Genomic DNA, 144179 nt, shown 5'->3' with positions numbered 1-144179 from the left:
TTCAAATGGACCTGAAAAAGGAAAGCTAATGACCATGACGTGAAGTTCCACTGATTAAGACACTGGGATAGTCAGACTTCTATTCCTAGACTCACTTTTGCTTTCTGCGTTAGCAGCCATTGGCTAACTGCAGGAATAGTCAACAAAGAGGAACCATGAACATTAAAACCTTTGTTATCTAGCAGCCTGACCCCAGAGGCAGAGATGGTGTAGTCCTTGCCTAATGGCTGGTTGAAGGGTAGTCTTGTGGAACATACAGGTCCGAATTTCAAAGGAGCCAGTAAATCCAAGGCTCTTGTTTTTATCTCATTAAGGCTAGGAGGCATCAATTTTAGCAGGATTTTTATAATGGAATATGCACTCTCAGTATTATGCGTATTCGAAGCAGAACTGTCCATTTTAGGTCTTTCAAAGAATTTGGTCTCAGGGACCTTTGGTTTCTGATGGACACAGGATAGACACAAGTAACAAGCACACAACTGTTGTGAGGGGAGCAGTTGTTTGCTTGCAAAGAAGAAAGGAAGATACCCAAGAGTTTGGTTTTGTAAAACTGAGTCTACTCTAGTGTTATATAAATAAGACAGGAGTTTTGTGGATTCGTTAAACACTTAAATTTGGCTGGTGTGATACACAGTGCTGCCTCTAGTATGGTCCTTAGTAGCCCTTTTGAAGAATTAAGAGTATACAGATAAAACTAATATAAATTTTTTGGTCTACAGAAACTAGCTCCCCTACACAAACATCCTGAACAATTACATGTCATCACAGTTGAGTAGTAGTACCCCAAATACAGTAGCTCACATGGTTTTCTAGTTTTATTACAGGAGCTCAAATTGGAAAAAAAACCCAAAGCTGTCAAATTTAACAGAATAGAAAAGGCAATTTCTCTCTCAATCAGAGAAAGCTCAACCTTTTCTCTAATGCTAATTTACATCTTGTTGAGGCAGAGCTTAATCCCATATGAACATCTTGAGAATAATTTGTGCAAATAAATTAAGGAATACATTAGTTTACATGTAGCATCTATCTGCAAAAACTCTTCCAGGCAAAATATCTATTCACTCTACATTTTTCCCAAGTCTCTTCAATAATTTCCAAAACAGTACTTAACTGTGTAATAATCAAGTGCACATTATGATTCAGCTAATTTATTACCCTAAATCCTCTTTTCCACTAAACATAGACCTATGTATAAGTAAGTAACCAAGTGGGTAATGTAAGTGTCATGCAAGCATTTTCCTATACCAAGGTAATTTATCTTAAATTATTTCTTAGGAACAACCTTTCTAGGAGAGAAATGGTATTAAAAACAAAAACTTGGCATTAAAAAAGCATCCATTTTGCTTTTTCCTTGAATTCCATATTTATTTAACAAATAAAACTGGCTTTCTTATTGGCAGTTATCAAATGCAAATTGTTAATTAAATCAATGACACTACAATTAGCCAGGTTCTTTCCTACCTATGTTAGGTGGTACCAAAAATGAAACTGATACCTGCATTTTTTTTTTTTTTGACAGATGCTCACAGTTTAAGTGATCATAGAATTTAAACCTGCATTGTATAAAAATGAAAGAACAGACATTTAAATGAAAATAGGCATTCAAATGAAAACATATAAGTATTTATCTCATCTCCAATAATGGCAAAAAACCAAACATTTAGGCAAAGGGCACAAGACCAGAATTACTATCCAGATAATACTCTGTATATAGTCCACTGAAATAGTTTCCAAAAATAATATTCTCATAATTTTCAGATTCATTAAGGAAGGTTAATAGTCTTTTTAGGGGCAAATATCTTACTCTGGATCTTCATTATATCTGCTAGACCCAAAATCTGACTAGATGACATTAGAAAGGTAATTTATCCTGATGAGCTCTGATAATCCTTAGAACTCATCTATTCCTTCTTCAAGTATATTCTCTGTAGTGATATGGTAAAAGAATATCTTCATTCTTCTTTCTTGAGTACAGAAGGTTTCATATCTTCACTACTTCAACTGGTAACATATCCCAACACAGCTTTTTGGAGTTTACACAGTTCAAGCTCAAAACTTTATGTGGATCAGGTTCTTTGATGAAGTATTGAAAGTCAAAAGTTTCCATTTTCAAATACACGGTCTCATGAACTTTTGAACCTCTTCTGTTTCCCCTTTAAATTATGTTTTAAAGTGATAAATATTGCGCCAATTAAAGTGGATGTGTTAAAATGTGTTACAGATCCCTTAAACCACTGTAAAGATGGGAAAGGAAGACTAACATGCCAGCAGTTGGATTCTCAGTAAATACCCAGAATATATCAGCATACAGGAAAAATCAATATTTTTACAAAAGTAGAATATAAGATAAAAAATGATGAATCACATGGAAGCTCATAATCTTATGAGTGTCATATCAGCCTAGCAGGCATTCATTTTGGATAAGTAATCTTAATATCACAGGATAAAGATTATATAAAGGAATTGCCAACATTTTGTTATGGAAATGAGAAAATTCAGGGTTAAAATAGAGACGAACGATTTCTTTTCATCATCAAGTGAAAAGATCAGCAAAAACTCACATGGAGCATCTTTCTGTATCTCTGTGGGAATTGTGCTTCTTGTGATCTGCTGCTGCCAGATTTAATGTGCTGAATTTATTATACACAAAGTTGTCTGACTCACAAGTAGTTTTTATTTCCTCATCACAGATACTGCTTTATGTTGTTGTTCAACAGCATAAAATGGTTAAAGTGGTTTTTTGCAGTATATACTCTACATTTTAACAAAAAAGGACACAGATTATCAAATATATTAAATACATAGTAAAAATAAGTGGGTTTGACAGCTGCATGTTACTTGTAAAACAGCCTTTAATTCCTTCTTCAGGCTCCTCTTTTAAACATTGATCATATACAATGATTCTCTTTGACCTCTGACCACTTCACCTGTCATCCCTGAGGAAGGTATTAATCTGGTCAGGACAAAAAATAATTTTTTTTACTAGTTTGCTGCATTTTCTTATTTGAAACACAGCAAAGCAGGGTTAAGAAATGAAAGGAGGGCCCCCTTCTTATTGGGATTGGTGGTATCACTGAACTACTGAATGTTGTCAGTGAGAAAACAAGGGTGGGAATGTGCAGAGAGTACTTTTATTTGAGCATCTTTTATCTTGCACACATAAAGTACACAATTTAAGATTTCTCCGATATAATTTCTTGGCTAACAGTAAATAACAAGGGCTAAATATACGAGTAGCATAATCATTAATTTCTTTATCAATCCCATGGCAGGACAATTGATGAGCATCTCCCAGCCAGGGAATTGCCAGGTCAGTGGGGAAGGGTTGGATCTGTTACGTTTTGAAACTAACAACTTGATATTGCTGAGGTCTTGTTTTCTGATGTTCTGCTTTGTCTTGTTTGTTTTATCCCTTTTCATGTCAGTATTTTTCCTCTTGTGTCCTTCAACTGCTGAAGAAAACTATCTCAGCTACTGCACTTCTGCTTGTTTTTCTTTTTCTTGTCATGCATAGCTCTAGTTCCCATACTTTCTTATTTCTTAATAGCAGTTTTCTTAGTAAAACCAAGCCTTAGTCATAAAATTGTCATGCACCAAACTAGGCCTGGATCACATACAGTTGAATCGTTAGACGGTGGGTTACAACAACAACAACGGCATTCAGAGCTGAACAGATTTACTCAGTGTTTGTGGTGAGCCTGGATTATAATCTGGTCATCCCTCCTGAGCTCAATGCCTTATCTACTAGGCCACATTGTCTGCCTTCAGTAACAGCACATATATCCCAGCATTGCCCAAACCCCTGTGCTAAAGAACACCATTAAAATTGCAAAGTCATTATTCAACATTTGCAGATGCTGTAGTGGAGCTACTGATCTGACCTAATTCACTGCATTTTCTATTTATATAATCTGAGATGCACTAATCATATGACTGCTTACTCTTTTAAATAGGAGTCCTGCACTATTTAGCCCTCATTTGGAAAGAAGTTATTCTGTATTCTATTGATTTCCATTTCCAATGCCTTATTTGTTGCACATTATTAAAGACAATTATTAATTCCACATGGCCTTCCCTATAAAGCTCATCTCTGCAGATACCTACAAAGTTTAACCACAAATTTTGTCTGTGCCATTCAGGTTAGTTGGGACCTTGTCTCTAGACAAAAGACTTTTACGTAACACTTCATTGTTGTTTCCGCTCATGCCATCAAAATACAAAGCTCTAACATCAAACAATTTTCAAAATTACCATGGTTTATTCTTGTACTAATAGTAGCTGATAGTCCAGTATTAAAAATCTACTACCCTTTTTCCTTTAATTTTTTGGTTGTCATGAAAAGTAAAGGCAGTCAAATTCAGGAATACTTCTGGGCTGTGGAAAGTCTTTTAGAACAAGTCTTCAGAAACAGGGCCTGAGTATTCATGAAAAGTAAAGATTTTACTGTTGTTCATTCTGATGTTTGCAGGAATTCTTGATCTCCCTCTACAACTGTCCTAGGGTCCTGGAGGAAAGAAAGATGAATTTAGAAATATTGAGGGAAATCTATCTGCAAACAATTTCACTGTCTGGGAATAAAAATCACAGATTTTTAGGTAACAGCTATTTCCATGACTGACTAATCTTGAGATTTCTGGTGAGAACTGTTTTAAGCCCTCATTACTTTTTTTTCCTATTTCTACAACCAGGTCCAGTCCCAATTCCAGTCGGTGTTACTGAAAGGTGAACCAAAGCACTGAATATATATTTTATACATGAAGGGATCTTTACCAAATAGACAACCACCCATTGTTTGCAGATCATTAAGGCAATGTAAGTAATGTAGGCTGAAGAGGAAAACCTTGTGTCTGAATCGATGCAATAAAAAGAAGATGTCTAAATCTCACAAGTAACTACAGATCCAATAGGTGTAGCTGGTGTTTGTCAGTGCTCACTTCCTCATGTCTTCTTTGTTTTCCTCAGCTCACCACCACAGATCTGGGAATTCTGGGAAACAAAATTCTCATTTTATAACATGAGACTGAATAGGTATCTGTTGTGTGCAGAAAGTTTATTTTTGCTCTATACCTTTGGCCAAAATAATGTTTCCTTGAATATAATTTCTACTGTATATGTGATTGGCATATCAGTTGCCTAGTAGCCTTGACTAGTATTTTTCTTATATTTTAGTAGTTCCAATATCCTAACTCTTATCCCTGTCAGCCTACAAAAATAATATTGTCATAAAGCACCAATGCAACTATATCAACAGAAACCTAAGAACAAATACTGTTCTAGCAAAATAAATGGCACATACATTTTATTTTCTTTCTCATACATGAAGATCTACACTGATAAATATAAGCTCACAGAATGGAGGGCCCTGCTATTTCAGTAGATAATCAAACCCTCCTCTAGCTCACAATATCATTAGGTCTGACTTTCCCATTTATAACAAAATTTCCTTTCTCTGATTTATTTGAGAATTTAGAAAATAAGCTTTTTGGAGTATAGATTCTCAATTAAGTGGTTGGAATTAGTAATGGTGTGTTTTGGGAATCTATTAACTATTATTAACTAGTAATATATTAAGTAGTAATGAGAGATTATACTTTCCACAAATATACTAACAATTTTTCATTTTAAAGGTTATAGGGTTTTCATATTTACAACACATTTTTTCAGCAAAAGTGACATCAGATTTTCCTTTCTGCTTGAAGAAACTCTCTGTAGTTGCATGTGATTTAAAAATAAGTGTGCCCAACATTCCTTAAAGCAATGACTATAGATTATTTTTTCCCTCCTGTGCAGCTCAAGTTCGGTGTCTTTCATCTGCTGTATTGCACACATGAGGTATTGTCTGACGCGGGATCCTGATGTTTTAATAAGAATTTTGCATTTTGGCAGCCAATGAGACTTTCTTAGATAATTAATGAACATTCTTGCACAAAAATTAAACTCATTCAATTCTGGAGAAATCCAGAACAACTTTTGTGTGTGACAGCATGAGGCATTTTTTCGATGATGAAGTGATACTCTCCTAACCCCTCATCTTTCTGTAGATATTAAACACTGACAGTCTTCACTTTGTTGAAGGGGACCTCTCTGATTTATAACACTCATACTTACTAATTTATCTTTAAAGGCCAATTAGCTGACTGAAGTGCTCAAATGAGTCAGTAGTAAAACGGAGATTGCAGCAAGGACTTAGCCACTATCAAAGTAAATCACTTCTCCCTTTTAATAAGGCTCAAAAAAATTATTTCATCTGTCCATTGCCTATGCCTCCTTCACTGATTCAGATTCAGTTTTCTATAGGCCAATTAAAGGTATGTTTTCTAAAATACATTTCAAAACAATTTAGAAGGAAGCAGTAAGTGGAGAAAATGAAAAAAAAGGCAGACATTTGGGTTAACTGAGTACAACCTTTGCAGTGGACTCAAAACTTAGTAATGAACAAATTATTTTTATCTAGAAAGCCAGCAGAAGGCAAAATACAAACATAATTTCACAATAAAATTAAACATAGAAATTAATACTACCCTGCTGATCATGCCAGCATGAACACTGTTAAGGTTTGAGCTGTCACAGAGCTGGGGTTTTGTTTGATTTTTTTTTTTTTACACTACTTTAGCCTACATCTTGTTTGGTAGGTGAGGCACTTTGCAGATTTGTAGAGTTCACCAACAACAGTACTGGTTGTGTTACCATTTGTCATTGAAGCAATTCTCTGCTTAAAGGACACTTCATGTCCTAAAAGTCTGTTCCCTCCTGTGCCCTCTGCAGTTCTAGCAATCTAAATAAATCAAGGTCCCTTTACAGCAATGCATTAATGTGGAGGTAACCCAGAGCTTCTACCCAGCTCATCAGAGTTTACATCTTCTTATATATTTTTACCTTGCAGTTATATAGTGAGTTTGAAGGAGATGAGGGTATTATCCGAAAATTGCATACATATATTTTGTCAGGTAGCAAAATTTATATAGACCTATTATTTGTCTGAGTCTTCCCATATCCATCCTGAGAATATATGCTCCCTTTAAAGTACTGTAAATCTAACTGTCCCCTAAATCACCTTGGAGATGTCTGTCAAAATGAATAGCATTAAAGCTATCAAGAGTTTTCCAAAGTACATGTCTTTCTAAAAATCATAATACTGGTTTTATTTTATATTTATGACAATGCAAAATAATTATTGGTTTATCCAAAGGCAGCAAAGAGTCTTAAAGTATTGGAAGGGATTCTGAGTCAGAATGATGAAGTGCCTAACAGCCAATATTCTACAGCAAAGAACAGATCTCCGTCATTAAAATATATGCAACAGTCAGGCTTTTGCTAAAATGTGTTTAGTTTTAGAATGTATTATTTATTAAATAAACTTGATTTTCATTTTCCTCTTTTATTATCTTCTTCCTTTTCTATTGTTCTAGGATATTTTATAGCCATTTACTTGCAAAACAGAATGTTAAGATTGTAGAGTGTTTCCTGCTAGATGAGAGGTTTAAAAAGTCCAAAGAAATTTATAGCAAATGGCAGCATGTAACTGATGAAGGCTTACTGGTTGCTTTATTTACCAAAGTTGTTTGGTTTTGTAAGCCTGGCACTTCATTAAGTGAATGTCTTCAATTTAAGGTGCAGTTGCCTCACTCTTTAATTTGGACGGTTCTAGTGTTACAGTAAAGATTTTTATGTTGCAGTTACTGAAAATAGCTTAGCTATTTAGTCTCTGAATCATTATTTTAATACATTGAAGAACAACCATAATAGAATCAGTTCATTCCCCTGTTAAAATCCTGGAATGAAGCTGAAAGAAAGCAATAGGATCATCTAGGATCATTAATAATGGTAAAGAGTGACCAGGATGATAACAGGATGAGAAGCATCTCAGGATATAACTGCAGAAGGGAATGGTAAGGGAAAAAAAAGGAAAAACCATGGGGCACAAGGAAAGTTAAGCTCTAGGCAAAAGTTTTGTAATGGAGGTCCTTACTCCATTTCCAACAATGCCACCAAACATACTTAATGTTTAGCATAATTAATCTGGCTGGAACAATAATCTTTGCCATTGAGCTAGTCACTCAAAGACAAATATTTCCTTGACACCTTGAAAGACAACTAGAGTGTTTATCTATCCAACTCCAGGAATTGATTACATAGTCAGGGCTGTTTCTTTTCTCTGAGGGTTGTTGGATTTTGAGGTGGGAGTTTGAGGTGGGGGGCGGGGGGAGGGGGAAGGTGGAACTTTAAACAGTTTAAACACATGCTTGTCTCAGTCCTGCTTAAAGCCACAACAAAACATCAAAGCCATTCCTAGCTCCTTCTTCGTAGGTCTAAAATATAATTAAGTTCTTTTCCTTCAGTATCTTCAGCTTGCTGAGTGCCACTTGACTTAAAAAGGAAGGAAACAGTCTAATAAGGTACACACTGAAGTGTACTTAGCTATTCATAGCTCATAATATCTTTCAGAGAAGGGAGATTTATTGGCCCAAAACCCTAGGCCAAATTCAAAATCTCTTTCTTTCCTCCCATGCACTGAAGAACAACACATGTGCAGACATGCACACACACATGGTGGCTGGGGAAGGGTGTCCTTCACTCAGGAAAAAACTGTATAAACTGTTAGATGGAAAATTAGAAAATAATTGCCCAAGGAATGAGTATGGCTTCCTGATTTCAAAAAGCAAATCAGGTGGATGCCTTTATGAGGACAGAAATTCATCTATCACATGGTCTTCCACTTACTGATGGAAGGACGGGAAAATGAACTGAATGGACTCACAGCTGCACTAATACACAAAAACAAAGGTAGTTTTCTACACCAAAGACTTATCTCAGAATGTATTCAATCAAGATTCTATTCTTCTGCCTTGGTAATTAGATCGAAGATAAAATGTACTTTCTTCTCACATTTCTGCTCTTTTTGTACAAATAAAAATGCTCTGCTACACTTCATCTGCAGTTCATAGCTAGTTTTGAAAATCTTAATAAATAAATTTTTTTAGAAGAAATTACTCTGATGATATCATGGAAAAATGTTAGCATGAAAGACGAATGCAACTGTATTATTTTGAAGAATTTTTTTTTTTCCAAATAAGGAAATTGTGACAAATGAAATTAGTTGTAACAAAACATGTCAAAAAGAATCAATTAAAAAAAAAAAAAAACACAAAACCAACCCCAAAATACAGAAGTTGGTTGTAAGTAGAAATTTGTCTTACAGACCAAATGAGGCTTCCTTAAAAAAGGTGCCTCTGCTACCAGTCTAAAGTGATCACATTCCCTCACTGGTATGTGCAACCCAGATTCATAGCAGTTACTAGAGTCATACTGAAGTCTCCTGATAGAAAGTGTATGATAAAAAAATATAGCCAGCAATGTGAAGCACCTTATCTACAGGGCACTAGTGATGCACTTCAGAAAAATTACTACAAGGGACCTAACACCTCTTCACAAGTTATCTGCACTACACATGAAAAAAAGAAAAAAAGAAGTCAACAGATAAGACCATGAATCTGTTTTGCATATGATAAGAGGCTGGTTTTCACTTGTGGTTTTGGTGGGGCAGGTAACAAAACCAACATGTCTTGAGGTTCCAAGACTAATTTCAACAAAATCTTAGGATCACAGAAATACTCCTGAAGCTATTAGACTTCAATCAACAGACCACTGGGAGTCCACAAATTAGTTTTAAGAGAGTAACAAATTTATTTCTAAAAACCACGGTAGTTTCAATAGGTCTTAGTGAACTTTGGACTTTATGAAAAACAGACTCTAAAATCTTCTTAAAGGAAATTATTAGCCAGTCTGCAGTAATAGAAGCTCCAGTTCATCAAGATGCTGTTCTGGTTTTGACTGGCTCAGAGTCCATTTTCTTCTTAGTAGCTGGTACAGTGCTGTGTTTTGGATTCAGTGGGAGAATAATGTTAACACACTGATGTTTTGGCTGCTGCTCAGTAGTAATTACCCTGAGGAAAGGAGTTTTCAGTGTCTCATGCTCTGCTAGCAAGGAGGTGCACAAAAAGCTGGGAGAGATCATGACCAGGAAAGATGACCCAAACTGTCCAAATGGATGTTCCATACTATAATACATCATGTCCAGTATATAAACTGGGGGGAGTTACTTTGAAGGGGGATAATCACTTCTCAGGGGGAGGCTGGGCCTCCATCAGAGGGTGGTGAGCAATTGCAGTCTGCATCCCTTTTTTCTCTTGGGTTTTGTCTTCTTTCCCTTTCCTTTTTATTAACATTATTAGTGCTAGCAGTATCACTATTATATTTCACTTTGCCATAATTATTAAACTTGAGTTTTATTTTCCTTTCTTTCCTGACTCTCCTCCCCATCCCACCATGGGGGCAGAAGGGAAGAGAGTGAGCAGCTGGGTGGTACTTGGCTGCCAGCTGGGGTTAAACCATGACAGATGCACAACCAAAAGCTTAGGCAAGTGAGTTGCATCTTTTTTGATCTGATATAAACTCCAGTTCTCAAGTGATAGAAAAAACAGTTAAGGTTTCAGGGAGGGGTAACACCTTCAGATCCCCATCTTAAATCATTTTGCAAGTGCAATGAGAAAGAGAATATTCTGTTGGAATGAGCATGTTTGCTGAAGGGTGATATGCTTCATCAACGGGTGTGTTACAGGAGATGATTTCAACCACAGAGAGAAATTAGGACTGACAAGCTAAATAGTCCTGACATTTCTGTGTGTGGGCAGCATCTATTCTGGTACAGCTTTTACCATTGGAACTCTGCAACAGCCCTGGCTGCCAGCCAACATTCACAGTCCCTTGAAATAGAAACAGTGGGCAAAAGATGCATTTCTTGGGCCATTTCCGTGTTGGGGGTTTTTTTTTTTTGGTTAATAGTAGAATTCACACTTTAGCCAGCTGGACAGGATCTTAAAAACTCTTAAAATTTGCATAGAAATTCAGTGTAACTAAAAGGTGTCTGAGATCCAAAAGCCTGCCAATGTCATTTATTCAAAACCAAGGTTCACCCCCCCCATCCATCTGCATTTCTTGCTACTTTCATTATGTTAATTTCAAATGCTTTCAACAAAGAAGATATAATTTTAAGCCTAGTGAAAACCATTCCCTGTGAAACAATGAAAGCATCACATATACCCAATAGCAGAACTTAGTGGTAAAGGAATATGTTATTGAATTGGAAGAAGCTTCGTATCTTTTTCCCATAGAACTAGATAAAAGGGATAATTTGAAGTGTATTGTTCTATAACACTGAGTTTTTGATTTCATGGACATTCTTTGTTTTTCCTGTGTAACATATTTAATTTCAGATAACTGTATTAGCATAAGAAAGCTATCTCAGCAATGCAAGGGGAAAGACATCTGTCATTATTCTTAGGGACAGAGCTGATGAGAGTATTTACCAAAAATTTCCCTAGCAAAGACCAATTTTTACTTGCTCATGCTGTCATGAGCTTTGAAGTCACCTAGGCTGAAACTCTCTGTGCTCAAAATGCCTCTGTCAAGTGAATTATACGTGCATGTGCAAGGAAAGCTTCAGTCCTATCAATATCAAAGAGCTCGTCTTGAAAAACTGACCAAAAGCAAAGAACTGTGCTTTGTTACAAAGTTTATTTCGCATATACTTTCCCCTCACCCTCAGAGAGGTGGATCAGATTTAACTGAATCTTTCTTAACCACAAGTTATCACTTCACAATGAATCATGGAATGGTTTGGGTAGGAAGGGACCTTAAAGATGATCTAGTTCTGACCCACCTGCCATGGACAGAGACACCATTCCCTAGACCAGGTTGCTCAAAGCCCCATCCAACCTGGCCTTGAAGACCACTGTAAATAGAGTCAGAAGTTCCATCTTCTTGTAGCTGTTACCAGGGTGTGGGAAAGAGTAAAAAAAAAGAAACAAACTTGCATATCGTTGGAATCCTGATGGATTTGGGTAACTTAGTCATGTGCAAATTGTGTCTGCATCTATCAATGAATTTCTATTCATTTTCATTTTCTTATGTCTCTAGACTGTGCTATGTGCAGGGTCTGACAGGTATTTTCCCTGTAACTGCCTTAAATCCAAAACCAGACAGCTACCTCCATTACCTGTAAAGAAACATATCATAGCAGAGGGGGAAAAATGGGAGAAGATCGTGGGTGAGAGGCTGGGACTGAGGCTATGGAAAGTACTATTGAGGGAGAAGACCTGATACACACGAACGTCATTGTGAGGAGTCTGGGTGTGCACAGGGAATTGGGAGGGGACACATATGGGACTGTTAACCCCACCTGACCACAGGGATATTAAAAATCATATGGCATCATGCTCAGCAAAAAAACCAGGAGAAGAATCACAGGATAAATTAGGTTGGAAAACATCTCTGAGATCATTGAGTCCAACCTATGAACAAACATAACCATGTCAATTAGATTATGTCACTAAGTTCCATATCCATTCTTTCCTAAAAACCCCCAGTGACAGTGATTCCACCACCTCTCTGGGCACTCCATTCCAATGTCTAATTACCCTTTCTGTGAAGGATTTCCTCCTGATGTACAACCTGAACCTCCCCTGGCACAGCTTGAGGCCATTTCCTCTCATCCTGGTTGCCTGCGAGAAGCCCCTGACTCCACCTGGCTACAACCTCCTTTCAGGCGGTTGAAGATTGTGCTAAGGTCTCCCCTGAACATCCTCTTCTCCAGGCTAGACAATCACTCAGCTGATCCTCATAAGACTTGTGCTCCAGACCATTCACCACCTTCATCACCAGTCTCTGGATTTGCTCCAACACCTCAATGTCCTTCCTGAATTGAAGCAGGAAGGAGAGGATATTTAGTTATGGTATTTGTCTTCCCAAGGAACTGCTAGGTGTGATAGAGCCCTGCTTTCCTGGGGATGGCTCAACACCTGCCTACCCTTGGGAAGTCTAGAGTGAATTCCTTGCTTTCCTTGCACAGGTCCCTCTTGCTTTACCCATTAAACCATCTTTACCTCAACCCACAAGTTTTCTCACTTTTACCCCCTCCAATTCTCTCCCCCATCCCACCAGGGGAAAAGCAGTGCTTGGTTAGTGGCTGGGGTTAGACCATGGCATCTTCAATTTTAGTATCATTTTTCCTGTTTCTCTTTATTCTAACCCAGGAATATTAGGTGTATGTCCATGTTCCTACACGGAAAAGACTTACATGAGTGATATTTGGTATGACTGAGGTATGCTCTCTACTCAAAGCACTGATTCAGCCATTTTGTTAGCCTATTCCTAAAAGTATTCAGCTTTCATTTTCAGGACCAGAATGAGATGGTAAAATTAATTAATAGCTGTACCTTTTGACTAATTTGGGGAAAAAGCCCAATCTCAGTTTCATCTTTCCCTCTAGTGATATCATTAATAATCACAGATTTAACTCTTATTGAAAATCTTATAGTCAGGTTTAACTAAGGTGTTAGCAGTTATTTGCTTATATTATTGTAACACTATGAACAAGCTCACAATGATTTTTAAAAGGACACCCAGGCACTCATCATCATTCCTCTACTCATGATTTGCACCAGCATGGTTTTTATTGTGATAATTCAGTAATAAGGCAGAGACTGACACATATCAAGAGTTCTTATCAATCCTTGGCTTCTCCCATTTGCCACTCCAGGCTTTGGCTGCATGTTACCATGAAAATTGCTTTCCAGAACTGGTAATTATGCTTCTACAGCTGATGCAATTTAAACAAACAGCAGCATCAAGAACACAAGAAGGGCTTTGGAAGATATAGTTAATCCTGTAATAAAAGGTTGTTTGTTTGCTTTTGAGAAAGATTTAAGGATATTTTTTCATTAGATATAACTCAAGTTAATATTTTCTTGGGATTTAATTCAGGATTAGTGTTTATTTATGAAATCTACTATTTTGTAGAAACTATAATTTCCAAAAAACAGTATTATATTTGCATGGAATTAAAGCTGATAACATATAAGTAACAAAATGAAAAGAATAATTTTCTCATAGTCAAGTTACATTATATCTGAGAATCCAGACTTACATTTAAAATGTAAAGAAACCATGAACTCCAGAAAAAAAAAATCTTAATCAAATGCTATGTAAAAAAATACAGAAATTAATGGGTTTTGCATATCATAATGATCTAAATCTACATTAAGATTTTTTCCATCTATCCTTCACATGATGTCAATTATTATAACAATAAATATCCCTGAATTGAACACATAAATTGGGAAAAACTAACATATTCAACCACTGTCTTATCTTAAATTAATGCTAATGTGGGTTGAGCTAAACTAGAATATTTTTAACTCAAAAGAGAGAGTACAATTTGACTATGCTTTAGGATTATGATTTTTTAAAATTAATTTATAAATTCCTAGTTGTTCCAATACAAATAAGAAAAAAGTATTAAAGAAATTTAAAACCACACTTTTACAATCTCAGAAGCATCCACATTAAGGGAAAATTTATCAAGCAAGCATTACACAAGAAAAAGATTTGACATAATTTGGTAAATCAACATTTTATACATATCTTAGTATTTACGGTCTTTTTTCAGTTTGTTCTTTTCACCCTATTTGGAACAGCCCATCTCATTTTCTGTTAGACATAGTTTTTGACAGCTTGGTAAACAAGATATTGCAACATCTGGTAATGTAGGATTGAAAAATAAATATATTTCAGTTTGATGTTCGCAACTTTGCAGAGCAAAGACAATTCTGCTCATCCTGAGTATTCACAACATTAATTAGGGAACACCTAAACTTTGATATCAGTATGATTTTAATCTTTTTAATATTTTAATGGCAAGGGTTTCTCTGGTAGAATTTTTACCCTAAGATTATTCATACTGTTAGTAGGAGTATTATTTAACATTAGCTCATCCTACACTATTTGCAGAACTGACAGAGAAACTGAACTATTCAGTATGAAAAGGAGGAAAAAAAAACCCAAATCTGTCAAAAATCAAATATCATAAAAACAAAGAAAAGAAAAAGTTCTTCATTTAGAAAATTTCAGAAATTACTAGGCAGACAAAAAATTAACAGAGGCACAGATTTCCATCAGTTTATAAGAGCCAGAGATATAGCTTTCCAACAGCAACAAACTTAATGTACTGTATATCACTGACTCCAACAGACCACACACAGAGCCCCCCCAAAGCCCTTCAATGTTAGTTTTATTCTTCATATGTCAAGAACTGCCATCTGTCTTAAACTGCATGCATTCTCTGATCTGGTAAAATTAAATGTGGGTAGCAAAATCTTAGAGCAGAGCCCTCCTCTCCACTGCTTTCTCCAGCCACACCCAACGCTCCCTTAAACTCGATAGAAACCTACAAGCCCAGAAAAATAAATGAAATAATTACCATGGTTTGACAGTTCCTAGTCATACATGTACAAAACACTATTCTTTTGAGCTATAAGGAAGGAAAAAATCCAATAAACTCCCTTCATCTCCTCTACCATACAAGGACAGAGACTATATATATTCTTTCCTCTTAATCTGAACTAATTGACTCCAGGTGCCTCTCTGCAGGAGTGGTGCTGGGAGAAATCACTGATTTAAGGGTTTTGACAGGTCCTGTATAGCACCACAGCATTCATACATTTCTGTCTTAGTCTTCAAAGGTTATTCTTCAAAATGTTTTTGCCAGCTGAAGCATTGAAAGACACTGTTTTCACCTTTGAGAGGAAAATTGTGGTAGTTATTGTCTTAGAGAAAAAATGTAAGGTGAATCAGGAAAGTTAAGTTTCAACAGAAATCAGTTTATGGAATCTTGAGAATGTTTGCATGGGAAAATTACCAGTGTGTTAGAGGGAAAAATTAAGGCACAGGAAATAAATCCCTCTATAGGTATCCAATGAATTCACGCTTCCAGTTGCTACATTGGTGTTCCACCAGATACACAAGTTTTTACAGGAGGAGTGCAGGTTGATTTATGTTATGGCAATGCAACAGCAAGTTGTGATGTATGAACACGACTCAGTGACTTAGGACTTCTTTTCCACATTTTCACTCAGAAGTTCAAGTTTTTTGGCAAGCCCTTTTGAATGTATGAAAAGGAATTGTTGGTATAAATCATACATATATTTTTATATAAGTTTTTTATATGCAAATTTAAATCACATTGAATCAGCCACATAATTATAAAAGCTGACCCTCCATATTTTTGTAATGCCATTCAAAAAAGAGTGGAAGCAGTGCAGTGTCAATATACTATTTCTTACATTGCAAGTAGCAAAGAAACCATTAAGACGTACACTCATTTTTAGTCTGCAAACACATATTTGACCTTAATCCATATACAATTTTTAATTGATATATTAATTAAACTCAGAATCAACCTTGGGACTGTCTAGACCTTATATATAAACATTTGAAGTTTAGCCACTGCCTTTAGTTTCAGACTGAAGTTTTGCTGATAGTCTAGAGCTCTAGGGACTCATGTCTGTCAAGGATCCTCCTTCTGTACAAAATTTATTCCACTTAATTTTAACAGCCTGAGATTAGAAAAAAGCAATTATCACTCACAGCCATGGCTGGCAGAGAACAGATTGGGGTGACATGGCCAGATGATTATGTTACTTAGAGATGAGGACAATTTTTTTCCTAATAGCAGATCCAGAACTCGTTCAGACCTAAAGAGGTGAGAAAATTATGGAAGTCAAACAAGTGCAAGCATCTCTCCAGAATCCTCAGAACTCCGGTCCTTTGTGCAGGCATCTCACCTAATTGTAGCCCAGTCAAAAAATCAGGAGAAAAAAAAACAAACCTCAGACCCTATCTTGACAATTTGTATGTTCTACGGTTGTCCACACCAAAGCATGTGATAAATTCCCCACTCATTTATTTTGCATGCCATAAAGTGATACAACTCAGTCTGTTTTGCAGAAAAAGATCTCCCTAAGACAACTAAGCAGAGTGCCAAATACAGAGTATGGAGGTATGGTCATTTCTTTGCCCTTAAGCTCTCATCCAACCAACAACCACTTTCTATATCTTTGAATAACTATTCTCAAATCTCATATATTGAATTATAGTAATAAAGCAACAATGAAGAAAAACTTCTGAACTTTGGAAATAGACTTGAGAAAATATCTAATGAAACTTTCAAACTGATAATACTCAAAATGCATTGTGAAAAGCCAAGAATACATCATTGCATAGGGAGTTTCAGGAGAAAACCTTTATAAAGATAATCTGATAACAGAAACCTGGAAAGCTAACCTTTAAAAAAATTACCAATTTTCCCATTTTGTGATGCCATGCTACAACACAAAAAGTAATAGAATAGTAAAACAATCCCAGTCTCTTTAAAACAGGTCCCAAAATCTTTCAGTTACAAACCCCTGACTAAGCCAAATAGAATAATTTGTTATTTAAAAGGAAAAGTAATAAATTGGATTTCATGCCTGGAGAGCAACCTAATCAAGGTGATGTTGGATGCTGATAATGAGACTTTACCAGGAAATCTGGAGATTAGTATATTACCTTCCTATATGTTATTTCAGTTCAGATCTTATTTATAAATGCAGGCACATTCTCTGCTAGGTCATTCCAATTACTTGGTATATAATTCAGCACCTGAATCAATTCTATCAAGTTGAAGATGATGCTCTTGACAAGATCCTATTTGCTGAACAATAGTGGATAGAAGCTTCCTTAATAAAAGAAATAGAAAAAACCTGTGAGCAAGTAAGACAAAGTGGAAAGTCGCTCTCCAAATGCAGGCCTGTTTCCTGTGGCACAATGAGTCCTAGCCCAGCATTTGCATGGTGGAGTGTTACTTACAGATGGAACTGTCAAAATCTGTTTTTTATTGTACAGGACGACAAATGTAGTCCCCACGGGAGAAACTTCTCAGCATAATGAAATCTAATCTCTCTGGAAGGCAAAAGATTCATTCCCTGTACATTTTATTTCTCCTCAACTTCCCTCTAACTACTACATGTTTTATACGGGTTTCATACCCTTCTCAGCCATCACCAAATAGCAAGGGGATAGAGGGGGAAGAGAGAATTGGCCATATTTTAAAATTTTTCTCCCTCCTATGCACAGCTGATTTCTTCTATTTCTGCTCTGTACCACAGTGATGCTCAGCTGGTGGAACACAAGAAGTACCAAGATCTGCCAGACCTATACCAGCTGGACCCAGCTCAGTTCTCTGATTTTTTTCTCTACTGTGAGTTCATGCACATCTTCAGATCTTCCCATGCATTTGAAATATGTGACTAAAGGCACTGTATTTCAGTTACCTTTTCCTCATTTCTTTGATCATTTGCTATGGAATCAGCTTTCTCCATGGTGCTTTGCTTTTCCTTGGTCTCATCCCTTAAAATTACTAATGGCTTGGAACATCTTTCTGGCTATAGCCTAATATTTGGTCCACTTAAACTTGGCAATAATGTTACCACATTTTTATGAAGTTTGATATTTCCATTAAAGTTTTTTTCATTATTATCTATATACACAGTTAAATGACATGATTACATTGGTATTCTGGTGCAGTTTATTCCATTTCCCAAACATGATCAAATCCTGTTTCTCAACACCTGGAAGGACAGAGGTGCAGCTTATGAATGCCAGTCAATAAAGAACTCACTATACTTCTAATTGTTTTAATAGCGAGTCCTTCAGTCAAGCCCTAAAATATAATGCACCAAATCTGAAAGAGGCTATAGATCACATGAAGTCAATGTGTGCATTATCTGTACAATAGAAAGTTGTTTCAAGCACTCATTGAGAAAACCAATGAAGAAATCAGATGGATTTATACAATTTCTCTCTTTTTATTTGTTTCTTGCCACAAGCTGCTTCTGGTGATGGCACTAATGGCACTAATCTACTACAGAAGCTACTCTTGACAATGAGTGAATGGCTCATGGAAGAATCATGGCCAGTGAGGGGCAGTTCTTGTTTTGTATACTTAGAAACTTGTCCCCAAAGATTTCTTTGGTTTAATGCTTTGGTATTCAATCAGTGATCTATGGAAATGTAGATTTGTCATTTTCCAGCTAACATGATTCCACTGGGGATGTCAGCCCTGTCATATGACAATAAGACCATGTATTTCAAGAGGAATCACTTTCTTATAACTGAGAATTCTATGGGCTAAAATCAGGGTTCACTTCAGAGCTGGTTACTGCCTTTCTTCTTCAACCCACAGCCTTTGCTCATGACCTGTCTTATACCTCCCCACCCTAGCTTCCTGCTGCAATTTTAAAATGTATAAAATGTATAAAAACATATATATAGCTCACAAACTCCAGACAGGTAGCCACTTCCTTTGCGGGTTTTCTTTCACAAACATGAATATTGAATTTGCTGATGGGACTCCACACCTAGATGTCCTGCCACCAGAGGCCTCAGAGCACTATACAGCCAAAGCTTCATGTTTCTTAGCTCGTTCACCCGCACATTTCTACACCATGATATTTCTGCTCTCATGCATCTTATCAACACCTGTGATGGTGAGAAATGAACTTAACATGCAAGATAACTAGAAGATTGAAAGTCAGTGTAATCATACTGAAATTATTCTAAATTATGAAGATGGAGTACAGACTCACTTTTATATCTGTAAGGAGGGATGAAGATTACACTGTGACCAGTACTTAATGCTGTCTTCATTCACTCTTGTTCAGCATGAGTTCACTTTTCAGACAGCCCCTCTGTGTCTGTGGGAGTGTGTGCAAACTGCAGCACTGGTATTTGTAGAAAAAAACAGGTGCGTGTTTGTCAAGTCAGTTATAATATCCAGAATAGCTAGTTTGCACAAACCAATGTGCTTGTGTGAGGTAAACAGATGGCATCATATTTTCCCTCCTGACGCAAGCACTTTTTAAAAGCTTTTGCAAATATCATTTAAGGACAGTTAACAATGTCAAATGCAAACATATTTAGCATCTCTCCTCAGTTCTATTTCAAGGTATGGATATAATACCAATGTATTTGGTATTTCTCTATCCATATCTATATGCATCAAGACATATAATATCCTTCTGATATTATTCTTGATTGTAATTGGGAAATCTTTAATTCAGAGGGACCTTTGTCATTGATGGTCTCTCTCCATTAGACCTCTCCATTAAAGGTCTTTGTTTTAACCATAATCTTTCTCCATATTTCAAAATTCTGCCACTGCAGCTTGGATCTTCCAAGTAGACAGTAAGCAATGCTTTCTCCTTGATACAGCTCATGTACTTGAGAGGGAAGCACATGCTTACATGTTTGTAGAATACTGCGAACAAAGCCTCAGAGTTTTGCCAACAGTGTGCAAATTCCATGCACTTCGATTGATTTTTCCTACAAGTCTTGGATCAAATTGAGACATCAAAAATCGAATTAATGAATAATTTCTCTGGACAGGAAATTATTTCATTTAATTACCCAAATATTATTTACTGACTTTGTCTCAGGACACAAGTCATGGTCATTTCTATTCCTTCTGCTCCCTTCATTTGATTTTCTTTGCATAAAAGGGGCAAGTGTTCTCTGTTTAATCACCTGTAGGAGCCTCTGTCAGAACCAGCAGTGCAATATGCAAGGCAAATGTACAACACCACAAAAAATAACCAGCTGACAGATCTGGTAGGACTCACTTCAATTCTAACTTCCTTAATGTAAGCTAGCTTGCTAACCTTGCTTCACCCCAATAACTGGAGCTGGATACACAGCTCATGTTACTTTCTTTAGATTTACTTTCATCTGAAAAGACAGGATATTGATTGCATTGACTATAAAGAGTGACTAGGACAATTAACTCCTGATGTAGACACTAGTTCTCTGATCAGAAGAGCTTACTATTTAATTTGGAAGTTAGATTCAAGCCATTGCTGCTAATCCACAGGCTGCCAAAGTAACAGAGAGAGATCTGCAGTGCTGACTCCTGATTCTGTAGACATTGTATTTGGAAACTGTGTTTGGAAACAGAAAAAAAAAAAATTACCAGAACAATTTTTTCCAAGACCACATTAAGAAATACAGAGCAAGACTAAAGTACACTCAGGAAACAATATTTTTGCAGTGCTGCATCTTCACAATGCCTTGGATGGATGGAAAGACTTTAAAGAGGAACCAGAATCATCCTACCATCCACTTCTCGCACAGCGCCATGAAGAAAAGCAGAAAAGTCAAGGAATAGTATGCAGTAAAACATCAGAAGAATAAGCAGCTGAGGGCCCTGCAGCTGTTGGCATGTCCTGACACAGTGCTCATCTGCAAAGCACAGTGCTCTATTTGCATTCTCTCTTCCCTTGCATTCCTTTAACAATAAAAATAAAAAGGCAGGACAGTTCAAGGCAGAGGGGAAAAAGATATTTACAAACAGAAATGATACATCTTAAGGAACACAGGGTCTCTATGTAGAATTCAACATGTTCAGAGATCGATAGATACAGAGATTCAGTGTCAAATGAAGAGTCTAAAACCATACCATGAAAAAAAGCAAACACCTAGACTACTGATGAATCAATTTCTTTTTAGAAATATGATTCAGACTTAATCTCTCTTTCATTGTGGCAGAAAACAAAAATGAAAAAGACATTTCGATAGCAATTTTTTAAAACTGCTAAATACTGTCTGAAAGCACTATTTACTCTCTTCTTCAGTAAATTTATAACTGGATAGCCATTGACAATAATGCTATAAGCACAAAATGCAGTGCTGCTTAATTTTGATGGACCCTGTTGAGTAATCAAAGTTTTAGACACTTCATTCTCATAGCATTAGCATTCAGGACAGTAATAAAAGGGAATTCAGGGAGAAAAACAAGGGAAGAATGAATATTAGCAGAGAGTTACTGTGAAGGACAGATGGACAACATTGCTACAGAAGAAAACCTGCTGGCAATTTCTGTACCTAATTCAATGCTCAGGTACAAGTCATACTGGAGGGTCTTGGCATTGAGTCATGTGTAACTGAACCAAGTATGAAACTGTATCATGAATTTTTTGTTATTCTATGCTTATTGATTGACTACTGACAGAAAGAAAGAAAGACAGACAAGCTTAACAATTTCCATTTCCAAGTTAAACCTATATACTTCCACATTTTTATAGAAACATACATACTATTAATACAAAATTACATTTCAGTGAAAATCAAAGTCTCCTTTTCAACATACAGATCATTTAGATATTCCTGAAATATAGGATATTTTCATTTAGATTAAATCTAGTTTTATTTAGTTTTAGGAACCCAAGTATAAAAGTAGATCAGTATCTCAGCTAGAATATATCTTCCCAGATCACATCAGAAAGCCTGACTGTATTGAAAAGTCCTCCACGAGCTGATGACTGGTTATCTTAATTCAGAAAGCCATGACTCCCATATGCTGAGTCCCATGAGCCCTAGGACATTGAAATAGAGCATCTGTTCTACTGCACCACAGTGCACATTTAGATGACTGACTTCTTCTATATGGTTCCAAGCAAGTGGGAAACCAATTTCAGATAAATCAACAGGCACAAAGATTCTAAAACTCTTATCTTTAATTCAAGTCAAGTTACAACTTGACTTCTTGTTCAGTTTTTTCCGAAGTTATATGTTTCTGTTCCTTTTTATTGTTAATATAGTATTTAAACATCTGATGTTCTCCTTATCCCCATCAGTGGTTATCGCTGCCATTCTGTTTGGTGATATTCTGCTTAGCTTGTCCCACTTGTATGATCAGATAAAGGAACAAATTCCTCCATGCCTTTTCATTCTGGATACTGGCCCATTGAATGAGTATGGTGTCTGTGTCATGATAACAAGATCATGAAGGATGCATTCCAATACATGTAATGTGGTGGCTGATGGGCCTGTGGTACAAGGCACAAAGAGAGTCTGCTGGTGAGACAGTCCCTAGTACCACAAGAACCTCCCCAGGTTAGGGCGACCAGCAAGGCTTCCCCCAGGCTGCATTGCTTCGGTATGTTAATGTACCCCAGTTCTGCTTCCCTGGTTGGCCCGTTGGCCTCCCCGCCCCTTCCTACCTTATATGTCCGTGCCCTAGAAGGTTCTGCACTCCAGGTTCCCCCACTGGCCCTTGACCCATCACCACCACCTCAGCGTTCCCCACTGGCTCCCATACCCTAGTCCCGCCTGTGTACCGCCCCCGTGCCCTCAGACCATTGGTCTCTGATGCTCAATCCACTCCCGTATATAACCCTGGACCCTGCCGTGTTCTTTGTCTTTGTCCCTGGAACCCTTCACAAGTCTGGCTGCAATAAACCTCTCCCGTGGAGCTCTATATGAAGACCCTTCCTTCCTCTTTGCCATCAACTCACTTTAAGGAGCTATCCGTGTGTGTGTGCATGCATGCATGTGTGAGTGTGTGGTGGTCCTGCCAGAGTGGCTTAACCTTGGAGACGCTTTTAGGAAGGTTGGGCACCAACAAGCCAGAGACAGTGGACAATGTAATAACCAACAAAATATCACAGATTTTTTTCTTTTTATGATAAGAATAAGGGGAAGAAATGCAATTTATTCTAAGTTCATATGATAAATAAAAATGTGTTAAAGTCTGGCAGTGGACAGTTTTTAAAGATAATGAAAATAACTCTCAGTTCTATTTGGCATATGAAAATATTTCATGTTGATCTTTCATGTGTTTCTTATTTCAACCTGTGATTATACCAAAGGCCAAAATTCATGTAATACATGCAAATAATTTTTGTTTTGTGTGATTGCATATGTAGGTGAGCTAGGCTACTTCCTGATATGTCTCTTGTTTCAGTCATGGGATAACTGGAATCGCCGTAAATGTCTTTCAAAGACATGTAAATAGGCTGTGGAGATGAAGGAGTGTAACTGCTGATGTCAAAGCTGTTCTGCTTTGGATAGAAGGAACTGTAATTATTAATGTTTCCGAAAGCCTGAATCGTTTCAAAAACTTCAGTTTCACATCAAATATTCAACTACTCAAATTCATTAGCTGCTAACTTGATATTAGGAAGAACATAGCAAATATGGTATAAGTAGCTCCTTTCTCTTCTAGCATATGCTTCATTGTTCTGAAAACTCATAATCTCTGTAACAAGATAAAGAAACAACTATAAAAATCTATACCCAAAAAAAAAATCCTAGAGCCATCCAGATTTGCTTTCAAACTCTGTGTAAAGCTGAGTTATCCTCAGTTCTTGATCAAAGAAATATGCAAGAACAGTCCTTATTCAGCTTCCCAGAAATGCTGTGAAGGGCACAGAATTGATGCATGGGGAAATGAGTGAAACCCTTAAACAATCAGAACTACAGACAATCTGTACTATTACTTGATTCAGAGCTGTATAAAATTGCCTGATACAAAAAACAAAAATCAGAATAGTATTTGAGCATTCAAGAGATCTTTTATAGAGTTCTGTTTCTTTATTTAAAAAATATGTTGATAAGCAATATTGAGTAGCAAATTTCTTTAAAATGGAATATAACTGAAGATCAGAGTGTACTAGCAAACTTTTTGCACCTCTCAGGAAACCAAAAGTGGCAGCCACTGTCCAGCGTATAACTCTACTTCTGTTTGATGTATCTAGTTCTCAAAAGATGCCCATGTAAATTATTGCTGTTATGGTAATGTATTCAAACTCTCTTTAGTAAAACAGGTGGACTGAAATACAGTGGAAAAATTTCCCATCAATACAGCTTTGATCCTAAAGAACAAAATTTCTGAAGAGTTAACAAAGAGTACAAGAAGGGAAGGGACCACACATATGTTACATTATTTGATCATTTTAACATATAGGTGAGAAACCTCTACTGACAATTATTTCAGAAAGGACTAGAACAGCCAGCTTAATGCAGGACTCTTAAGTGGTTTTGGTAGCACAGATTAATCAGGCCCTTGACTTTTTAGCATTTTGATGTCTACATTTAGAGGATTATAAGTGTTATTAACATCAATTCCCTGAAAAAAAAGATAAAGATACAAAGATAATATGGAATTATTCTGGAAGAATATTCTCATGGAACTCTAAATATCATGCAATGGAAAGGAAAAAAAGACTTAAAACATTTCAGGACTACAAGAGAGAAAGATTGCTTGCTAACAAATAATTACAGAATAATGATGCAATATTAGTTTGATTTTCAAGCAAGTATTAATTAGAAAAAACAGCAAAAAGAACTGCACAAAATCAGATTCATAGGATAGTTCAAGTTGGAAGGGACCTGTTGAGATCATCTAAGTCCAATCCCCTACTCAAGCAGGGCCACCTAGAACTGGTTACCCAGAACCATGTCCAGTTTGTCTCCTGGCATTCTGCACCGGTGCTTGGTCATGCTCAGAGTAAAAATTTCTTTCTTGTGTTAACATGGAATTTCATATTTTTTCATTGGTGCCCTTTGATTCTTGTCCTGTCAGTGGGCCTTGCTGAAAAGATCCTGGTGTCTTCATTCAGTTCCACAAGAAGGGAATACACACAGGTAAGGTCTCCTCTTGAGCCTTCTCTTCTCCAGGTTGAACAGTCACAGTTCTCAGACTCTCCACATGAAAAAGATGCTTCAATCTCTCAATCATCTAGTGACCCTTTGTCAGACTCACTTCAGTAAGTCCGTATCATCATGTATTGGTGATCCCAGTAAATCCAAATAAGCCCAAATATGTTTGTGCATTGCTTTCTAGAGTGTTGTAGAAAAAGAAATTATATAAAATCTACTGCAAATGAGAAGAATATCTACACAAGGATTTTGCATGTCACAAAAGTTCATTTATTTATATTTGTATTTGATCTCTTTCTGGCCAATGAAAGACTTAGTAGACACCAGAAGCAAAGGGAAACTTGCTGCAACATACAAAAAGAGGGCAAATCAGTGAAGAAAAGAAAACCAAGTGAATCATATGTTCATGATTTATTTGTTTCCTATGGATGTAAGGCCAAACTGATACCAAGGGAGGAAGTGAGGCAGTGCTACAGGAGCAGTAGCTGTCAGCACAGTCAAGGCACCTTGTGAAAAACACGAAATCAAGCAACTCACAGCAACAACAATCTGTGTACAATCTGTGGAAATATTCATCAAAGTATGCTGAATGGATAATCTGGAGTGAGTATGCACAAGGTAAAAATAGGCAACGAAGCTGTTCAAATGTTACCTGATTTCTCATTTTACAGTTTCCTCACATAGTGTTTATTTTCTCATCTTTCTGCTCTGGGTTTCTTCCATGACTGAAATGAGCAGATGTACATATTGAGGCTCACCATATGTGCTCTGGCTCTTTTCTGTGACTGGCTCTTTTCTATGACTGGATGCTGTTCCACTGAAACAGGAACTTAAGGTGCTTGCAAGCCCAGATCTGCTTCCTTTAATTTGTCAGCATAACTCCAGTTGTGCCCACAAGCTGCCCCCTGGATCACATTGTTCCTCAAAATACCTGTCCCTTATTTGGGCCTTCATACCCCATCACAGTAGGCTGACAGACCCACACAGAGGTTTTACACAAATGTTGTCCTTAGGCCACCATTCACTGGAGACAACCTGCCATTCGCCCTGGCGTTCCACAGATTAGGTTTTGTGAATAGTATTTAAATAGTGTGAAGATCTCAAAATTCAGTCTCTTCTACTGCATACTGCTTGCAGTGTCCCTGGAGATCTACGCTTTGTGGTTTTCTCAACCCTAAATCTAGGCGCAACCCTAATACTAAGCGGAGCAGTAAAAGCAGCCATTTGTCAGGCTGAGATTCCCAGCACATGGATGGTGCCAAGGAGAAAGATGTGGAGGGAACAATGCTGTGGCAGTGCCGTGCTCCCCTTGGCATGCCTGTTGTAGTTGCAGTATCCCTGGAGCTGTACAGTTTGTGGTTTTCTAAACCCTAAACCCTAAGCATAACCCTAACCCTAAGGGCAGCATTAAAAGCAGCCATTTGTCAGTTGGAGGATCCCAGCAAAAGGGTGGTGCCAAGGAAAATGGTGTGGAGGAAGTAATGTTGTGGCAGTGCTGTGCTCCTCTTGGCATGCCTTTTGTAGATGCAGTGTTCCTGGAGCTCTAGGCTTTGTGGCTTTCTCAACCCTAAACCTAAGGGTAATCCTAACCCTAAATGAATCATTAAAAGCAGCCATTTGTGAGGCAGAGGATCCCAGGACATGGGTGGTACCAAGGAGAAAGTTTTGGATGGACCAATGCTCCCCGTGGCATGCTTTCTGTAGTTGCAGTGTTCCTGGAGCTCTGGGCTTTGTGGTTTTCTCAACCCTCACCCTAAGCCAAGCACTAACCCTAAGTGGAGCAGTAAAAGCTGCCATTTGTGAGCTGGTGGTTCCAAGGAGAAAGGTGTGAAGGGAACGATGTTGTGACAGTGTTGTGCTCCCCTTGGTGCCACCGCCTCACAAATGGCTGCTTTTACTGATCCATTTAGGGTCAGAGTTACGCTTAGGATTAGGGTGGAGAAAACCACAAAGCCCAGACAGAGACACCGCAACTACAAAAGGCGTGCCAAGGGGAGCACGGCACTGCCACAACATTGCTCCCTCCGTAACTTTCTCCTTGGCACCACCCATGTCCTGGGAACCTCAGCCTCACAAATGTCTGCCTTTAACTTTTGAGATCTCAGTACAACACATTCTCCACAATTCTCCTCTTACTCCAGGGCAAAGTTTAGAGGTTCAAAGGCATTACTATGGGGAGTCTCACACCTTTTGCAGTATATGAGCTTAAAGCTATGGAACATATCTTCTTAAGACACATAAAAACCTAAAGTGACTTCTTTACTATTTTAGTTCATGAATTTCTTTTCCTCTCACAATTTATAATTGATACAAGGTCATTACTTTCATACTGGGGTTAGAGTTTAGGGAGGGCAAGTACAAATACTGGTATAAACTACATAAATCAGTTCACTGTTTTTTGTTTTGCTTCATACCTATTGAAGAGCAATGTTGTTATTTTGCTTTCTCCCATCTACAAAAATTTTAAATTATACTTTCAGTTACAACTTTGTCTTCCCATACTTTTCTTTCTTTTCTGTCGTATATCCACAACACAATTCTTTTGCTCTTCTCTGCAAAATTTTGCAAACAGCAAAAATATTCTCTCAAGCAGCTCACCACAAACCACCTCACTCTGATGTTACTGCAATTTTCCATCTCATATGTTTGTTTATTTTCTCACTTGCTGGAATTTTGAGTTTCTCAACCAGACACATTGGCACAATTATTTTTACCTTATTTTATGCACCCCGCTGAGTACGTCTACGGGCTCACAGTCAAACGTCTGCTTCCTCAGCAGCTGATAATCTTCTAAGCTCTGTGGGACTTGTTTACTAGTCAGTGCCAAAGGGGCACAGTGTTCTTTGAGTGGCTCTCATAGAGAGCTGTTGAATTTTTTACCAAGAGGAAAATCAGCAATGAGCAGAAGAAAGGATGAATTTTCTTTCACTTAATTAGCTCAGAAAACTGCATTTTCAGAAGACCGCCCCATTTACTCAAATCTGCTACAGTAAAGACATAAACTTCATAATTATTTGGGATATTCTTTTACCTAAAGCATAAGCATCCAATCAGAACCTAAGAAAATTAAAAGGGGGTTTTGGTTCTTAAAATATCCCAGTTAAAATACTGGTAGATGATGGCAGATGCACAGCATAGGTGCATAAAACCACCGTATAGTCTAAGTAAGTGCTTAATCATGCCAAGCTTGTAGTCACTCTATATCCAGTATTTGCTGTTGAATCAGACCATTGCTTTTTTTTCTTAAGCAATGATCTAACCCTATGGCATAATTAAGATGAAACAAATAGGATTTTCCCCTCTGTGCTCTTCTGTACATGGGAGACATCTTGTCCCACCAGACAACAGAACTTAAGCACTTACCTGTCCCTTTCTAATTCAGTCCTGGTATGCTGGACAAGTCACTTTACTTCTGCTTTTCCTGGGAAGCAGTAATAATAATACAGACTTCCACTGCAAATTGCTTTGAGATTTAATGATAGAAACAAAATAGAGAAGACAGGAATTATCACAATAAGATGATAATCATTTAATTGTTCACCCATCAGTAAAACTTAAATCAAAAGGTAGTGCAATAACCTTAGAACAGTATGAAAATTCAGCTTTTGAAGACTGTTCTGCTGTGCATTTACTAAACAATACACTCCCAACATTCATTTTTCAAGAAGAAATTATTACTTGCCACCTAAAGGTGTAGCAATTATCAGCAGTGTCACTGATAAGCAATAACTTACAATGGATAATTGAAGTCCTTCTTCTGTGAAAATTGAGCATTTGTTTTAATATATTTGATTGTTTTCAGCATGCTCAGATCTTCCTTTTCTGACAAGTGGAATAGCTATTAACTACTTCTGTTAATCTGGATAAGCTCCATGCAAAATTAAACACAACCAAATTTCAGTGAAAGGTACAGCTCTAACAGCATCCCTCTGAGCTGCATTCCCTCATGGGGGTAAATGGAGAAATGACCTGCGTCAGGTTTATCACCTCAAGGTTCCCAGTCACACACGATTTTTCTAGTCTTGCTATGAACTTCTTGCTAAACATAATCCTTGAAAAATCCTTCTGGTATTGGCATCATCCCTTCAACAGCTTGCATTAATTCCAATAGAAAGATTAAAAATAATGTGTGCTAAATAACAGGATTCAGCATCAGGTTCTGCAGCTCCTCCTAATGTCGAAGCAGTTACAAGAGGACACTCATACCAGATACCACGGTATCGTTCTCCCCACCCCCCACAAAAAAATAAACAGGCCCCTCATTGATATTCACCTTTTCAGTCTAGTTTCTTTGGCGAGTACAATTTCAGGAATAAGGTGTAAATTAGGTATTTGGTTGAAATGCATGCATTTTCTGATTAAGAGAAACATTTTCCCTGTAATTTTGAGTGTTGTTAATTGCCTTAGTAGTCCAATGCTGAAATATAAAAAGTGGTCATTGTTATAACAACCATTGACATATAGCTGTATGTTTATCTTGACAGTGTTACAGCACAGAACAAATTGATACTGGGGTTTGTTTATGTTTATCCAGGGAACAAACAGAATGGTTTTTTTCTTGTATTTAACCAATATCTTCTATAGTAGCAGGAGTCTGGGAAAATTTAAAAAGATAACATACCAAGAGAAATTATGTGACTGCTTTTTCCTAGGGGCCTCTCCTGGAGCCCTCGCAATAACAAAGGCAGGGATACCAGGGGGTAAACAGCCAGAATTCAACATGAAAAATACAATACATGCATCAGCTTCAAGAAGGATGAAAGGAATTATATCTCGAGTACTAGGCCAAATTTCAGGTACCTTGCTGAGTTGACTGCCAGATTTCCTCTGTCATATGATATAGACTCACCAGATGAAACAAATTGTTAAATAAGGGTCAAAAAAACCTTCTAATATTCAATGATGATAGCTTTTTCATCTTTACATAACATACAACTAAAGTATTAGAATGAACAGTGTAATATAGGAAGCAGCAGCAGAAGTGATAGATGCAGTCATTAGATTAGAAATGGGAAAAGTTGTCTTCTGCAGATTGAATATCTAAGAATTCAAGGAAGTAGGCAAAGTAAAACAAACATCTATAATAGAACAAAGATAAAATGAGGCAATAGGGATTCATTAATTAATTTTGAAAATAGTCATGTTGTTCTTTTCCATTTGACATATTCACTGGCTTTTTAAATTATTATTCCTATCATTGGATAGTATTAGTAAAAAGCTGCATACTTTGGTTTCATCTGAATATAGTCTCATTAAGATTTAGCAGCCTAATGAAATAAGAACAAATAAATAAAATTTTCAATGTTAAACCATATCTCATATATAATATTGCTATATCACAATATGTTTTGTAGCCTATGTATCTATGTTTACATGGGATGTACTATGTTTATATGGAATGCAGACAAATTTATTTAATAATGAAAATTAGTAATTATTCCATAGCTTCATAAGTTGGGCCATATGGGAGATATTCAAAGGTTTTCCTCTAGGGAACTCATATTTCATAAGGAAAACAGAAATACATTTGGGGGCACATTGTAATCCAGTGTACAAGACTAGAGATACAGCTATACAATTCAGAAATTCCACATTTTAAGCAAGCATATATTCAAAATTTATTTAGAAAATTAATTTTGTTTGGTGAAATTTAGCATTACTGACTGACATGAAGTTCTATACAGTAAGAATAGAAATCCTTTTTCCCCTGGTTTATCATTTCCTTAAGACAGCTAAGCGTAAATTCTTGCAGAAATTCTCTGCATTAACAAATACAGTTATCCACTGTGCATACAGACTTTGATCCTTAAATTAGTTGAGGGCTGTTCACTTGGGGTTTTTTACATTCACAAACAGCTCTACTATTGTCACACATAGTAACATAGATAAATATATCACTACTTATAAATTGCCATGCCAAAAATACATATCATTACCAATATCAGAGTTTAAAAAATTAGGGAGTAGCTCCAGGAAAGCTTTACACAATTTACAATTCAGTTTTAGCTATTGGGAAGTTTGGAATGCACAGGGCAGAGACAGTGCAATGGCCTTTAGATTTTCAAAGAGAATGGCAGTATTCATTACTGGTGATTATAAACTCAAAGTGATAGATGAATTCATCAGTGGGTTCTGATGGGCAGGTCATGTAAGTTCTGCAGAGAGGAATTTCTAGAACACTACTTTTATCATGATTCTTAAGATTATGCTGAAAATCACTTACATGCTTAATATTTGTATCTTTAGGAAGGACAGACACCCCTAAGTGACCTAAACTACTCATCCACAACAATTGAGAATAATTATTGTTAGAATGATCAGTGGTTTAGCATCATTTTTCCTTTCTTTGTTCTTCAAGTCCAAATTAACTTTGGGAAAATAAAATCTCCAATATCATGTTTAAAAGTTGCAAGCAAAATACTTACCTGTGCAGTATTTTCTTTCTTAACATGTTTTCTGTAAAATGTTAATATATTTTTGCATTTCTACAACAAAGATCTAAACTACAGTGAAAAATTAATAAAAAGCATTGAGCCATTGTTTTGTGCCAAGACAGCACATTCAGGTCTCTAAAAAGCTAAATGAGTTTAAGTGAATTCTTTTTATCTCCAGACTGAACCTTTTCCTACTGTGTTTGAATCAAATGCATTAATGCACCAAGGCCCACAGAACAACTGTATGTCTGTGTCTGGAAACTTCTGTTACATCCAGCTTAATGGATCTTTGAGGGTGGGATGCCAATTGCAGCTGCACTTTCTGTGGAGCACGAAGTGTAACTTACAAAAATTTCCCTTTCTGAAAGTGGATTTCACCTTTGTCTCTAGTGTCCTTGTAAAGTAAAAAGATGGGTGAATCTTCTCAACATTTCTAACCTTCTTGCATTTAACTTCTATAGATTTAAGGAGGACAAGGCTCCACATCCCTTCTCATTTCAGATACAAGGGTGTGAATTGAAAATAAAGCATATTAGAAATTTTTGTCTCAAGATCAAAAAAGTTCCACATATAACGTTATTAAACCCAAAATTTCCTTTAACAGAAAAAAGAAATGGAACAAAAACCCCATATTCTATGTTGGATATGACCAATATCCGATCTTTACAGTATCAGGGATGGAAAAACCTACAGCCAGAATACCAAGTGCTTCCCAGTCAAATGAGGATAAGCACAACTCAGTCAGCATTTCCAGTCTGATTGTCCAGAGCTATGGTCTCTCACAGAAAACTCTGACCATGGACTGTGGTCCTTGTTCAGCTCATAAAACTCTGCAGCCCACTTGCTTTAGATCCTGTAATCAATGCCTACACAGCCTGAGCCCACACTCACATTTGCGTACTCTTCATTAAAGTATCATCATCTTTTAGTAGTTATTCCTTGGCTTTCTGGATTCCTCATTAAGGCTTCTTTTAGAGAAATAGACTAGAAAACAAGGGAGCACAGACTTAGCCATGCTAAGCCAGTCTTAACCAAGGAATATGCTACATCCTTGCTTTTTAAAAACATTGCAGAATTGGGGTGTTAATCTGTTCTCCTGTTGAGAAAAGCAGTCCTTTCTTTCTTCCATGCAGGCAAGCTGAATATTTACAGCAGCTCAAACTACTGCTGAGGAGACAATCCACTGTTAGGAGGCACTGGATAAGCAGTTCTGAAGCAGTAAAAGATGATGGTCCTTAACTGCTGTATCATCTTTCCCAGTCATAAGCCTTCCAGAGTTTGTCACAAACCTTCTGTGGAATACATCATAGCAGGTTTGCCTGGTCAAGCTTAGACACACACTGAGCACTTACCACAAAATAAACAAGTGCATCCTGTGTGTCACAGCCACCTTCCACCTTGCACCAATCCACCTTCAGTTTATAAATAAAACTGAGCTGCTGATCATTGACAGTCCCTGATGTTACCATGATATTTTTCTTCATTATTTTATCATTGGTATCCAAGCCTGATTCTGGACAGGTTATTACTATATTCTACTTTCTCATACTCCTTGTTATCCATTAACTGGATTGGATATTCTCTCTCACATCCCATTCTAAACTTATAAATATTTCTAAGCAAGTTTCCATTTCCCTACTTTTAACTAACTAAAGTAATTGCTGCAATTATTTGACCTACTTGCAATTTTTATACTAAAACTGGTGCAGTTAGTGCTACTGTTCTTTCCTATATATTCATTCTATCTACTAACATCTATAAAAGCTCAAATCAACATATCTCATATCCACACTTACTATAACTAAAGAAATAGCTTTCTAAAAAATCTGCCCCAAATGAAAATGTATTAAATGAATAACACAAAGCAAAAGCATGTGGTACCAATGGGATAATGTAATCTTAGTCTTACTTATCTCATGGCAATCATTGATGATTTACAATAAGGGACACAGCATGAGGTACTTTCATAAAACTGTAAGGATTAGAGCTGAACATAAACAAAACAATCCATGCAACTGGAAATAGCTTTAAGATCATCCTTTTCCATAAATATGTATGAATTTATCGAAGAAAGGAAAGGCGCAGTTATTTTATCTCATTGGCTTCTTATCGCTTGTCACAAATGGTAACTACTCTACATTCTCTCTTTATATTACCCCTTCACTCTCAATCTGTGATTTTTCAATATGACGAGATTGTGCTTTCAGCAAAACACACTCAAACTATGCTGTGGAAGGACACAGATTATTTGTGCACCGATTTGGATGTTAAAAGCCAGTCTCCAAAAACGTACCAGTGACACCACTCCAAGTTCCATAGCCTACTTTCTCATCTGATTTTTCCTGAGAAAGTGTTGGTTACATAGTTCAGAAAATCTGGGGATAAAATAATGCATCTCTACTGCAGACAGTTCTCCTGAGACTATTGGATTTTTACCAGAAATAAAGGAGCACCAGTGATAGAACTAAAATGATGCAATTTGCATAGCTCTCTATGACCACAGTTTTTTATCATAAATAGAAATAAAGGCAACTTTTTAAATGGCTCCTGAACCCTAAAGGCTTTGACTCGAAAAATTCTCATTTTCCTTCTACAACTCTTGTCTCCTCAAATCCCCACACTTTGTCCTTCAAAATTGTCCTTACATGGCTTTTTCTTCTAAGACAGGTATCCAGCTTTATATCCCTTTTAACAAGTGGCCACACTCTACAAGGCAACTTTTTTGAGGGATCAAGAAGGATTCAGAGTTCTTTTACAACCTTTCTATTCTGGAGGATTCAGCAAGATTTAATCCCTTAGTTCATCTTCTAAGCAAAAAAATCTAGTGTAAATTTATGATCTACAGATACTTTCACCAGATCAACACCCTCATGATTTAAAACACTGTGTCTGGGAGTCCTTCCTTAAATTTCATCAAGAAGGAATTAAAATGATGGAATATCTTTCAGCTACAGCCATATAATCAAAACAAAAATGGTTATCCACTAAATCTATTTTCTGATGTGACTAATGGGAATCATTGATCTAGTAAGTTAATTACAGCTTTGATTTAACCATATTTTTTTTCTTTTTGTAATAGATGTAATAGTAAAAATTCAATAATATATTATACATAAAAATAACTTTGATTTCATTAGACAGTTGAGCAAGCAAGAAAAAAAATACACAAATGGAAGAGGGAGTGGATCCCCAATCATCTGCATCATGTCACCGTTAGACAGCATTGCCTTTCCCTCAGTTCACTCCAGCTAGCTCTTTTCAAGGCAGCTCTTCTATAGGGGAGACAAGTCCTAAGATATTCAGACATGATCCAGACATTTGCATTTATACTGAGTACTAATGACCCCTTTTTGGCCCTCCTTTACTTAATAGCATGGACACAGGATGCATAAAACCTGACAGCTCCAGAGATTTTGGGAAAGCAACCTACACACCACAAAACTCTACTTCCAAATGAAAACCAGTCCATTTATGTAACTGCACAGGACTACATCAAATTCTTATAGACTAATGTGACAATTAAAAAGCTGTAAATATATTCAGCCCAGCATTTTAATAAGTTTTTTAAACAGGCTTCTGAATCTTTTGAGAAGAACATGGTCTGAGTACAGTCTTGCAACCTGCAAGATTTAACAGCTATCAAGGGCCAGTTATATCTGAGATACTTTCACTCAAAGTGACAATTGAAATTATGAAAAGTCATGATGTAAATTGTATGGAATGTACAGTGCTCAGTAATATAAATAGTGACCTTTTAAAACTGACAGAGTGAATTTGAGAATCCATGGCACTGCCCCTTCCCTAAAACTGTAAAGTTTTACATGAGGGAAATGGATGTAACAGGAAATGCCATCACCTTAACCTAGCAGCATTCTTAACCAACAGGTTTCTGACTTCAGTACATATCAGGTCTCTTCCTGGATTTTACCTTTCTTGTGCTGCAATGAAAACTTGTTTGAAGATCCAAGGCTGTCAAGAACAGATACCATTAGTGATACGAATCAGATTCCTATAACCCAAATACTGTCCAGTACTGGAGATGAAAAGCCATTCAACTCCTATTAGCCTGAGACTTTTGAGTAGCACTTTTGAGTCACTGCTGGATGTATCACTGCTAAAAACTAATACTTACCTTGAAATTCACATTGTTACTCCTTTTGCTTCAACATCCATTTCTCTCTCTCTTATGGATGCCTTTCATGACATCGTTTATTCTAATGAGTGAGCTATACCAGTTATGTTTCAGTACATATGGAACCATGCCATTTCTAGTGGCTCAGTATCTACATCAGATACAGAAATATGAGACAAATTCTACAAATCTACTGGCATAGTATTTGCACTGACTGTATTATTTACTAATGTGGGTAACATAGCTGTGAGCTGTGACACACTCACCACAGCTACATCAAATGTATGTCAGCATATATAAGTTCTGAAAATTATCAGGGCTATACACTTATTTTATCTTATGAGTGATCCCAAGACATAACAGGTGGACTTTACAAACCATGAGTTCCATTCCTTCATTCTATCTTTTTAAGTTAGACTATCCCAAAAATTTTTGTCATACTTAGTCCAGACAAGGCTGAATAGTTCAGTTCCTATTTCACATAAAATCTTACACATACTGACAATCCTTGCTCTTCTTTCCTCATTTTGAAATAGTCATTGGCATTCACTGTTTCTTCTTAAGTCCATGAAAGGACTGATTATATACATTTCTCCTATTTCTACTCTTCCTATTGCACAACACCAAATGTCACTGTTATGAGTTTTTCCCCTCTGTGCAAGAGAAGACAATCTTTTAAATATAGATTTTGCTTATGTGGGAGGGTTTTTCCCAACAGTAGTTTTCCTGACACAGTTCTGAATTTGTAATTTAAATACTTACATATATTTTACATATATAGTGTGGATTGGATGGATAGATTAGACAACACACAGGCAAACCAAGAAAGGGGCATAGAAACGAAGAAAGGAACACTGTAATCAAGTGGTCCTGCAAAGTACCTGTGATTACTGGGTGCATTTTCCATCTTGGTTTTACTGAAGGTCATGAAATCTAAATGCTAGCAAGTAGGTATTGAACACATAGAAGATTTTTCTGGTTCTGATTCAGCAATTTATGATAAGGGTTCACTGTATCCTGCAGTGATACCTGAAGAAATTATGCCTTTTGACAAATATTATCTCCAAATTAAAGGCAGAATTTTATGCTGAAAACAGCATAAAGCAGATTTGTTTTCAGAGTACTCCCTAAAAAAATCTCTTTTTTTAAATTATTTTTAACAGGTGTAATGCACATCAAGAGCTTTGAAGGGAGATAAAAAATAAACAACAAATAATATGGGTAAATTGAATGAATAAAATCACAAAAATGAACATAAAATAAAACACTTATACAATGAAAAAAAAATAGAAGGAATAAAACCAGCTTTAAAACTAGCCCTTAAAACTTTCAGGTGCTAAACCAAGAGCTCCCAAAGAAGAAGTATAAAGCCACTTGAGGTCATACAAATTACCAGTAAAGTCATGAACTTGATGGAAATTCTATTGCAAATTTGGCTCTTGCAATCAAACCTGGAAACCAACAGCTGCCAAAGAAGCCTGGTTCTCAGGCTAGCAAAGAACTTCACTTAAAATCAGAATCTCAAATACAGTGATAAATAAAGAATAGTGCACTGCAGATAAAAATAGGGAGTTTATACGTGCAAAAGCGGTATAAAATGAGAGTGCCTTAATAATAAACAAAACCAGAAATGTTTGTACTCAAAACTTCAGATATTAACTTGAATATCACTAATGAGTCACCATTTCGTTGGAAAGGCAGTTAACTTCCATTTAGGGACACATTTTCAAAGACCCAGGGGACTGAACTCAACAGAAACTAGAACATGTTCCTGAGCATAAGTGTAGTGCAAGGTAAATACCATCTTAAAACACAGCATCTCCTTATAATCATGTCTTTAATGCAGAGTTATTTTCTTACTCTGAATGAGTTAAGTGAATGATTGTCAAGAACATAAGACAGATAAATACACAGATTTAAACTTTAATGATTTAAAATTATTTAATATTTTAAAACAAATTATTGGTCTATTTTGAATTAAAATGCCTTTCAAACTTTGCCCATAAAAAGCCCTGAATCATTTGTTATTTCTGATTCTCCTTCCTGACAACAGTTTCCAGTCATCTTATTTCCTATTCGTATTACTAAAACCAAACCAGGTCTGTATTATCTGTGACCTTTACTTATGCTTTGGTAAGCTTTTACCTATGGTTATTAAAGCTTTTTGAAGGACTATAAAATGAATTAAGTCTTGATGACAGACCTCAGAAATAAGGTCAAGAGCCTGGAAATAAGGTCACCTGTGAATATTTTCAAAACTGCTGCTGTGGAGAAAGAAGAGCTCTTTAGATTGACAGGAAGTTTAAAGAGCATCCTCAAAGCTGCTTTGTGTACATGGGTTATTTAGCTCAGATACTAATAGCAACTCCATAATGAAGGAACCTTCTATCCCTGTCTAGATGAATAAAGAGAAAGAGAGCTTCACTTGCATAAGATTTCTACTCAGATATCTTTTTGAAAGAAACTTTGTGAACCACAACAACTTAGCATAACTCAGTACTAATTAGCAGTTAAATTCAGACAAGAAAGTCTTCCATTCTAAGCCCATTAATTTGGCTTTGGGAATGAAAATTTTGCTTAAGGATCTCAGATATATTAGTTGTCTGCTCAAGTGTTATATGGACTATATTGTTCAGCACAGGAACTAATAGCAGAGGGTGATACAGAGATGATTTTCAGGAAGAATGCAATGCAAAGAAAATCTTTGTTGAAGTCTCAGAGGACAGCAGCACAAACAAGCTTTCCTAGTCTTTTGCTATATAATTTTGAAATCACTAAATCTAAATGAGATGAGGGAAATATGAGGATTAGGCCAACATCACTTGCTGGGGCAATTTTCCTCGTGGACATATCAAAACTGTAGAGCTGTAATACTTGTCGAAACCAAACTATAAATGGGTTTCCTGGGACAAGGGAGGGGAAGGGATAATGGAAAGGATAGTTTGTCTCTCATAGATGCATGTGTCTATGTGAAGAATCATCTAACCTCTTCTTGACAACCCTGTTATGCTTCCTTTTTCATTTTTTGCACAACTGTCATGCTCTATATTCAATTTTTATGTTATTTCTTTTCCTTCTCTCTTCCTCCCCACCACCTCAATTCTCTCTACTTCAATTTTCAACTTATACAATGAGGAATCCAAGCAGTCAAAGTAAGAAGTTCCATGCTGGATCAAAAAAAAAAAAAAAAAAAAGTGCTGTCTCTGCCAGTCCACCAGTTGCTAATACTAACAGAACCACTTAAGCCTTGAAGCATAATGTTGGACATCTTTTCAAAATAAGGGCTGTAATACTCTCACAGTGATGGTATTCCTTCTGCCTACCAATATGTCCCTTCCTTTAAAAAAATTGCTAGTGTCTTGAGATGTGTTACTGAATTTGAGTCTTATGTACATGAAGGAAAGGGGCGGGAAAGGGGAGAATTTAATCATTTTACTCAGAAAATCTTTTGATTTATTTCAGTCTCATTTTGCTCTTGTGTTGCTCTGTTTGCCCTATCAGCATAATATGCCAGATTTAATAAAGTCCATTCATGCTTCACTGTCATTTTTATTTAAAGACTATTAAAGCACTGATATTTAGAAATTTCAATTTAGTTAAAGGTGAAGGTTTGGGTTTCTTAGGTATCCTCAGATGCTTAAGCAGAAATGTTAAGGTATCAAAGGGTGGCTAAATCTCAGGTTTTGGATTATTGGTCTTAATCTGAACTTTTGACATCTGGCATTTCACTCAGCTCCCTAAAAAACGTGCTTCAGAAGTGATATAGCTGTGGAGATCACAACACAGCTAATTAGCACCAACAGATGAAGTGTTGATTTCTCACCACAAGTGAAACCTGCTATAAGAAGAAAAATAAAATAACTGATAAATGTTGGTGATTAGAATTTGTAATCTTTGTTTTCATGGTACACACAAAAAGTCTGGGAGGAGGTTTGCATAGACAGCCTATATGAAAATAGCTGCACCTGTACTGTGGGGGAGGGAGGAAACACAAGGCAGCAGATGGAGGAGCCACATGGACTCTTCACTTCCTTTGCTTTCAACTAAGTGCTTTCTGTCACCAGTTCCATAACCCAAATCAGAAGGCATGGCAGGTACAGGCTATACCATAGTCCAGATGAACACGTGGATTCCTAATAACAAGAACCCTGTCAATCTCTGCAATGGAAGGGATTTGACTGTTTTCAGTGGTTGGAATAGCAGCTACAGAGGAAGTTACACAATTACCAGGTAAGGCCTGCAGTTGGATGCCATACTGACGCCTGCAGAGACACTAACCATGAAATCCTCACTGGGTTGCCTTCCAGAGTCAAAGAATTTCAAAAGCCTTGAATTCTTGTAGACCAATCCTTACGCTAAGCATCTATATTTTGGAGAACAAAGGACTGGAGAAATAAATCGCATTCTTAGTCTAAATTAACCATCAACACTGCTCTGTATTCAATGAAGAGGGATGGACACTGAAAAAAAGTAATTCATCTCATCTGTGTTGAGATGGAATGAATAGCTCTCTGGAGATAGCTCTTTCTCTCCACTGACTACAGAGTGAGCCTGGATGACTACCTTAGATTAGAGCTGTATCTTTTTGGTGGCTGAAATAAAGTAAGATGAATCTAGGCAAAAATCACTAGAACTTCTAGAAGCCCATTTATTTTTCTTTCATCTCATGTTACCTGCAATCACTGGGTACCATACAGATGAGTACATTTTCTCTGCTCATTAAATTTAATTCAGTAATGTTCCTTACATAGCATAGTATAAATTTCTTAAAAAATGCCATATGCTGTTCAACTCTAATAAATTCCTACCAACCCTTCAACTCTGTTTAATTTTTGAAATCAATCATTTTAACCCTACATCATAAATTATGCAGTATTTCAGTTTATTTAAATAGTCTGAACAGTGGTCTGTGGGATCTAAAATCTCTGTTCGTTAACTGTCGGTCACTTTTCCATTTTATCTTTTTACTCTTAATGGCTCTTTAAAAGACAAGCCTATAGGAACTATCATATTTTAGAGCTAGCATTAATTAATTAGTAAAAAAAATGTTATTTTAATTCACCAGAAAGACTTTAACAGATTTAGATTTGGTTTTTTGTGCTAGAATAACTTTTAGGTTTAGTTTAATATATGTCCTGCCTGGGCCTGTGGTTCTTTCTTTGACATAAGATGATGTAAAAATCTCTTCTCCAGCTTGCAGAGGATAATTTGCATTCAAATACACATGGATAGGAATCACTCCACATTATTTCTGCTTAATTATCTCTTTCCCTCTCCAGAGCAAATGCAAAGAAGTGAAAAATGAGTTGGACTTTGGTTGTGCCTTTTGCACAGCACTCTGCACTACTGAACTGATGCCAGCCAGAAGCTGGCAGACCCTGGAGTCCCTGAAGCTGGACAGACTTTGGGTCAAGAGTATTTCAGGAGAACACTTCTGTAGAGGATAACACAGAACAAGTAATAATAAAATTAATGTTCCATTCATCAAATCCAAAATTATCAGCAGCATCTTTCTGCTTAGGGGAGACACATTGCTAATAAATAGTATAAACCCAAGAAAATGGAAAGAACTTCTTGTCCAGAAAAAGGCAACAAAGCTGGTGAAGGGGCTGGAGCTCCTCTTATGAGGAGCAGCTGAGGGAGCTGGGGGTGTTTCATCTGGAGCAAAGGAGGCTCAGGGAGGACCTTATCACTCTCTACAACTCCCTGAAAGGAGGTGGTAGCCAGGTAGGGGTCAGTCTCTCCTCCCAGGTAACAAGTGACAGAACAAGAGAAAATGGCCTCAGGTTGCACCAGGGGAGGTTTAGATTGGATAGTCGGAAAACTTTCTACACCAAAGGGGTGTTCAAGCACCAGAACAGGCTGCCCATGGATGTGATGGGAAAACCATTCCTGGAAGTGTTTGAAAAATGTGTAGTTGTGCCACTTGGAGACATGGTTTAGTGGTGAACACTGTGGCTTTGGGTTAAAAGTTGTAGTCTATGATATTAGAGGTCTTTTCTAACATTAACAATTCTATGATTCTATGAACAGTTTGCCACCTGTCTTGAATATATGCTGTTTAAACTCCTCTTTGAGCAGAAAATAAAGGTGTTTTTCTCTCAGCCAACAAGCCACACTTGTCATTCTCCCAAGCACAATGAGTGGCAACTGCAGGGCACAGAGGAAGGCTGGGCATGAACTGCTTTGCCTAATGATGCTCCACTATCTTCCCACCTTATGCTACTTTAGTCAGGGCTAGATTTAATCAGGACTAAATTTAGTCAGGACTACTTTCATGCCTGCTTTACCACATGGGTACTGGCTGACCTGCATCCTGAGGGCTGTGCTGGAATCCTCTCCCTGCAGGGTGGCCTGCTGTGGATGATATTTGGGGGATGCTCCTGAGGGCATGGGTGGCCACTGGCTGGGCAGGGTGTCCATCTGCTGTTTGTGGTCAGCACACACAGTGTGCAGGGCTGAACTGGACATGGCTCGGAACAACCCAGCCACTCCAGGTCTAGCTGAGCTGGGGGTGGGTTAAGATGGCCTCTGGGGGTCCCTTTTCACCCAAATTATGATTCAATAACATTATTGTCACTGAATGTTGATAAACGGTCTGGGGCACTGCTCAGCAACAAAGCAATAAAGGTGGAGCTACAGTGTTAGTGAGATGCTTGGACCAAATTAGCCCAGGCAAAGTTTGTGGCATGAGGTGATGCAGTGGGACAGTGTGTAATAATACATATTTGACAAATGTTAATAATTAGATGCAGGTCTAAGGGAGCCTAATTCACATGTTAAGCTGCTTGGAAGAGTCTCCTTCAGCTTATACCTGAATGCAACTACAACAGAGAGCTGAGTAGGCTGGAATTGCTCCTTGGCTTGATGCTCTCTGTGCTTGTCAGCACTCAGTGACACCTCTACATAGGCAGGGAATTAGGCAAGAAAAAGTACACAAGAGGCAATGTGAATGGGAAAGGAAAAGGACCTATAAAAAGAGAAAGACATTGATACTTGAAATTAAAACTCCATACTTCATCATTAGTTTTATAATATATTCAACCACAAATCTATTCATAATTTGATTATCAGTGGAACTTCTGTAAATATGAATTACATTACTTCACAAGCTCATATTTGAAAGCCATTTCATTGAACTGAAATTATTGGGTTTTTTCTTTTTACTGTTGAGAATTTGTCAAAGATATTAGAAAGAAGTGGTATTTGGAGCAAAACTCCTGCTGCTTACTGTGTGCAGGGATCTGCCAGAACCTTTCAGAAGGGGCATCATGTTCCCACTAGGCAGCTCCCACCTTTGGGAAGTTACCCAGTCTGTGTGCAGAAAGCTGCAAGGCCTTTCACACTACACTTAATTTTTCTAACTGAACCTACAAACCAGGTCAGACCCCACCCAGGCACATACACATATGTGAGGTGCATGACAGGACAGAGAAGGTTTCTGACTTCCTGTGGGCCACTTCAGCAGTTAAAATATGTTAATACTGGTGGTTTGGGTGGTTAACATCTCCCCTATAATTCCAGCAAATGCTGCACTAACAGCCTCACTTTCTCAAGCCCACTGGTTTCTTTTCTGTTTTTTTTCTTCCTGGTAGAAAGAGAGCACTTGCTCTTAAGTGTCATACTATTATGGCTGGTTCTGCAGTAGTGTTTATCAAGAAATCACCCTATACAGGGCTCAGCTGACATCAGTGATGAAGCAGGTGCACTACATGAGCAAATATGCTTTGGCAAGATAAAGCAATGTTTGCAGCTAAAATTGTGATTCTGCAACAGAACCAGCAATCTTAACCCCAGTTCCACTGGGGGAAAAACAAGGTTTGTCAAGGCAGAGATTATTTTCAGTCTTTTAAAGAGTGTTACAGATGAAAAAAATATCTTACTTCAGTCTGTACTCTGGTTTCACTTAACATGTAGAATGCCTGCCTCCCTTACAATGGATTTCAGGACTGAAGAGGCCTTAGCAACCTGATTTGTAAACTTGCTCTACTGTATTATTCTTTTATGAATTCTGTGTGATACCTGGCTTCACCTTTCAGTTTGGTAACTTCTCAACAGAGGAAAGAGGTTAATTCTATAATTCTAAATCTTTTATGGATAGCTCCTGAAAGAGAATGCATTTTTCACAAAGGAGACTTGGCAATGATAACTACATAACCTAGTGAATGCGTAAATGTTGAATCCTGACTTCAGATTAGGAAGAGTTTTAAACGTTCCTTCCATCCTGCTTGTCAACAATTGGCAGAAATTTCACAGATTTCCATTAGCACTAATTAGAATTAATTTGCTTTGTAGTATGTGACAATTTTGTCACTTCTTTAAACTTTCCAGAGTTTTGCAGTTATCAGAATAGAAAATTTGGAACTATGTGGCCTCAAAAGTTCAACAATTATTTGATGCCAGCAAATGTCTATTCCAAATGGCATCTGTTTCCCTTTGAGATTAAAAAGGATGTATTTTTATTTACATTTCCCATTCTATTCTTGCATGTAAGTCTAAAGAAAACCTATTATAACATAGAAGTAAATCAGATAAAATTTAGATGCACCTGTGCTTTCATAATTATATAAATAAGTCTGAAAATTCTGCATGGTTCCCATTGTTGCATTAACTCAGCTTTGTGTCCCTAGAAATGGATTAAATTAGATCAAATCAATAGTCTGGCTTTCCTTTTGATATATTGCAGGGACAAAACACAAAGCAATGAGCTTACAGTGATTCCATCAAGAAGATAGTTCCATTCTGATGGGTCTGCAATAACAGTTGACTCAGAATTAAGTCTTTCAATGCTCAAATCCCCTACCAGTGGAAATGAAGAGTAGAACTCACCTGCGTGGCTAAAAGGCAATTTTAAATATTTTAAAAATAAAAGATATTAATGAACACATGATTATTCAGCTGGGACAACATCCAAATACCCAGCAATACCATGCTCTGGACATGCATTAAAAACATGGGTCTTCACAGTCCATTACTTGCTTCAACTAATTTTCAACTAATTTTTTAAGAATTTTTAATTAATTTCCAGAGGCACTGCAAATGCTATTACTTTTTCACTGTAGAAATACCCATCTATCCTGATTGTTTTGAAATCTATGAATAAATAGAAATTCCACAAACACTGTATGCATAGCTGAATCTCAGATAGTCTTTTCTGAAGAATGACTCAACACAATGAAATCCTACTAGTAATTAAAATTAGCATACAATTAAAAATAGGAAGAATTTAATATACCTCTTTTAAAGTTATGATGTGCTCTCCAAGGACCTATCCACATAACTAGCTGTTCCAGAAGCTTCTTGTACACCATTAACTAGTGCAAAGCACTACAGATAAGTGTGGCCCACTTGGTAAATAATGAATGTCCTGTTACAGTTATTTGTAGCTCCATGACATATCAGCAACACAATAGAGTGACTAATGGAGGAAGGAAGAGTATGAAATGAGAGATTTAGAGATGCTACATACTAGCTAAATCCAGAGTATCAAAGGTATCAGGTGGCAGAGCTCAAACTTTTAATTTCCCTTTTTTTGACAGACAACTGCCCTTAGAACTGGACTGTTCATGTGATAGCTATCAGATATTTTAATTCAGTTTTTCTTATGAAAATGTAGGTTTCAAGTTACAAGTTTGTTCTATTGCAGCATCTTCAGAAAAAAAATTATTAAGGCTCCCTTCAGACATTCTTAAACAGTTGTAATGTAGATATAGAACATCTATATGATTATAATGTAGAAAAAGATTTACTATGCTACTCCAGAGTACATTTCTTTAGCCTTTAGCAAACTATAAGAACAGTTACATAGGCTTTTTAGTTCATACATGCCCATAATTTCAGACACCCCCACAAATACACTGCAAGTGGGAAGAAGTGTTCCTTTGTTCCTCATCTCCCACCTGTGGTTGCCTTGGCAAACAGGTGATGTAAATTCAGGTCTAGTATTGATACACTAATAAATACTAAATATTTACATACTAAATATGTTTCCTACTTAACCATTTGGCAGTTTTGCCACAAGCTGTGTTGGGAACATGATGTCACTTACTTGAAGAAGGTCTCTAATTTTGTTTTGAAAATGAGCTTGCATTTCTTTATTGTTAAATTCAAATATGAATCACTCTCAGATCAAGCATTAATAGGATAGACTAATTTAGGAACTACGTGGCCAAACATGGCGTTGATCATTGGATTGCTACAGACCTTGTCCAAAAAACTGTCAGGGTATTCCTGGAAAAATTAATTCCTGATGAGCCTCTAAGGCATTTTAGAAGGGGGTACTAGTTAGTGTGTTATGTATGAACCTTTCAGTACTTTGAAATTATTATCAGCCATGAATTTGAGGCATGGATTTTTCAGGGAAAGAGTTAAATCTCTGCCCCAAAAAAATCAATATTAAATGTCATATGATAACCTGACCTTAGGCTTATCTATGCATCCCCTTACCCCTCTAACATAGGTCTAGCCTATACCTACACCTGGATCCAGGCCAATTTTTTATCCATCATTAAAACTGGTATTTCCAGTATTTTTAATAGCTGGTTACTGTTAAAGTGTTTGTTTTCCACTAACGCCTGCTCTCTAATGGAAATAATTTAAGCTTTAAGCTTTTTCCAGCCTGGTTTTTAGCACATGAAAGCACAGTAAATTGTCAGTTTTCTTAAGATAGATTTTAAAATAGAAAATAGCCAATATTTATTTGTAAATAATAAGAAGTTTACACCTAAGTCTGCCTTGATTCTTCTACAAGTCCAGTGCATCAGCTTTGGCAAGTATCAAAATGAGACAGCAGGATCAAAGAGTTCTGCACAGGTGGAGTCAGAGAAGTGAACCATAAGAACCCAGTTTCTAACACTAAAGTCACTGATTAAACAGCAAATAACAGTTTCTGAAAAACTGGAATCACCTTCCACTACTGTAAGGTACTTTTTCTGCAAAAACATGGTGATAGGAAGGAATGTCCTCATGAGGACATTGTGTCATGAGGGTGTAAGAAGCATAAAAGTACTTTTTTCCCCCAGATATGAAAGCCAAAATGAAAAAAACAACCTTTAGGAATTTCATGATCTCCTAATTACTCGATCAAGGGTTTTCCTTCTGGATTTACAATTTCCAGATGTTTCATGATTATAATGCCAGATTAAATTCTGATTTGACATCAAAAAGAGAGAAAAATAATAACAAGTTTCAAAGGGAAGCAAAGGACAAAACATGTTTATTGGAGAGTTCTTCATACATTTTTTAAAGCAATTATTGCTTTTAAATGTCACACAAAAGTGACTTCTCCCAAAGCATTGATACTTCGCACTCCCAGACTAGACCCTGAGTAAAATCACTCAGCTATTTATGTCTTCATTTCCCAGCTATAAGGCTCAGGAGGATATGAGGTTTTCCAACCTCAAACCCCTTCAGTTACAGAATGTGCAACTGTTTAATTGGTTTATTCACAATTGCTACAAGTTTACACGGTTTTGATCCTTTGAAAAGTTATATCTGGGCAAGTAAAGTTGCTTCATTTTCTTTGACCCAGCACGTGCACTCTGAGTCAAGGACACCTGGAAAAAGAGGGCAGCTGAGGAGAAACCAATGGGAAGAAAGGGACACTCAGCACTCTGGTGGTATCAGATTCCAGAGTGATTTCTTGGGAAAAAAACCACCCTAAACAATTCATCAATTTTTAACCAAGCTGGGCATATACCAACTTTTAAAATAAATAAATAAATACATTAGCATAAATAAATAAATTTCAGAGCACTTAATTCTGTATTATCTTCTTTTACTTGGATAACTATCTTGGATTTTGACAAAAATAACTTAATTTGGGATCTTTTGTACAAACATGTTTTTTACTAAGCCTTTCAGGGATAAAGCAATAACAACGTGTCACAGCTGCAAGGCACTTTTAGTCAGTACTCTTCCACAAATTCTCTCAAGACTTGTGTTTTTATAGTCACAGCAAGTTTTGGCATCTTCATTTTTTCTTTCTGTGCTCTGGCTTGACTTTGCTTCTCTCCAAATGCCCTCCAAATAAAAATAAAAAACATTCCACCTAAATAACTTCAACATTTAAGTGATTATACATGTGCCTTTTTTTCTGTTTGGAAAATTTTGTCTCATGAGTTCTGCAATCATAAGTTCAGAGCAGGGCCAGATCCTCACTCAGCCAGGCTTTTTTAAGATTTATTAGCTTAGTACGAATAAGTATTGAATTTATTTCCTGTTTTTAAAAGTACACTATTCTTTTACTTACTTGGAGCTTTCTAAAAAGAAACTGGATTTTAAAACACCTTTTTTACCTCAGTATACCAGATGATCTTGAAGGTCGCTTCCAACCCAAACCATTCTGTGATTCTAGGATTCTAAAATAAATATATAATAAAAATAATAATAGTAATATTTGCATATTTCAAAATTGCTTAATATTATGCCAAGTATTATATATATATATATATGTATATATATATGGTTTTTTAAAATGTATTTGTCAGAGTTTTCTGTTGGTATTGAGACATATTTATTGCAGTGCCAAAACCCCCTAATTTTTCTCTGTGATAAATTCTTTTATTCCTCTGCTTCCAGCAGGTCTCCGGGTAAATTTAAAGAGTTAAAAAACGGTAAAGACTGGTGGCCTCCCTTCTATGAAGTGCAATATATGGCTTTACTTCTTCTGCCTTAGAGGATGAATCTGGGTCTCCAACATGTGTGTGTCCCCAGCACCTAAGAACTTCATAGCACTTCTCTGGTATTTTTTCCCCTCAGAAGCAGGTAGCTTATTCTTGTGAAACAGGATTTTTTCTTCCAATATAAAAGAAGACAGCTTCTCCCTCCAACTGCTTTCTTCTTTGACACTGTTACACAAATTCTTTTCATCGATTTATATAACCTTCTAACTTTAACATTTGACTAAATTTAATCAAATGTATGTTGTCATACACACTTGTTCCTGTGACAATTTTGTTTAGTTTAAATAACTCTTCTCTCCCTGTTACTTTCACTCCTAGTATGGAGAATCTCTCCCCAGACTTTGTTATACAAGCTGTTCCTGTTTTTTTTCATCAAATATACATTTTGTTCACCTTCTCCTTACATTCTGCATTTCAATTTCTTATTTTCAGATAAGATTCTAGAAAACATTCTTGCTCCCCACTACTCTGCATCAAGACTTACTTAAGGACATTTGCTGGGAAATAATTTAATGAGAAAGAAGAAGCTGAGCATTGTAATTCTTTTCTTTTGAATTTCTGAGAAAAACCAGACTTGATCACTCAAAAAGCAAGCAGATAGTAATAGCAACACAAACACACCCACTTCCACCTTGGGCCATATTTTGGAAAAAACTGTCAATGATGGAGTAAAGTTATGGAAAGTTAAATCTTGTGGACATTGTGATAAAAAATCCATAGTGAAACTGAGGATTCTCTAGAATGATAAAGTAATAATCCTCTATTTTCTATAGAAAGTGAGCATTTTTGAAATCTTCTAGCCATAAACATGTAATCTGTGGTAAAGAAACTTTCTAGATTTTTCTTCCAAACAATGAAGACAAATAGACATCTCCTAACAGGCTTTTTTATGCCCAGTTTGACATCTGCCTTCCTGTTTCACAAGCGACAAGTTATCTGCTTCACATTAGTAGTTAAACAGGTTCTTAACTTTTCTGCTGAATGAGCAGCTATCAGGAAAAACAAATTGTTATCATATAGCCCACAGTTTGTAGGATAATATAATATGCCTAAAACTTTCCAGTCATGGTGCAGCATTGCACTCAAAGTCAATGAAATTTCATGTAAACACAAAGACGTGTCTCTGTGAAGAGTGATCTGAGACCAGGACCACAAACTCCAGGATTCTAGATCTATTACAGAATAATGTTCACAAGTTAATTTTCCCTGTGGTATTTAAATAGACTGAATGTGCAAGTAATTCTTGGTCAGCCTGAGTCCCAGCCATGTACAACTAGTAAGAATGTTAAAGTTGAAAATTATTGTTTCCATATAATCTTTCTAGATACTTCTGTCTCTCCTGGGTGGGGGATATAGGTTGTTTCTATCCTTACTATTCATTTCATATAAACTTGAGTTATTTGGCAGCTTTGTGGGTGAAGGCATATCTGCATTAAAATATTTAAAATATTAGCTTTTTTAATCTACAACTTTTTGAATTTGTTCTCTATCAAATTTTCAATTAGTTGTCCCCCTTAAGTCAGGTTGCCAACAAGAAATTATTCCAGTACAGACACTCCTCAGCCAAAGGAATGCAAGACCATAAGGCTGGCTCAAAAGATCCTCATTATTTTCTGACAACTCCTTAGGAACAGTTGTTTGAAAACACTGTGAAATAGGTTGCATTTAAATAATGTAGAGGTGCCTGTAAATGCAGCCTGATTCAAAGCAAAAGCAACAAAATGTCAAGGCTGGCTAATTTTAGTAGGGGTAAAATGGAATAGTTTTAAACTTATCTTTTCAGGTTTTTGTTTCCAGCCCTGCCTAGATCCATCCTTCATCCTCTTTTTCTCTCTCCAAACCTTTGTTTGTGCTTATCCCTGTTCTTCTATTTAAAAAACACTAAGAGCAACCCCGCTGTAACCTCAGCTCCTCAGCTCCAGCTCTATGCTCAAGCCCCCACAACACCCCTCACTTTCTTGACATCTACAAAGCCCCAGATGGGAGGATGCAGTAGGGGTCAGTACCTATGCAGGCAACCTCACTGGCCTTCAAATCCAGACATTCAAAGCAACATTGCTAAATGAGGCCATTCAAGAGCTGAAGTACTTCAAACTATTTTGGGTGGGGGGGGAAAAACCACGCTCATTATTTATTCCAGGAGTGTTTGAGTATTTTCTTTTTTAAGCATAGGCTTTATGTATTCATGCTTTTCCTCTGAGGGTTAGAAACATAATTCCCATTTAAAGGAAAGCTGAATCTCACATAACCGTGTGATTTGGGGGCTATGGCCTGTTAGAGACAAATATAGTGTATTACAAGTCTCACTCATGAGAACTGGCAGAAGTGAGTGCAATGATAGCATTTCAATCATCATAACAGAATGTTTGGAAACAAATATATAAAATCAGAAAAAAATGGGACAAATATTTCTTCCAGTCTCAATTGTATAAAAGTTTGTTTATATGCAGTGTACAAGCCAAATCTAAGTTGGCATAGTCCCCGTAAACCAGAATGAGGAAGAAAGGTCTAGACAAATATGAATAATACTTTTTAAGAACAAAAGCTTATCTGAATATCAATAAAAATATTTCTCTTGAAGACGAGATAAACATTACTTCTTGTTTTATTTCTCTTATGTAATGTACCCTTAGTGATTATTTAGGTAGTTGTAGAAAGGGATTTTTAAAGACAGAAGAATTAACATGTAAAAATGAATAAGAAATGTGAGGCTTTTCTATGCTTCTTTTCATAATAGAAAACATAATCACACCATAAATTAATAATCACAAGCAATAACTTCTAAGAAGTTGATAATCACAGACTATGTATTTGTCTATAAGATGTTGTTTTTCTCAAAGTACTTAGCACAGTGATGCCTTATTGTCACACACAGCTAAGGAATTTACTTTTTTGTGACTTCAGTATGCTTTGAACTAGGTTCCAGTTGAGAATCCCAACAAAATATATTACATTATGTGAAACGAATGTATCTGTTGTTTAAAAAATTCCAGCCACTTATAAGAATGATTATTTGAGTGCCCAGAATCACAGTTTGGAAAAAATATACTAAAAAAAATTGGCATTATCCAAATCAGTCCCTTGCATAAGCATAGCAGTAGTGGTGCAAAGCATTTACTGGAAGGCAGCCTGTGATCAGCCTTCCTCCAGCAATGCTGTTCATGGCTGTGAGTCAGTTCTCACGCCGCAGACTATTTCAGAGAAATCTCCATAAAACCATGTCTCTTAAAACACCTTCTCTTTTCTATTACTATTTCATTACAGGCACTTTTAGGAATCATTCTATGTGCTTTTTGAAGTAACCATCTGCATTTAAGCTATATGTGTACTGGTAAATTACAGTACTGCTCATTGGTGTGTGCTCCTGACACACAATCATAAACACAATTAGTGGACACAATCATTCAATTCAAAGCATCAAAATCCTAGAAAATATTTTCGATAAATTTGTCTCCTCAGTCACCTCGTGAGGTTCAGAAATTGCTGGTTATTTGTGAAGGGTTGGCTTTTGTTGGAGGATGGATTACACCTAGTCGGCAGGATGGACCGTGTATACAATGAGAAGCATGTGCCAAGATGAAAACTGCTTTAGTAACTGCCCAGAAGTGCCTTGAAGGATTAAATGTATAAAAGGAATATGAATAACAAAATAAAAAGCTGAAACCACACATGTGACCTCAGCATAAAAAGACACTGAACACTTCCTTTTCTGGTTTACACTGAAAAGCTAGTTCTCATTTGGTTTGCTAAACATTTTTTATCTCATTTAATATGATGGTAGGTGTTTTTAGCTTTTGTACTCCCATGTTAGAAAAGTGACCTTTTCTGTAGTATACGGGGCAGACTTATATAATGGAGATTAAAATAATTTAGAGAGACATTTTAACATATTAAATATATAATGCAAATATTAGCAAAGCAAATGTAGAGAAATAATAAATATACAAAGTTCACCTGTAGATTTGCTTTCAAAATAATGGGAACATTGTATAGAGCTAGAGCCCTAGAGGGATATTTCCTCTGTATATTATAGGAACATTATAGAAAATTAACATGGAAATAATTGTATGTAGCACTAACAGTACATAATAGACTCTGCCAACAGTGACTTAGGCAGGCTAATTAGAGGATCTGTCAATGAACAGCTATGGACCCACATCCAGTGTTATTAAGACGAGTGAAAGCAATGTTGTATCTTCTCTGCTGTCCACAGATGAAGGATGTGAAAATGCAAAGGCAGTTCAGAGGAGAGCCAAAATAATGAACTAAGGCATAGGCAAAATAAACCCCATTATATGAGTCTTAAAGAGCTCAACTTGTAAAATACGTGCTTGATCATGAATACATGAAATAGTGGAGGCCTTTGAACCTTGCTGACAATGTCATAACGAGATCCAATGACTAGAAATGGAAATTAGGCAACTCAGTTTCAAAGTAGCTGTAATTTCACAAAAGAGTAAATTTCAGAGAAATGACACAGACTAAGTACTTCAACAACTTAGCTTTACTAACACCTTTAACCTGTAAAGTGAGATTAGATACATTTCTCCAGAACAGAACTAATTCATCTTTTGGAAGAAATTCCTTGGCTTGTGATCATGGTTTGAAAGGAAGAATAAGATTGGAGAATCTTCCTGGTTTTGAGCTCCTTGAATTGGATTAGCATCAGTCATGTCTTTGATCACCAGGGAGACCAGGACTTGCATGCACATCCCCCACAAGCTCTGTAGTTCTGCCTTAAGATAAGGATTACAAATTTCATGCTTTGGGATTTTTCAAAATGCCTGTAAAGAATTGAAAGTAAGTGTTTTGCCATGACACCTTTTTGGTGCAGAGTGGGGCAAAGATTCTTATCTCTCTCAGAAGCAACAAAGCCTAGCTATGGGGAAGGGTAAGACATGTAGCAGTATCACCCTCCAAGCTTCCCAATTAGTATACTTTATAAATAAATTAATTAACTATTAATTTAAACTGATGTAGGAAAGTAAATTTCCTCTCCAGTGAGGATGGCATAAACACTCATTTTTCACAATTTTGTAACTTAAGAAGAGTAATTCTGCTTTCTCCATGTCCTTTTCACTCCAGAAAAATCAATTCATTGTTACATGTAATAAATATTTATTTCCCAAGTACCGAAGTCCTTGGTCTTGTATGTTATGTCTGATAATCTGTAATATAAAACAATATCAAACAAGTTCTCATGGACTACTAGTCTTTGACCTGATTAATTAAGTTAAATTAATTAAAATTAATGTAAAAATCTTAAATATTGCATTTAACATTTGGCCAGTCAGTCTAAGCAAAAGGCAAAACACAATACTTACATATATATATATATATATATGCAAATATGATTAATTGCCTGAATAGAGCAATTTTAATAACAGAATCTTCCTTTTCCTGGTGCTACTAAAATCAGAAGATCAGATTTCTGTATGTTCTATTACTAATCTATTTCTTATAATTTTTATATTCCTATTGCACTTAGAAACTTAGAGAAAACCAAGAAAAACATTTTAATGATTTCCTGCCTTGGCCCAAATAACTCAGTTATTTCTAAGGTGGATACTAAGGATTATTATAATACATTGCCCATGTAAAAACAACTTTAAATGCATTTTAACCATGTAAAAATAATTTTCACCATTTTTGAAGAAATCTAGTATTCCAGCCCTCAAAGTTTAAAGAAAGTCTGTGACAAAAAAATGACATTTATATTACAGATATTTTTTTCTACTGGAAAAAATATCCATATTTTGAAGTTTTCTGTAAACTAAGAAGTCTCACAGATCTATAGGAGCTTAGACAACCTGAGCTGCAAGATTTCTGAGTGACTTCTAGAAGTATCTTGCCAGCTGTGACTCTGAAAAGTCCCCTCCTTGCAGAGTACTCCATGGTCCTCCACTGTCCTAAGTCCCAGCTTCATTACAGAGTCTAGAAACAAGGAGATGTGACTCATGCTGAGTGGACTCCCAAAATTAAATAGGGTGAATTCTGCACCGAAAGCACGCTCATGCTGTTGGGGAATTTCACAGTATTTCACAAAGGTGTATTTGGGTTTACTTGAAATGTACTATTGAGCCTTTCCCCAACCTCAAACTTGATTAGAGAGATATTCTTGCAATTTACACAAACTAAACAGAACATTCTTCTTCCACAAATGCATGATGTCAGCAACTTTTACCCAAACCCATATTTGATAACTCTGCTATTTAAACTCACAAGCGGAGTACAAAAAGCTACCTAAGTTGAAAGTAGCTAAGCTCATAATGATTTGTGCTGGTTTTAATTAGTATATTCTATAGGAAGCTGAACTGGAATAAAATATTAATAGATATTATTTTCATTGTTCAGCAGGCCTGATAGGTTTTTATTTCTTAAACAGTGCTGATCTGTTTAATCTGATTTAAGTCACACTTCTCCACAGCACAGTATGAAGATTTCAAAGCCTGTGTTTCTGGAAAAACAAAGTAAAATAAAACAAAACCCATGCAAATGAGCTTAATCAGCATAATATCAATGAAAACGTGATTTATTACGAGTCAAAACCTCTATCATTTGTTTCAGTAAATTTTTGTACCTCAAAGACAGACATTTTTGCTATGTGCAAATATCATATTTCTAATTAACTTGGAGAAAAGGGGATGACTGAAATGGAAAGAAGACCAAAAATATTGATAAATTTGATCAAAACGTAATGTCCTATTCTAAAAATAGAAAAATTTATTTTGCCAAATAAAATAATACTTAACTGCAACCTCACCTGATCGGTAATTAAGCAAAGGCTCCCATAAGGCTTCCCTGGAATTATGGCCTTTTAATTTAGCTTTGAAGAAGAATACATTTGGATTAAAAAGATATGTTCTAACCTCATTTATATTGACAGAGTTGATCTATTACTGTAGAGTCTGTGACCTTGATAACATATAGAAATTTTAATATAGACATGATCTCCATTCAAAAAATTGCAGAGGCACATTGTACACAGAGCTTCCCCATCAGATACACCAGCCTTATCTATATTAGCATTATTTACAGGACGATTTGGCCTTGTAAGTGACACTGAGGAATGTATAAAAAGAAAATTCAGAAGTCAGCAAAATGCATTGTAAATAGGGAGGCATACTTTGCTTTTCAAAGCAGTATTACAGGCAAGAGAATGGTGAGAACAGTCTGTAAGCGATTGAAAAATAATCTTCCTAGAAAGGTTTAATTAAAATTTTGTAATGCTACAGGCACCTTATTATTGCTTCAGGGAACAGATGCAGAATATCCATGTTCCACATATATTAGAAATTCCATTATGAATAGGATTTATCCATAAAAACATAATAAAACATAACTCGGGATAAAAAGGGATGGGCAAATGTTTTGGGTTTTTTTCATTGTCCAAAACACAAGGACAATGTCTGTCTGACAGCATGTCATCTGTAGGGCGCAAGCATAAACAGTGTATAAATAATAGGTCTTGCCCTGCCATTTACTAATTCCTTTCCCCAGCACAGGGCTTGGATGAACCCAGGTAAGACAGAAGGTTCCTGCTAAGCCCTCATACTCATAAACATTTTTATAGCCTTTCACTGAAATTGGAAAAGCAAAAAGTTTTTATTCTGTTTATCTCAAAGCTGAGTTTATTCATCATTCAAATTGTGTTGTAAAAGCTGTCTTTCTGTGTTTACTTTCTCATCATAATTCTATTGTTAGAAAACAAATTTGGTGATTCTGACATTTCATCCTGTTCTGGTGGCTACCTGTAGTATTTAAGAATGTAAGGGATATTCCCATGCTGTCATGACTGACAAGATAATTGACTAAAAAGAAAAATAGAAGATGTAAAAATTAATTGAAGTAAATTGGAGATGTGAATGTAGGGCATTTAATTATTCATCCAAGAACAAAAGGGGCTAAACAGAAAAGAGAACATCCTGCAACACAGAAAAGTCAATATTCTGCAAACCATAAAAGGCAAAGTACAACCCATTCTTCTCTCTGCCTCATAGAGAAAAATTCTCTTTGTCTATTGAATTCATGAAAGGGCAATTCCACTGGCCCTATTAAGCTTCAGCTCTTCAGTATGGGAAGCCTGCAAGAGTGGCTTTGCCTGGGACAGGAAGCCTCCTCCCCAGTACAAGAGAACTTGCAGGTCCAAGGCTGCCCAGCGTGCTCATGTGCATTAAGCCTGTCCCCCAGGCAGCCTGCAGCTCTACCAAGGCAGCCATGCAGATGGAAAGCTTGCAGGAGGTGAACCATGCTGTGTTTACATCTGTCCTGGGATACTGCACTTTCAGAGACACAAAGACATGGCCATTAGAGTCCCTCCACTGTAAACGAGACATTTTCTCACAGTGAACAGCTTGGGTATTAAAGCACTAATGTACCATTTACTAAAGGCAAAGTACTACTGATACTAACTATAAAGATAAAACAACTTTTTCTGAAGAAAAGAGAGTTTGAGGGAATTTAAATCTAACCATTTTGAGACGCTGAGAAATTTTCTAGGGAAGTAAGGTTTTTCAAATTCCCCTCATCGAAACAGGATGTCAGTCCTTATGGGTTTTAGCTTTTGTCAATGTCTGTTGCTGGAATGATGGTTACCAAAAGAAATTGTGAGACTGGTCACTCCACAGCAGTACCTTATTGTTCAGCCATAAAAAAGACACATATTTGTTGCAAAAATTTTGCATGATCCATAATAATCATTAAGGAAGGTTTGTTCCCTTGGAAACAAAGAGTTCTTTTATAAATGGTACCTTTTTGAACTTTCTGAACTTAGTCTAACAAATGTTTAACTCCAAAAATTTCAAAACTGTTTCAAAATGGCTGATTTTTTCCCCCACCTTTTCCTCAGTTGAACTACTACTGGGTTCCAGTGGTAACAGAGTTTTCAAGTAGATTTAGATAAACTGAAGTTATTTTTATCAACAACTTTTTATCAAAGCAAGTAAGCCTCAGCAAAAGAATACCATAGTCATAGAGTCATAAACATAGCACAAAAACACTGTCCCTCAGAAACTGTCTCACAGCTCCAGAACTTTCTGTTCTGTAAAACATGAGAAAGAACAGACTTCTGGAACAAAACCAAAAGTCACATTATTACTGCTTCAGTCAGGTGAAACCCTGACCTGAACAGAAAGCCAGAGATGATGAGCTGCTGTGGTGGCACTTCTGCAATATACACCGCAAAGGTCCATCCTGCAATAGACAATACTGGTATGATCAATGCTTCAAAACTCTTCCTAAGAATTCCTGAAGTTACTCCTCCTCAGCAAGATGGCAAAGACTGCCCATAGCACAGCAATAAAAGAAAGAAAACTGAATTTTCAGGGGTGTTCTACAAAGAAAGCCATAGTGTGCATCTTCCTTCTCTAAAACAACAATTCATGAGAACAGTGGGACTCATGCTGAGACCATTTCATGCTGAACTGGCACTCTGCAGTTTTACAGACAGTAATCATAAATGTGTTCATCTGCCATTATGTAACATGGTTCCATGCAATATATTAATTATAGTATTTTATTTATGCACAGAGTACTGTCAATGTTATGGCTTCAAATGTTTGCATTAAAAATCCCAAATAAAAATACAGCGTGCTTTCCAACCACAGAAAAAGTATCAATTGGTTTGTGGGTCATAGGCTGATCTGATCAAGAATTGAAAATACCTATTCCATTTTTGACTGATTTCCTTCATGGAAAGCAGATTGTCAGATAAAATACCCTTTTTTTCCTGAGAAACACAACAAGCCGGCAGAAAAACTAGTGGAAGGGGGGTCAGCTTACAGCAGAAGTATTTGTTTTGGAAATTCTATTAACAAGATTTATTGGGGCTATATTGTTAGTGCCCCATTCATGCTAGTTTCTGGGCTCTCTAAAATGCTGCCAATGCTCTTGTTCTGGGAAACCGTTCCTGTATACTATGGACTGATGTTTTCAGGATATACGGTTTTCTCCCACAGCAACATTGCCTTTTTCTACAAAATGCTATTATAGTAGAAAAAAAATGTTTACTAAAGTATATTTTTTAGAAACCTCATATATTTTTTTCTATTTACATATTTACATGTCTTAAAATACAAGGAAAAACATTCATGTTCTCCACAGTAGTCCTATACATGAGTACAAAGATTTACTGAAACCCCTTGAAACCATGGCGTAAGAATAAGCACATTGTTCCCAAATTATTGATTTTGTTCTGAGAAACAGATAATGAAAACAGTTAAACATACCTTGAAATAATGTGTAAGCTCTTTGAAAAGCTTTAGAAGATGAGAAAACTTAAAATCAGGAGATATATTTTTCCCCATTAAAATTAAGCAGCAGCCTATCAAAACAAAAAATTTTTCTCTGTGTTAACATTTGAAATTACTATTGCCACAGAGACAGAGCTGCTGAATATGGGTTAAGGTAGGCGAGAATGAGAGAGCATCTTGTCTGTCTTACTGCACTTTGAGGTATATTCTTAGAGCGGAAAGGCTGAATATCTACCAGTCTCACAGAGCTGATTGGTGCCTGGACTGTTGTGGCCATCCACAGGAAACTTACCAAAACCCCACAGAATATTTGTCCACTGGCACTATTTCAACCTGCCAGTGCCTCTGACCTTCAGACAGCTTTGTTTTTGTGGAACATATAGCAAGGCTTGAAAGTTTGCTTTACAGGGGAAACCACCTGGGCATTGTGCTAGCTCCGAACCCACACACCGTGAAGGAAGACCTCTGTGAGTTGCCCTCGATTCTTCCTATGCTCTTCTGCTTTTAAAAGGTTTCTGCTGAAGAGTTTTATCCAAGGGGATAACTTGTGTTTCTCAGTCTGTTTTTGCTCCAGCAGATGCCTACTATGTCTTGAAATCTTGAATTTCACGGGATGAGGGTCCTAGAAATAGCCCGATGCCTTGGATGGTAGCATAGAGCAAAACCTTGTGCCTGCCTTAACTGTTTTCTCCTCTAGCAAGAAAATCTATAGAGCCCCTATAAAGCAACTGTACTTTTTTTGCCTAATTCCACTGCATGTTTTTTCTGCATTGCTAATTATGTTTCTGGGTAAAAGTTATGTATTAGAACTGCATTACAAAGTTACACTTAATAAACATGCAAATAGTTTCCTAAATAACTGTCTTTACAGCGAGCTTTGGCAGCTCCTATTAGAGATATATTTTGTTACTGTGAAGCTTCTGGTTGCATTTCTGGCAAGACTGGGAATCGAATTAATGTGCCATTTAAATAAATTGAGCAACATGCTAATTATTGCCAGAAACAAATTAGTGAAACCAGATTGTATTCATTTAAATCAGATAAATAGGTACTTCTTCCTACAAGTAACTGTTGGTTGTTGCTGTAAAGACAGTCTGAAAAAATTTTTGACAATGCCTTTTGACAATTGCTTTTCACTTGCTGGTGAAATGACTGTTTCCATTCTACCACTGTTCCCTATTGTACCGAATACAATTGGCCTGGTGCTATAAAGAGCTTCAAAACGAGATTGAGAAGCATAAAAATTAAGCTTCCCAAGAATTCCCACACCTTAACTGTAATCTCACAACTGATTTTCTGAACCAGGAGTATAGTAGTGTCTATGGCAACTTCTACCCATTTCATTAAACTTTAATGTGAGAATACAGACGGCCAAACGAGAGAGGATAACCAGTGAAAAGTTTACACAATGCCAGTGCCACAGTCTCTGCATGAAGATCTGGCTCCTGGCAGACATTTTTAGCTATTTATAGGTTGAGTTAATTATTTGCAGAACTGAAAACCAAACTCTTCAGTTCTTCCTTCTGTAGTACTTGACAAGGAGTCTGGCTATGCTGTCAGCAGGATTTTCAAATCCAGTTTTCAAAGGTGTCTAAATGATTTTAGAAGTTTCTGTCCCATTTTCAGAAGCAAACCACTTGTTTGTTAACTCACACTTGATTGTGAGAAAATGTCTTTTTTTTTCTGCAACAACTCCATATAGGTTTTGTTTTGGTTATTTCCTGTTGGATTGGGGTTCATTTGGGGTTTGTTTGGGTTTTTTTAAAAAAATTTAAATGTCCTGAAGAACTTGCATATTTTCTTCTTAGTGAAATAACAATGGCAAAAAAACCTTAAAGCACTAGCTAGTACATACTGTCTTGCAAGTTGTTAATAGAACAAACTTGCACTAACTGTACAAATGAACAGACAGGGACCTTCTTGGTTATAAAATGAAGCATTTTAAAATGCTCAGCATTTTAAAATACTGGGTCACCCCACGGATAATGCAGGTTCCTCTGATTTTCTCCAGTCTGATGTTTGGACAAAAAACTCATGCAATTTCCTGCAGGGGCCTGCCTGAAATTTGTTTGCATTGCACATCCCTCTTCTGAAAGTAAAAGCCCCAGGAAATCTGCTGCCTTTTGTGCAACAGAGCTAAACCAAAAGCAAAGCTACACATCTTCACTTTTCCCTGAGTTTCACTTTGAAATTTCATTTAACTAACAATAATTGAAAGGTTTTGATCATTTTTTATTGTTCTTGGCAAATGGTACTTGGCTGGATTTTTAACCGTGCTTCATATGTTGACTAGTCATTTTTTTAGACAGCACATGAAAGCTAATTCTCATTTTCTCATTACCCTTAGTTACGCTTTTTACAGACTCTTGGTGGCTTGGGGCCTTTTATTTTTCTTGCTTCTTTTTAAGTTGCATAGAAGCACCCCTTCTGAGCCTAGTTTATTGGAGACTGGAATATATTTTTTTTGTTATTTTGACTAAGATGGTCTTTTAAGGACAGGGGCATGATTAGCATGTGCCCTGCTTCAGTTTGCTTGGCAAGGGGCCTCTGTGCCACAGCGGTTTAGCCAAAAGAAACAGCCAATCTCCTTGACTCCTGCACAATGTGCTGCATGTTCCTGTGTTCCTGTGTTTGATGGGCAGAGGAAGAATGGCAGTGCAAAGTACATCATGAAGATCCAGCATTTCTTTTGTCTGCAAAAGATTTTTATTTTTTTTTTTTAGTCCTCCTTTTCTCCATGGAACATCTACACCTACAATCTGGGCCAAGTTTGCTAGTCTAAATGATTGCAAACCCTCTTCTTAATCAATAACAGACATGGTTGGTAATTTTACTAGTTGTATTTATTAGCAAGGATTTTATTTCCAAAGGCCCCCATGCCCACAGTAAAGGCAGCCACCCAAATTCAGTAGGTGTAAACTGCCAGAAAAGTGGCTTATCACAACACCTGTGATGAGGAACTTAGCATAGTGTTACTTCTGCACTCTGAGTGATTTCCAGCTAAGTTAAGTTACAAGAAATAAAGAAGTATTTCTGTGATTCTGCTGAATAGGGTTCTCAGTTGAATCTGCTAATGTATCCAAAGTTTTCTTCCTACTGCATTTTACATCCCCACTACTAACAACTTCAGTCTTTTAGTGTTCTCAAATCAAACTTTAAAAAAATAAGGGGTCTTTTTTTCATGTGAGTTTTCTCTTTTCTTCCCCCTCTAACTTAAACCTTGTATTTTAAGATCCAATCTACATCAAAATGCCTATAAGTTTTCCAAAAAAGAGATTATTACATAACTATGTAATTATTAAATTCATAACAACTCACTCATTTGCAATACTGTGAGTTATTACAAGTTTACAGTTTAGCTCATGCCATCTTTGAATACTTTGAAATAAGTTTAACAAGTGCAAAGACCCGAAGAAAATGTTGGCCAAACTGTGTCATAAGGCATTTCACATTTGATAGCTAATTTTCAGGCAGCTTTCTTCAGAATATTAAGGACTTTTCAGATGATTGGAGCATAATGTTCAATATTTAAGGCAGGAAAAATGGCTTTTATTCTTGTAGTATGTGATAAGAGAAGTCAGCACTCTTTGGTGACTTTTTAAAAAGAAGCCGTTTAGAGAAAATGCTGTTTCTTGCACATCTTCCAAAATTTTAACCATCTCTTAATTTTAAAAAGTAGTTAAGGAACTCTTTTTCTCAGATGTCCATCTGCTTCTACCAATACTGCTTACTGTAATTCACAAGCCATCACTGGCAATGTCCACTATCACAAACCCATTATTGTGATTTCAGAGAAAGAGCAACCTGCTCTAGAAATCTACCAAGAATACCACAAACACAGAGTAAATACAATCTGTACAGAATAACAGCAAGAGAAAATCAACTGTAGAAAAATAAACCAGTTTGGTTCACTACCAATACCATTCAGCAATAGCTAAATCCAGGTCAAAGTATTTTAAACTAAACTGAATGTGCACACTCATGGGTATATAGAAAGCTTAATAATTTTTATCTGTGAATTTATGGCCAATTTTAAAAGTAATTGTAAAAGAAATTTAAAAGAAAATGTAAAATAGAGTGAGGATAAGAGAAAGCTCAGAAACAGCTGGTTTGCAACATGCAGTTGCAAGTCCCTGCCCTTTGACAAGTTGCTGCACATTAGAAGAGCAGACAATAAGACTGTTTTTTACTCTCACTGCAGTTATTAAGCTAAGAGAAAGTAATGGCAGTGGACAGTGATAGAGACAGAGTAAATGGAAAAGTTATAAATTCCATTTTTATGTCTAAATTACGTGACTACTGATATTAGGAAATATCAGGCAGAGAAAAACAGACAATTGGAAAATTGATTGAGTCATCAGCTTAAAAGTCTTGGCAATACAAGACCTGACAACTCTGAAACAGGTTTTAGAATTCTAGATTTCTTCAGCACAATGGTAAAACCAAACTTTTAAAAACTTTGTTTGTCTGAGTGTGTGTGTGTTTGTGTGTGTATGTGCATATTTTAATTCCCTCTTTTGTGACCAAGGAGTTTCACAGACCCATAACGTTTAGATTTGTTTTTCAGAGATACTTTTCGAAATTCATGTTTGGCTTTTAAAATTTAAATTTCATTTCCTAAATTCTCATATAAACACAGATCTGTATGTACAAATTCCATTACTGATTGCACAGATGGTAATGGTAGAACAATTTGTACAATAAATGGAAATTTGTCCATGTATAAATGGAGATATCATTAAGGCCACTTTTAAAAACATGATCCTGCTAAACACTTTCTGATGCTGCTCATAGTAATTGTCACATCTTCAAACAGATTAACACCTGCCAAAACTGAAGCATTTTTCTCCTTAGAATAGAGGATAATTCAAGATAAGCTCTTTTCTAGTTTAGCAAAAATTATTCTGAAGAAAAAAAAAGACAAAAAAGTACTGAAAATTAATACATCTAGATTTAAGTCTCTAAATAAACAGTATATTTATTTTTTCATCACAGACTCTTTTGAAGATATGCATTTCCCTGACTCAGGAATCATGAGCAAGGAGTAAGTACTGTACCTGAATGTTTGCCAGCCTCCCTTTGGTACTCAATACTTAGTTGTATGTGCATCCAATTATTAATGTTCATTTTATTCTTCACTCATGCTAAAAGGTTAAATGGCAGGCTCACAGTCTTTCCACATCTTCTAATCTGTTACTGCCTTCTACTTTTGTCCTTCCTGAAACTGCCATGTCCCACTTTATCTCCTAGTTCTCAAATCACCCCTCAAGGATGATTTCTGAAGGGTGACTTTAATTCCACTACACTTGCCTCTATACAAACCAAGTATAAACCTCTAAATACCAAGTACATTAACCTGATCTGACTTTCTAAGAGGGCATTTCAGGTTTTTAAAGAAGGCTAAAGAGCCATCAGCCCCATGCAAATCATGCCAGTGCTGAGGGGTTCTGTGGGAGCAAATGAAGTCACAAAAAAATTACACATGAGCAACTAAAGATCTTCCAAAACCTGGGAAAAACAGATGTAGCGCTCTAGAGTCAGCTTGTAGGAACTACAAGGGCAACAAAGCTGAGGCTTGATTTTGAATGCCAGTTAAAATACGTTGAATGCATGGCCAAACCCAAGGTCATATAGGGATTCAGTAGCACATCCTGGCAAGGAATGCAAGCTTTCCAAATCCCACTCAGATGTCCTTCACTGTGAAACACTGCCTCCTGTGGTTTTTTACAGCTGGGGCCTTTGAAGACAAAGTTTTTCAAAGCAGTGCCAGAGTCATATATTAGTGGATAGCTCTGAGAATATGTTTTAAATAATCTGGAGCCAATGGATTTTTTCCATGGGTAATAGATGGAATTTAAAATTATTATTGTGTCACATTATCCCTAAAAATACTTCTCTTGTGTAAGCATTCAAACTGAACAACTCATGTGGGAGATGGATTCAGTAACTTTTCACTTTCTTCATGTGTTTATCTTCTCTTGCATACTTCTCCAAATTTATGTCTGCTTCTTGAAAAAATATTAAGACAGAACTGAAAGGCAAAGACTGAAAGGGGCTTCTGTGTTTTCTGTTGAGATATTTTCCCCAAAGGAAACCTGATTGTCTAACAAGGTGACCCATCTTTCTTTTACTATGAGGCATCTTACCTTTTACCCATAATGAGTACCTGAACTTCTGCTCAGGTTACCTCACACCACTTACACTGCTGTTGCAACATTGTACCATCGATGTAATCCCTTTTTCTTCATTTTAGGGTGGCTTTGCTTCTGTGTAGCATCACAAAATTACTGTCCATTTGCTGCTCTTAGCCATCCCCACCCTCTTCTCTGTAGCAAACATCTAAAGCACATTGACTCATACCAGCTGCCTGGGAGTGCATGTGTTGCATCAGGATTCAACAGCACACACACAAAGGAAATATTCAGCATTGAAATATATTCCCTTTGCTGCAAACCAATTCAGTTATAAGGAACAGAGCAATTCATATGCTGCCAGGAATGTGTGTTTTATTTCAAAACATGTCTTAGGTAATTGAGAGCAATTACTAAAATTGACAAAGGGAAATAACTCCCCAAATCAGTCTTTTGTTTTAGATCCTTGTGTGTCAGACTTTAAAGCTTTACCTTCTTTCTCCTTTATATTTCTCCCTTTGACTGTCTTTCCACATTGCCTCTTCCCCATAGGTTTTTCCATGTTTCCTTCAGTGCTCCCAAATGATGGGAGCCACCACACAGGGCCTTCCTTTAAACACAATTTAATTCCTTTAACAGATCCTCTGATTACTAATATGAGAATGTATTTTTGACAGTTGGAAAGCTTTAATTTGATGCAATATGTAAGTGAACAAATCATGGAATGGTCGAGGTTGGAAAGTATCTCTGAAGGTTACCTCATCCAGTCTCCCTGCTCAAGCAGGATCATCTAGAACAGGTTGTCCAGGGTTGTGTCCCGTTGAATTCTGAATATCCTCATGGATAGAGACTATGAGAAAACTGTGTGCACTTGCCAGAGCAAGGAAGTTTTTTCTTGCATTTAAACAGAATTTACTGTATTTTTGTATTGATAAAATTGATACATTGATAAAATCCCCCTCAAGCCTTCCCTTTTCCAGAGGGAACAGTACCAGGTCTCCCAGGCTCTCTCGGCATGAAAGATACTCTGGCCCTTTACTGGACTCACTCCAGCAAGTCCATCTCTTTCTTTTGCTGGTTAGCCCCAAGTTCCATACTCAGGACGGGGCTTCACTGGTGCAGAGTCACCATCCTCAGCCTTGCTGGCAATACTGAGGATGCATCTGGCCTTCTTTGCTGCCTCATGCTCAGCTTGGTGTCCACCAGGACCCCTGGATCCTTCTCTGCCAAGCTGGTTTCCAGACTCAGCAAAGATTGGTGAATGGAGTTGTTTCTTCCCATATGCAGGAGTCTGCATTTCCCTTTCTTGAGCTTTGTGAGTTCCCTCTCTGCCCATTTCTCCACCCTGTTGAGGTCCCTCTGAATGACAGTACAACTGACTGCTGTATCAACCACTCCTCCAAGTTTTCCACCTCCTGAAATCTCGCTGAGGCTGCACTGTCACATGGGTCACTGACTAAGATATGAAACACTATTGGCCCCAGTATCAACCCCTGCGGTACACCACTACTGACTGGCCTCCAGCTGGAGTTTGTGCCACTGATCACAACCCTTCAGACCTGGACATTCAGCCAGTTTTCAGTGCTCTTTATTGCCCACGTGTCTAACTCATATTCATCTTGTCTATGAGGATGAATCATGCATGTATATGCACATTCTATTATGCCTTTTTCCTATTCTTTTCCCTTTCTTCTAACATCACATTAGAAGGGATTTTATCACATCATGTACTTACTTTAATGTCCCTTACATTCCCAGAGTGGGGCTGGGTGGAGCAATGCACCCTGTGATTGGCGCAGGGACTGTGCAGTTCAGGGAACAGTAATTTTCCTTCAAGTATTGAATTTTGCTAATTTGTGGTTTTCGTCCAGGGGCACAACCACATTTCACTTTTTTCATATGTCGGCTTCAGAGAAGAACTCAAATTCAGGGAACATAAAGAAGGCCATGTAATCTCCTGTTTGAAAGTTTGCAGAACCCTCGGGTTTTGCATGTCACAGAGGATACAACAGAAGCCACACTCTGGAAAATGTTATTTTTGGCAGCAGCAAGAGGTCACAGTTTGGGGAGGGGGTGAGGTTAGTGAGATTCCTTCAAGGTATGGCACTCTTTTGTTCAGACTTGGATCCATCAGTCAGGATCCCCTCACATTTCCACAGAGAGCAGGGGACCTGCAGCTTCTGCCTACCATCCCAATGGGAATTATAAGGATCTGTGAAAACATTTTTTTTTTCTGTAGAAAAGCTCAGCTTCTACTTCATTTTCTCTTGTGATTATTTTTAGGCACCCCAGACACTAAGAAAATTTCACTGCAGAAACATCCTACAGCTACCATGACCTATAAAGAAACAGCTAACTCAGCTTAAAGTAGTCAGCCTACTATTGAGAGTAACATACCAACAGCAGCTCACTGCTTGATGAAAGCAACCTTGGAGGATTTACCTCCATGAGCAGGAAAGGTTCTCAGTTCAAAACTAGCTCTAGCAGATTCACCTTGACTGAAGTCCCTCTAGTAACCAAATTAAGACATGGAGTCAGGTTTTATGCATGAAGTCAAATTTGTGTGTGTGTAGGAGCACTGACAGAATAATCTAGTACAAAATTGTGTTCTGGCAGGTAATGCCAGGCAGCTCTTTCCAGCAAAAGAAAAATTTTGTGTATAATATCCAATATCAAGTCATTCTGTCTGAAAACTGGTACCTATGCTGCACTTGCAGATTTTTTTTCTTCTTCAGAAGGGAGGGCTCAGGTTTAACTAAATGAGAAGACTTCACTAACACCCATTTTCTGAGATATCACAAAAACACACTTCATTTTCAAGGAAGTTACACTTTCATGGGGTCCTGGACCTACAAACAAGAAGGGGCAAACACTAATTAGAAAATTAAGAACCATTTCTGAGGTCCTGACAGGTTTATATATACTTTGTTATAGCTTTTATAGGTGTCAAATACATAGATAGACAGCTCTCCATCCAAGCTTACGCTTGTTTTTTAAACTGTGATCTTCGTGGGTCACTTCCATCATAGGCTATTCTATGATTCCATGATTGATCAGTGGCAGGACTCACCCAGTGTGGGTCTATAATTTTGAATGCTTAATAAAATCCAAAAGAATGGCCATGTGTTAATTTAGACCATGACACCCATTCTGTAAATACAGAAATTCATTAATCAGTGAATGAAATACTGTAGTTCCTTCAGCTGGCAGCAAAACAGATGCCTGTGGACCTGTGTATAACTTTTGTGGGAAAATCCCATGTGTACAAAGTCGCTTAGCATTTATCATATCACAGTTATAGTAAAATAATACAAAATAAGATATGCACATATTTTCTCTCCTATCATAAGAAAAATAAAGCCATTTATTCCCCTAACATGAAAATCTATTCAAATAACAGCTTTAAATCCATGGGCTTAAATTATGTTACAGTCAACATTCTCTTTCATGCTCAAGCAAAAGATATTCCCAAAATCTCTCAAAACCTTGCTGCAGTCAGTCATCTGGTACAAAAAGCAAAGCCATAACCCATTGTTCCTGATATTTTTAACTAAGACCACAAATGAAAATAATATCTCAAATGGAACTCTCTCTGTCCATCACAAAATAACACCAAAGAGCACAAACGACCTTTGTGGTTCACCCTTGCACAGACTCTTGCTCTTGGAGTGCAGTGCAGAAATGGGTTTAACAGAGTTTCTGGCACAGTGCACTCATCCTCCTTTCTGTTTTTTCATTTCATTTTCTCACAAAGCTGACCAGAGGGAAGGAACACGCAGCTGCAATTGCTCTCTTCAAGGTCTAATAACAGCCATGCAATATATCACTTTAAAATACATTTTTTTAAATGAACAAGTTGCCCTCGAGGCTGAGGACTGGTGAAATCTCCCATGCTAGATCAAACCACTGCTTTTGGTTTCAGCCACAGGCCCTGCTGTGACTGCTCCTTTGAAGTGCTCACAGGTAGGGGCAGCTCAGCAGAGAACGCCCTGCTGTGCTAAACCAAGGAGCTTGAACCCAGAGATCTTATTTTCTGCTTGTTCTGGAAAAAATCCTGCTGAGCTGCAGGCATAGGTATTCAAATAGGAGGGCTATAGGTACATTAGAAATATTGCAATTGATTAAATCACATTTTGCATGGGAAAGGAGCTCAGATTTAAGCCAGGGTCTTTGAGCCTAAGTGTAACATAGCTATAAACTGAATTTCAACCTGTGTTTTAATGCTGGTGGCTTACTTCTGCTATGAGAGTGGGTTTTAACTACATCTGAGACTGAAGATGTGGTGTCACCTGCCTGTAAAATAGATACAGAGATATCTCTCTGCATTGAGAAACAACTCTTCAAGTTCCAACTAAGCTACAGCAAATTTAAAGGCAGCGTTTTAAGACAGTATGTTTCTTTGTCTGCAGAGAGGAGCTTCAGCCCCAGCTGTGAGTACTTCAAAGGCATAGATTCCACAGCTGGTACTAGAGCTAGAATTAAGATGCCAGCTTCAACATATGCTAGATTTTATGATCCAGAGTTTTTCATCATCAGTTTTATTAATGTATACATTTTAATAAATTGGAAGTCATCTATAACACTAATTTGCAATTTTAAATACAGCTACGCTCGAAAATATTATTTAGATGAAGGAGACATTTTAGAATTTGTGAATTATTTACATTTTTCACAGGTTTTCCTTTCCAAAGGATCAGACATATACCTCCTGTAGTTTGGTAAGGTGCTGAAAGTAAGAATTGCCTTTATTAGCATGTCGAGGTAGAACTTTCCTATTATCAATAAAGGCCTCTGAAATATTTATACAGTATACTGAGGAATGACTCCATAACCTAGCCAAGTACAAGGTTGAAGCTACAAAAAGGCCAGTGCTACTACTTGGAAAGATGTCATTATTTCCTATACTTTTTCCTGAAATAACTAAATCACTTCAAGCACACAGCTTGGCATGTGAAGGGAGAGGCAAGAGTGAGACTGCAGCTTTTGCCACTCTGTAAGTGTGGCAAGGCAGGTAAGAATAAGCTCCTCATCACAGAGATGCTGTATCCAGGGGAAGCTTGGTTTACCCTGGGGTAAAGCACAGATTTCATAATACTGCTTAAAAAAAAATCCCACTGATATACATGTAAATAGTATTTCCTAGATTAATCCACAGACCCCCCCCCATCTTATCCCTCATCCACAGATAATGTGGTTCTGCCATTCTCCATCTCCTGAGTTTGGAATCTAAAGATAGGATTTAGAGGTGGGCAAGGGACACAATAGGAAAACCCCTGCTGGCCCATTGTCTACAGGGTGTATTGAGCCAACAGGACTGGAAAAGTATCTTAAGAACAGGCTTTTTGGGGGCTATCAATTCCATTTTTAGTCATGGGGTTTATTTCATCTGAAATGAAGCCTACTTTGAAGAGTTTGCCCTTTTAATGAAAAATCTAAGTCAATAATTTACAGCCTTGCTGACAAAAAGGTCTCTTTAAAAAATCCTTAAGATTTTCTCAGTGAAATAGCTTTTTTCTCTTTGACTGAATTATTTGATAAACAAGGCATTCTAGTGTATTTGGCTTTGTTTATATGCTTCCTCTCCTTCAAAATGAAATGAAAAAAGACAAAAATGTAGAGAATGAGATGAAATCAGGAGTAAAAGCTAAATTAAACTGGAGACAGCTCGAAGCTTCCTGAGAGTCCTTTCTGCATACTCATTACACCTCCTATTTCCTCCCTCCCTTCTCTAGGCAAGAAGCAACATTGCATTTTATTAGCCCACAATGAGAAGCAGTACAATGTTTGCTATCTGGCCAGGCTGGAATTACTGTCAATTCAGCTGCTCTGTGCAAGAGACATTAAAGAGTATCTCTTGTTCCATACTGGGGTTTACATTTTGTCTGCAGCTATGAAGCTTTTTCAGCCTTTTTAACAAGGACACAACAATGTCTTTGGAGGGATTATATCGTTGCCCTTTTCTTACTGCAACTTAAAGTATAATAGAGAACCATGGAGTAACTATAATGCTGTAATTAACTGGAGTGGCTCTGCTGATGTTATTAACCATGAGCATATAATTCAAGTGGCTTCTAAATAGCCATAAAGCCCCAGGAGTGACATACAGCTCCATATTCACTTCATAACCATCTGTTATTATCAAAATATGTTGGATTTTCCAGTTTATGGTGAAAGTTTTAAAGTAATGCCTGTGGGAAACACAAAAGGTGGAAAGGCTCTTAGGTGTGAGAAAAAAGCACAGGGGGAGTAGGCAGAAATTATAATACATTTGTACTAAATATTAGTTTTATTTTACTGTATCAGATCCAAGACATGCTTGTAATTCTTATTGTCCTTTTTTCTCCCCAATGCAATATTCTTTTTCATTCTAATTCTTCATTCTGAGCAATTTATGTACATCTGACATATCTGCAGCCTGCATTAGGGAGAAGTGGAAAACATGCAGTTCAAGACCATTATGACTTTCCCTGCCCTGTGGTGCAGAGCTCAGCTTGTGTGAGTTGTCATAGCTTTATTAAGGTCAACGTTCCAGCAACTGGTAGAGCATCTGATGCTCCTGTGGTTTTGATCTGAACACACTCACAATTTCCTTCCCATCTGCTTTTCTTTACATGCTAAACATTTATATTTCAAAAACTGTGTTCTTAGAATTGCACCTTTTAATTCACACACAAGCACTTAAAAGTTTTTAAGGTGCATATGCCATCTCTGGCTTCTGGGAACACAAGACAAGAACCATGGCTGGCAAAGCAGAGTTTTAGCAGGCATCAATCCTTAAGTTTTTGGCACAGAATTGGAATTTCCTGATTTTTTTTTTCTGCTTCTGTTATTATATGCAATATCATTTGAATTCTATTTTTAAAGATCAAATTTTCAGGACAAATTATTAAAAACATTAAATGGGTCACAAGGAGCTAATAAGTCAAAGGAATCCAATAAGCTGGGCAAGGTGAACTTTACCCCTTCCCTTTATCAGTAGTCTGGCCAAATGTCTCAAGTACAGCCAAGCAGCCAGGCCACTGTAGCTGTGTGGAAAGAACTGGAGGCTGAGTTGAAAACAGTCAAGAGATGGGTGAATCCAGTTGTTGATTCCAGTGTGGGGTGGGGATGGTGTTATGGAGTACTGTTTAAATTTGGGACACAGTCAGATCTGGGACTGGAGTTTGAAACTAAAGTAACCAGAGCTCGTTTATAACAGGGCTCTGAAAGGCATTTGAGGTTACATGAATGCTACTGCTGCTACGGACAAAGAACCTCTGTTGGTTTGAGGCTGTATTATAATTAGTACTAGAATCAGAGTTAGTGTAAAGCTGTCAGAGAGTAAGCAGTGAGAAGGTGGTTGTGTTGATGAATGACAGTGAGACCCATAGGGACAGCAAATGCACATTACCAAAGGTGACTTTATATATGTTTATGGTTTGTTGAGACACAGTAGTATCTGGAGCAGAGGTCAGGGAATTAAATGAGCATGAAGTGAATTTAATATGATGGTGGATTTGATCGGACTGGTAGAGCTCAGATAAAAACTGTCCCAAGGGACGCAGAGCCAGAAGTCAAGGGAATTGATAGGACTATCAGAGAAAGGGCTTTGCCAGGCACTGGTAGCAAGATTCAGCACAGGGTTCAGATCAGACAAACTCATGGCAGTGAGGCAGGGGCAAGGCTAACCTGGGAAGTCAGTTTGCTGGTCAGGGTTCTGGCCTTACCTAGTGGGGGTAGTAAGGGTCGGACACAGCACCACGGTTGCTGGGCAGGATCAAAATCATGCTGGGAAGTCCTTTGTGGATTGGGGTATCGATCAACAGGGTCCATGGACAGACATGCACATGCCTGTGGCTGATCTGGAGTCTGTAACTTCTGTGAATTCATTGGGTAGGGTCTGACAGCCCCGTTGGACTGAAATGGGGATCCTGGGCCAGGGCATTGGGCTGGGCCAGAGGCCCCAGGGGGTTGGTGGTCAGAGCCTTTAAGGACTATTAGTGCTCTCAGGGTCCTAGCAGTAGATGATGAGCCACTGACCTATCTTTAAGGTTCAGAATTGGGGTTGAGGCTAAAGGCATAGATTTATGAGATAGCTTTAAACGGTGTCAGATGTACCCCACAGAATTAGGATGTGGGCTAACAACAGCAGCATGGTGGTTTGGTCTATGAAACGTTTCACTCAAGTACAGTTAAGGCTAAGTTCCACTCAGTGAATAAATAAATACAGTAAAAGGCACAGTTTATTTCTGGATCAGTATAGGCTAGGATAAGAGCTGTGAATAAGAGCTTTGCTGACTGATGGGTTAAAGCACAGCAATGGCCAAAAAAAAATGAAGATGGATTTCTTGAGTTTTTTACTTCTGGGCATGAACAGGAATACATTGCAGACCAACCTAAAGCAAGGACAAAGGGCTTCCTTCAGAAAAATAGATGGGGTTTTGTGCATGTGTCAGTGGTCAATTCAGCATGGGCAAATACTGAAAATGGATCCCACTTCCAAAGAGGTTTTGGTTGTAATTAACATTATCGATTGTTAGATATTACTAATATTATGTTTGAAGCTGAGACCAAAGTATTGGCTTTAGCAATTCCAGTGATCTGTTGAACTAGATGGAAAATTTTCCAGTCTTTCACAGGACTTTTCTGAAGTCACCCCACTGGGCACACCATCACAGTGAAGCTGGCTGAGTACAGCACCACTGATCCTGGCCTTGAAAGTAAATCAGCTGGTAGCATTTTGAACACCCTCAGGGACAAGCAACAGAGCTTGCACTGATACTGTGCCAATGGGTTAGCTGAAAGTATGAGAGCACTATATAGAGAGTGAAGAACCTCTGAGTATGATGTCACTACAGCAAAAAAAATCACATTATGCAAAACATTCCATTTTAAAAAACATGGTTTTAAACAAATACATTAATGTTCTCGTCAGTAGGAAAGGATGAAGTAACTCCCTAGACTCATCTAGCGTTCCTCCGGTGGTATCTTGAAAATACATTTTGTTGGGTTTTTTTACTGTAATAGATATTATAGAAACCTTAAAGACAACTGTATTACTGGACCATGTTACAGGATTAATGGTGCAAAAATGTACAACAATGAACCAGGTCTCAGTATGTGAATTCATGTTTCTAAATTAAAATAATTTTCCCTTCTTCCAGTACATGCTCACATTTGCCAGCCTTTAAGTTTCTAAAGCGCTCCTTCCCCTCTTGGCAGCATCCTGATGACGGTACTGGTGATATTGCAGAGAAAAGTACAAGACTTTTGCAGCCCTCCTTCTACAACATGAAATTTCGGATCTGTCAAAAGAGAGTACCTCTGTGGCTATCACTGACATCTTGGCAGCAAGAAATTTTAAAAAATACTTATTGACTCACATGAATACCAATGGAAAACCAAAATATTTTATTAACAGAAAGTAATTCCTTTGTAAAAGTGCATACACATACTGAACAAGGTATGGAATTTCTGGAGGAGGTTTATCATAATAGCCAAGGCAGAAGAGGATAAATGATGCCTTCCTTTTGACCTCTCCTGGACCTCTTTCTCTAGGTTCTGTCCCATATTGTAATGGGAGAAAGAATACCAACAATGGTAATTTTGGACATATAAATTATATTGAATGAAACTTTCATTTGGTGTAAATGGAATAAGTTTGACTTAAAAACCCAGCATAACTCTTTTCAGCTTTCACCAAAGACACGGCTGAAGTATCTTTTTTCTTAAGTGGAGCCTACCAGTTCTCATTTGACTGACTTTCCCAGCATGAGTTTCTATTTGCAGATATTTTGCACACATTTTCTTGACATTTAACCTTGCATTGTTTAATTTGGGACTGGAGGTCAGAGTTCGGTTTTGCTAGGCACATAATCTGAACAGTGGACACTAGGGATGGCATTATTTTAAGTGTCTTCTGTTTGTGTTGTTAAACTTTAGTTCATTTTGCTGAATCCCTAATTTGTTTGGAATGTACATCTACACATTAACATGTCCATACTAAAGTATTCTGCAGTATGCTAGAATAAGGGCATGCAGTAATGGTACCACTACTGCAAGTTGGAAAAGCAGTTTGCTTACATTCCTGTTTTTTGACAGACTTCTATTGCAAAGAACAGCATTATAGGAATCTGATCAAAGCCTTTGAAAGTTGGTGAGAATTTTCCCATAAACTTACTTGGTATTCATTACATTATGAATGAAATTGATGATGGAATGATGTAATATTAATTTTCTGCCATGAACTGCAGAAGTAGTAGAGGTGAAGGAGATTTTTTGAGAAGGTTGTGACATTAATTTAGTACTGTTGGCTTTTACCAAGTAGCCTGATCACTGTGCTCTCCCCAGATACAAAAGCAGTATGTTTGGCCTCTGCTCCTCTAAGCAGTATCTGATAGCAACTAAAGATGCAAGAAACAAATACAAGAATAAAAAATAAATTATTACAGTTAACTGGAAGAAATTAACTAGCCCAGTGTGGAGTCAAGCCCCATTCCCAGTCCAATTTCAAGATTGCTTCAAGCACACAGGATGGAAAACTTGACGACGGTTCAAGTTTTATCATGTTCAAATCCCCAGGCATCACAGACAAACATCACCTAACAAATTTGTGTTGATCCTTTATGAAAATCCCATTATTTACAAAATAGTTTGTTTGTGGTTCCTGGACTCTGTTTCTGTTGAACGGCCCTCAAGGACAGAAAAATTGAGACAAAGATTAAACACCAGGCTGCAGTTGAAAGTTGACAGATGATTTAAGAAACCTTTCCTAAAAGTAACATCATGCTGCTTGTGAAACATGTCTGGTTTTCATCTTTGCCAGCTACCAAAAAGTCAGGCACTTATTCACAAAGGCTTCAGAAACAGCAAGGTCTATTCCCCTCCAGTCTCTCTTCTTTAGTAAGCTTTTCACACAGACACCCAGCCTTTCCCCTGAGTGCACATCTGCTGCTGTCAGGCGGCGTGAACTGAAATCCCATGAAGCCATGAGACCGGATAGCTGGCAGTGCTGAGCAGGTATGCAGCCGTGACTTCTGCAGAATTTATACCTCCAGAGTGGGGCACAACTGTAGAAGAGTGGTCAAAAGCTAGAAGAGGGTTAGTCTGGGATTAGTCAGGACAGACACCTGATAATTGCGGTGTAGGACAGGGCAAGAACATGAGCTTTTACGCCAAGATGGATAATTGAGAGAGGAAGGGAGAATTCTTCTGAAGTGGAGGACTTTTGGTGATTCTTTTAGATTTTCAGAGGCACTTAGATACAGCCAGGGAAAAACTACTCTTTTCAAACATGAATGCTGACACTGAGTCAACAGCAGGTTAATTCAACCATGTAATTTATATTTTAAGACCCAAATCTGAGTGATATGAATGTTTAAATAAGCAAACATAGCCTATTCAGCAAAGTCTCTTCACTTTCTCCCAAATGAAGCACCTCTTACATTTGATTTTTCAGTGTGAGTTCTACAGATGGCTAAATCAAGACATCAAAATATTTTGAAATTTACATATAACTAATAAATACAGTTTTCCAGTCAGAAATCCCCAGAAATAAACCAGAAACCACTGGTTTACTATTTGTTGTTCTCCCTGAAGAACTTTGTGTTTAGGAAATGCCAGTGGCTGTTTTCCTAAAAAAAAAAAAAATACAATGAGGTAATTAAAAAAATGAAAAAATAATAAAATTAATTATTTTTGTTTGTGTTTTGCTGATGATTCAAAAACTCCATCCATATGCTTATAAATGAAAGAAACAGCTATGAAGGTGCTTGCTTGTTCATTTTTACTTGGAAGAATTACCACTATACTTACCTCTAATACAGTATGGAAACCACTCCTGTGAGAACACTTCAAGCAATCATTTTCATCCTCCTATAAACTGGATTTCATTGGCAACCTGTAAATACAGTGTGACACTAAGGATGTGGATATAGGTTTAGAGGACAGTAGCTGGGAACTGGAGTTCTTTAGTGTACCCTGCTCTTTTCACAAGATACATATTTCTCTCCAACCTTGGGCAGGGTAATTTTATTCTCCCTGGATACTGAAAGCCATATTTTAGGCTATATTCTATGTCTGAGAGGGAAGGATCAAGGACTTACATTATTACATTTATATATAGATTAGTCCAGCTTGACTCAGATAGAGTGAAATTAAATTAAAAGCTGCTTACCTGCCAGCTCCTTCCTGTCAGCAGGCAGCAAGGAAGAACAGAAATGGCATTTTCTTCAAGTTCTACCTTGTTACTTACCTGTCATATGCAGTAGGTAGGCTCAGGTTGTTTTATGATTTGCTGTTGTAGAGAAGTGGCAAACCATTGTCATAATGGGAATAAGGAGGGAATTTTGATCCTGGCACTTAAACTCCAAGTCAAATGTCTGCTGAAAGAGTAGGTTTGCCTAGGGCTACGGGGTAGACTACCAGAGTCTGGCCTCTGGTATGTGCTAGAAAGAGCTATACATCTAATGACAACACCTCGAGCAGTGCTGAGTCTCACAGCACCCCTGAGGCTCTGTGGCGAGGAGCTGTAGCCAGCACCGCACCTGCTGAGACACAACATCACCTGCCTGACTTCTTGTTTGCTCCCAGGATGCTGCTCATCCGTGGAAGAGGGAGATAATAAACCTTCAGCTCTTCTGACCACTGAGGCTGGGATTCCTAGGTATTCCCTAGGTGAGTGGAAATAGCAGAAAACTAGAAGGCTTTGGCTTCATTTTTCACATGAAACAGTCCCCAAAATGTCTGGCAGGTAGCAACTCAAAGATTCAAGGACTAGTGAGAGATTTAAGAAGTTAAAAAATTTTCCCTCTGACTTCCCCAGGTGAATAGGGATTTGCACCCTTCATTACAAGATGCGGGGACAGAGATAAGCAATATATTCTGATGTATGAACTTAAAAAACAGTAAAAATAACTTTGTAGATACCAACACAGAAAGTCTGAAAACTGTACTGCTTCTGAGAGGGACAAAAGAGAAAGTAATTTAAAATATATATATGAGCATTTGGAAAGACACACACTGAAGGTAGAATTATCTTTACATGGCATGCTTTCAAATTCTGTGTGTTTTCTGAGACTGCTTTTGTTACAAGGATCTTAATGAAAAAGTAAAACACATTTTTTGCCCATTCATGCCTTTGCTCTTCATTCCAGAAGAAACCCTCCAGATGTGAAATATCTCACAGGTTTGCACAGAAGCTAGAGAATGTAAAAATGAGTGTAGCCGCAATGATGCAACCCTAAACCTCTACAAAGTGTTAATATCATCCCAGGAACAGATTCAGATGAGGCATTGTAATTCAATGACTTCAATTTCTATGATCACAAAGCACCAGTGCTTCAGAAGCATCTTTTTTTACTGTTATTTTGTTACTATAAAGCACTTTACCTGCACAAAGAATTCCCTCAGTCATGTCCACTCAGTTTAGTACTTACCTGCTTGGACTGGAAAATGTGAAAATCCTGTCCACATGACAGATTTGGTTCCTTTGTAGTCTTACTCATCTTCTCATAGAATACATGATTTTCAGTGACTTTAGCAAAACTTACTGAGAAACAATTTTTATTCATTCTTAATAAGCATTTCTATTTCAGTCCACTGCTTGCCTAATCTCTCTGCTCTATACTGTGCCATGGCAGAGCTGTTATTTTAGATAAGAAAGTGCTTGGCATAAGCAAGCACAGTAATATGAACAGTAATTACAGGTACCCAGGCCTCCCAGCAGCATTCATCCAAGTGCCAAATGTCTGTGGTTACCTTCCAGGTACCCACAGCCCCTGTCTCTCCTGACAGCAACACTTCAGCCAGACAGTCACTGCCTGACAATTTATCAGTAGTCCAAACTACAGGAACCTGACTAACTGGGGTTTTCCTGCAGTCCAGGAATTGAACTGGATCATTCTTGTTAATCCCTTCCAGTATGCTGTGGATTCTATAAAAGCAGGTTGGTCTCAAATGTATGGACTTGAGGTGAGAGATGCTTAAACAAGTACATGAAGCTGTGGTACTGCCTTGTGCAATGTATATACCAGTAAGGAAACATACAGGAAGGGTAATGCAAGGAGGGGGAAGGCTCACTGTTCATGCCACTTTATTCAGAGGCAAAATTGTCATGACACACCTTCCTAAGAAATCTTTGCCATGTGGTTCAGATTATATTGCAACATTTGGCTTGAAATGACCCATACTACTCTGTTGCTGTGTGAACATGTTTTATCTGATTGAGTACAAAAGTTGTGGGAAGAAAACCATGCCAAACACTGAATGTTTTCCAGGCATTTCTTTGCAAGGCGTGGTGTCAAACATAACAACAAAGACCAAATCTCAGTTTCGGAACAGCAATGGCTTAAAAGGAGAAGTCTCTGTCAGTATTTGCAATTAAGACTGAGTTAAATATTTTCTCCTCCTGAAAGATTGCAAGCTTTTGACTTGAAACATGCCTTAGTAGAGTGTCAACCTTTGCTTCAATCACAATGGCCTACCATTTGTTCTCTTTTTCTCTCATCCCATGCAAAGTCACCTGGCTAGCGTTCATTACAGCTATTCCACATGAGCTGATACTGTAATACAAATAAAAGTGTATTTTGTGTATCCTAATTGTCAGCCTGAATACCTGTACTAACCAGTACTAGAGAAGTGGCATTCATAACACATTCACCAAGGACTTGATTCCCTGATAAACTAGTTTCAACATCTTCTACGATTTTGTATGTGGAACTAGAGTACTGCATCCAGTTCTAGAGTCCCCAGCACAGGAAGGACATTGACCTGCTAGAGTGAGTCCAGAGGAGGCAACCAAGATGATCAAAGGGATGGAGCACTTCTCCCATGAGGAAAGGCTGAGAGGATTGGTATTGTTCAGCCTGGAGAAGAGAAGGCTTTGGGGTGGCCTAATTGCAGCCTTCCAGTATCCATGGGAGCCTACAAGAAAGACGGAAGGAGGCTTTTTAAAAGAGCATGTAGGAACAGGATGAGGGGGAAATGGCTTCAAACTGAAAGAGAGCAGGTTTAGATTAGATATTAGGAATAAATTTTTTAGTGTCAGTGTAGTGAGGCACTGAAATACACGGAGTATTTGTGGAAGTGTTCAGGATCAGGTTGGATGGGGCCATGGGCATCCTGTTCTAGAGGAAGGTGTCCCTGCCCACGGCAGGTTGGTTGGAACTAGATCATCTTTAAGGTCCCTTCCAATCCAAGCCATTCTATGTTTATATGGTTCTTCCAAAGAGCTGGCACTTTGCAGCTTGTTACTGCAGTTTGGTACTACAGAAATGTTTCTATTCAACATTTCTAAAATCAGCATTTAACTAGCACAATAATTAATTGCTGTTCATAATACTTGTATTTCTGTGGGGTTATCTGAACTGATAGCGTGCTGATTGGTTTCTGTATTTACACATAGCATTTTAAAGGTTGCCAGGGAAACCTGGAGCACTCTTTTTGGAAGAAGAGAATCCAAATTAATTGTGCCAATCATGATTTCTAAGTAGCTTTGCAAGTGATCAGTTACATAATTTTGCTAAGATAATAGAGCCTTTAATATTTATTATTATGTTCCTAGCATTTACTTTAGGTAAAAAGAACAAGTCTCCTCCAACACGGCACACTTGGAGGACTATTGCACTTTAAATGTGGTAATCAAAAGAGCATGTTTTATAGAGCATTTTTCGTAAGTCACGACAGCGAGTACAATGTTGCTATGGATGATCTTATTACTGATTCATAAAACTGACCTTTAAAAATTAAAAGAACAAAAAAGCTCCATTTTAGGGCAGTAGTTGGGATTATATAAAAGTGGTCAGGCCTTTGCCTTGGATCCGGACGATATTAATATGCCAGTATCAAAACTGTGATCCTGAACCCCCTGTGATCTGCTGAAAGGTCAAATGGCTCTTCCCTCCCTTCCTGTAATCCCTACCTGCTGATCTGCCTGCAGCAGGCTACCCCCGGCTGGGGAAATATGGAAAGCAAGTAAGGAAACTTGTGGGTTGAGATAGACACAGTTTAGTAAGCAAAGGAAAGAAAAAGAAAATAACCCAAAACAAAACTAGTGATGTGAAGACAATCATTGAGCAGTGGCTGTCTTCCAAAATGAAAAAAACCTCACTTGTATTTTTTAGCTGAGCACATGTTGTGTAGTGTGGGATATCCCTGCGGTTAGCTGGGGTCAACTGTACCAGCTTTGTCCACTTCCAGCCTCTGCCCACCCCCAGCCTACATGCTGGGAGGGCAGAACAGGAAAAAAAGAAAGCCTTGGTGCTGTGCAAGCACTGCTAACAGCCAAAACACAGTGTGTTGTCAACAGTGCTCTGGTCACAGATCCACAGCACAGCACCCTACAGACTGCTCTCAGCACAATTAACTCCATCCCAGCCAGAGCCAGTACAGCAAAAATATCTGACATATGTAGGGAGGTAACTGTGCCTCTCCAAAACTCTCACACTGTCCTGCACGTAGTTACAGCATTCAGGAACAGGAATATTTGGGCTCACCTTTAGAGAGATCCAAGCCCTCTTTGTGGATAGCACCCACAGGATGAGGACTGCAGGGTATTCTGGTGAGAAGCATTCATCACCTGCCCAGGCACTGTGCAGAAAACCTCCCCTCCTTCATGAGTATGTAAGCAAATTGTGAGGGAAGATCCAAGAGGTGTGGGTGCCCAGCTGGGGCACATGAGCCCACACTGGGTTCCTGTACGTCTTTTCAGTGGAGAACAAATATATAAGCAAGATACAGTAATGGTCACAGTACAAAGTTACATACCTTCTCTGACTACTAGATTATTTAATACAAAAGATGGTGGATAGCTATCCCTCATTTTTCCTCAGAGGAAAGTGTCTGCCCGATGCTCCCAGCTGTGTAGTGCAAGCACTGGCTGCACCTCCTCTGCAGCCTGAGCAGCCACCAAGACTCATTTCAGGCAGCTGCTCTCTGCTAGCTGGCAGCAGCTCCCTGTTCAGCAAGCTTGAGATTTCAAACCCTGCTTTGAGGTGTCTAACTCAACAGGCACCAGCCAAAGAAGTTCAGTCCAAGATCTGTAAAAGACCTATAGCCCTCTTGAGCAGCATGTGGAGGCCAGGCAGGATATACCCAGACACCCAAAGCAGCAAGGCACACCTGTGTTCAGCCAACTTTGGAATACAAGCTTACCTTCAATAGTGACCTAGCCCAATCAAGCCAGGTTATAATCTCTCTTACAGTCAGGTATCATTTCCAAAAGTGAACTCTTTTCTATGCACTTCCCTAGAAGTTTCTGACAATGTTAATTGTTGTTAGATTTAAACTGTTTCAAAATGACTTCTGCCCTCCTGACTGCAGTTTTGCTCAATCCAGGCCACAGCAGAAGTGGCTAAACCTCCTCCCAGCCCAAACCCTGCTATTAAGTAACAGCATCTACAGACATAGATGCAAACAGACGACAAAATAAACAGTACAACACACTTTTAAACCACCATGTAACTGAAGGACCTTGTGACTGCCAAGTCCCCCAAAGTTCAATCACACTGACACGTGCAGTGCATATACCACCTTTAGTAGCTGTTTCAGGAAGCAGGATGGTTTCTGAATGAGAGTATCCCTTAACAGTCACCCGGGCAACAATTTATTCAGAAAATAGATTTAAGCCATGGATTTATAAAATCAGAGTGTTAAATCTTTTGTTGTATTAAGTAACCCATAAAATATAATACTGACCTCTTTCAATAGTAGGAATTGAAAAGCAAAAATTAAATACAAATGTGGTTTTCTCTTCTCACAGGCCTGACAGGTGCCCACTTTTCAAACTAGGGACTGACCCCCTTCAGATGTCTACACGCAGCACGGAGTTCCATGCTCCATGTTTTATTCCTTTCCTTCCAGAAAAACTCCTTCTTCTTTCAGCTTGTTGTTTTATCCCCATTTTTCAGTTGCAGACAGCAATTTTCTCTTGGTTTATACATCAGTTGGACTGGGACTAATTTTACAATTGTGACTCATCTGTCACAGGAGGACTGTTCTGTGATAGGAGCTCTCAAACATATCTGCAAAACCAAATATATATGATAGGACCTCTCAAATATTTCTGCAAAACCAAATAAATATGCAAATAACTATGAAAATAAGTAACAACAAAATCAAATAACCAAAATAATGTTTAAGCAATAAGCAATTGCTTCTGGATATTTTGGGCCAGATTAGGCGATTTACAGTCTGTCATGAAGAAGGATTTGACATGAATACTACATTGCCTTTGGAATGTAGTAACTGACTGAACAAAACATCAGGCAATATTGAAGTGTTACATACAAAGCATTGCAGTCAAAGGAGAGGCAGTGAATATGACCACTACTTTTCTTCTTGTTGTTTCATTGTTGAAACAGAAGAAAAAAGTGACAATCAAGATAAGAGGAACTGGACTTTTGTCTCTTTTAATCATCTATACTTAGCCAACTTTCATTCCTATTAAGTAAAACTTACCCTGGTAACAATCCCCTTAAATGCTGTGAAATAAATAAACTTTCAAACGGAGAGTCTTAAAATTTCCCTGATAATTTCATGACTCTTGGAAATTTTAAGATCTTTGAAACAGACACTTTTATACAACCACTTTTATACAACCATAAATTAATCATAACTTATCACAACAGAACCCATCAAGATGAACTCAGTTGACTTTAATGTAAGTGTAATTTCTGTTTCTGTAGGTGCTCCATTACAATTGTTCTGCATTTAAATATTAGTCAATCATCACTCCAAATGAAGTCTACCCTCACTTTTTCTCCCCAGTATAAGTTCTGGCCATACATAATGTGACTTGAATGTTGAGAGGAATGGGTATTGCTGCTCTGTCTGTGTCACTAGCCTGTACTATCACAAACACACAACTTAGGATTTTGTATCTGGTCAGTCAGATATGAGTATCGTAAGCAGGAAAAGTTATAGAACACAGCCAGCTAAAAGAAATTCTACATTTTGCTTAAGTAAGAAGAGGTGAAAGTGTCTAAAAGTGCATTTTTTAAAAAAATCCCACCCTTTTTCAGAAGGAAATAATGTTGCTGTAGCATTGACCAGAGAATGAAGAAAATTCTGTGAAGGAAAGATGCTTTGGCCCTATAATTAGACATGGGGATTTTAAAAATAGCATAGCTGTATTTTAAAGCAAAAATGGCAAAAAGGACTTCTTTTTAAGCAAGGTCAGGATTTTATTAACATAGAACATTCAAAAGGTGCAAAATATCCTCATGATCTCAGCCATGATAAGTTTCATGACAAATCCTAAGCCATTTATGCTACTAGTTACCAGTAACGTGTATGTAGTTCTGATGGACTCATAGAGATATCAGTAAAACCTCAGTGCTGCATCTCACACAGAGAGAAAAGCTACCTAAACAGACTAAAATAGTTCCCTGCTGCAGGCAAAGGAGAACCTGCAGAAGGTCACTCTGCAGGTGCATGTTGGGAAATTTACCACAGGAAGGGGCAGGGAGAAATGAAGGAAATTCAAACACACAGAAATTATGTTCACTGTATGTATCATACTCATGCAACAGCCTTTTGCATTTGTAATACAGACTGCCTTGGGGAAGTTGGGAGAAGAGTTTTGCAAGGAATGAAATTGTTCTTTCAAAAGATAAAAAAATTACACATCAATGATAAAGAGCATTGAGATGACAGAAATCAGTTACTTGTTCATATTCCACATGCTCCAGAGACATATCAATGCAGCACAGATTTAACCACTTAACCAAAATTCTCTATAGCTATAGCAACTGCTCAAGCATACCTCTCCTGCTAAATCCACAGCTGAAAATAAACATATCTTGTCATTCTTCTAAAATTTGCATCTTTGCATTTGTGCCCTTTAGTATTTCCATAATAAACTGTCTAACATGACTGTTAGAAAAATTCATTAGCAACGTGTGCATTTAACGTGTGTGTGTGTGGGCAGTTTTTGTTTGGTTGTTTAGTTGTTTGTTTTGAATAGGTTTTGGGGCATGTTGTAAAGAAAAACTGAAACCTGATTTGGCAACACCGATTATAGGATCTATGAATTTAAATGACTTTGAGTAGGACTAGGTCCAAAAGGACATGACCATCTTTTCATCTGTAGAAATTATTTATGAGATAATCCTAACTCTTTTTTCTGAAAACACTGAAATGTCTGGTAGTCAAAAGGTAAAAGTGGAAATCATCTCAGTTTTGGTTTCAAGGATTTATAGATCAGTATTATTTAACATGAGTAAAATAAGGAGCTCTAAGAGAGGCTCAAGAGCAATCAGAAGTACAGAGGCCAAGAGGACTGAGCTCTGTTGTTTTGGTAGCTACACCACTGGTGTTTAGCAACTATTTTACCAGCAATAGAGATCTTGGATAGGTGCCCCTGGGTTTTAATTCTTCAGTTGAATTCAATAAGTACCCTATTCTAATGTAACCAAAACAGTGGCTGCAGGAATTCAGTTTCCAGCTTTTCATTCCCCTGCCAGGAAACTGTTTTTCTTTTTTCCCAAATAGATGAAAACAAAAAAATCAGGAAAATATTCAGAGAATGAAAATGGTTGAGGTAGAGAAGAAGGTAATCATTTACATATGTGCATTGAAAAGTTTTGAAAATTAGTTTTGGAGCTCTGCTTGCGCTTGCATTTCTTCCCCACTCATTGTTGCTCTCTAACAGTAAACTTTGTTCAATTCTGTCAGAGCCAACAGGAAAACAGTAGAATATCACCCAGCAGATTCAAACAGCAGGAAAACAGCTTTGCCAAAAAATAAGTAAGTAAATAAACTACTTTTTAAGTCACTGATAAATAATATAAATAAAAGTTTTATTATTGATGTGTCCATGCTATTATCACACACCCTACTCTAGTACACTCTTGTGTGGTTTACAGCCTGTTTACTGAACAGGAAACCACTCAGCTTCACCCTTTGCTCAAAAGCTGCTGCTAACTGAAACTATTTTGTAATTGTTAAGAGTGGGCTAGTTGGAACTCAGAGGTTTGTGTTGGTATTTTCCAAACTTTAGGCAATTCCAAGTGTGGATGCTTAGATGTAGATAAAATGAGTGTGCATTAATGCAGTCTTAATGTGATCCCTGGTCAAATCTTCATTACAAAATAACTTTTTATGTTGCTTCTGAATACTAAGTAGTACTACTGCAAAGATCCACAAATGTTGCTGGACAGGCTGACACAGAGCTATGGTCCAGTGGGTAAAGAGAATCATGGTAAGAGAATCAACACCAGAGAAAGGGTTTTATGGTTCTTCCACACCCAATACATCTCATATATTCTCTATGGGAGAGTAATACCAGGATGCAAGAATACCACACCTGGACTAGAGGAAGTGTTATCCTGAGCTGGCAGAACGGGAAGGGAGCCATGTGGAGTGGCACAGCTGCATGTGGAAAACGAGTTTTATCTCCTACCTCCCTAAGGAAACTCATCCCTCCAACAATACACTGAATATGCTAAAGCATCAAGAAGGCTGTTACAATATTTATGTCTAAAATGAATGTTTGCAAAATGAGTAGAGCTCTCTGCAACCAACTTGGAGCTGTAAATGAACAAAAATGTAAAGTTTGACCCAAGGTTTTTGAATTTCCAAATCTGCAAAGTCATTTCTCAAATGTAGATATTATCCTTGCAGTTTTCACTCATTAATTTAAACTAAACTCTTTGAAAAGTTTCATAGAATATTGGCAATTTCTATTATTTAATTAAGTGGATATTTTTTTCTATTTTTATTTATTTAGATCTTGCCCAAACATACGTGAAGTAATGAATCAGAATATACGTCTGAAAGGTAAAATTCTTTCACTGCTGAAAAAGGAAGTACTATAGCACGTCTATTTAACCTACTTCTTACTCAGAGCTAGTAATAATCTGTGACAGATCTGAACATTTTAATATCATAAAAATTTTAAATGAATTGTAAGAAAAAATTAAAAGTAATGGATACCCACCAAGGGGATACCAAATAATGCAGAAAACAAAAAGGCGTTTACTTCCAGTGTGCCCCCAAAAATTTTTGGTTTCTTGATGGCATACACTGCAAAAAGCCATCAATAAGTTACTCTCTTGATGGGGACTGAAAATATTACTTTCTAGAAAGCAGCTGAGGGAACTTTCTTTTTCCTTCTGCTGCTACCTTTGAAGATCTCTCCTCTTTTTGCTATTTGCTGTTCCAAAACAACAAGACAATGACACAGGATTTCTAAATCTGTTTCCATGACAGATTATGGTCTGTCAAGCAAGTAGCAAGCATGTGTTTAAGCTACATTAATTTCAAAAGTGAAACACTGCACTTATTTAAATTGCTGGTAAATGACACCGTAGTTCACAACTGTAGCTGTGCTGAGACATTTAATGCAAAACATATAAAATTATCTAACTAAAAAGTGGCACAACTGGCCAGATAAATTTATTTCCTGTACCATATGTTTATAGTGTAATGTGAAGTTTGCTTAAATGCATTCAATATCCATATAATATAGAAGATTTAGGGCTGGAGAAAGCACTTCTGGGAAAAATAAAACCCAGCAATCAATCATCTAACTGCAAATCCTTTCTTTTCTGTGGATAGGTGGCCTTAGCACAAATACCCACCATAACTGGTATTTATTCACATGCCTTTTTCACATCTCTGAAGTGAAACCTTCCCAGTTTTTTACTTGGTACTCTAATTAAACCTATACTATTCAGGAAGTTTCTGCCTGTTTTTCTAGCCCCTCGGTAGGCTTGGGGAATATGTCTGTATACTTGAACAGGACAAGGTTTTCCACCATAATTTTGGGCAAGACAGTAAAAAAGTGACTCTGAAAATGTCTATGCAGTTCTTCCTTGAAGCATTTCCAGCTTCAGGCTTTTTTCCACTGAAGTGGTTAGGACACACCATGAGGATCACAAGGTTTATTAAATCACAGCCCACAATTCTTTATCACTTTCTGCCACTGGCTGAAACACCACAGTGACTGAAAAAATAACACTGTGCATTCATAGATTCAGGGGAGCCAATGGGAACAGATTTACCTTCTGCTTTCCCACATAAAGGGCTATGTTTTTGATGTTGGATTTTCATGTACAAATTCCTAAACTGTCACCTTTTTAAACAGAACTTTTTTAGGTCATCATGAAAAGCAGTCAAGGTTGCCACAAAATTCACACACTGTTTTATTCCCTTACAAATTAAAGAGAAGATATTTTTTTTCCATTTTGTCCTTTGACGTCAGGCATTCTCTGTCCACTGGCAGAAACACACCCACATGTATGCCATAGAAATAAAACACCTTCCTATTATTATAACTGATAGTCTCTATTTATTAATTTCACAGGCAATGCAGCAAAGCAACAAAAAATTTTCAGACTGAATAAAATATGATCTGCCCCTAGAGCTTGAGGACTGAAACCTGATTTGGCAACACTGATTATAGTGTTGCCTACTCTAGCCAGTGCCAGCTCTAAATCTTTAGCTTGTAGTGGAAAAAAAAATGATGCCAGAAGGTCCAGCTGATTGCAACTACCTGGCACAAAGATTCTGTCCTCTTTCATCCTTGTTCAACAGCCAGTGCAGCAAAAGCCAGAAAATTTGAAGATGTCCCTGCTCATTGCAGGTGGGTTGGGCTAGATGATCTTTAAAGGCCCTTTCCAAACAAACTAGTCCATGACTCTATAATAAATTGGATGTTCCAGGGTAATAGATAGATAGATAGATAGATAGATAGATAGATAGATAGATAGAAAACAGCAGAAATAGTCTCCCCTTAGGTGTTAAGCCTCTGCAACAGTACCTCTTCTAACACCTGGACAGTGTGCAGCACTTCATATTCTGAAGGCCTGATATGTACAGCAAGGCTAACAGAGTGAAATATTCATCTTCATTATAAAAATTATATTCTTAAGTAACAGGAAGAGTGGTTTCTAGCTGGTTTGCATTCCTCAGCTAGCACAGAGGAAATATTTGGGCAGTGACCTTAGGTAGAGGGCACACCCACGGAAAAGCAGCACCAGTGCTGCTCACTCCATTGGTCCAGTGCAAAGGAGGCCTAAGAAGAAAAGCAGAGGGAAGGCTGGAGTTTATCCCAACTCCAGTGATTCATGCATAACAGAAGAGATGATAAACTGACCTGGACATCAAATTGTAAACTGATATTGGATAGCAATACATCACCCCAAAGGCTTGTTGTCAAACAGTCCCCTTTTAGCATTAAGCCATGAAATGCATGGGTAATAGCATTGATGTTTACCACTGTTATTCATTTTCTATTGTTGAGCATAAAACAGCAACTTTTTTTATTTTTTTAGAAGTACAAAGGCTGAAAATTAAGACACTGCCTTTTTATTTTTATCCTGGCACCACCTTTAACTGGGTTTACTTCTGGTTTGCACCAGTATAACTAAACAGAAAATCAGACAAGTAGCTTGAACGAATAAATCTCCTTCCCTCTCCCCCATGAATGATCCTCCATGCAGAGATTAAAGTACTGCATATACTGAATAAATGAACATTCAATGCCATCTGCTGGGGTATACAAAAGTATGCAATACTAGGCTCAAAGAACCAGAGCAACAAATGCAAAGAGAGTGTTTAGGCAGAAACTTGCTTCTTTCAAAACACAGATGTAAGGGAGGGTTGTGGGATCCTGGCTGTCCTTTATACCCTTCTGCCCTGGGATACAATTCCTGGACAAGAAGTAGTTCTGGCTTTAATTCTCTCCTTAGCACAAAAGTGTTTCAGTGCAAAATTATCCCTTTCTTCTAAGCAGTACAGCATGATGTAATTATTTGTTATTGATTGGTCTTGATAGAAGGACTTTCATGCTCTACTTTTGAAATCAGGCCATTATGTAGCCAGAGATGCAAGATTGTGAGGTTACAGGCAGCCTAAGAAAGGATTGAAACAGTCCAGAACAAGAACACATACTGGGCAAGGTCATACCATGGCTGTTTTGCACCAAGGAGTCACTGGATTAAATGCGTAAATCGGGTTATGCGCAGAGCTTGGGAGTCTGTGCCCACCAGCTCTTTGGCTCTGTAGCTCATGCCTTCCTGGCAGACAGGCACCACTGAGAACAGTTTATAGCCTGAGAGCTGGAGTGTTCTCAGTTTGGGCATTGTCTTCTGCTACTAAAAGAACAAAACATGTTTCTATTCGCAGAGGGATTTCCAGACCAGGAGTCCCACAGCTCTCACAGTTCTGCATCAAGAAGCAAAACTCAGGGGAGAGAGAGGAGTGGAAGCACATCCTTCTTTGGGTGTTTTTGGTGGGCGGGCTTAGACATGCTCATGGTCATGAATCCCATTTCCACACAGCTACTTCCTCATGCATTGCATAGGTCCACAAACTCATGGGTGGACCTGCTTCATGTCCTTTTTTCAGTATCTCTAAAATGCTGTAAATAAATACTCTAAAATCTGTGGCTGGCAGATTTTTATTCCTTATATATTAGCTACTGTATAGTTTACTACAGAATGGGACCTGCTGAGAGTTTTTCTCCATTTCATACAGAAAACAGAACTATTCCTGCTAACACCTATCATTCTGTAAGTACCACATGTTCTTCCTAAAATTTTACTTTTCTTTCACTTCCTGATGTATATTAATATTATCTTGGCTATAATACTAACAAAAAATGCAATCATCACTGGTTTTTAATGCAAAATAAGACACGAAAATTGTGAAATATAGTTGAGAACTTCTAGTTTGTTTTAGTGGGATCTAGACTGGAGAAGTGACTCACTCACTCACCAATTCTCCATTTATGGGCTGAATCTAAAATACACCTTTATCATAAGATCAGGTGAAAATAACAGGAGTCAAGCTGAACAAGTATGTCAGTCATAAACCTCAAGGTTAAATATGTAAGTGATACAAATGAAAGCTGAAAAGCAAACAGTACACACTTCAATGTCTTTCTATTTGTATCTGAAAGCTGGGCTTGAGTTTCAGTTCAGGTGTATAAGAGTGTAAATACCTTTTAAATCACAGAAAGATGAAAATAAAGCACAGGTCTGTGTTCAATAAGCAAGTTGGGCAAATAAAGGATGACTAAAGAAGTTTGATGTAATCACTACTTTGACTGCTTCAGACTTCACAGAAAGATTAATAACAATCAGATGCAATATGGGATTAATACTAAATAGAAGGCAGCAACAGCACAAAGAAGAATGGGGAAAGAATGGTCAGGAGAATATTTACTTATGCTAAGACACTTAGGGAATTATTTAAGAAATTTCTGAGACATTAATTAATTATCTTTGGGAATTCTCCAATAAGTCCTGAATTCCTAAAAGGATGGAAAAGAACAGTGGTAACCACAATTTCTTCCAAGAAAGAAAGCAAATCCTAGGACTTATTTGGTACCTGGAGAGATTATTAACCATAGTCAATCTGAAAGCATCTTATGGAAAAAATAGGTCTGATTATGTAAAGAATTGTTAATGTGAACCTGAAGAACATCTCATCAACTCCTTAAACTAAAAGTAATTTCCTTTTCAATAGCTATATGAATACCATAATGAGAAAGAAAACAGTAAATGAGATATATCTTGATTTTTGTTAGGCTTCTGATATTTTCCAGAAGAGTCTCACAAGTAGACACCTGGAAACCTGGTTTAGGTGAAAATGCATGAAGTGTTTGCAAAACTGATTGAAAAAATACCCACTCTCAGCCTAGCTGACAGTAGTCTGCTACTGAACTGGAAATAGTTGTGCAGAGAAGAGCCTGAAAACCCAGGTACCCTGCAGGGGTCTGTCTAGGCTGTGGTGACGTTTTTATGTACTGTCATAACCTCACCCTGCAACATACTGTAAAGAACACTTCTTGGAGGTCTGCCTCAAGTTGTAACAAAGGTGTGTACAACTTGGAGAGAGTTCACAGGAAAGTAACACTGGGAATATGAGATTCAAAATCTTTTAAGTTGGTTGACAACTCAGGAAAGCTTTAAAGAAGCATATTTGCTTAGTGAGAAGACTAAAAGAAAATATAATTATAGGCATTAGCATCATAAAAGTTGAAATAAAGTGGGTAGTAATCTTTTTTTTTAGTGTCTTTGGAGGTTTAAATAGGTTTAAATTTTGGCACTCAAGAGAAAAAAGCATGAACTGAAAGGGCAGTTAACTGATAGAAGAAGATACGTCAGGAAGCTATTGAGTCCCATCAGTAATGAGAATAAAACAAACATCAGGGAATAAATTTTCAGAATAAAATAAATTTGAGAATAAAGAAAACATCAAAGAAGATCCAAGTTCATGGATGCACCTTGTTGGTAACACGATATTACTTCCAGAGGCATGGGGTACCCTCAGCTGAGCTCCCTTGGCAGCAACCTCAGCTCTGTGCTGAAGGAAGCCAGCAGTTATGTTCCAGTGAGTAACCAGTGAGGATGAAGGGTGGGGCAGCACTCCAGAACATAATCTGGAACAAACCTATACAAGTGTATAGACACATCCAGAGACATCCTGAGTCACTCTCAGCACCATATTTCCATGGATTCCACTGTTTCTTATGTACTCGTTATCACATTCACTTGGACTGCACATTTGCTAGCACAAATCCCCCAAAACACTGTATGTTTTTATTTTGAAGTGTGACATTTTTGATGAGCTAGTTAATATATTCTTGCAAGCAACATATGTAAACAGTCAGTACAATACAAATACCACATGGATAATATTATAATAAAAGATACCGTTTCAAAAGTCTGCAATGATCATATAATTAAGCACCCTCATTATATTTTCAAGAGCAGAGAGGCAAAATTCAGAGAGATATTTAAACTGTCTCCAAAATGGCTATTTTAGGAATCTAAATTAAAAATATGGATCCTCAAACCACTTCCTCAACTACTTTCCAACCCTTCAGTTTCCATCAGAAAATTTCCCATGCACCAAAATGTCTGGTTATGGCAATCATATATTTCCACACTGAAATTAATCTTGAATTTAAAGTTATTTGTATTATCTCTATATCTCTTCTTCTGTCCAGAGCAAGTACTTTACAATGAAGGGCAAGAGTGACTTACAGTTTTCCTCCAAGTTATCTGAGGAGGAAGATGAGTACGAGACTGTAAGTTCTTCCATGCTGGAGGCCATTCATTCTTTGAGAATCCTTCCTGCCAAACCTCTACAAGAATCTGAATATGCAGGTAACATTTTCTGTCTGTGGAAACTGAGCAAAACCTAGTGTTATATAGGAACAGTACAGACTTGGAGTTTTCAGTCCAGACTTATTTTTTAAATTCAATGGTTTGACTGGAAAATAACACTGGTAGGCAGAAACATGAGAAGAGCTTTGTCTGCTTCTTCATATTCAACAGTTACCTTGATTTTCATTAGATTATGCTTAATTAATAATTACACACTCTTTTTTAAATTTTAATATCACCTTCACAGGATAAATTCTATTATCCCATTCCACATGGAATGTGCAAAAAACCGGCTGATCAAACCTATAACCATTTCAGAAAAGCTCACTGCTATTTAAGCCTAGAAACCTTTAAGATGGAAAACATACTAAAGAACACACTAAACTTTCCTCCAGATGATTATGTAGTATTCCTTCTAATGGTGTTCTCTGATGCTTTAAATAGCAGTAATAAGCAATTACTTTGAGAGTATTTCTCAAGCATTCTTAACCTTGTAAGGTAGCTGCATTAATCACCTTTTGGTTTACTAAAGCCATTCTAAATCACATTTAATGCCTAAACATACAGAGCCAATTAATATGCTGTTTATGGAAGTGAAATCTCATCATAGCTGTGCATTTCTCCAACCCATTATAAATACTCTGGAGGTTTTAAATCATTAAAAAACTGGGGGAGAGTCCTAGATAAGAAAGACTGGAAACCATAAACCAAAAATATCTGAAAATACAGGATCAATATATCTATGAAAGCTTGCTCCAGTTCACATCAAAGTCAGCAAAGACATTTTCTGCTGATTTTTTTGTGAAAGTTTGTTTGATGGCTTTTAAAGTGAGTAAGTTTATCAGTGTGTGAAAGGATCACAATCAGTCTGGACAACCAGATATTCTACATTCTATTCCAAGACTAATTTGTCCATTTACCTTGGAAATCTGAAGTGAATTCCAAATACAGTTTTTATCTTGGTTAGTAGTAAAAACTTCCAGTTAGCAATCAGAAGCTTTTGTTGTTTATGTAAGACTGTCATAAAATAGCCAAAAGACATAGTTTTTGTTTTGTGATTTCAGATAAAGCACATTAAACAAAAAGCTGGTTTTTGCCTGTCTATTATCCCCAGTAACTATATTGTGGCAAGATACAGGAGTGAGGAAAGGACTGAAAATGTATTTCAAAAGGGTAAAATTCAATGCTAACATTTTTGTCATCTTTTCTAGATAAATACCAGTGCCCTTGAGATGTAAAATTAATGACTGACACATGCTAGCATACAACCTGTGCATTTCTTTTTGATAGCTATGGATGCAGATTTTATTAAAAGCTAAAGTAAAAATTAAAATACTCCCTAGAGAATAAAACCCCTACAACCCTCACAAAACCAGAACAGCACAACAGCATTGACAAGAGCAAAGGTCCAAATGAAAAACAAATTCAGTAATCTAACCACAGTTAAGGTCAAATGTCTGCCTTAACTGTTTACCAGCTTAGGAAGCCTTTTTTTTTTAACCACAGTGAGCAGGTTAACCATAAAGCTATCACCAGGGTCATGCTATGTCCTCAATACAGCTGCTAAAATGGTGTTTAAGTTCTGAAAAAAAAAATAAAATACCATAAAAATGGGAAGACCTGACCTTAAAACCAAATTTTAAACATTAAAAGCCCTTCTTCTTCAAACATCATATAACTGAATTACTCAGGCTTGATTTTTCTTCCTCTTTTGCAGATAAACGTTGCTTAAGGCCTTCAGGTAGCACTTCCCCAACAAGCGAGAACCCATCTCAGCCCCTTCAATACTCAACTGTAAGTAAAGACACCAAACCTTATTCACAAACACATTTCCCTTTTCTCTAATATCCCCCAAAGTGCAGTCTATTTAAAGTCTTAGACACATCCCATTCATTTGCACCAGGCCAGCCAAGTTCCTGGAGCTGTTCCTGTTTCACTTTGCACAGATGCCCTCGCCTCTTGCTTTCACTCGTTGACTGCTGGGGTTCTGCTAAGTCTTAGAGGCATCCAGTCAGGAGCAGCACTTTTCTACTGCCATAGCTTCAAGAAGGGTGGCTAACATCACATCTTTATTTTGGTTTATTAACAGATTCATACATTTGATCCAGAGGGGAGAAGAGTGCCAAATGTAAGAGGTATAATAAAAAAAAAAGTACCCATTTCTGCAAAAAAAAAAATAGTAATTGCTACTTCCATATTTACCTTTTGTACATAGGCAGAGATTACACATGATAGAATAGAGATGGTTTTCAGAGCAGCAGCTGCTTTCCAAGACAATCATCCTGCAAATTTTGCAGTACTGTTTCAACTATCTGACACTGAAGTAATTCTTTACAGAAGGAGATATACTTTATCTCAGGAGCTCCCTGTTCCTACAGGGGGAGGAAAAAAAGCCCTTCAGTTTAAATATCAGATTTTCCTTTTCACTGTATTATAAGGACATAAGGAGCAGGGAGAATCCTATGTCTCCTAAACTCTTCCACTAGAAGGTTGAAAGATCCCTGCTATGCTTTACTTGTAATAATGTCAGGCTTTTTCACTCCCTATCCTTCTCAGACTTTTTGCATAAATATATATCATAAAGAATAATATAATAACTATTTTTTAATAGTAATACCAACTTTAGCAATTCGCACTAGAGATTTACATCCTAGGGTAACTATCTACAGAGGCTGTCTGACAATGTTCACCTACTAGAATATGTTAATTGTGTGGTACATCACCTAGCATATATTTTTTCTCTGCTGCTTTACCTTTAACCCTAACTTTGCTTCAAAATCCTTTAATTCCAAGTCAAAAATGTACCTTTAATTTTTGTTCTGTTTTGTTTCTTGTGGTGAAATCAGAGACAGACTATTTGATGCTTCAAGAACTTAATGCAGTGTCCAAATATTAAATCCTCTGATTGACAGTTTTACTCAATTGCAAGATCATTTTCAAAGTAGGTTTCTATACACTTTTTTAGTATTTGATTTACTTTGGATGTAGCAGTACATCATGAAGTCAGCTACTGAAGGATTAAATATCTGATTAGCTTTGAAATGAAATAGTATTTTTTATCTTACCATTTTCAAATCTTTGAACCATAAGGTGATATGGTCAAAAAGACTGCAATTGCCAAGCCAAGAAAATATGATCCCTTTGTGTTTGCTGTAACAGCTGATTTTCAGAAATTATTATAATTTGATCAGCCAGAAAAATAACTCAAAGAATTCCATGCAAAACAGCTTTTGCTTTTTTCTCCTCTTATTTCATACTATAATGAAAACATAGAGACAAATAATTCCTACAGATGATGAGAAAGTAAGCACTATATAGTTTGAAAATGAAAGGTTAGATTGATTCTTGTGAGCAAATCCCCAGGCAGCCTGGAAAGAAGCTGAATTGAGATAAATTCGAGTAAACCAGATTCAAAATCTGCAGAAATCATAGGCAAGGACAGTTTGTCAGTTTATGTAAAGCTTCGAATTCCACCAGGATTTAGTAGGTTTGATTTACATGTCTCCATGTGATGTGTGCTGATGTGAAGATGAACCAAAGCCAGTGCAGGAAGGTAAATTAAACTCTGGAGTTTGAGAATGCAACTGATACATAATTTTAGCCATTCCTGAGTGAACAGTGTTTATAGAGGACAATATAATTTTTAGATAATAACCACACTGTTTTTAAATATAACCTTACATTTTTTCTTATGTCCCATGCTATTAAGTGGCCTTGCCACAAGATGGCATGAATAGCACAGAAGACTTTTAGCCAGAGGTATTTTCTAGAAATGTTAAACGTTTAAGGAATCATTATTTTATTCAGAGCAATTTGTTATGGTTTATTTGAAGGAGAGCTTGAGATCTCCTTTGCATCTCCTTTGCATTAGTTAGGATTTCAGCATGTAGAATTTAGAAAAATATTTTCAATATCAAAATATAGTGAAAATAAAGTAAGATTTTTTTTATTAGCAAGATGTTAATTTAAATAATCAGACATATTTTGGTATATTTGAAAAAAAATAGATTTGACTACATAGGTTTACAGTATTTTTATATATTTCTATACAAAAATAAAAACAGACAAAAAATGCATCCCTAACTTGATAAGCATATATATATGTGTATATAAAGTCTCTGAAGAATATTTAAATTTATAATACCAGAATAAATTTTATAAATATATATAAAATATTTATATTTTTTATTTTATTTTTTTATTTTATATATATTTATATATATATATATTAAATATATATAAAATATATTTATATTATAAATATAAATAAAAGTTTCATTCTGAAAGCCAGAGCAGAGTTCTGGAGGTAGAGCCAGGGAAGGGCAAGGAATGGAGTTGGACTGCCCATAATAATAACAACAATACCAGAATAAAACTGTAACTTCATTTATGAATTCTATGGGTAGCACTCTACTAAGAATTATTAATAATTATTTTTAGGAGGAGGAAGGAAAATACATGGATACCAGGTAAGCAGAATCTCTCATCAATTAAAATTTTTACAGGTTATTTTGCCAATTAATAGACTTTTAAATGCAGGCTGCCATTTTGCTAGCACTAACTAAAGGATGAGAGAACTCCTGTCTGCAGTCCTACATTATCTCCCTCACCTGCATTCACAGCTCATGAGGATGTCTTTTATTCCTCAGTGATTTTAAAACAGCATGTTAAAGCATGATGCTTTATTCTGTAGAGCACATAAACCCTTTGACTCTTGACACAGGCATGTCTACTTAATCTAAACTCTTCACATTTCTCTCTAGTAAACTAAGGGGAAGAAGAGCTTACAGAGATTTTTGTTTTCTCTCTTTTCCAGGAGCCTACGCCTCCCCCACGGTAAGATCACATCAGAGATCACTTACCTGTGGTCCCCAGGGAAGTCAGTGCTAATGAATGCTCCCATCCATCTGTACTGCTCATGGTAATGAGGTGGTTGGAAGTGAGCCAGCATCCTTTCACTGCTGGCTCTCTTTGGACTTACAGGTTCTGATACGGAATTCAGGAGAACAAAACATGAGCTCTAAGTGTTCATAGCAGGAGCTCAGGCCTGCATCTTCAAAACCAAGCTGGTTGTGCCTATGGACAAGTCAAAAGCCTAGAAATATTGAATCTGGTTCAATCCAGATATAAATTGCTGAGAAAAAAAAAATATTCCATCAATTTGATTGGTGCCTTAGGCTCTGTTCACTGTGACAATATTGACTTCATTCTCACTTAAATCAATTTGCCAGCACTTTTTGCTATACATCTAAATCATGTATAGAAATCAACTGGAATATTTCCACTTCCTCCCACAGAAGATAGACCAAGCTCTATTCCACAAATATATTTTTCTATGATATGCCCAAAAATAAAAATTAATCATTTCTTGATTTTGTCAACCTCAAATAATAACTACTATGATTAAAAAAAAAAAACCTTTCTAAAGGTCATCTAGGAATGACAAATTTATTCCTCCATGCCTACACTCACTGCCCTAAAATCTATAAAGAATTTTAAAATATGATTAGCATTACATGTTCAGATTTGATTCTAAAACATATGAAATGCCATAGAAGGGCAGTATAATTTCACAAATTCAAAACTGTAATAGTGCAGGAATTCTCAATCCTCATTCTCAATCCATTATTCTACAAAACTTCACTATTTGTTTCTGTTTGTATTGTGGTGGCCAGAATGGTTCTTAATTCTCTCACCTGACTTAATTTGGGTATGTAGTCTGCAAACACTCAAGGCTCCCTCCCCAGGAGCCCACCACTGAAGGCAGTTCTGCCAGGTACCATGGATGCACCTCCAGTTTTGCCCAACAAACCTCTCCATGCTACAGCTTCCAGCTGGAGCTGGGTTGTGACTGCCTGGTCTCAGAGCATGAACACGGCATGCCCGCATCTGCCAGAAAACACCAGGCCCAGGTTACCTGTGAGATTTCTGGGATGAAGCACATTTTTTCCTGTGTGTCTGAAACTGCAGTGTGTTCCCTGGTTGGACCACATACACAGCCATACCCACCCAGAAATATCCACACTGCAGAGCTGTACTTGGCACACCCTCGTGAGGCACACAAAAGCAGTATTAAGTGCCACACAACATGGCGCAGTAATGTCTTGCAAATGTAGAATATTATCCAATATTACTGTTGCTACTGAAGGGCCCTGAAGAGCTCCTGGACCTGAGCTTGGCTCAGCACAAATACATTGAAATACTCTCAGAAAATTCCAGTCTCTTACTTCTAGAACTTCCACTTACTCCCTGCAACCCCTTTATTCCCTAATAGCTCTTTAAGTTCTTTGACTTCTCTAGGCCTCTGAAGATGCTGCCAAAGCAGTATCAGCCCCTTCCTCCAGAGCCAAGAATAAGCAGCCAGGTCTTTCACAAGAGGAACATGCTCAGCCAAGATCCCACCTTTCCAATATCAGCAAAAGTCACAAGGTACAGTACATTCCTCATCTTCGTTCCCTGAGAATCAAAACACTCTCCCTGGTCAAACCACAAGATTTTACTTCCATTACACCTCTGCTTTTATTTAAGAAAGTCATTCTTCAGACAGCTGTGAATAATTGAGAGAAGTAGTATTTAGTGTAATGTGACACTGGCATTTTTTTTAAAAAAAGAACTGACAAAATAACGGTAAAGAAGTAAAGGAGCAGAAAAGTAGACAGTACTTGCATGAATACTTTGTTTAAAGTTTGTCCTATTTTTTTCTTTAACAACATTTACCGGTTTTGCAACCACTTTTAAGTAGAAAAATGCAATTTACTTAGGACAAGTAAATGGGGAAAGATGAGGAAATACACTGACTGCACCGGAGATACAGAAATACACTCCACATCCCAAGGACATTACATTCAGCAAAAGAAATGACTCATCTGTAGCCAGAAGTCTGGCTTCAGCCCAGGAGACCGATGAATCCAGACTACAAATCACTTCTTGTCCTTTCCATCTTGCACTCCTCAGTCACACAACACCCATGGTCATTCAGCATCCTGACATGGCAGTGAGGATGAGCCTCCTGAAGCACAAACCACTTGTGTCCAGCTGTATGACCCAGCACATGTTTATGCCAGGTTATGTCTGATTGCTTTTTCCACACAACATGTACATGGTCAGATGAGCACATACCTACCCTGCTCACTGCCACATAACCAGAAGTGCATGTGCTCTTGCTGTGTGACCAAAATGCACATTCATAACGGGGGACAGTGTTGGACACATGCCAGGAAGAGGAAAGACACAAATCCAGAGCCTACAGGGTATGATGCTCAAACGATTCTTGACAAAAACCTATAACAACCAGAAGCTGTGTCAATTTTGTCCATCCTTCCTTAAATGACTTCAATTTCAGCTCAGCAGGATGGAATTTTACTTCATTTTACAGAGATCACTACAAATCCCTCGGGAAAAATAAGCTTATAAACCAAGGAAATAATCTTTTCCTTAAAGTTAAGTATATACTTAATGAGTGAGCTCTTATTCTGGGTTGTTGGGGTGGGTTTTCTTTCCTGAAGGTGCTTAAGTTTTCTCATGGATTAGGTTCCAAATGCTGTTGGTTGCTAAGACATTTTATTAATATGAAGTAGCTTCATATTCAGATGCAAGACCGGACATAGAGCCGCAAAGTTCCAAATACCACGACTGATCCCCTCCCTTGGTAGGGCAGCACATAGATTGAAAGCATTGTGAGAAATGTAATAATCCATGGTGCCAGCAGACATCAGAATGTAGAGCACTTGCATTTGAAAGGTCCTATTATAAAGCCAAATTCTGCGATATAAATACATGTCAAGTCTATTGTACTAGGGGTTTTTATCACATGAGTGAGACAGAAATGGCACAGAATAAGACCATGCATGATCTGGGAAGGCACTCAAGAAATTTCACACACAAGCACTTCGCTCAAAATATTTCTCAGCCATCTTCAGTCCACTTACAGCTTTGTAAGAAGAAAACATACATATGAGCTGCAGAGGGAAGGAGTATGGCACTACAGCTTACAGTCCTTTGCTAGACTGTAAGCAAAGCTGTCCAACCACAGATGTGATGTAGCAGGGCAAGTCCTGTTTTCCAACAAGATTTGGAAGACACATAAAATTTAACACATCATTATTTATACACTCTATAAATAGCTTCATAAAAAAAAATAAGGAGTTGCAGGATCCTGGAATGTATCTTGGAAGCTTTGGTATGACTTAAACTTTTACATGCCCGTGGTAAGCAGGCCATGCAAGGGGCATGTCCCTTGGAGGTGGAGGCCAACCCTGCCACCACACCTTTAATGTCACTGAACTTCACCATGCACCCAGTATGCTGAATATGGGCTTTCACACTCTAAGCAAAGGCCCTGGAGACCAAGCTAACAAATCGCAGAAGCTAACACAAAAGCAACTATCCAAACACAAAACAGTTCCTCTCCTTTCTCCTAGCCTTCCGGAAACTTTCTTCAAACAGATCATTCCCAAATTTCTTGCCTCGGGCCTCCATGCTGATTGATATTTTCAGCACAGACGTGAGAAAGAGAGACCTTGTCACTGTTGAAAAATAGCTCCCAGGGCTTCCTATATCAGATCTTCCTTTTGTATTCTGACTGATTTAGCAAAATTTCTCACTGTCATATTTTATCAGTCCAGGAGATAGGCTAAACAGGAACCAAATCTCAGAGCCTTCCAAAAACTACAAGATGCTTATTCACACCTTATGTTGCTAAATAACTGGTAAAATCTGGTCCCCTCTTTTATTATGATACATGCTGCTAAAAAGCATAAGCTTGCATTATAACCAGAACATCTAACAAAAGATGCCAGACTCAATACTTGGTCTATTTTTGGAGGGAGAATATTTCCTTACCAGGAAAGGATGATATTCCTGTTATCAGGCATATCAGGAGAAGGCAGAAAAATACCTTAACACCTACTTAATCAGGACCATGAGGAACATTCTCCACTCATCTTTCCCTAGTTTGCACCTCTTTCCTCTACACTTTCCATTCTGCCTCTGTGAGTGTTTCATTTTTGAAACTCTTCAGTCTTCAAGGAACTTACTTCCATTTATAGCTGACTCTGAAGTGTGTAATAAGACCTTTTGGCATGAGATGAAAAGTGTTGAAGTTGATACTCCTCTTTTTCCCCTCCTCCCAGTATAAATCCTTAACAAAGTTGTCTTTTACCATAATGAACTCAGTGGACGCTATTCTTTTTTTAAGGAAGTCCAAGATACTTCTCCTGAAAATAATTCATGTAAAAAAATAACCAGCCTCTGAACTTCTCTAGCAGTAACAAAATCCTTCCCTTGTCAAGGGCTGTTAGTTTTCAGTGATGATGTAAGCAAAGTACTTAAGTACTCAAAGTGATTTTTATTTTAACATAATTAAATGGTTTGCATATTATTCTTTCTTTTCCAGACACTCATCTGTTAAGGAATCAAATAAAGTAAGTATTCATCTTTGTATATATTAGGACCATAAAAGCCAAACACATTCCATGGCTACACAGCCCCTCTTGCAATAGTATTTTAGCCTATTAGGTAAAAAATACTGTAAGAATTATATTAGCTTTGGGTCATAAAAGTGTCCATCTTTAATGTGTGTTGCAATTTCAATACTGCTACTTTCTGAATGGGGTAAGTTCCTGAATTTGTTTGCAGAAATAAAAACACAGGTACAGTGCAAAACCACCCGTCCAACTACCCACATAAAAGCACCTCTCATAACTGCCTGATGTGGGTGCCCCTGAAGAGGAGCAGCAGGAGACACTCTCCTTCAGACAAACAGAGCTTCCACATACATTTTCACAAGCAGAAAACTGAAATCAAAAGGTCAATAGAAGAGTGTAGTAGCATTAATGTAATATAAATTCTTCAAATATAAGATGACCCATTTCAATACAAAACAAAAATGGGGTGGTTTTAAATTCAGTTTTAACGCCACCTGCTATCCCCCAGCTCCCTTCTCCCTCTCCTTCCTATTTCTGCTCAGACCAGTGAAGTAAAGCAGAGGAAATGGTTTTAGCAATAAAGGAATTTAGTTCTGACAAGTGTTTTCCCATAAAACTTAAGAGATACAGTCCCTACAAACATGCAGACTGTTAAAGAATGTTTGGAAAATTTGGAGAGAGGTTATAATTTATAGCATCTTGTGCTTCTTACTGAATGTTTTAGTTCCTGCACTAATGTGTTCCTACTGAATTGATTTTAATTTTTTTTCTCATTAAAAGGAACAGAAGAAAGGAAACTATGATAGTTAATTCAAACTGTTTCCTTCCACAGCAGGTTGTAGCACAAATCTATAGACTATTCGAGATCTAACTTTTAAATACATTGAGTTTTCCTTCTCTGCAGCTCTGACTGCAAGGCTGCCCCAAACTTCACTCCTCTCAGGGTTAAAAACTCTTTTAGTTTGAAAGATGGTTACAAAAACATGGTTTGATAGTAATATTGTAATTAACACATAATGTTAAAAAAATGATATATTGGTAAGAAAGATAATATTTTAACAAAAAAAACTTTGTCTTTTCCTGGATACTGACTCATTACAAACCAAAAACCCTCCCAAGAAAAAGAAATATCTTACAGCTGTAACTAATATTTCTGGATGGACACTGTACAGCTGCACAGACATCTCAGGTTTTAACTGGCTCTTAGTTAGGAGAAATATTGTGTCTTTCATGACATGGAAAAGATAAAATTTAATTTTGATCACTTCTCATTCATATAGATATGATGACCTAAAAAGTTTCAGTGTGCCCTTGTCAGGGTTCCAGATACTGAAGAGTAGGTCAATAGGTTTGAGAGAAGGACTGCCCTTCACCATAACCTAGACAGGCTGCAGGAAAGGGTACTGAGGAGTCTCTTGAAACTGGAAAGGACAAAGGAAAAATCCTGCCCAAGAATGAACTAAACCCTCTGCTCACCTCAGAAGGACCTGGAGACTGAGGCTGAACATGAGCCACTAGTGATGGCCTTGATGGCCGTAAAAGCCAACAGCATATCAAGCTGTGTCAACAGAAGCACTGCCAAGAGATCAAGGGAAGAGACTATTCCCCTTTACTCATCACTCATTAGACAACACCTGGAGTACTGCTCAAGGCTGAAGCTGACAGAGGGGAGAGGGTCAGCACAGGGTCACCAGGACAGCCAGGGCATGCAGTGCCTGCCCTGTGAAATGAGGCTGGTAGGGCTGGGCTCTCTCCCAGAGAGGGGACAGCCCTGGGAGAACCCAACAGCTGCCAGGCAGTGTCTGAGAGATGTTTGTCAAGAAGGCAGAGCATGGCGCTCTACGGAGTGCACAATGGAAGTACAAGAGGCAACCATCTTGAAATGATGAAGGTTTCAACCAGAAATAGGGAAGAAAAATTAATTATGAGGGTATTGGAAGAGGTTTCCCAGAGAGGCTGTGAAATCTGCATTCTGGGAGGTTTGCAAGACCCAGCTGGTCAAAGCTCTGAGACCCCAGGTCTCATCTCACAGTTCTCTGTGCTTTAAGCAGGAGCTCAGGTTAGGATCTGCCTAGGTCTTGTCCAGCCTGAATGAGACTTCAAATTACTAAGTAATAGGTAAACATTATCGGGGAAGTAACTTATAAGGAAGGCTCAAAGTGCAACGTCTACAAAGAATAAACTGTTCTTCTCTTTAATATTTATGTATTATAGTCTTAGAGGCATCAAATTAACAAACAAAGTAATTGCTATTCCCACCATTTTGCTCTGTGAATCAAAATAATACAGAAATACAGTGAAAGTTTAGGAGTCAAACTCTGGTCCTTAGAAAACTATCATTCTTATTTTTAACATAATATGCTGAATTAAGACTCTCCACACAGTGATTTTGAATGAAATATCTGCCATGACAGTAAAAATAATTGTACTGTCAGTTAAGGTTCCTGAAAAGAAGTGACTGATTTTAATCTCTGGATAGTATCTCTCCAGTCAACCATAATCAATCTCTTGATTTAACACAAGATCAAGGAAGGAAAACCATATTGTAAGTTAAACTGACACACAATAGTCATCACGAAATGGTGATCTTTGTAGTAAACCATATGTTCACTTACACCCCTAAAAAGTTCAATTCTGATTGTTGCTAGTAGACTGAGACCAATATTCAGCCCTATTTTTTGACAAAGTGATCAGTTATTAATGATTGAATGTCTATAAATTATTTTAAAACTGGCAGGTAGTTGGGTCTGTTGGGGTAAATTCAAGTTACAAATCCAAAGAAAAATATTTACTGTTTTATCATTTTATATAGGCACCTGGAAGAGAGCAAGGTCAGTATTCAATCATATGATAATAATTTGTTGTCTTTTCTTTGTATTCCAAAACTAAAATAGTCCATCATTAAAATTCTAACTGAAGCAAGAGACATCCCCCAGGTATACATCTGCTGAGAATGGAGAGAGTTAGAGAGACCTCAACAGTTGCTTATGAGCAGCAGAAAAAGGAAACTTAACTTGGTCTTAGCTACAGCTATTTGGGGAGCCAGGTATCACATTTGTCCTAAGCAAATGTCTTAAGGTTTTGGGGAAAATAAGAGGGTTGTGCCTAAAAAACTGAGAGAAGGATATCCAAAAGAGATCTGCACAGAGGACATCACCCTTCTCTCAATCTTGGTGCTCTACCATTATTTGAGGGTGAGAATTTTTAAAGTTTTTTAAAAGCTTTAGGCTTTTAAAGCTAAAAAAAAAATTAAAACCTCCCATGTTTTAAAAACATGTCAATTCTTTAGATGTACATACAGCTTTGAAAAAATGGCTTAAACCACTCGCTGTGTCCACATGCATGAAGGTCCATAAGAAATGTTACTCCAAAATATTTTGAAGACAGATACAGGTTACATGGCTTTTATGCTGTTTACACTTTGTGTTAGTGAGTTCATAATTTCCTCTGGCATTTCCTTTTGTGGATTAAGGCATCATCTCCTGATTTTCAGCAAGAACTATTATCGACTGCATTAATAAATTCAATGCCTATCCTGTCCTATAAAAAGGATTTATGAACTCTCCACATACTTCAAGTTCAGCATTCTACATTATTTACTATTATCTTAAGCCATATTTGGCATCGGCAATCACTGTAATGTCCCCCATGTAACATTCAGTACTAGTCTAAATGTTTCCCACTGAAATCATTACCTGACTCATTCAAGCCAGACTGATTACAGCCCTTCAAGGTTTTCTATTGAACTGCCTCACCCTTGTGTATGAATGTACTTAATTTATTTCACAGTAGTTGCTAGATACTGTCAGTTACACTGAATAGGAAATAATAAGTTCTTATCCTTTTTACTACTAGTTAAAAGTTTGAGGAAGAAACCTGAGCTATCTTTTCAAGCACAACAGCATCCTCCTGAAGCCAGGTAGGAATATAAGAATTTCATGAGTTTTTTACATGGATGCTTAAAGGACTAAATATTCTGCTCTAGAAAATTATACTTCACTATGCAATAACATCAAGATGATACCACTTCCTGATGCCATGCAGTGATATATTATGTTTTGCCCTGATGTATGACAAGAAATATCTTTGGGAATTGCTTTCAAGCTATTGTATTGCAAAGCCAATTTTTATCTTTAACAGCATGCTGCTGTATTACATTTCTGCTGGCTATTTCTGTGATAGGGAGTTAAATATACTGTATAAAGAAGACTTGCTATCGCCAGCATCAGCATTTCCTCTCCCCCTCATTTTCTATTTTTATTTACAAAAAGATACACACCTGGCTATTCAAAGGCCAATTATTCTTCCATAGAAATCTGCCATAGTTAGTCCTATTTTGCTTTTCTAACCTACACAAGTCTTTCTTTTCTAAATGTCTTTGATCTATTTCTCCTGAAATATGCAACAAAAGCCAGAATATAGGAGACAGCATAGGAAGTATATGAATGATCTAACATCTTTCAAACACAGAATCTCTCTGTAGCATTTTTACAATAATGGCGTTTCTCCAAGATAAAATTATTGTATGGAGTAAATATGATCATATTTGTGACCCCTAGTATTCTGTTTCTTCTGTGCTCCTGTTATGTGAAGTTATTTGGTCAACGCTCTTCCCAGTGTAACACAAAATACTAACTGAGCACTCCAGGAGCAATCTAGAAAATACAGAACAGGCAGGGAAGAACTGCTCCCTGGGTCTGCCTATAGAGGCACTGGAATATCAGCTGAAATTAGCAGGAACAAAAGCAAACTATGCTTCACTACACACGCAGTTAAAATGTGGAACTCTTATGGAGAGTGAAAAAAAAAAAAAAATGTTAACAACTTGAAAAGAGGCTTGTGAAAATAAGGGAGAGAAATCTGTCAAAAGACACTTGAATACAAAATTACCACCCAAAACCTGGGAAGGTCCAAAGCTACCATCAGTTAAAGGAAGGGGTATTCTGGGGAAGCACAACAATCCATCACTTTCTAATTTGACTCTTACACTGCCACTGAAGAAATACTTTTCTGACATTACTTTGATTCATGCTTTTTCCTAGCCCTCTATCTACGTGGAGCTCTAAAAACATTTGCAGCTCAGGTTAAGAACCAGAGATTGCTTTGAAAGCCAAACTAAACATGGAAAAATAAGCGTAAGAAACAGATTCAGGTTCATATGCTTGCATGTCTGCAGAGGATTTTCAATACACTTCCTACTGTCCTTAACCACATAGCATACTTTTACTCTCCTGTAACTGCCTCTGCAAATGCCCTTTTTTATCAAAAGAACAAACCCCTAAGCTGTGCCAAGAACCTATGAGTGCATAATACAAACTTATGGTAAAGCAAATACCACCAGAAAGAACATATGGACTGCATTATTTGTTCAGATCAAGTAGGATTCAAATTAACTTTGGTCACTGCCAGGCTAAACAAGCCCATCTCCCCTAGTTTTGTTTCACAGGCCCTAGCTCCCAGATTCTGGTGGGCTCCCTCCATTGAGCTGCTTCCTTCTTGTCCTGGGGTGCAATTCCAAACACTCTTCTCTGGATTCCTACTAAAAACCGTTTTTTACATAATCCGTAAAGCTCATCTAGGTCTCTGTTTGCTGCTGCCACTTCAGACACTTCCTACCATCCCTACCAGGGCCCTTGATAATTCAGGCTCTCTGGGACGGCAGAGTATCCTTTTCCCTGTCAATTCCTTGCCCTCCTGAAGCAACAGGGAGAGAACAAACAAGTAGCCCTTCTCCTGCTACCCTACAATTGCCTTTAAAGTCTGTATTTGGCTTAAAAAAGATATTTAAGAATATTAATTTTATTAATATTATTTCTTGACAAGCTGTTGTTAGCTTCCATCTCAAGCCAGACTTAATACGTAAGCATTGCAAGAGAATTTTACCCTTCTTGTCCCACAGCTTAAGACACCAGAAAAAAAAAAGATCTGCAAAACATACCACAGCACAGCTCACATAACAACTATGGCCCTAGCAGTGGGGGTCTCCTTAAAAAAAAAAAAATTCTGGGGATAGCCACTAAAAATGCAATGTGAACAAAAATGCTAAAATCATGATCCAATAAGCTGAACAGTAACAATATTGCCATTTTGACAACTCAAAGTGATTGCAGAAACAAAAGGTCGATGTCTGGTCCCAGGCCCTTTGAACAGTGGTTTCATTACTGAACAGACTGATTGCCTGCTGAAGATCATGGCTGTTTCTGTCTACTGCTAGGCAGCGGATCTTGTGTTTAAAAACAAATGCAATGCAGTTATTAACCAGAATATGGTACAAATATGAATGGAACAGTAAAATGCAACGAAACACCATTTTCTTCCTCTGTAAAAGAAAGTCTTCCAAGTAAAATTCGATATTGTGATACGCTACCATACTGGCTTAACAATAAATGACTGATAAAGTATGAACAGATAAAGCACAATGAAATACCACCCTGACAAACACACCTGTCCTCTGGTGACAGTAACCAGGAGAAGATGGAAGCCAATGATAACCACATTCTTCTTGTTTAAATGGGACACTGGGTCATTTCTCCCACAGCACTGCATGAAACAAACAAAACTGTTTTCTGTTATACAGAAGAATCTGATGGTTTTTATCTTCAATTAACAATTTTTCTCCATGTCACATATCTGAAATTACAGGTTGATCCTTACATTGAAAGGAAGCCCTTGCTTTTTCTCAGGCTGTTTTCTGCTGCATCTCGGATCAGTCAGCCCAAAGCCTTCCATATTACACGACTTGTGTCCCTGACCCAACCCCTGCACTCCTCAGCTCCACAGAGACCTGGCCTAGCTAGTAAAGGGCAGCCCTAACCTACAGACAGCAAAATCACATTTACTTCAGGAGAAGGGTTTCAGCTATTCCAGGCCCCTGTATGGAGCAGGGGCACACAGCCAAAGACCAACACCTTCTCCTTACTGCGAGAGCAACCTCATGCTTCGGTCCTGAATTTGTTCATTGAAACAAGTTGCAGAGCAGACTGAAATCCATCAGCATGGCAGAACTTCTGAATCCTTTGAGGTTTCAACAGCTTGGTAGAAACAATGCTTGCTGGCAATGGAATAATGAGAGGCTTTAATATGATCCAACATAACAGCAAACCAGGATGCAAACACGAATAAAATAAGCTCAAAGGTGAAAATAGAACAGAATGAACCATTATCCTTGCTCCATATTTAGTATTTTATTTAGCATTTGCTGTTTTATTAACAGTTTATTATTTTGCTATGTGCACAATAGCCTGTCAGATTGAAGTCAATTAGAAACCATCAGGAAACTAATGTGCTAAATCTCTGGGGGCATTAATCTGAAATCACTGATGCTGCATTAGCACAAGACCACGCATAACTGACAGCCCTGAATTTTAAAGGTTAATACCACAATACTCTACTTCTAACTAAAAGTACTCTTCTCAAAATTACTTAGTAAAACATAGTGTGAAATTAAATTATAACTTTAAAGAACGCAACTTTTTTCCTTCTGCATTTACTTTTACAGGTTCCACATCAAGTGTAGATAATTTGACAGTAAAGAAGCCACCACCTCCGACACCATATGCAGCATGCAAAAATAAATCAAAACATTTGCTTGCAGAACAGGAAATGCAATCTCTTACCCAACCCACTGAAAAGGTAAAGACCAGCTTTGCTTCATAAAAAGACAAGTTTTTAGGAAACAGGATTAACACTCTATGGCACCACCCCTGACCCCCTCTGAAAGATGTAGGTATTCAGTGCCCTTGAGAAAGTCCAATATGTGCTCTCGAAACCATGGATAAGAATTTAAATGTCTAATTTGATTAACACTTCCTAATCAGACTTCTCAATATAGATGCACTACCATTATATACTGTGCTGAATGTGCTTTAAATGAAGATTAAATACAATCTGGTTTTGCTTCTGCCAGTTGTTAATTTCTGTACACTGATTATGCTATCTTAAAATTAAGGATTTAAACAAATGTGAATGGTACATTGGGGAATATGATCGCCATAAAGCAGAGAAGATACTGTTACAGAAAAACGTTGTAAGTACCATTTGTCTCAAAATTGGGGATGTAAACTCTTGGCGGAAAATTTCTGTAAACTGTCCACAATGGCTTACAAGTTTTGTTGTGAACTAACCATACAATCCATAATTTAAATCTGTATCATATAGGATGAGACATTCTTGGTTAGAGATTGTTCAAAGAAGTCAAAGGCTGAACCATATGTTTTGGTTGTTTATTATGGAAGGAGAGTATACAACATTAAAGTACGTTTTCTGGAAGACAGCCAACAATACGCACTGGGAACAGGGCTCAGAGGAGAGAGTGTAAGTAAAATCCCATCTGTTGTTATAGTCTATAGCTTTTATGTTGGACTTCACAAGTTCTTAATAGCAAATATTAGTTACAAACTCTCCCACATAACAAACTTGGTGTTTCATTACAGTTTCTTTTACATTACAGTTTCTTTCAAGTATGTCTCAAGTTTCAAGAAGCTTCAACATAATAATTTAAAACCAAATTTGGCATACCATGCTCAAATTCAGATTTAAATCAAGGTTAAAATTTCCTAAGTACTTACAATACTTCTACCTACTGTAAGTAACACCTGCAAAGTAAAAGGGAAAGAGAAGTTCTGCCTTTTCAGGTATACATATTATTTTAGCATATTTTTAAACTTGTGATAGTTTAAGCAGGCATTTTCAAATATATACAACTCCACAAATATATACAACTCCACAACTCCACCAGCAGGACCTGGTGCTGTGAAGCATAGGACAAGTTTTCATGGATATTCAGAAGCAATTAAAGCATGTGAGTCCCCAGCAATCAGTCTTTCAGATATGGTAAACTTCAATTAGAAAATTCCTTTAGACTAGTGATGCCTTTTTATGCAATTAAATTCAATTATAGTCATGATAGGAGTCTAATTCTTACTCTACATATATGGTTAAATAATAAACACTGTATCTGCAAGTCTCTCACACAAGAAAAAATAAAACATTAAAACTGATAGTAGACTCTATAAAAATGTGATAATTGCAAAATAAAAAAGCCAAGCAAACAAAAAAACCAAAACAACAAAAAAACAAACCAAAACAAAAAACCCAAACAAGAAAACCCCCCTAAAACTCGTAAGAATGCTCAGCTGCAGAGCAAAAAAGCAAAGCAACAACCTCCTATGGGTTATTAGTTATGTAAATCACTGACACAAATCCAACTCTGGTGAAGCAGCAGACTCTGTAGCTGAATCATCAATTATATCCTTTTCATGAACACCAGTACTTTTCAGAACTTACCTTTTGTATAGATAGACTTTAAAGAGCCTGAAATCACAAATGACCCAGGCTGATTTAAGGCATTTGATGGGTCCAAAATTTATATTAGAATTTTTATTAGAAAATATGGATTTCACAAGATAAACAATGTTTACTGGCAAGTTGATCTTCAGAGACAGTGGTTTAATGACAAAGGCGGGAAAAAGTCCTTCATTATTCAAGCGCAGTGAAACAGTTTTGGAAGCTGAATGGCAGCACAAAACAAGAAGTGTCCTGCAGGTACCATCATCCTGGTGCTGCTGTAGTGACCATCAGTCTTCTGTAAAGCACTGGCAGCATTTCTCAACTGAACCTCCCAGATGATTTCCTGGAATTTAAGTACGATTTTGGAAAAAGCAAGTTTAGTTTTCCATGGTTCTTACATTGTTTAGTCTTCCTGTAATGGCTCTAATACAAATAGGGTCAGAACAGAAACAATGACAGAAATAAGGCACGCTACAGCATGATGTAGTATATGAGTCTGTTCTACACTACAGAATAAAGACATAGAACTAAATTTTCATCATGTTAACAGCTTTAACAATTAAGGTAACTGGAAAATTACTTGAACAGTACATGAACAATTTTTACTGAACTGAAAGGAAGGAGAACACAATCCCTCCCATCTCAGGAAATACCAAAATATATTACTTTATTGTTTGTTCCAACTTCTGCACAGACAGTACGCATCTTAAACAGTGGGTCTGGACTGACAAGTCAAATTGCAAAGTAACAACTCCAAAATAAGGATTCCAAGCATCTAGTTAACAACACACAGTCCATCCAAGACTTGGCTCTACAAGGCCAAATCACGACTCCTTACCTTATGCCACCTTCTTTGAGGATTCTTTAACTCAAACCTTCCCATAGATCAAGCATGACAGAAAAAAAATCAGAATTGCCTTGCTGGTCAACTAAGTGCTGTGCCAGGAATCACAAACATGGCAATCTTCCACTCCCATGTATTATTCTCAGCAGTAGACATGAAAATAGAACTGGGCACAAAGGACATGTGCAGTAATGAACAATCATTGCTCAGAAAAGCTTCCTCCATCTCAGGCAGTCTCAAAGGATTCCCCAAAAAGGCTCGCTCTTGAAAACCTGTCACCTCAATTTTTGCAGCTCATCTAAGTTTTCTTTCCAAAGAAGGTGGAAACACTTTGTAAGGCTGTGAATTACAGCAAATTGCTGCCTGTAATTTTCCAGTACCTGTTAAAATGCTTTCCAGAGCACTCTGCATTGTCCCTCCACAGGGATTACCTTTGTTACACCACATTTTGCAGTGCAGCCAGACCTAGCTGCTCTATCAAGACTAGCTGAATATTCCCTCTTCACCAGCCAAAGAGAAAGAAACCTAAATGCCAACAAGTATGTGCAGACCTATTACATTTCTCCCCAGTTGGTGATTCTATTCAGGGGTTTGGTCTTAACAGATTTTCTGCAGTATGTTTTCACTTTTGAATTAGTCTATTTTCATCCATTAAAAACATGTTTTTCCTTACGCATAAATATAATTATTCTAAGTTTTCCCTACCTTATTGCAACTTTTGATTTTTACTAAACAGCATACAGGTTGCTAACATATTGTATCATCAAATAAGATTATTAATTAACAGGTTTTTTTTAAATGTATTTAACTCTCATGAGTGCTTCTATCACAAGCTCTCATGTAGCCCTATAAGGCCATAAGGGGGAAAAAAAAGGGGTTGATCATCAGATTTTTATGGTAAAAGTAACTGAAGTTCCATGCAGCTAAATTAGTATCAAATTCTAATATAATAAATAGAAGGAAAAGGGAAAAAAAAAATGAAAATCACTTACTCTCTTAGTGGAGGTACAACTTTTGCTAGCTATTTAGCCATAGATGTTCACACCTGCGTATGTATTTAACATACTATACTGAGCTTTCTAAAGGCCAAATTACATAAAGCTATAATGATCAGATCTCCAAATGAGGCATACATGGAATTCAGGAATTTACATTCAAAACTGCTACCCTGAGCACCCTTTACTTGGCTGTTGCCTTCCTCTATTCCAGACAATTTCACTATTAAAGATGCAGAGATCCCCGTAACACTGCCTTTTTTCATGTGCATAGTTCTTTTGAAGATGATGAAATACAAGCCTTCACATTTAAAGCTGATCATGAAAAAAAATTTAATTTTTTATCGCCTCTTCAAAATTAGCTCTGCCACAAATAAAATACATGTTTTTAGCATGTCTGTAGAATCAGTCTCAACTCCCAACGCAGTAACTGAAAATGAAAGGCAGAAGTAGGCTCCTCTTCAACTTGGTGCCTGCTCTACAAAGTTTAGCACAGCCCAATGTGTATCTCTGGATCTTCCTGTTCCAGCCACAGACACTTTCTCCATCCTCACCACTACATTTGCAGCTACCTTTCATCTTCAAACTATCAGTCATACCAGTCACACCATTTCACTGGATTCATTTCCATATGAGCCACATGGATTAGCTCCACCTACCTTCAGCAGCCACCATCCAAGCGTATTAGGGAGCACTTCCACAATGCCTCCCACTGACAGTAGTTATGTCAAAAGTTACTGCCAGGAAAAGAGGCACAACAAACAGCCAGTACCTTCAACTGAGAGAGATGTTTACAACATATGCATCTTGTGCCTAGCTTAAATGACAGCTCAGGGATGAATGGTCTCATTCAGAATGCGCAACATAGCCCAAAGTTATACCACCTTCCGAAAACAATTTAGAACTACACCTTTCACAAGCAATCCTTGAGACCCTATTCCCATCTCCCCAGAACAGTCTGGAGACCTGCAGATAGGAAATTCCTATGAACAGCAGAGATTGGCTGACCTTTTAACTTCCCAACCAACAGAAAACATTAGAAAACAGGAAAAGAACTGGTGCTGGTAAAGAGTTAATTAAGAATAAAAAAAGTAAGGATTACTTTCATACAGCATGAAATACAGACCACTTTTGACTCAGTTTTCAGCAGCAGCAGTGACTTTGAACATAAGCAAAGACAAAACAACAAAGTAGAACAAATGCATATGAGTAAAAATTATCAAAACCAAACTTTAAAAAATTACCATACTGGCTTTGAGATCAAATAATTTTCATCTTAATACAAGAACAGTTTCATCAACTCACACATTTAATCAGATTCTGTTGTTATAAATTAGGTGTGAATCAGGTAGGGGTGACAGACACTACCATGAGACACCACCAGGTGTACAATGAAGATCCATGCTCAGAGTAAATGTTATAGAAGTACGTGATAAGTATTACTGTCAAAGCAAGCTTTCATTACTGTGTGCGGTTCTGGTGGTTAAATACCAATGAGCCTAGAGAACAGCTCAAGAGGAAAACACTGATGAGAGCTCTGTGGTGTGATGAGAGCTTAGAAGTTACACACAGGGAAGAGAACTATTTAAACTGAAGGACTGCTAACCATTGGAATGGGATGTTTCCAGAGGACAGATGAGAATAAACACCTTGGATAGCTTTCTGTTGCTCTTTGATCAGATCAGCAACCTTGAACCAGACCTTTATCACTTTAGGAGTTGCTTGGAGGATGTCATTTTTTGGGGTGTGAGAGAAAAAGATGCTTCTTGTTCCATACTTCAAAAGGATTCTATAGCAACTGTCTCAATAAACTGAATGGGAAAATAAAGCATACATTTAATAAGGTACATTGAAATGTGCAGTGTAAAATATCATGTAAGTGAAACTCATGGCAGGAAAAAGTTGGTAAGAATTTATAGTTGCTTCATTGTTTCAAGATCTATCATCACATCTGGCATCACAAGCTGTTATAGGTAATACTGCATTATCAGGGCTTAGACATGCTCCCTTTTTGCCCACAGGAGCTAGTTGCTTTGTCCTGCACAAGATACAGACACAAAAAAGAAATAGTAGGACCAAAATATGGTGCTTCTCCTTTTAGAATTGCTTTCATCTAATTCCATGCGAAATATTACCTATTTTTTAATACTGTTATTTGCAAGTCTTCTAATGTTATAGATTAAACCATCTAGCAATTTCATTTTCAGTCACTGATTACTATCTTCCCCCCCCCAGCAGAAATTTAATTCTGTGGAAGAGATCATTGACTTCTACAAATCCGTTCCCATAACACTCATTGACGGAAAGGATCAGTCACGAAACCACAGAGAACAATGCTACCTCACACATCCATTCCAGCCATCCTGATGTGTTCTGCCTTATTGTCAATGATTCATCTGTATAGATATAAATAGAACAGTTATTTAAATGTCTCAAGAATCAGATGAGCCTTCTGAGCAAGGAGCTCCCCATAATATAATGAAGCATTCTACAGATCTACTCCATTTTTTGATTGTTGCATTTTCACTTTGAGGATAAAAGTAAAGAATATGTCAATGTATTAATTCCCAAGAAGGTGTTGAGGACGACTCCTGGTATCTTGAGAATGACTGACCAATTTGCTTATCTTGCACTCTACCATCTAACTTAAGATGAAAATGAAACTCGCCGTTGCTTACCTAAATGTCACTGAAACTCTGCTAAGTAACAACACCTAATAAAGTATACCACAGTCATTAAATAAATATTCTTGCTTTTAAAAATATACATGAAACACTGCATGTCAGAGTTCTCACTGTCTAACAATTTCATGTGGTGTGCATATGTTTGCTCAACAAGTTGTGCTCAGCTGCCACTGGAGTTAGTGTCAGCTGATGCTTATAGGCATTGGAGATTATAAAGCTAGTTGTAATTATGTAAATTCTATTACTCAAAGAGCACTCATTCTTTAGCTTAAGCAGATACTTGTATTCTATACCTGAGCCTTCAAACATTTACATAATAGAACCATTATGCAAACAGTCACTTTGAATTCATACCATGTGCAAATGTAGAGATAAAAATCATCAGTAGGAAGCATAGATGTATTTCAAAATCAGCAAGAAAACATGCTCCAGTGTGTATGAGCAAAGAACATAAGAATGTGAATATTTTTCTAGGAAAAAAACACAGAAATACTTATTCATACAATTTGAGTTTTGGAAGCCTAGCTAAATTTGGTACGTTTATAAAGGAAAACTACAATTCCGTATGTACATAAAGGGATTTTTTCTGCACAGCATCAATGATCTTCCTAAGCACACTCAGAAGCTTGACTAGGTAAATGTAGTATAGGAAAAAAGAAACCTCAGTTACTTTATCCTTATAGAATAGAAACAAGAAGAATAAAACCACTCAAGCCCAAAACCACAACATTCCAACCCAATTTATTACATACTATGTAGTGGCACAAACTAGCGCTAAAAAAATTTAGCAGTTGATTGTTATTTTCTTGCAACCTTTTTATTTCTCAATGCTGCATCAAAAGGGAAGAAAACATCCACTGTAAATTATTTCTCTCAAACTGATGAGACTGTTAAACGTGAAGGATTTCTATTATAATTTTATCCAATAAGAATAAAAGTAATAAAACAGAAGCTGCTAAAAAAAAAGTAGAATTTAGCAGAGCTCATAAAAAAAGCATGACATAATCTGCTTTAACAAAATTTCATAACCACAATACAATTTAACTTACAAAAGGTTTTCATGTTGAAACCAAAAAAAAATTGTAAATTAAAAACCGTAAAAGCCCCAAGTCTTAACAATTTAAATAACAGATTATGGCAGTGACATACAGAGCTTTGCAGATGTTTACTAAAGTAAACAGTAAACTTGCTTACAGAAGACAAGCATTGCTAGTATACTTAAACCACCCAGAGTTTATAAAGCTGAGCAGCAAGACCTCCCCCATCCCTCCCCCAGCACAGCTTTCATGAGCAATGTTCTGATTTTGCCAATGACAACTCTTACAAAGCAAATTCAAAACTATTTATTTGGTAGCTTCTACAGAAACAAAATTAATTCAATCAGTAACCTGGACCAAAGGAATTAAAACAAAGGAGGAATGCTAACCATGGGTTTTTTCGTATTTTCAGTATTTATTGTATATGATACACCAGAATTTTAAAATGGAAACTATTTTCACCATTGAAAATGCAAATAGCACTGTTAGGTTTGGCATCAAAGTATATGAAGTGAAAAAAAAAAACCCTCTAGTGTACCCATCTAAAAAAATATAATTCCATTTGAATACAAAATGAGAACTGTCATTTCCTTATTATTGACAAAACAGGAAAAACAAAATTTGTTCTGTGGAATAGACTAGTCTGATACAAATGATATAAAAATTTTCCATGCGTACATGACGAAAAAGATCTGACTTAAAGCACCAACTATCTGAAGGTTTTTAACACTGTATTGCAAAATTATGGGAAAGCAATAAGTGGTTTTGAAAATAAACTTCAGTCAGGTGTAGTTTTAAAATATTTACATTTCAATGTAGATATGATAAATATTTTATCAAAACAATGTATAATCTGCTGGAGTATATAAAAAAATATTTCCAGCTAAACTGTTTACAAAAATGCACCATCAGTGAATAGAGTTAGGGACCACCAGTTTACCAGAGAAGTCCCAGTTCAAACATAGAACACACATCCAGCATTAGAGTCAGTACTGATTTTCATATTTCTAAAACTGTAACACATTTTTTTAATTGTATGTGCTTCAATATACTTCATTCTATGATACTAAAATGATTTAAAATTGACAAGATGAAGAGAAACATCCATAGCTCACATACAAAACAGTAACTTCAGTGTCATCCATCCCTCTTTTGTACTAAAAACTGTAATTTGGCCCTGATTTAGAGAAGTGTTTAAGCAACTGAGCAATGTTTACACTGCACTGAAGTACACATCAGACATAATCTGTAACTAGGCACATGCTTGTATCAATTTGAGGCCTACAAAAAATAAATTGTAACAACATCTAAATTCTTAAGCATGATGAAAGATTGCACTGAAAATCTAGTTCAACACTGTCAATGTAAAAGCTGTGCAACATGGCTTTTCATTTTGAAAAGCCTTCACCTTCAGCAAGTTCCCCTGTAAATAAGCTCACCAACTAGAGTTCTAACCAAATACTGAGTTCTGTAAATGCTTCTATCACACACAAGGTGGTAGAGGGTTTATGTTTGGCTAAGACCATTTCAGAACAGCCTTGAGGCCATAAAGAGAAGTGCTTTTCACTATCAGCCCAAGCCTGATGGTATCTCTGGCTTGATGATACAGAATCCTGACAGTGTTCTGCTGCCTCACATCTACACAATATAGTCTAGGTAAAGACTAAGTACTAAATAAAATTAAATTTTTTAGTGCTATCTGCCCTAGCGGGAGTAACTGATTCCATACATTTTCATTTACACCCTTCTATCTCCTCTGAAGTCAGCAGAAGTGTTTTCATTTCACTGAAACAGAGCACTTGCATTTAAATTTTACTTTTTATGCGTAGTGCTTAATTTGCCACTAGACCCTATGACATACACTTGCTGTCCATGGAGGACCAAAGGTGCATTTCCATACAGATGTGTTCGATCTCTGAAACACCATGCCGTAATAAAGCAAACTAAATCCTGCTAAATTTACAAAGATCTCATCATCTAAGACTTTAATCCATACAGACCTAGCACAAACCACATAAAGCACAGTATCCTAAGGTAACGAGAAAGATGTTTGCATAGCAAATCTTCAAATTTCTCCTATGGAACAGATGAAGCTGACCTCCAGTATAAATTTCAAACACAAGAGTGCAAAGTAGTGCTTAATCCTCACTATCAACTTCCCTCTGTACCTCTACTCTCTTCTTCACTTTGCTAACAGTAGAGGATTTTTGGCAAAATAAAGCAGTTATTTCAATCCTCCATTCCAAGCAAGTTAGTGGCACTCACTAGAAAAACAAGAAGAGAAACCTCCCCTAGTCTCTCACTTAATGTCTTTTTGCTTGAAGAGAAAGAACATCCCAACCCTTGGTTGCCTCTATTAAGTGCCTCTGTCCATGACTTATCCATTCTTCTTGGTCCATATATACTCTTCCACAAAACCAACACTTAAACAGACACTGAAGTGCTTCAGCTGGTGAACTTTCCACCACTTGGTAGTTGTTTTTATGGGTCTTTTTTAGCTTCATTTTTAGCATACTCTGCTTTTTTGCTTGGTTTCCCATCTCAACATTCTGAAGAGTAAGACGCTTTCGATAACGTTTGACACCAAGACAACTACTTGTCCTTTCTGACAGAACTACTTTCAGGACTTGACCTTTATACTTGTTGATAGTCTTCATGACATTAATTATCTCTGGTGAATCAACATCAGGATGGTTTAGTACCACAACTGGCTGGTTACGACGAGGGCATTTTATCAACTGATTTGTTTTCAGAGGAACAAGTCGCAGACGCCTTGCTGTCAACAGGCACGACATATCAGAACTTGAAGTGGTTTCCGACTGAGCTCTTGTTTTCCTCTTAGGAAGTTCTCTGAAGTTTGCTTGTTTTGCCTTATTTTTGGGACCTAGTTGACTTTTTGAATAGGGCTTGCTTTGCTTGCTGACATCACTGCTTTTCTGAAATGGTGCAGCAGTTTGCTTGCTGTTATTTTTAACACTTGCCTCTCGCTTTGGTCTTTGCCTGAGTGATATAGTTCGGGACCCAGCATTTGGCTCGCTCTGATTAGGCAAACATGGGAAATTACTGCTAAGTGTCTCAGAAACACTGACAGGGACTGGGCGAGGCAGAAACATTTCATTGCAATGCACAGGAGCTGATATTTCACTCCTGTTTTCTATTCCGTATGAGCTTTGACTGCTAGTAGCATTCAGCACTCTCAGCATTGTCCCTTTGGGGATAAACACTGGGGAAGCAACATGGGAATTTTTAGTTACCCTGTTTTTAGAAGTTCTTGCAAATGTAAAGAGCTGATCTTCACTGTGTTGTTCACTACTGATCACACTTCTTCCACCATGCACTGGAGACAAATTCGCAGGTTGTTCCACTTCAGTGGCACAAACAACTCTCTCACAGCTTGCTGAACTTTCTTGAGGCAAAAGCAACTTTTTATTAGAAGCTTGACATCTCAAGGATTTCATGTTAGGTTCAGCAGCAGACATGAGCTGAGCAATCTTTCTACACAGCAATGTTGCTGATTTCTTCCTGCGTGTTGTGTCATCCCATCTGACATCCTCTGGAACATTTTCAGCCCCAGAGCTAAGGGAAAATACAGATGAAATAACAGGTCCTTCAAAAGGTTTGCCTTTATTTTCCATCTTCTGTAGTTCTAGTGATTCCAGAAGACGACTATTCTTTTGACTTATCGTTTCATCTCTCTTTACTTTGCTAAAGCTGAAAGTTATATCCTCAAAAGGTGGAGTTTTAGTAACATGAAAGTTTTTTCCTGCCTCAGAAGATGTAACAGGTTTTTTATGAAAACCGTTTCCAGCTAAATGTGCTTCGGTAGAGCTGACTGGTAGACTCCTACATTCTTTGTCAACCCTCTTCACAGACAGTGTATCCTTTTCTTTATGGACTGCAGAAAAATTTTTGCCCTCCTGAGCAGCTTCTACTGAAATGTTCTTGGAACTTTTACCTTCAGAAACAGAAGCATATTTTGGACGGTATATATCCTGACCTTCTTCATAACAATACAGATCACAATGTAAATTATTTTTTCCATCTACTTTCCCCCTTGAGGATTTAAGATCACTTTTTTTTTCAGTACTGTTCATCACCAGAGATGGAGAACAAAGTTCTATAACACCTGAATGGACATCAATACCTTTCACCAAATGAAAGCATAATTTTGATGGGTCTTCCCTCTGTATAGATACAGAGCTACAGTCTGAGAGTTGAGAATAAGAAGAACAAAAACATTCAGAATTCTTGTCATACGTACTATCCACATTAAGCTGGTTACTAACACTGGATAATTTGTTTACATTCACTTCCATGGTAAGTAACTCATTTTGAGACACAGATGTTTTTTTTATTTCTGCAGATCGTTCTGTACCTTGATTCTCAAGTTCTTCTTCAGCACAGTTCACAGACTTATAAGTTGTTTCTTTCATAGGAATTAGTTTAAGAACCAGCTGTTGTGCTCCATTCACTATTTTAAGCTCTACTATCTGAGCTAAACAGTTAGAAGGAACTACAAGTTCAGATGGTGCAATTACTGTTAAAGGCATCCCAGGTTGTAAAGGCTCTGTTTTTGGGGAATAAACCTCAACCTCCACACTTTGATTCTCACATACACTCATTTCAGATGGCTCCAATGTTGTCTTATCCTGGACTGATGATGTGTTTATGCTGCATTCTACATTTTGAGACGAGCAGACTGTTTTAGTTGGTTTACCTGGAATCTCACAAACCATATTTGAAGACAAATTTGAAAGTTCATCCTGGAAAGGAATTTTATTGTATTTCTGCTTTTTACATAAAGTGCTTTGACTCTGCTTCTTTTGCTTGTGGTTTATGAGAGTATTTGACAGCCGTTTTCTGGGTGTTTCATGTACTCTTCTCGTATGTTTAACTATATAGTCATGCCTAACAGCACCATATTCACAGTATTCACACTGATATGGAAAAGTTCCAGTGTGTTTCACCAAATGTCTCTGGAATTCTCCTTTGGTGTAGGATACATAACTACAGTGGGAACAAAGAAACTTAATTTCCTCATGTTGCCCTACATGCTTTTTATACTGTAAAGGATCCTTTGTTGAAAATCTGCATTTATCACAGTAGTATTTACCTGGCAGAAAATTTTTTACTTTAAATGTTTTCTGGGTTTTACTAGGAGTTTTTCTTTCACGTTTTTCATAGTTTGCAGCATTGGCACCCTCAGGAACAAAATCGAAAGCTGGTGGTTTAATATGACTGCACTTCTTGCAGATGAAATTTTTGTCTTCAGTCCACTCAAGCTTCTTATGCTTTTCTATATCTTGCACTGAAATTTTCTGAACACTTCTGCATTTTATACAGCTTATCAGTGACAACTTACTGTTCTCAGCCTCAGTTCCTTGGTAACAGCAGTTTTGGTCATCTGCCCCTTTTGATGGATTTGTTTTATCATCAGAAGATTGCTTTGGCGATGTAGTTAAGGAATTATTTTCATCGTTAATTTGGCCCGGGTACAATCTTGGTAAAATTTCCCTCATTTTTTTCAACTGCATTTCAGAAGAAGCAACTCTGCACCAGTTTCATTAAACACAGCAGCAACAGACAGGATGTTTTCTTGGTATTAGTCTTGTGTATGTTGCTTATCAATCAATCAATCAATCAACCAATCATTCAGGCCACCAATCTGCAGAATATAAGCTTTGGAAGAAATGATGTTCAAGCAACTGCATCTGTGTTATAGTCCATGTTCTTAGTCAATCAACTTGCAGCACTAAAGAATAAAAAGCAGAAGATTAAGTCAGTTACAATTCACTGATCATTGAAATACAATGAACTAATAATTGAACTATTAGTGGACTACAGCTGAACTACAGAATGCAAGTCTACTGTTAATATACCACTGATTGTATTCTGCACATACAATCAATAAAACATACCAAATCAAATAATCCTTTAACATTTGCTCTCATTCAATATGTTTCCAAATTCATATAATTACCTGCTATGCATCAAAACCTAAAGAGTTCATGATATTTCTCCCATGTCATGAAAAATTTTACACTTAAGGAAGATATTTATAAGCCAAACAAGATACTTGATAACAGTACTGAGCAGCAGAGTATGATTTCAGTTCAAATATAGCCCTCTACTCAGGACAAGATAACATGAAACACTGCAAGTGCCATTCATATGTGAATAGCAGGGAAACAGACTGTGGATACAATGGTTACTAGAAACACAGAACTATTTGTTTGTTCTTAAATAAAAGAATTTTTAAGTTAGCACGGAAATTCCTGACATACAGAAGGAAGTTCTTTTCTAATCAATGCCAACATTTCAGATACAAACAGTCTTGAACATTAATTCATAACAAGATGTGATTTATGCTTCACATGTTCTCAAAGTAATGAAGTCAAAACAATCTGTGGCAGCAAAATTAATTACTTTCTCTTCTATTAATATCACAGTGTAATAGCTTCTATGTATGTGGACAAGCACATAAATAATTCACTTCATCCTAATAAAACAGAATGTCAATCAAGCAAAATAAACAATGCAACATAAGGAAGAGGGAGATCAGTAGTATCACTATAAACATCACATTAACATATGCAATATATTTGGTCCACGGGTTCCAGCACTCTCTCTATTATATTTAACAGGAAGAAGATCTCAGCCTTTAAGCTTTTGTCAAGACTATGAGACCACTATTATTTGGAAAATAAACAACCAAATTATGCTTTTGAGACATACATGAAGTCCAGTCAACACCTTTCTTATTCTAGCATCACTAGTTATGGACATACTGTTGCACACACTTGCAATCACAAACAGACTTGATTGCATGAGGTTACTTCCATTTTTCAATACACCCAACAAAAGGCTTCTGCTTCTGAAATTCAGATCCTCACCAACTCTACCTATAGAGACCAGGGCCTGATTTAGACTCCAAAAAGCATAGTGCTGAGTTCACTCAAGCAGCTTCCTATCACAATAACCTTACATTCATCAAGAAATTAAACTATGGTACTGGGAAGACAATTGAGGTGCTCGAGTTAGTCCAGAGAAGGGCAACGGAGCTGGTGAAAGGTCTAGAGAGTAAATCTTATGAGGAGTGGCTGAGGGAGCGGGAGATGTGGAGCCTGGAGAAAAGGAGGCTCAGGAGAGACCTTATTGCTCTCTGTAACTACCTGAAAGGAGGCTGTAGCCAGGTGGGTGTTAGCCTCTTCTCAAGTGACAGAAAGAGAGGAAAATGCCACAAGTTGCACCAGGGGACATTCAGATTGAATATTAAGAAAAATTTCTTCACTGAAAGGGTTGTTAAGAATTGGAACAGGTTGCCTACGGAAGTGGTGGAGTTACCATCCCTGGAGATATAAAAAGACATCCAGGCTCGGCACTTAAGGATATGGTTTAGTGGTTGGCTTGGCTGGGTTACAGGTTGGGCTTGATGATCTTGTAGGTCTTTTCCAGCCTAAATAATTCTGTGATCTCCCCAATAGCTTGAGAGGACTAAACATCTGATCCAAGACAGTTTTTCTGCATCTTATGTGGTCACAGCGACCATATCCTGCACTGCATCAAAAGCAGAGTAGACAGCAGGTTGAGGGAGGCAATTCGGCCCCTCTACTCTGCTCTTTTGAGACCCCACCTGGAGTGCTGCTGCATCCAGCCCTGGGGCCCCCAACACAAAGAAGATGTTTCATGGCTCTCCTCTGGACCCATTCGAAGCTGATCACAGGGCTGGAGCACCTCTCCTATGAGGACAGGCTGAGAGAGTTGGGGTTGTTCAGCCTAAAGATGGGGCTTCACAGAGACCTTATAGCACCTTCCAGTACTGAGAGGGAGCTTTCAAGAACACTGGAGAGGGACTTTTCACAAGGACATGCAGTGATAAGACAACAGGGAATGGCTTCAAGCTGAAGAAGGGTAGATTTAAATTAGATATTAGGAAGAAATTCATTACTGTGAGGGTGGTGAGGAGGCACTGGAACAGGCTGCGCAGAGAAGTTGTGGATGCCCCATCCCTGGCAGTGTTCAAGGCCGAGCCCCGTTCAAGGGATGGAGCCCTGAGTAACCTGGTCTAGTGGAAAGTGTTCCTTCCCATGTCAGCAGGTTGAACAACATGACCTTTAAGGTCTCTTGCAACACAAACCACTCAGTGATTCCATGATCTCCCTTGTGCTCCATCAATATCCCTAACTGCTATAGGAATGCTGCCCTAAAGATAGGGCTCTTCAAAGTATACGGATGTAACCACAAACAGTAAAAAAATGTTAGAAAACTGGTTAGGGACAACATAACAAGCTTTTCACTCTTAAGCAGATGGATGGCTGTACACTAAAATTCCTTAGTGGGTAGTTCTAGGACTGTAGTAATCTCGTCTCATTGCAACGCGGACAGCTGTGAAAATATACACAATGCGGAAAAAAAATCAATGGCAGCCTTGCAGGAAGGAGGAAAGTATATATGACTGCTGTATCATGATCTGGAGAATTTTCTTTAAGCAATTCTAATGTGGATTACATTAGGTGCTCTATTACCCTGATTCTAAAGAGGAAAGAAAAGCAAAACATTTGTGGTAGTTCAGCTGGAAAACCCCTTCCTGGCTACTACAACACTTTCTAGACTTAAGATGAACGTACTGACACACAAGTGTGGTGGTAGGCCTACATTCAGGAGATCCACTGTTTTGTTTCAGGAGAGAGATGGTAAGAGATCTTGATAAGCTCAAGATCCAGAACCAAAGATGCTTTATGCATTTCTATACAGCTTTAAGAAAGATCTAATATGGCATTTGAAAAGAAGGGGTGAAGCTAGATCAGTATTTGCCCTTTTCTGCGGTTAACATCTATCCATTAATACTGCAACTGCCCTCCATGTGAACTGACTGAAAGCTAAGTATAGAGAATTTATGCCATCAACATCCTTGACCACAGAAAAAAGTATTATAAACCCAGAGAATTTTCTTATATTTTTTTAAACTCTGTAAATTTCACCTTATGGGAGAACACGAAAAAGAATCCACAACCTTTAAAGGGCAAGAAACACAGTCCAACACTTTCAGAACACTTCAATTTAACAGTCCTGGGCTTCTCAGTCCAAGACCATGCCAGAAAAATTTAACAGAGGTAATTCAAAGAACAGGCTAGCAATCCTTCAAAATTTTCCTAATTCCAACAGCTATATGTAGGAAAGTGGAAACAACTAGGTTTGCTGTGGTTTAAGTCCAAAACCATGCTTTCATGCAGACCTGTGACAAATACCATGTTGCTAGAATGCAGGTTTCAGGTGTTGGTGTGTGCCTGTGCTTCACATGTGCAAAAGGTTGATCCCAGGCAGCAGCCAAGCAGTCACAGAGCTGCTTGCTGGTGTCCCACCCTCCCCTCCCTGAGTAGCACGGGGAGTGAAGTAGAGAAGAAGCACAAGAAAGTTTATGAGTCAGGACAAAGGCAGTTTAACAGAAGGAAAAAAGCACGGAGGTGACATAAGGGAAATCACTCACCACCTTCCACAAGCAAACCAATGCCCAGCCAGCCTGTGAGCAGCAGGCAGCCTGGAAGGCAACCCCCTCTGACCTTCTTCCACTACTTCCAGATTTCTTGGCTGAGCATAACATATGTATGATGTGGACTATCCTCCAGACCAATTCTGGTCAGCTGTCCCAGCTTTGTGCCCTCCCAATCTCTTGCCCACCCCACGCCTACTCACTAGAGTGAGGTGGGGGAAGGGGGAAGAAAACCCTGACATTGTGCAAACATTGTTCAGCAACAACCGAAACACCAGCATGTTATCAACACTGTTTTAGCCTCAGATCCAAAACACAGCACTGTACAGGCTGCTTTCAAGAAATTTAACTCCATCCCAGCCAGACCCAGTGAAAGGTAAAAAAAGAACTAAATAACCAGTTGATGCCGAAGTAACATCTCTGCTGTCTTCCTAGCTAGTTTTTCACCATGTACCCTGAACACTGACCAGTTAATAACACAGGTTTTTATACAACCAGCTCAAATTTATTCTTATTTTGGACAAAACAAGCCCAAAATTATACTGTCATTTCATGCCTGTATTAAAAAAAAAAAAAAAAAAAATTCTGGTTACTTCAGAAAACCGCGATCATCAATGTACACAGGAAGGTGAACATTACACACATTCGCTCCCTACCACTGGGGGAGGTGGGGAGGGGAGGAATTCCCCTAAAAATTTGTTTTGGTATTTGAAGGGTTGGCAGAAACATGCTATAGAAGATTTAATTAAAAGATAATTAGTTGATTTTTCAAGTTATAATCATATGCAGTGCACACAGACCAATCCAAAGACATCATTAAAGGAAGAACTCAAAGTCTACAAGGAGCCTCAATGGCAAACACAGGAACAGGATGGATTAAAAATGAAGTAAAGAGACACTAAGAGTGTCAAAATCAATTCTAGTCATTGTCTTTACAGGAATGAATTCAGAAAAAAAAAAATATTCAGAAATACAATAAAGTATCTGAATTAGGAAACATTAAAAAATAGAGGCCCTAGTTTGAAAAAAAAAAAATGCAAAAGCTTAGAAGCACATGGAAAAAAGACATCACAAGAAAGATAAACCAAATTTTCTCATTCACTCCTACCAAACACCTGCAATTCAGTGACATTAAAAGGTCAGGCATTCAATGAAACAAACATTTCCGCCTTTCACACAACACTATCATATCCTGAACTTCGCTGCTCAAGACACAAGAGATTAACAGATCCACAGAAATCAAAAGGCATTCCAAACTGTGGATATCCCATGTACGTAAAGGTTAAAAAACAAAGACCCATTAAAACAAAGGAAAACAGGATGAAACATCCTCTGCAGGCTGACTATGCTAAATTCAACCAGTACAAGGGTTTTTGCACTGCAGTAGGTTACAAACCACTGATGTGGCTACTGTCAGACTGGAAACTTCTACTTACTTCAAATACATTGAAAATTTGTTCATCATTTCAAAGAAGAATATGTATATTCCAGGTCTTTAGCTTCCCTTAGTTCAAACTATATGCTGCTATCAATGAAAAGGGTGTGATGAGCAGGATGCATTTAGCCTATGTGATCAAATAAATGAGCCCTTACTTCAGCAAAGCACACACCCCTCACACACAAAGATCACAGACTGCAGCCAACAATCAGGGTGTGCTTTGGTACTGAAAAGCCCATGTAAGTCATACCTAAGAAAAAGAAATTTAAACAGAATTGGAAGACACTGTGCACCACTGCATCAGGAGGATGCAGTGTGTAAAATTTGAGCCTCTGTGAAAAATTTAAATCCCTGCGCATGCTTAAAATTACCTCGTCTTTATTTTACAATTATATATATGTATATGCCATATACTGACCGTTTAATATCGATTATCTCTGTTCAGCAGAGTTAACCGTTCTACTGACCCAACTACACAGCTGGCAATTACTAGTCACTAATTTTAGACCTAATGACTGGGAGAGATCCAAAGTGCTTCACTCAAGTATTACATATTGTATTAATTAAAATAATTAGTCTTGTATTAATAACAAGCAATTCAAATACAGCAAAGAAATTTTGTCTACAAGTATTTCTTCTTAAAAAGACATTTTGTTTCACAATAACAGCTAATCACACAGTCGTAACAGTTTTTGGTTTGTAGCTGAAATTCACATGAGGTTTTTCAAAGCAAAATGACCGAGGAATGACAATGCAGACAAGTAAGAAGATCAAGGACCATGCATCAAGTTTTTAGAGCACATTTTTATTAGAAATATACAGTTCTTTCACTCTACAGAAAAAAATCAATTACATTTAAAATATTTATTACTTATAAAGTCATGCAAAACACTGATTGAAAGGAAATCACTATTTTTTGAATGCATAAGTGAAAAAATGTCTAATCTACTAACGTTTTTTGGCATTGTATGGAGGCAGGTACATGTATGTACTATGCAGCATTCTACTGAAATGGAGGTCTGCTTCCCTGTGGCTCTAGGAACAAGGCCTAGCTTTATTTGTATCTGAAAGATATATATTTCTGTCACATCATTGTGGTGTCTTGGTGGTCTTCCTGCAATAAGCTAAACAAGGCATTCCCAAGTAACTACCATATCAAAAGCAGTATTCTAGAGAGTGCTCAGAGACGTTTATAGAGTTGTTTATCATTACATGTATAATCAACTTTTTTAATCTGTGCTGCTCTTTCCATCATTTCACACAATTTACAACGATTTTCAAAGTGTTTCTGTATATCCAGAGCATACTGACTAGTATAAAGAATTACCCTACTCTCAAGCTCTAAGGCCTATAGGAAACACAGCAAGGAAGTATGGCACTGAAGAAAATGGGAGAGGGAAGAGTCCCATTAAAAGCACATATCCATCTCTTGACGTCCAGATCTCAAAGCAGTCATGTAGGTGTTAAAATGGATTTCCACAGATTTCATTCCTGCTAAAATTAGCCACATACTATTTGTATGTGCAAGAAAAGAGCCTTGACTGTAACCACCTACTGCAGTAACAATGCACAACAGACTGCTAGAAAAATCCTGTAAAACACCATTAGTCTTCTTAAACATAAGCCAGACTTTTTAAATTAAACGTACATTGCAGAACACTTTGGCTACATCTACGATAACACTGGATCATTTATTTATAAGAAAATGGGTTTATACGTCTAAATTATTTTAAGTGTCCAATGTAACACTTTACAATGATAAATTGTCTTGCAACAAAATTCAATATGGAATTCAATTAAGCCAATCTTATGCCCAAATACTCAAAAGAACCTCATTTGCACACAAAACACAGGATGTTGTATTTTGCTCATGAATACATTTACTAACCCGAGAGCTCCTTTTCTTCAGGAGGATGACCAAGACGACAAACCTGGACAACAGCTTTAGTCCAGACGAGTCCAAAGCGGCCTGATGGCGTCCACGAGACAGCAAGCACCAAGAATCTCCTTTTCTTGGGCATCCAGCCCACGCACGCATCAGTGCTGCCGCCTCTCCGCAGAAGAGAGGCCTCCCTCGGTCGCTCGCTGCCCGTGTGCGGGGCCCGAGCGCGGCGCCGCGGGGGATGCGGTGCGGGGACGGCGCTGCGCGGGCCGCGCAACCTCCGCCCGCCGCCGCGCAGTGCCGCCGCCGGCCCGCAGGGGGCAGCACCGCCGCGCCGCGCCTGCTCCGGCCCCGCGGTCCCGCGCGGGCGGGCAGGGCAGGGCGGCGGCGGCAGCCGCGGGCCCGGGGGCCTTACCTGGCTCGGAGCGGGACGAGGGGGAGGAAGGAAGGGCTGCCTCCCTCGGCGCTGACCCCGCCAGCCGCCACCGCGCCCGTTGTCTCCGGACACACGAGAAACGCAGCGCCGCCCCGCGTCCTGCGCGGCCGCTGCCGCCCCGCCCTGCGGCGCTTACCCCGGCAGGGAGGGCGGGCGAGCCCCCCGCCGCCGGCCCGGCCCGGCCCCCGCCCGCGCCGCGGCGGAACTGACCTCACGGCCGCCCCGCCCGCCGCGCGTAGAGCTCTACCGGGCCCGCACCTGCCCCGCCTCAGCGCCCTGCGGGAGCGGCACTGCCCGCGGAGCGGGCTGCGGGAGAGGGAACGAGGAGAGCCCTGGGCTGCGCTGCGTGCGGAGGTGCAGCCTCGGGCTGTTGGCCGCGGGCCGTCCCTCCACACTGACACAACAGGCCAAAGGATGCGCTGTTGTTCCCAATAACCCCTCTACATCCTCGATTCCGTTGTGTTTTACTAGAGTATGGTGTGGGCATACATTTCATGGGCATTGCTCAGTGAAGTACTACAATGGTGTAGTAGTTGCGTATTTTCAGATCCTTGCTATGAAATCCGGATGTCTTTTGAAATAAGGTGTTCTTAGCAAAATTTGAAGGGAGAAAAAGAGGATTTGACTGACTGCACCTTGCCATATAAAGTACCTTTGATGTCACTTCAATATCGAATCACTCCACTTAAAAAGCAAACCATATCTAACGCAGGGCCAGAAGTCTTGCCAGATGAGGTCTTTGAAATGAAGCTTTTTGGTACATGTCTTCAGAGTTGAACTCTCTGTTGCTGATTGCTCTGTTAGTATGGATTTTGTGTGATAAGCAAAACCAGTAACTTACTATTTCCAATCTGTTCTCTGCTGGAATGATTTGAGAGTGCTTGATCTCGTCTAGGCATGGACACACATCTTCAGGGATCTTGGATTTTGGGATAGGCTCTTCAGGTCACGGAAAAAGAAAAGGGAAAGCTATAGACAGGGAGGTCTGGGGGGAAAGAATCCTCTCAACTATGATTTTTCAGTTCCAAAATGAGATGTTGCCCTCAAGGGTCTGTTACATCTTTTGATCAGCAGTGTAAGAACGCACTCTTAATTGGCAATTTGGAACACCATAGTTTACTGAATATTTTTAAACTTGTGAAGAAGGTCTTCTGGCTGATAGAGCCTGTTGGGATTTCTAGAAGGCTTTTGAGAAAGACTGTCAAAGAAGCTAAACAGTAATGGCATAAGACCGAGTATCTTGTTATGAACAGCTGGTTAAAGATGGAGTGAGTGTGTGGTCCTTATAGCATAGATGATGGGTGCACTGCTGTATCAATCTCTGCTTGGACCTGTTCAACATACAAGTCACTTGAAAAGGGAGCTGGGCACTCAAGTGACAGCCTTCTAATACCAAGCTATTGAGGGACCTAAGGGCAAAATCCCACTAAAGATCTGCAAAAGGACATTATGCAGCTGAATAACTAGACAGTAAAAGGGCAGATTAGATTTTGGATAGATAAAAGTGATGCACAGTTAGGAAAAACATCCTGACTTCAAATAAAAAATCAACTCTAAGCTGACTAGTACTGTGCAAAAGGAGCAAAATCTTGGCCTGAGAAAAAGTTTCTGTGAAAATCTCACTTCAGTGCTTAATCAAGTTCATAAAAGTAAGCCTTATGTTGAGATTTGAAAAAGAACAGAGAACAAAGCAGTGTAATACTGCTGTATAAATGCATGATTTTACACATTTTAAAAGCTCTTTGAGTTTCTAAGTTCCCTCAGCTCAGGAAAGACAGAATAGTAGTGGAAAAGGTTCAATGAAAGGTAAAAAGGATGATCAAAGGTACTTTGCTCTCAACTTTCACATAAGGAACAGCTAGGTAAGCTTCTGTCTGAAAAAAAAAAAAAAGAGGACTGTTGATATAACAAAGGACTAAAAATTATGAGTGATCATTGTAATTGTGAGCAGTTAGAGCTGGAAGCTGTGTGTGTGGATCCAATGAAATCCACCAGGGACAATTTGCAATTACTGACTGGTGTCAGCTATTCTGCAAAAATTATTACAGGGTGTTATGACAATTTACTTCCCTGTTATATCAGTCAGTGTTTGTAATATGAATATATATTCACTTTGTTACTGTGTATTAGCTCACATAATACAGTGAAATGGAATGAAATAGTGGAATTTTACTGGAGACTTTGGGTTTGTTCATACTCAAGTAAAACAAACTAAAGGACAGCCCAGCCCTGGAAATAAGGACTTTGCTTCTTGGAAGCATAGAACTGTCCACGAAAGATAAAGGACACCCATGGACAGCCCAGATAAAGCCTGAATTCTAGCCACTCTAATATGTCTTTGAAACCCTTCCAGTGTTATCTGGCAAAACTGACCCCAGGGACATCTGGATCAATAGACAAGCAGCAAGAATGCTGCAGAAATACAGCTGCCTGGAAAAAATTTACTGTGATTAGAAATCAGTAGTGTGGGTCTTAGTTATCAGTCAAATCATATTGTACTGGAGTGGTTGAAGGGTATAAGAACCCTGTCTAAAACCGCATTCAGGGTGACCCAGTTCGGCTGGAACACCTCATGTACATGAATAAATATTTACTCTTGTAATTCTATACTTTATTTCCTGGTCTCTCTTGGTTAGAACCAATTGTTGCAAATTTTCATAAAAGTGAAGTACACTGAGTAATTGTTTTCTTCAAAGCCGGAAAAATTAGAAACATTCCTAAAATACAAGATTACAATATTTAACACAATAATTCGAGAAATAGTTTGCTAGCCAACAGGTTTTTTCAGCTCATCTATCTGTATCTGAAAAAGTCCAGACTGCAATAAGTATACTTCACATCAGTAAAATGGAATCAGTTATCTGATACTCAACACTGATTAAGCACTTTTACTTCTCTTTCTTAGATATATGTAGCTAGACAGCTCTGAGGTTAGAATGGCAATTTTGTCTAACAAACGCAAATAGATTATTTAGTATTTAAATAAGGCCAAACTAAACAATGTCATCCAGAAAAAGCTTTGTTATGGAAAGCTTGAGAGACAATCTGCATCTTCCTGTGTTTTCCAGCTACATAAATTCAGTCCCTCCCCTGCATTTTCTAACCTTGCGTTCAAAGCGACTCAATTTCCCTTCCTTGTCACATGAACACTCTCTTCTTTGCAGACATGAGTGTGCCCTGATCAGATCAGATCACAGCACCTCTTTCTCACTTAGGCTCCAGCCCTGAACCGACTTAGTACACCAGACAGGGAGTAACTCTCCTGCAGTTTCCACCTTATTCCACCCTTTGGTTTGCCATTTGCAAGCTGTCTTTCGTGACCTCCGAATTCCCAGCTCTTGCTTGGTCGTTTGTTCCCTCTCAATTTGTCCTGTGACTCAGCCACCCGAAGTGCTGGTTAGGCATTCGTGAGCTTTCCTGCTGAGGGTCCTAAAGGAAGGGTCAGCACTTAGTAATGCCAAGGCTTGTTACCCAAGTAGAAAACGCTGGTAGCAGGGCTGCTAATTGGCAAACAAAAGCAGCATGCAAGCAAGAAGCTTCTTTAACCTCCTGCATCCTTTGCAGCATTGCTGTCCATGAAACTGGTCCTGTCACATGCTGTGGGACACTCTCATATCAGGAATTCACCATGGTTCCTCAGTTGCCACTGCTTGTCCTGTTGCCATCCTGCATTCCTTTCCAACCTCTAACAAGATTATCTGATATGAAATGCTGATTGTTGCTTGTGGATCCATGAGAACCACAGGTAGACAGAATCACAGAATCACAGAATCACAGAATCACAGAATGGGTGAGACTGGGAAGGACCACATTGGGTCATCTGGTCCCACATCCCTGCTCAAGCAGGGTCATCCCAGAGCATGTTGCCCAGGATTGCATCCAGATGGTTCTTGCAGATCTCTGATGAGGGAGACTCCAGAACTTCTCTGCGAAATCTGTTCCACTGCTCCTACACAGCAAAGAAGTTCTTCCTCAATACTCAGGTGCAATTTCCTGTGCATTAATTTCTCTCCATTGCCTCTTGTTCTATTGCTTGGCACCACCGGGAAGAGCCTGGCTCCATCCTCTTGATGACGCTTCCCTTCAGATACTTAGAGATATTGGTGAGGTCTCTTGTCAGTTGTCTCTTCTTGAGGCTGGACAAGCCCAGCCCCTTCAGCTTTGAAGCTCGACTACAAAGCTAAAAGATCTGTGTTTGGAGAAGGTTCACAATAAAAGAAAATAAAGGGGGTGAGTAAATGAGCTACAAGATAAATCAGGTGCTCTATGTGCTTCTCTTGGAACAGTTTTTCTTTGTGTGTTACTAAATTCACAAGCCCTTCTGCCACCAAAAACGTTGGCATAAATCAAACTCTTTAACACTATTTTTAGTGTTAGATTGCAGGCATTACTTTATTACAGCACTGGATGCATGCCAGATCTTTCCCTGAACATGCATAAGAACTTTCAAAACTTTTCACTATTTGTACATTTCAGCAAACAATGAAATTAATGTTCACTGGCTCTAATTTATATAATTCTCTTCATTAATTATTATTCTATCTTCTACTGGTTGTTGATTGATTTCTCTCTTCTCATGCTAGTTAGCCCACATTTTTAGGTTTTTTATTGCCTTTTTTCCAGATACAGAGGGTTTCAGTACAATTGTTGAAATGACTTTGTCAGTTTCTTCTTTATCTCAGGGTTCTGCAAAATGTCCTTGTGGTTCATAAATTCTGCATTCCTAGTGTCCAGTTTCAGCAATATATCTCTCCCCCAGGTGTGAGATCATTGAAGCATATCAAGGTTGGTTACAGCTGTTTTAGTGAAACTTAAAGTTTCAGTAATTTTCCCAAACTGTGTTCCCACTAGAGCAGCTTGTGGCAAACCCGAATCGACACATAGAGGTAACCAGGGTGATCACCAAGCCCCAGCTGAAATGCAAAGGGTGGATTTATTTCATTACCTCACAAACAACACCATGCAGCAGAGACACAGGCTCTGCCAGGCTTAGTTCATCCTGGGAAATAGAGGCACATGAGGACACGGGCTCTGTCAGACTTAGTTCATCCTAGCAGACCATGAGCATGGGCAGGGGCTCACTGCCTGCCCCAGTATATCAAAGGGCTTCACACATGCACAGTTTATCCCAAGGCTGTGCTTTCCTGATCTCTCCCTCTCCCAGCAGGAGGCTCAAGTCTGTGTGTTGAGAGTGTGTTATCCCTGCACAGGAACCCTGCTTCCTCAAAGCAGGTGGAGGGCAACACTAGGCATAATAAATGGAGTTTGCCCACACTGACATCCTGAGCAGAACTATTCCCTCCTCACCAAATCTTCCAGTTTTAACCCTTTCCTCCCAGCACTTGCTAAATGCTGGCTACAATGACAGGGTGGAAAATTATACTGCTTATGATTAATTAATACAATTAATTAGAAAAATTTATTAAAACAATTAATTGGAAAAGTTATAGGGAAAGCTATATCATTTCCAGTTTTCCCCCCAAAAAAGTAAAAAAAACAATGTACTGGAAAACCTAAAAAAAGCCAAAACCCAGCAGTGATAACCCAAGTTGAAAATGAAGAAGGGGGCTTTTTTGAGACAAACAGAATTTCTCTCTGAGCCATTGCAGTACCTTCATATAACAGCTTCTCCTGCCCCCTTTCAGGACGTTGATAAAACTACAGCCAAGTGGATATGTTTTTTTACTCCATAGGCTGCAATAATGCAATCGTACAGTCTACTGAACTCAGGGAATGCACTTTGTACAGCTAAACTATGTTGGGTGGAACATTTTGGCTTCCAGGGTAAAAATATACTACTTTGTAAGCATTCAGAGCACTTAGAGAAATGCAATCTTTGTTTTCCAAAATCTGCACACAATGGCAATAGTCAGTATTTAAAACAGCAAGAGCAGAAGTTTCAGTTCTGAGTTTCCCAGCCTCGCATATTGCAGGCTTGGACTTTGAAGGGACCGGCTGAGTCGCTGCTTTGCGTTTCTGCAGCTGTTCATTTGATGCTGTTTGATACATTCCCTCTTCAAGTGGCTGAGCAAAGTGCAGGTTTCTTTAGATACAGGTTGCTGCTGATAAGCAGATCTCTTCCTCCTGCTGCTTTGCTGGCTTAGAGGGCATTAGAGCCATTGAGACTGGTCAGAAGGAGGTTTTACATGACGATGTTCGCTTCTGCATGCGCGTCTGTGCGGGCGCTGCGGGCTCGGCGCGCCCGGCTCGCCGGTCTCTGCTGCCCTCCAGCGGCCGCCGCCCCGCTCCGCCCCCCGGCTCCGCTGCGGGCCCGTCCGCCCCGTCCTGCCTCGGGAAATCACATTTGGAGCCTGGCGGAGGACGAAACACACGTCTCTCGCGTTTTTCTGTCCTCTCTTGCGCCGGCATTTCTAGTATTTCCACCTGCATCCCCGTTTGTCGGTGACCTCACCACCCCACAGATAATGCCTCTGCTCCGCCCCAAAGCGCACGGCATCCAAAGCCTCGCCCCCGGGTTCCTGAGCTACGTGGCAGCGCCTGTGCTGCCTGTCAACAAGCAAAACGCGTTTGGATGGGCTGCTAGCAAGCGATGAAGTGTGGCTACTTGGGTTAAGTTAGTGGCTCCTCCAGCAAGCAACCAGATTTTACAGTCTTACAGGAAGCACTCTCCTATAGACCTCAGCTCATTTATCAAGTTGTTCGATTTGGGAAATAGATTTAAGCATATGGGTGAAGGTTGTGGGTTGTGTAATCACATAAGCCTTGATCCTCTGGGAAGTCAGGTCAACAGATGAAAGTCAAGATGAAGAAAAGAAGAGCCAGCTGAGAGTGTGGTCAGGGCAGAAACTGGAACGAGGTTGAGCCAGCGGAGACTGGAACTCCTGCAATGGCTTTTCAACAGACAGGCTGTGTGCAGTCATTAATCTGGGGGTAGCTTGGGCACTTTTTGAAGGTCAGCAAGCAATGTTTACCTGCAAGAAAGAGACCAAAGGTGAGCTAGAGACCCTTCTGGCACTGTGTTCCCTCCTGGTGGCTGAGCTAAGAAAAGCCCCTGGGATAAGGGCCTGGGGCCTGCGGCTGTCAGCCAGCACATCTCCAGTGGCAGCCCCCAGGAAGGAAGACAGTGGGGACTGGTGAGCATTCCAGTGTACCTTACAGCTGCCTAAAAGAAAATGGGGAGGAGATACGAAGTGAGTGAAAGCAAAAATTAATATTCAATCAGTTAGCTTAAAACCACACCCAGTTATCAGTCAGCAGTTGTCCCTCATCATTTATTTTTGTGGCTCATAGCTATTCCTTAGAAAATATTTGAAACTACCTAGGGATAGAATAACAGTCTTAGTCAAGCAGTAAAATGTGTTCATGGTAAAGATGTGTCCTGTAAACCAATACAGCAGGAGAAATCTGAGATAGAGTGTTGCATTTGACACAGAAATTAGAGAAATGGTGCTTAGCCAAATACCATTAACATGTCTTAATACTATTTTCAGGCCTTTCAGATTTCAAATTTCGTTGCCTTAGACTTCTGTAGGTATTGCAACTATTGCAAGAGGTTTTTCAGATAACTACCCATTCTGTGAAATTTTGTTTTGTCATCTATGAGGAAATTAAAGACAAAACTATCCCTGTTAAATCTGTACATAGTTAAACCCTGTTAAAGCTATGGAGATCTTAAATGACATTCTTTATTTAAAATAATTTTACTGTGTGACTTTTTCTAAAAGGATCTTAGTTTCATAATAACGAAAATATTCTGTAATGATGCAAATCCAGACTGCTCAATCAGTGCCTTTTTCTTTAGAATAATGAAGAAGGGCAAAATAGGAATTGGGGGCCGTTTTGGGGGTTTTTTTTCTCCAATAATTCAGAAATCCAAGTCATCATTATCACTTGCGTTTTACTTTTGTATCTATGGACTATAATTCCTGAAGAAGTAAAGGTAAAGAATTAGTAGAAGGAAATGTTTTTAATCGTTGTCAATGTTCTAGAATTAGTAAATATGTGTTTCCATCAAGCCTGAGAACAGCATTTTCTTTCTGCTGCTTAACATCCCAAAGCACTGGAGCTGCTCTGTCATCACAGAGCACCATGAATGGCATGAGATGTGCTTTATGAAATATGAGCCCTTCAATACAACCCTGAGACATGATGTGGTATCAAAACTGCCTCATTTTGGATCAAAATCACATTTAAGGGGCATCTTTTAATTTCTTAATTAATTTTCTTGAATTTGTCTTAGAAAGAGATGAGAAGATTAAAACTTTTTATAGCTCCTGGCTTACTTTTTTTCCCAAGCCTGTAGATGCTGTAAAGTATCTCTGACATCTGATAGTTAAGAGAGTCAATGCTGCACCCGTACAATTTAAGAGAAGAATGTAGTTTTTAGGACAGTCTTCCAGCAAGCCTATTACTCTAGAAGTTATTTCCCCATTTATCTTTTGATGCAAAAGAATGTGAATTTTAGAAAATGCTGCAGAGTCACAAGTTTTCCATACTTAAGACATTTGGTTTTTAAGTTTCCTGCTGCTATGGCAGCTTTAGCAATAAATGCATTTTAAATGCCACTTTGATGAGTCACAAGTGTCTGTTGAACTCTCTTTGTGGTGAACTACCATTTCACTTCCATTCAAAGAGTCTCATTGCTCTTTTACATTAATCATTCACTCTCTCCAATCTAATACTAAGGAACGAAGAGGTAATGTTTCCTATTTGTGCAATCACAAAAGAAATCTTACCTAATTCCTTGATTTTCTGACACAGTCATAAGCATAGTGAGAGGAAACATTGCATCACATTACCAAGCAGCTCCAAAATGGAGCCAAAAAAGCCTTGGGTGCTCACATATCTGAAAGACAACTTTGTAAGCATCAGGTACAACACACTGAATACTATAAATTCCAGGTTATCATCCCTACTGTTTATCAGAAATAAAATCTAATAAATAGTCACACTTGCTCCCTATACACTACATCTGTAGATATTTTTATTTTACATGTGTCCAGAAGAGAAGGATGGTAATAAATCACTTGAGATGAGGCTAAAAAATAAGCCTTTTTAGTATAACCACTTTCCACCCCACATACTTAAAGTTAGTCTCTTCCCTCGGGAGCTTTAAACCTCTTTAGTTCTATAGAGAGTCTCACAAGGCCAGAGATGTCTGGTGATCTGTGGGAGCTTACACGAGTAATTGGGAAAATCTCTTAGGCTTCACCATTTAACTGCCTATGACTGGTTTGATGGCATCAGTCTGGACAGTTCAGAGAACAACTCAGGTTGGGAGAAGAACTGTGCTGGCAGAATATTAAACACCATGGGGGCTTCTGTTTAAGGACTGATATACCTCAATTTTTTTGAGGGTTTTATAAGCTACATTGGAAGGAAATAGATAAAAACGGCTTGTGGTGGGGAAGGACTTAGATATAGATGTATTCTGAATTTTTTTACACGTTTAGTCTTGTAATCACCACTGAAAAAATGTGCACTGTTGTAGAAAGGATTTCTATTTTTAAATAAAAGTCAGTTAATTTACTTTTAGCAGATAATGGATGCAGGTAATCTTTTGAATACACCTAATGAGCTTATTTGGCTTTTTGAAGTCAATTTAGTGTCTCAACAGGCATCCTTAGTGATATTTTTAGTTGCAGTAAATAATTTCATAAAATAATGAGGTTTCCAACTGGGAATTTAGTCAAGTTAGAATTCCAAGACTAGAATACATTTCCTAGCAGCTGCAGATTTTTTTCAAAAGAAGTACAGTCCTCATCTCCATTCCTGGAAACTATTCAACATAAAGGGAACCAACACAGTAAAATTCCAATGAAGACACTCCTTATCCTGTTACTTTACTGTAGTGCATTTTAATCTGCACTATTATTGCTAAAACATGGCCTGGAGCTAAACTGATTAAATTTATTAAGTTCTTAAATTTAACTATTCTTCTACATAAGATCTTGAGTTTAGACTTGTAGATTTAAACATCCATTTTATTCTAGAAGCAAATTAATACTCTGTTTTCATATTATTAATGAGAGTTTTTTGGACTCCTGTTTAAAAAAAAGTCTGAATCGCCCCAAGACCCCATCTACCTCTTCAGCTACCAACAGAACTATAAAGCCCTTACCCAACCCCCATCACTGACCTATTCAATAACACAAAATACTGCATAGATTGCTAGTGCCTTTAGCTATATTTCTGCAGAACTAAAATTAAGAAGTGCAAATGGCTCCACTTTTCCATTGTAATGCAATTTTACCAATATTAACTTTACTTAATTCATATTCCTAATTTTTTATAACAAATATTTTTCTAGGCACTTCATAACATGATTAGAAACATCATCATGTCTCTGTTCAATTCTGTGTTTAAAAGTCAGTCATTAACTGATCAAAACAAATTATGGATGTATGATCCATTATTTTTATGCTCAGAAGTGAATTCCTTTCTCACTGTCATCTTTATTCCAAGTTTCAAAGGCAGGATTCAAAATCCACTGCAGCTGATGGAAGTATTTCCATTGATTTTCACTGGGCTTTGGTCAAACCCCAGATGTCAATGAACAAGCTGAAACTCATTGAATTGCCTTGTTTACAGAAGTGATGAAGCAGGTCAAAATCCTCATTTAATCTCACTGTGCTGGATAGGCCACTGATGAAAGAGCACACTAGCAAAAGGCAGATTTTAAAGAGACAGACCTGAAACAACCTGCTGTGCAAGTGTCATTTAGTTACCTTAGCTCTCTGATCTTAATTTCTCTTGATCCAACCTGCTACAAACTGAACATTTGAAAATAAACATAAGGCTATTTCTATTCCCTGTCTTTGTTTTCAATTACCTTTGATGTTGGCCAAATGGATGTATGCACACAATGTTGTAGAGTGCAGTGGGAAGACCTATAGGCTTGAAGGGAGTTCTACCCCATGGGTGAGACTATGTGGCCCTGTCAGACCACCCAGGGAAATCCTTGCCTCCAGCTGTTTCCCTCTGCCCAACAGCCCAGTGTCTTGTGTAGCCCTTTCCTCTCATAGACATCCTTCTAGGTTTGAAGTCAGCAGCAATTGAACTGTCTCTGCTTTTTCTTACTACCCCAACATGCACACATCTATCTTAAAAGTGCATGGTCAGTTGGATTATTACATAGGTTATGTAAAACTAAGTGACTTTTAAAAGTAAGGCACCACCAGTGTTCACTCTGCTAGCAGCCCCATCACTCATCATTTAATGAATCTGTTCAGAGGGGTAGTCTGAGTCTCCACCTACAGAGGTGATGCCTGAGATGGCCAACTAAAAACAGAGACTAGACAAAAATAAGAGAACAAAAATAGGTATTTATTTGAAGGGCCTTCAAAGGTACACCCTGGGCAGGCCAAAGGCTACACCCAAGATGGACCCTGGGTCCTGAGTTCTTCACACTTTTGTAAGTTTGGTTCTTTGCATATCAGGGTTAATTGTCCAATTATAACTTAAGTTCATGATGTAATTATACCAAATTTGTCCCCCTTTGGAGGCTTTTAGTTTACACATTTTGGGGCCTGGTGTCCTTGAAGAGCAAACCTAGAGAGGTTTGCTATGTCTAACCAGCATGAGAGAACAGCAGCTAACAGGCCACATGAAACTTCAGAATTACCCACTAAGCAGTACAGGATTTGAAAAATAAAAAAGTTAAAACTGAAGGCATCAGAGGAAGAGACTCCAAACTGCAGGATAAGCACAGCTGACAGCCAGCATATGAGTAAAGCAAAGCTGAATATGAAGCAGGCATTGCATGGCAGGCACACCAGTTCTGAAACGAGGAATAACAAAGGATGAGAAGTCAAGCTATTACCTTTGCACACCATTTCTAAAAGAAACCATAATTCTCACAAGTTCACAAACCTACATGAGACTTCAGGTGAGAGACCTTCTGTGAGAAACCATCACAGCTTTGTTGTCTCCAAATCAGTGACCATTTATGTCAGCTGTCAGTCCAGGAAGGTAACCCAAAACTTGGGATGGTAAATTCCTCTGAGGAATTTACTTCTGTGCTAAGGGTCAATATAGAAGCCTCATGTGGTTCTAGCTGATGTTCATCTCCACGAATGTTACCGTAACCTTTGCAAGTAGAAAGCATATTTGGTGGTTTATTCATACTCCCAGTATGATCTTAAATTAACACTATCTTTCATGAGGAAAAGATCAAAAGTTCCTAAGGCCTCTGGTCCCTCCTAGCAGCAAACACACACAGAATCTTCTAATGCAAATATCATATCTGTCAGCACAAAAGAAGAAACCATTCATATCAGTGTCAGTTACCAAATGTGTTTCTGTGTTTAGAATTCATGGTAATTTATTCTAATGATTTTTTAAAGAATCTATACAAACTGTTTAAATTTCTATTTGTTCTCATATCAGCTGTTATACAAGATCAGGTCTAGACATATACAAGATAGGGTCTGCTGATTTTAGCAACTGAATGCTTGGATGCAAAATGAGCAGACTGACTCATGAATAAGCCTCTACAGAACACCCACACGTTACAATATTTTCCTCCATGCTACTGCAAGAACACAAAGAGGAAAAACAAACTCAATAGAAAGCAAAATTAATTCTCTTGGGATTGTTTCAATCAGAATTTTAAGTGTCCTGAAAGCCTGAAAACAGTTAAATGGAAAAATATACTCAGTTGGTAGTGCTGTACACCTCCACGGGAGTACTGCAAGTATAGAAATGAGATATGGTCATAACAAAAATTAAATCAATTCAAAAGCCTTTTTACTACCTCTTTAGTGTGTAATTGCACATACAATCTGAATCAGGTATAATATTGTTTCAGTGCATTGACTCTTATCCACAACCTCAGGACAGAAAATATCTGCTTTTTTCTTCTCTTCTCCCTATTGGAATACTACGTGTTTTGCCTTCAAAATTGTTGACAGCCTTTTTCCCCAGGGAGGTTTCTTTAATGAATGTTTAGTACTATCCCCAAGCAGTTAATGGTGAATTTTTGGTCAGAACAGAAGGTGTTTGTCATGGAAGAAGACAGGACAAAAAGGGGAAAAGCCTTTATTGCAATTTCCATCTCTGTGACACTGATAGAAGAGAATCTTTTGCACATCCATATGCTTAAGGCGTTAATGCACAAGAGAGGCAATGACAGGGGAATTAGTATCAATACAGAATGTTATACAGGTCTGCATTGCCTCAGATTCCTGAATCTAAAAAAATATTGCAGCATGACCAAGTGCATTTTGTCAGATGATGACATAAGTTTTGTAAAAAGCAAGAATAAAGAAAATAGGGAAATTTGATACCTAGATTCCACATGGAATCCACATGCTACTGAAGGAAAAGTAGATAGTTATGAAGGATTTTCAATGAGGAAACCAAAGTGGAAATAGAATAAAAGATGATAGATCTAACTTTCAAAAAAAAAAAAAACCACTTATGGAAATCTCTTTGTGGAAAAAAGTATAAGGACATTTATTTTTAAAAAGGAACTGCATATTGTCTAAGGTAGAAATCTTAGGACTGTCTTGTATGATGAAAACTTGGTTGAATTAAATATGTCTCTGCATAAAAAGGGGGGATAGTAACCTTTTCTATTCAAATAAGGCATGGCTTTGAAGGAG

General features: G+C 37.9%; 2 protein-coding genes across 4 annotated transcripts; one reads left to right on the top strand and one right to left on the bottom strand.

The window, feature by feature from the left end:
• The first annotated feature begins 89995 nt into the window (after window positions 1–89995).
• On the top strand, window positions 89996–116420 carry CLNK (cytokine dependent hematopoietic cell linker). Its single transcript, XM_032108954.1, has 15 exons — window positions 89996–90491; window positions 92936–93095; window positions 94813–94889; window positions 95185–95230; window positions 97536–97564; window positions 97912–97931; window positions 99396–99524; window positions 102490–102517; window positions 105333–105351; window positions 106376–106439; window positions 107563–107603; window positions 110019–110152; window positions 110469–110546; window positions 110678–110833; window positions 115886–116420. Exons 1-15 carry the CDS (start codon window positions 90420–90422, stop codon window positions 116012–116014), a joined length of 1182 nt encoding a protein of 393 aa, XP_031964845.1. The 5' UTR covers window positions 89996–90419; the 3' UTR covers window positions 116015–116420.
• Window positions 116421–116593: 173 nt separating this feature from the next.
• Window positions 116594–130772, bottom strand: ZNF518B (zinc finger protein 518B). 3 transcript variants are annotated; one of them, XM_032108951.1, is made up of 2 exons: window positions 130594–130772; window positions 116594–123120 (listed from the first exon to the last, which is right to left on the bottom strand). In XM_032108951.1, the coding sequence occupies exon 2, from the start codon at window positions 122900–122902 to the stop codon at window positions 119672–119674; it is 3231 nt and encodes a 1076-aa protein (XP_031964842.1). In that variant the 5' UTR covers window positions 122903–123120; window positions 130594–130772; the 3' UTR covers window positions 116594–119671. The 3 variants fall into 3 exon arrangements, with proteins under 3 accessions (XP_031964842.1, XP_031964841.1, XP_031964844.1); XM_032108950.1 differs by lacking the exon at window positions 130594–130772 and adding an exon at window positions 130185–130457; XM_032108953.1 differs by lacking the exon at window positions 130594–130772 and adding an exon at window positions 130228–130457.
• Window positions 130773–144179: the final 13407 nt, after the last annotated feature.

This window comes from Corvus moneduloides, chromosome 5 (genome assembly GCF_009650955.1).
Source record: "Corvus moneduloides isolate bCorMon1 chromosome 5, bCorMon1.pri, whole genome shotgun sequence".
NCBI lineage: Eukaryota > Metazoa > Chordata > Aves > Passeriformes > Corvidae > Corvus > Corvus moneduloides.
Note: the sequence above shows the minus strand (reverse complement) of the source record. Positions and strands in the feature narration are given on the sequence as shown.

Bases quoted from the DNA above. Each gene is read 5' to 3' on its own strand.
- CLNK (XM_032108954.1), top strand. From the start codon at position 90,420: ATGGGACCTGCTGAGAGTTTTTCTCCATTTCATACAGAAAACAGAACT. The intron at 99,525-102,489 runs GTACAGTACATT...TTTCTTTTCCAG, and splicing joins ATATCAGCAAAAGTCACAAG to ACACTCATCTGTTAAGGAAT. The intron at 107,604-110,018 runs GTTAAGAACCAG...TTACTTTTACAG, and splicing joins TAAAAACATTTGCAGCTCAG to GTTCCACATCAAGTGTAGAT.
- ZNF518B (XM_032108951.1), bottom strand. From the start codon at position 122,902: ATGCAGTTGAAAAAAATGAGGGAAATTTTACCAAGATTGTACCCGGGC.